This window comes from Colias philodice, chromosome 1 (genome assembly GCF_061535455.1).
Source record: "Colias philodice isolate Cphi_HAF_F1 chromosome 1, ilColPhil1 Martin Lab GWU primary, whole genome shotgun sequence".
NCBI classification, from domain to species: domain Eukaryota; kingdom Metazoa; phylum Arthropoda; class Insecta; order Lepidoptera; family Pieridae; genus Colias; species Colias philodice.
The window spans coordinates 5,104,642-5,248,820 of record NC_143086.1 but is presented as its reverse complement, the minus strand read 5'-3'; the positions used below and the strand labels follow the sequence as shown (position 1 = coordinate 5,248,820).

Below are 144,179 nucleotides of genomic sequence, written 5' to 3'. Positions count from 1 at the left end.
GCTATAATTATTCTGCTTAATTAGCTATAAAGAGTAAATATAAACGTTTAATAAACATCTTCGTTTACGTCCCTATATATCTAACCTCTCCGAATTAATTACCTCACGACTGCATAAGCTTCATTATGCGAAACATTTAATTTTTTACGAAGATCTTTGTACACGTTCAAAAACATAATCAAATAAATAACCGCGTGAATCACAGTAATTAAGTACAACATCACAATGTAACCGCTACTGTGCTGCAAACAGATGAAATTACCGTAAAATACGTTTGTTAAAGTTAAAGCAGGCGAACGCAAGCGTCCAACGATCACGCCAAATAAAAACAAAGGTTGATAATGCATATCCTCTAATCCCTCGCCCGGTCCTTTAAAACGCAGCCACTTTCCCCGGGTCATTAAATTTCTTTTGATTTCCTATTCCACCCAACATCCTCCCTTCGAGTTAACACCCTGAGTAGTGAAAAATTGGAGCAAGCGTGTTATAAAAGGCGGGGTGTAGGTTCTGAACAATAATTCACAAAAAGCGCGCGCGTTTAATATCCTCGGCTGCCTGGACGGGACATAATCATCCACAAAACTAAATTTAATGCTAATAGCACTTTGTAAAATAAAACCTCTGCAGGGTTGGGCGCTTAGTGGCATTATTTAAAGTGATTTTAATTATGTTGAAAGCAGATGACACACTCTGCCCTCCTCTTCATTGTCGGACCGGTCGTCGGCTTGTTGACGTTTTTGGCCGTTAATTATCATCGTGCCTCCGAGCGAAGGTGTCGAATCTTTTAATGATCCTTATTACTGTTTATTTTATCCGGATAAGTCATGTGTCGTAATTTATTTCAGCGTTCCGCAATGTTTTGTGTTGATCGAAATTATTTTACGTTTGCATCATTGCTGCTTTATTGCCGAGGTAAACACCAAATATAGCGAGCGCATTACATTTATTCAGTAATTTCGCGTCAATGTAGACAAAATATCGGATAAAAAAACTGGCCGTATAAAACTGTTGCATCTGGCATCCTTTTTCTGTAAAACGACGGAATACACACGTAACTTTATAAAGCGTTGTGTTATTTAGTTGTCTGCTGTGACATTACATTATATAATCGCAAAAAGTGTGCTAACTGCTAATCGTATAAAAACAAAAAGTGTCGATGAAGCAGTACGCATTAGACATTAGAATGGCTGCAACAAGGGTTTGATAAACGAATCAAATCCGCAATAGCGAGGGATGTAGCTAATAGCAGCGCACTCGTAACACTACACCGAGAGGTCCCATGCGTGTCTCTAAATCCGCCGAAGCCCATATATCACACGAAGGCAAACATTCCGGCTTTCTGTGTATATTGTTACGCACTGCGCCTCTGTAGACTCCCAACTGTTTGCTTGGCTAGCCGTTACAAAAGCGGAGTGATTTGCAAACATATCGTAGGTGCATGCATCTATTTCGTGTACGATAGAGGTGAACTAACTGATAGCGATTGTACTACATGCAGTTTCGGTTAACTTTTGAATTATTTATGAACCTCTCTGTTTTAAAGTTCACAATTATTGCTTTTCGACGCGATATTGGATTCGATGCCAGGGTATTGACGAAGCGTCAGTTTTAGGATGTATAGTGGCGCTTTGATCGTAGTTCTTTGAAAACTATTTATTCAGTCTTTGTTGTTTTAAATACACGGTTACAATATTATTGAGTTCTGATGTAAAACGATTCAGTATAGATAGCATGTCTTACTTCTTAGTACTGTACCTACCTATTTAAAATTTCTGGTTCACATGTCGTTATTTACTATCATAAATAAATATAAAAAGGCAAAACAATATAAGCATCTTACTAACCTCCTATTCTATACGTAAATTTCCCTTTAAAAACTTACCCTATTATTAAATACATTTCTGCCTGTGACTACTAAAACCCTACTTCATAAGTCTCTAATCACGTTTCCATCAAACAAATCCTAAAACACCTCAAAAAGCCCTCTCAAAGTCAATCTATTTTAATTGTCTTTTAAACTCGATACTCTAGTCTACCTCAAAGACTCGCACCGCAATATTTACCAAGTTTCTATAAACAAGGGATGACCTTAGACGACGTTGATCCTCAAACGTTGATAAATCACACGAATACAAACAAAGTTTGTTTGCGCTGTAAGCTCATAGTATAGCCCATAGAACTGTCTAAAAGTTATTTACTACTTAAAAAGAATAACGCTTTTTAAGATGACTTTGGAATAATTTGTGTGTAGTTCTGCCTACTGGTGATTATGGTAGGTAAATTAGTTATTAGTGGATTAAATTTTTTTTTAAGTTAAGTAGGTATATTACTATATTATGTTAAGTTCGAACAATTTAATTATTCTGTTTATAGGTAATGTAAGTAGTTTAAAGTCATTATTCTGCCTCTGGAAAATATATACTGTTTTGTTTATCACTAATTCATATTTGTTATTAAGTATTTAAATGAATTTTTATCGCGAGTTACGTAGATACATATTTTTCAAACATTTTGCAATACCTCTCCCTTTCTTCTATCACGTAGTTATTATAAATTTAAAACTGTACACTATTTATTTAAAATAATAATTATTAGACAAAATTGAAAGACAAACTTATATGCTTAGCTTATATGTATTTAATCAAAAATTAACAACAATTAACGAACTCTATTATGCTCATCATAATCAACTCTACAATGTGTGATGAAAATTGTGATGTGCAATAAAAAACTATACCTACAAACAAAGGAACTGTGTTACCTAAAATATATTTATAAGTACTTAAGCACTGTATAATAATCCATATTACACATTTGTCTTCAACACAATAAAAATGGAAGTCCACAATAAAATCACAAACTTAAAGAACGATGTATCTATAAATATTGAATCGCAGAACCGCAGCCATAATTCACGTGTCCCATTATATAATTCAACTACAATAAAATTCAGAGATATGTCATAAAACTTTTTAATAGTATACATCTGCGTTCAATATCGTACATCTGATGCGAAATGAGCTGCCGGTTCTTTATTATCAGTCACTTCATCAGGTCGGTACCTTTTTATGGTATACCGCCTCGCCTGTGTTCAGTGGTAAGGCAAAATGGAAGTACTGGGTTCGATATAGAGTTGGTACTCTATAGATATCAAAAGATACACCTAGCAATATCTAGCAACAAATTTTTAACAGTCCTAATCCAATAAAATTTTAACAATCCCACACCCCTTCCCATCCCCTACCCGTACTCTCCTTCCCTATCCTCATTCCCTCCCTTCCTCACCCTTTCTACCTAACTCCTTCCAAATCCCTTTGAGGACAGCAACATATCCACTTCCCAGTGGAGTGGATACTTATGGGCGGCGTGTATCGCTTAACACCAGGCGACGCGTCTGCTCGTTTGCTATCCTATACCATAAAAAAAAATGCAAATCCGATCGGAGACAAATCCAATAAACCAAAGATGATTTAAATCTTAGCAAACATTCTCGAGTCGTATAGGGATAACCTATATATTATATTCCTACATCTATGGGGATAACTAACATGACTTTCTAAAAGTAAAGTGAAGTCCCATGTCCCCTAGTGGGGTAAGGGGCAGATGCATTATACATCTGTTTCACTGATCGATTTTCTTTAGGGACAAGTAGGTGATCAGCCTACTGTGTCCTACCAGACCGAGACATTTTTTATTCTTCGTCTCCACCGGGAATCGAACCCAGGACCCCTCGGTGCTACGCTCACGCGTCAACCACTGTACCAAGGAGGTGCTCAAAAGTAAATATATAAAGTAAGACTTTCTTAAAGTAAATATATAGAAAATAGAGCAATAAAGTATAAGTAGGACAGAGGACAGAAGGCTATTTGCTCGAGTAAATCTGATTAGACATATTATGTAAAATGCATCTGCTCTATGTATCGTCAGAGGAAATAGGCCTTAACATTTTCGCAATAGAATGTATGAGAAAACTTACAAATAAGCAAAAACGATAAGAATGAACACTTACTCCATATAACTGGCCATAAGTGGGTCAAGATCGAGTCTGAAGGAGTCGGTTTCCTACAAACATACAGGTGAAACTAATGTAAGCGTGTTAAAAACTGGAAATCACGTTTTTTATTTAATATATCTTCCTAACTTATATTATAGCCTAGGTTTTAAGTAGATTTAAAAAGTATTATCCTACCAAACTCAATAGGTACAAATCATAATTATAATTAATATCACACTTAATATTATATTACCCAACCAAGCAAAAACATAGACCTATTCCACAGACCCACAAAAGCATTCCAAAACTTTCGCGCCACGATAATTTTAATGAATTTCAAAACGAAGTTTGCCTATTTTTAAATTTCGTTCACATCTTAGTCGTTAGTTGCTCATTATTGTCGCGACAATGGGATGGTGCGGAGTTAGGCATTAGAAAGGCAGAATATTCACTAATGACATCCCGACGAGGTAAGGCCTGTGTGCACTGCGAAGAGATTTATGCGCGAGTAAATCTGGCAATTAAAATAAAAAATATAAATCTTTATTTTTAAAATACATGGTATATATATGACTATAGGTACCTGTGCTCTTGAAATAGTGATAACCAGCTAGTGGCGTCTCAAAATTGTATTATAAACATTATATTATATATAGTTATATCTAGTAGGAAAAGGAAAAAAAACTTAATTATCGTAAGACATAAAAATTATTAGCACGATACGGTTTGCACAACTGTTTCTACTGAGAAAAACTTCAAGAAATGAGTAACTAAATTTTGGGTGTAGAATTGTACAAAAGAACATTAAATAATCTAATTATATAGAAACATATGCAAGTAGTAAATACTTACAATAATATATAACTTTAAAGTTTAAATGTAGCCGATTAAAATATAACGCCTTTTTTATTATCAAAAACACATGAACAATTTGGTGACATAATAACGGGCGTTTACAAAAACCTGCTTATAGGCTTAAAAGCACCTGACGAATAAAAGTTATCGCGAGATATTATCGCTTATCGAACCTCATTGATGGGATCACCGCCCTAATCATTGAAGCATCACACATACCGAATACTCTTTGTTTATTTGAACGACAATTATTCTGCCTTTTGAAAACGCACCAAAAAATACTAATGAGTAAAATTAATTATGTAAAAACCTCAATGCTTCGTGTATTTAATGTTTCACACATTGTAACTATAAGAGGCAAAATCTACCTCGCTACGACTTTTCGTTACTTTTAATAATTTTCATATAATTAAAATAAATGTTGTAGTATAATAGCTATGCATATTCAAAAGCACGGTATTAAAACTCTATAGCGTAACTCTTTCTTATAATGAGGTAACTGTTTATTTAAATCGGGACATCAAATTTAACTATTTTATTATAATGGATATTTTACCAGATACATTAATTAGAGTTATATTTCATTTGTTTGTTGTTACGCGTTATAAGTTTTGTTGATGGAGGTATAAATTTAAAGATATAGCCGTTTGTGTTTAAAAAAAGTTGTTAATTTTTGAATATATTTTTATATGGAGAGGTTTTGGTTCATGTTTAGTGTGGTATCTATTTGGTTTAGGTTGTAAAACTACATTGTTACTACAATTTTATAATATTTTTAATAAGATAAGTAATTAAAAATAGGTAATCGGTCTTTTCTAGTAGGTATATGGTAGGCCTCTTACTTGTAATTCACCACCATAAATATATAACTGTTAAAATATTATTATCAAACAAAAATTACAGACGTGCGCGTAGGTAGGTACCTACCTACATAAAAAACAGAACACTAGAAATACATTAAATAACACAGCATTACTTAGGTACCTACGTCTTACTTTATTAAAATTTTAATTTATATTCGAATAAATTATGCACAAATATGCATTACTTCTTTGTCTATTCCATCTCTGCTAATTACAATATTGTGTAAAATAAAAACGCTCCTGTAGAATGAAATGTAACTTGATAAACGTAAAAAGAAATGCAACAAATAGCTCTATATTTCGAATTACGCAAGGCTAATTAAACCCTTTTCAAGAGCTCACATGTAATTAATACGAATAGAAAGGAATATGAAATAATAATATAAGCGTATAAGCCACCTGGATGCACTTAGCCGTCCTTTAAGAACGCGTAACGCCATCTAGCGGCGAAACGCGACATCTGTCCGTGTCGGCAACCGGTGGGACGTGTTAAATGCAAAGACCGACAAAACCGCTTCTAGTCAATATTTACACAAAAATCCCATAATTTCAACCGCCATGCACACAATAGATTTATAAGATAAACATAGAGTAAAATGACTGTAAATAGGATCGACAACATTTTAATATATGGCCTCGTGTTTACTTTGGACCAACTCGTCTCTGTTATGCCTACATGCGTTAATGCTGTACCGTGAAATTATTGTTTTTTGTCACTCCACAGATTAAATATGAATAAAGGACAAAGCGATGTGAACAATTTTTTTTAGTTTATCTGTGGGATTTGGCAACGCAGCTTTCAATGTTTCGGTAATTACCTGTGTATAAATACACGGCAAATATAGGTGTGTTTTTAGTTAACACTTTTAAATGATTAGCAAAATATGTTTTGATGTTTAAAGCGGGGATTGTAGAGGTAATGATTTTTTGGTGTAACATCCTTTTATAAGTACCTATAGGTAATTAGCTAGGAATGTGTGTTTCATTAAAGCGATTATTAAAGTGAAATTGCCAGGAAATTTAATAATATCTACAATTTAGGTAATAGGTATGGACGTTTTAGTAACGCATGAATAAATCGGACTTGAAAATTAACATTTTAGTGCTATTTAGCATTATATACTAATGTGTCAGTATTCTGGCAGGATTCTAACCTTTGTTAATTCCAGTTTTCCTTTGTTTATTATTGATTCATTTAAATTAACTTTTCAAATCCTCCTGTTAAATAAGATGCAGGGGAGAGGTATTTTCTTGAAAAATAGGAATTATTACAACATCTTGCAAAAATTCTTATGTATAATGGTACATACATATAATTACATAAGAGTAGGTAATTTTAGTCGACTAAAAAGTGGCATACTTAATTCGTTTGACACATTCTGTTTTTTTTAATAAAATTTAGTCCAGTAACTTCTAGTACATACACAACTGACAAGTCCTATCATATCCTTTCACCAACAAGTGAAACATACCTCCAAATCCTCATGATTTTAAATATTTAATATCCAAGTGAAGCCAAACGGAATACGTATAGAATATTGTCAAAGGCTGCACCTGAATAAACCCATTCCCATCGCGTCAAAGCCGATTTTAACAGTTTGTGTTTACGGATTACCCTATTGACAAACAGACTTCAAAGCAGGTAATTTTGTATAGATATTAATGCTATTAGAGATAATATGGACGGATGTGGACAATCATTGGACGTCGTCATTTTTTCCGATTCCATTCTGATTTGCTTGGATGGTTTGATTTTGATATATTAATAGTGGTATGAAATTTGCCGTTTTTGTATACCTAGGTAGGTTGAGAATAATACTTTTAATTTCCAATAAATATATATGACACAATTTTAGTACGTTCTAGGTCCTATGATTATCAGAGTAATGTTTAGTGTCGAATTATGTATCTATAGTTGGCAGAATTGTAAGAGTATAATATCTAATATTTTAATTAAATAAGATTATAGGTAGTAAATATATCATTATATTTTCTTAGTTGCTAGATAATATCCAAAACGAACTTAACACATTTGACGGACCATTGCTCGTAGGTACCTAGTTGCATCAAGGCAGATGTCACAGAGATGAAATTCCAGGAGCTAAATATGTTTGTAAATGCTTTGATGTAGAAGTTTCAGTGTTCTGTGACCGATATATAAATTCTGTTCAACTGAAGAAACTTGGTTTGACAACATGAAAGGGCACGTTCGAAGGTTTTACCTTAAGACGCTATGTAGGTATAGTGGAGGCATCTAATAATTGTATTAGTTCTAATACTATGTAGAGAAAATGAAAGATATGGAACAGGCATGTTCTAATAATTTTGAGTCGTAAACGTTTTGTTAACTACAAAATTAAGTTTTATCAAACTCACTTAAAAAGGCGGAACCAATTACATAGGTTTTTAAAATATTGATACTCAGATAGCAAAAGGCTTTTCTTGTTAATAAATGAGTATATCGTGTATGACATAATCACAAATACATTTTTAAAGCGAAACACAATTCGAACGGCGGCGCCCGGTCTGAACCTATCCGATTCCTAAACTACGGACATCAAGCAAGGTTGTAAATTTACATTTACGTTGTCACGTACATTTATTTAGGAATAAACAAAATTTGTCCCGGAAAGACATTTGTATAACTCTGCCACAATGAGCCAACGGTTTATTACCCATTCGTTAAGTTATAGCGGTTTAAGGAACATACTTTTTCTAGCGCGTGGGAGGTTAAAGCTTTGTAGGTATGTAGGCATAAAACAGAAACATTTATCGTGTTCAACTTTCAATCTTAGTTTTCTGAATCCCTATATAATCATTGAGTAACAATTAACAAATCAATCTATCGCCTAACAATCCAGAAAATTCAATTCAATTTCAACAGAAAACTAATGAATAAAATTAACTTTTTCGGGATATAAAGGCTTAACGGGTCAACACGCCGGCTTAAAGTTAGTACGTATGCGTCATTTTCGCATTTGACATATGTACTGTGTTGATTTCATTGTTTAATAACTGCATAGCGGCACAACGCACTTGGCATTAATTACACCACACTGAGCACCCATTAAATGCATATAAAGCAACTGATTAATGACGACATCCGATGTATAAAAGAACCAGTAACAATAATTCATGTCACTGTGTTTGTACAGAGCCGCCGTACTGTGTACAATACAACGCAAAGGGGTGATTTAACTCAAAATCAATGGCAACCTTTGAATGCAACCCGCGTCTAACTCGGGGTAACGTCTTCTGCTTATACTAATAACGCCACCCCGAAAGGGTGGTTCCTTGGGGCTGAACTTTGTATGTTAATATAAACACTCATGTAGGCTACAGAATTCAATGTTAGAGAGACACTAAAGCGTTATTACTGAGCATTAAACAGAACGGCCATTATTTGTCGAGGACTTGCGCTCCCAGACACGTTTATTGTGAAAGCTCTTGTGTTACCGACGAATAACAATATTCACGTTCAATATCATTTAATTATGACGTAGGTATATGAATCTCTTTATAAATCGAAACGCCCTTACGAACTCCATTAAAAAGAAGGTCTCTAACAATCTTCGCGACTTACGTGCACGGATTAATTAAATAAAACGCCAAACTTTCATTACGCATGAAATGTACTCGGTTAGAACAAAGGAGTCGTAAATGAAACAATGAAATGGCAGATAAAAATGGAGTGTATACCGACGCTTATAAAAAGTTACCGCGAGCGAGGGTGCCGTACGAAATCTCGTTTCATGTAAATAGAGAACGGAACAAAGTTTGAACGACGAATTCGTATTTCGTAGATCTCTTAGACGGAGCAAGCGTCGGCATTCGGTAACACATGTAAGGGGGGGCCGACTGGGCGGACACATGTCTCTACCCTCCTTCGTGCTCTTATCATAAGAAACTAGTCACTCCCGGCACCCACTTAAATTTGTATGCACATTATACATGAGCCAACGTGTCGGCCGATCATCTTTATATTGCTGTCACCGGTCCTCTGTAAACAGAACTATGTTCTGTTGGGTGGCGTTATTAACGTACGCTTTATTTGCTGAAAACGGGACTTTTTGGATATATACTTTTGTAATTGCTTAGAATTTTTTTTATTACAAACATCTAAAACTAAATAGCGACTTACAAGCGATCTACATAAATATACGTCTATAATGCCCTTCATAAACAAACAAAATAAATTCGATTCCAATTTAAAACCAATAGCGCATCAACAACATTACTTAGAACCGCCGCAAAATTTAAAAGACGCTTAAAACATTAGCAAAAATCTTTCAAGTAAATGTTTACGGTAAATACGCAAATTGTGGTCCACCCCTCTCATTTATAAGCCTTTTTGGGCACACTAAGCATCGGCAATTCACAGCTCATTGAATTTGAATACGCCTTTACCATTGAAAAGATTTTAATTAATCTTGCTCTTTTTTACTTCGCTTTAAACGACGTATAAAAAAATAAAAACCGGCCAAGTGCGAGTCGGGCTCGCGCACAAAGGGTTCCGTAGCAGCAAATATAATAAATTACAGTTAAATCAACCTATCTCAAAAACTATAAGAGATACTTTGATCAAACCAAAAATCGTTGAAAGAGTTAATTAGCATGCATCACCTCTATTTTTTTTAGAATTTTATACCCCGTAGTTATAAAAATAGAGGGGGGGGGACATACTTTTTACGACTTTGAGAGCTGATATCTCAAAAACCGTTCACTTTAAGAAAAATGTTTTTTAGAAAACTTTATATCATTTTAAAAGACCTTTCCATTGATACCCCACACGGGTATGTACATCGAAAAAAAAAATTTCATCCCTCAGTTACATGTATGGGGGGCCCCACCCCCAATTCTTTTTTTTACTATTTAGTGTCATATTTTTGTAGCGGTTCATACAACACATATTCCCATCAAATTTCATCACTGTAGTACTTATAGTTTCCGAGTAAATCGGCTGTGACAGACGGACAGACGGACAGACGGACAGACGGACATGACGAAACTATAAGGGTTCCGTTTTTGCCATTTTGGCTACGGAACCCTAAAAATAAGGACCGAGCCTTGGCTACAAGCAACAAGCTGTAAGTCATACGCTTTGCTGGCTTACGTATACCTACTCGTATATAAGTTGATTATATTTTTTATTATGTAAAAAATGAACACAAGATTTTGATGATCATGAGATTATATTATATCAGTTAGCCTTTACTCAAGTATGTAGGACCTACCTACAAACTGGATAAAACCATATGTGTATTAGATTTGAATTTTGATCCATATCATGTAGAGCTTTTTTGTTGACTTTAATAAAAAATATAAAAACAATCTATCTTGTAAATTATAACAGAAAAAATTGTAAATTTCAAATAAACAAATGCTTTAAAAGTAATAACAATCAATTATAAATTAAATCAAGGATCACAGGACCTTTAAAAGGGAATAGTTTACTAGTGTGAAATTAATTCCCGATTTATATCAGAAAATATTAATTATTATTTATTTATTTAAACACTTTATTGTACTGCCAACAAAAAAAATTACAAAAAGAAAACTTATACTAAAAGAAGACACAGCACAGATGGCGGCCTTATCACTTATAAGTGATTTCTTCTTTCCATTAATAATAAATGATCCTTGATTTAATAAATGTTATAATTACTTCATAAAATTTCGCTATAGGTAGACATGGCCAATTCTGCCTTATTATGCGTTAAATTTATAATGGAACAAATACGTACAATTTTAAAAGAAAATCATTCATTTTTCGGTGAAGGTATATTAGGTATGCTGTTGAGTATGAACTCTACAATAGAGTTTCCGTTTTCCTCTGTTACAAATACCGAACTTATATATAACGAAACTGACTACATACTGTACTATATACTGAACGAAATATTATTACAAAAATTTATAATAACCTATCGTCCACATTTTACAAGTCTTTAAATTTAACGTCACTTTATTCAAATACCATATTTAGTTGACATCAAATTGGTTCAACCGTAATAATTACATAAGTAGGTACATCTTTCATTTAATAATACTTCAATATTGAATAGATTCTCATTAAAAACCACTTACATTGACAATATCTATAATATTAATATAAGTTTCATTACATCCTAATATTGACCATCGAAGCAAGAACACAATGTAATCCTTTCCTTTTATATCTATTATCGAATTTCATAGTTTGAGGACATTTATTGTGTCCTTAATCGTCATAAAATTACTTCAAGCGATTAATACGAAAATAGGATCAGAGAAACTTTATGAATGGCTTATGAAAATATAGAATAATTATAATGAGCCAATAAAAAATATCAACGCAAATACTTGGACTACAATACGTGCAAAATGCCAACAATTCATTATTTTTTGCGATACGTTATAACGAAATTAATTGAGGCATGCCAGGATTATTTTTTCTTCTGAAATATTACAGCAGCTATGAGCTAGGTACCTAATATTGTATGTAACAGAAAAATGTCAGCCTAATTTTTTGTAGAGTTATAATAAATTACCTTTGTTTTAAAGCCCGTTGTTTAATTTATATCTATTAGCTTAGAAATAAACAAATTAAAGTACATAAAATGGTTAATATTTAAAAAAATGTCCATAATTTTTTTCATACCTTATTGATCATTTATTATCATAATAATACATATAAATTTTATACACTGGCGCCATCTAGTGATCAACAAATGAAATTTAAAAATTGAAACAGAATTTTTTGTTTCACTTAAATATATTTTATAATATGTGTGTTTGATTATTAATACATAATAAGATGAACTAAAGGTAGCGCTAAAACTTTACCCTTAAATTTTATAATACGTACTTACCTACCTACTGATACCAAGGTAGTTTGATATACTTAGTATTATTTTTCACATTTACAAGCTCTTAATAAATTAGACTCAATGGTTAATAAAATACTTATTTAGCCATAAATAATAAATGATTATTTAATTTTTTTATATTGCAATTAAGACAAAAATTATGATCATCATGAATTAGGTACATTATGTATCTACTATTTTAGGCTGTGTCATGTGTGTTAGAAACTTAGAAATCAGCCATAAGCCATAACACTCTATACACAAGTATAATTAAATTCAAAAAGCATCTTAACATGAATAATAGCAAAACGTGTGTCTGTCAGTGTAACGAATAGCAATTGTTGGTCACAGATTTCTGCAAGGGGGAAGTTTTAATATTCCTGCTTCTAATTGCCAACTCTTTTAAAGCGTTTTCTTTTAATTTTAAAAAGGGGAAGGGTTTAGATTTATTCGGTTTGTTGTGATTACGATTGGTGTAAACTATATTTTATATGTGACAAATGCGTTTTATAGCTCCCTTAAATTGCAGTGTTATGAAAGCTTGTTTAATTTTAAAGTTATTGAGCAATTTTGAAAACATGTTCCTTTTAAAATACAGGTAATTATGTACCTATGTATTTTTTTCACACAGGAATTGGTATAATTTTGTGTACCTAGTGGTACCTATAATTATTTTATTATAATAATATGTAAAACCTATACCTATATAGCCAGCCCGCCGCATGTGAACTTGGAGCCTCAGTTTTGTAAGCTTCGTAATAAATTTATGTATATAGGTAAAATAAGATGCTTTTGTTTCAATACCTTTTAAAACCTCAGATACAAGGTAAATAAAATAACCAATTAAATATTATTGGACGATAAAATATATGGTAAATTAGGAACCCCTGTAAGGCATGTATAGGAACCTACAAAAAAGACACTAAATACAAATTGGTCAAAGCCAAAATAATACAACAATATTGATGTAGTAAGATGTCATAGGTTCTATTATTACCTACCCACCAAAAGCTTAACTCACCTCTATAGAAGTAAATAAATAAAGTATCATTGAACGAAAATAGTAAATTAGGACCCCTCTGTAAACCATGTAGGTACGTAATAGACACTAAGTAGGTAGGTACCTCCCGAGTCCCGACCTGCTTGCTCCGGTAATGAAACACTGCACTAATCCCATTTCAATCCAATACAATGCTATACTTATATCAAAATCCGGTTAGTTAATTTTGTGGAATCCTCATAAACAGATTGGAATAAATCTATAGGTACTAATATTATAAAGAGGAAAGGTTTGTAATTATGTATGTATGTATGGTTTTCACGCATAAACTACTGGACCGATTTCAATGAAATTTAGCACACATATAGAGGGTAACTGGGATTAACTCATAGGCTAGGTTTTATCCCGGAAATCCCACGGGAGCGGGAGATACGCAGGTTTTTCTTTGAAAACGCGGGCGAAGCCGTGGGCCGAAAGCTAGTGTTACATATTTTGACTTAAATTTTTATATGTAGAACGTTTAGGTAATACACAGTTTTTATTATGAAATATAGAAAAATAGTAATTTTCTTGTTAATTTATTTAATAAGGTAATGATAATCTGTTTTTCAGATAACGGCGGCAGATGATGAAATGAGCCAACAGAAGATCTTTCAATCTTACCCTATTTGGATTTTTATGCATTTACGTACAAATTACATACAACCTAATTTTACCTTAACTTTCAACCACATTATAGGTACTCTAATGTGGCTCGTCAAATTAAATCGATCTATTTATACTGGCTCCAGCTTGAAGACCGTCAACGGGCACTGAATAGCACTTCCAAATGTCTACACTCTGACAATGGACGTCAGTTAAGTTTAGCCAACGGTCTCTGTTCTAATTTAATTATCGAATATTTAAGAATACCTCGGCGATTTGATATTTCCAGCCCCAGGGAACGGTGAATTATTTAAAGCAATTGAAAATTTAAATCAGAATACATATAACTAACAATTAGTCACAGTATTATATTTCTAAAAAAAAATATTCAATTTCGACGTCAAGATTAGTGAAAGCTCATTTCTGAACGCAGTTTATGTTATTCCAAAAATAATCAAACCCTTCACGAAACAGGCAAATCAGTTCATTAAGGCTGCGTGGATGTGGATCGATAGATTCATTCACCGAAATTTTCAGATTAATTACGAAAAATGTACGCATTCTTGCAGCCAGCCATAAATTAAAACAAATAATTGAGCACAACAATTCCTTGCATTACCAGACACAATTAGTTGATTAAGCAGCGAAACATTTAAATTATTGTAAGATAACAACGGATAACATCGCCAGCGAAGGCTTTCGATGGAATTTTTACTGACAAGGAATTGGTTTTAAGAGAATCAAGTAGCAATTAACATACTAACACGCCTCTTGCCTCTGTTTCTGTACTCTGTTGACATAAGTACTGGTTATTTATATTAATGTAAGGCTAAAATATATTACTGTAATTTGCTTACCCGTTTTGGTAACGTAGTCCCTTCTACGACGTTCAAGCTGATGCCCTTATGCTTTGAACGTCAATGATATATAATATAATAATATCTAGATATTTTGTATTCCTTTGTATTTTTTTACCATTTATTCTATAATAAAGTGCTCCTAGTTTGCTTACTAGTCTTCATAATACAAAGGTATGGAAAAACATTTTGATTAATTAAATGCAAATTAGTGGTTAATTAACGAGGCTTTAAAAAAAAATATATTAGTACCTATTCTAGGATCTAGACAGGCTAAGTAAAAAAACAATAGTCCGTAAATAATATTGACCATAACATTAAGAAAGCAACGAATTGCACAATAAAATACTAAAGTAGGTACCTATAATATATTGTTTTTCTTGTATAGTGAGATAGACGGGTTCTTTTGTACGTACAATGTACATACCCAATAAATTTTTTGAGAATTTTTAATAATTTTATAATACTGATTCTGTGTTTTCTTACCACTTTTGGATATAATATTGCTTGTTCTATTGCTGTATTGCTCGTTTGTCAAGTAATGCTATCGATTTTGCTTCTTTAACACTCAATATAAATCATAAAAAAGTAATCAAAACATGTGTCATCAAAGATACCGAACCCCAGCTTATTTCCCAATAATAAAGGAAAAACTAGTTACTTCGCTCGTGCATGTTTATCTAGCAATCACTCAAGGTTTCGCTCGTCGACATATTGACGGCTCTATCTAACCATGGAAGCAGCATGCTCGATCAACAAACAGCGCCGCCCTATTCCCAAACACTGCCAAATTTTGATAAAGTTCATGTTTAATCATACGACATTTAGGGTGCGTTTCCACCAAACATGTGCGAGGATGCGTTGTGATGTTTGAAAAGAACCAAAATTGTTTCGAGCGAGGCGACCGAGGCGAGGTAATGCGACAAGATTGGTTCTTTTAAAACCCTCGCAACGCATCCTCGCACATCTCTGGTGGAAAAGCACCCTAAAGGCGAGTGTACACAGTGAGCGTGCGTTGCATTATTTTGCATTTGCCCTGATTGACTTCGATCCCCCGATGTTAATTTTGTATTGCTCTCGGTTAGAATTAGTTGTTGTGACGTGTTAATGTTTGTTCCGTGTTCATATTACTTTGTATTTTTAATATGTTTTATTGACGAATTTGTAATGGAATAGGATTTTAGGGCTCATATTTTGTATTATGATAGCATTGTATTATGTTCGCAGATACCAACGAGACACAATTTTATATAAAACAAAAAAAAATCCGGAAAAATAGTTTGCTTAGATAATAAATTTATTGTATTTATTATCGGTAGGTATAAAATATAAATATACCTACACGTCCTTTGATAGCTGATTTATGAACTCTAATACAAGCTTGAAATATTAATTTATATCCCATATGATGAAGACAATAAAACATTTCCAAATATCTCCCCACCAAATGACACACAGTAAGAAAAATACCCCAAAAAGTAAAAACAATAGTACTCAAGCTGAATCCCAAGTCCATAGAGATGAACTAAGACTACAGCCATCCGTCAGCCTGTCCGCTGACTTACACTACAAGGTTATGCACTTAGCAATAATACATGTGTATAAGCTACTCTTTGGGGTAGCAGACACTTGAATCGTGATGATTACGTGGGGAATACTTTGCTATTGAGTTGATTTTAATTCGTACAATGTTAGGATGTAGGTACATGTAGACCGTACGGTTCATTATATTATAGGTAGGTACAAGGTTTTAACGCCGTGGGCCTAGTAACAAACTGACCATGCTTTTGTTTTAATCCATACTAATATTATAAAGCTGAAGAGTTTGTTTGTTTGTTTGTTTGAACGCGCTAATCTCGGAACTACTGGTCCGATTTGAAAAATTACTTCGGTGTTAGATAGCTAATTTATCGAGGAAGGCTATAGGCTATATATTATCACGCTACGACCAACAGGAGAGGAGCCACGGGGGTGAAACCGCGCGGAGCAGCTAGTAGTGACATAAACATCGTATTGCAAAAATTTGCAATGAAGAGACTTATAAAATGCTACTTATAAAATTATAAATATTTTTTTCACTCTTTGTTCCTTGCATAATAACAATAATTTGGGATAGATTAATATACTGAAATAAGTTCCTCCAGTTATGCTTCCAGTTTTGAATAAAAATTTAAACGTAGTTAGGTAGGTATATACAATATCAATAATCACTAAAGAAATTACAATAAGACCAAATGCGCTATTCTCTAAACTCAAATTATCATTAATCGTTATAATTTAAATTTTAAATCATAATATTATTAAGACGAAACCGAATTTTTACGGTTTTTATTAGTTTAATTCAAGTTTAATTGATAAAGCGCCATCTGATATTAACTATAGGAAACGTTCCAACCTTCAGCAATATGCTAAAGTGGCCGTTTAAAGAAAATCACATTAGATGGCACTAATAAGAACAAAATTAATAACCACAGTGATTTCTTTTTTACATTTTAAATCATGTATGGATTTATTTAAGGGTGGCTATTAGTTTAATTAAAAGACCAATCGTAATTAAGCTATACATATTTTACCAAATTCTCCAAAGCTTAGCAATTAGATTTGAGGTCGAAATGTTTTAATATTTAAATTAGCGCCATCTAGTTTTCCTTGGTATAAAATTTCCTCAAGTTAAATATTAATCTACAAATTTAAAAACGTACACTAGATGACGCTTTATTCGAAATGGGTTTGATAATCTAGTTATCAAGTGTATTTTTATATTTTGGTTAGATCTTGTCAATAATGAGTTATTAAAACATTTCTTAATTATTTGTATTTAAAAATAAGATAAAACAAGAATAAGTAGATATCTTTTTCTTTCATAAGTAAATTCTTCACACGGACAGAATGTAATCAAAATGAAACACAATACATTGAAAACAATCTATTTATTTTACTAAAACTCTAATAACAATAATCTAAACTAAAGTTAATAAATATCTTAAATACATTTTTGTGTGTATTTTAAAGGCACTTTTAAAGCCTGTGTGTACAGTTTGTAAGGAATATAAAAAGCAAAAAAAAATCTTAGTAACTACAAATATATCTACGTTATAGTACACCCAATATGAATACTAATAAATTTTATTTGACTATAGTCAAAAAGACTCGCTTATTCGTTTATACAAGGAATATTTCTTCTTTAAATCTTCTTATTTTGATGCATAAAATACGCATGTATAACAATAAAATTTAATGGTCTTCATAAGCTTTCGTTTTGGAGTTTCAATATAAAGTAGTTACATAATATTATGTATGTATATCCTATTCTCTAAAACAGCCAAGCTTAATTACATAAAATCTAGAAAATAGATTATAAAAAAAAAACATTGCATTTAATCGTATTATAACATTTAAATACCATATACATAATTTATTGCGTTTTTTAATACTCAATATCTTGAAATATAGGTCTTTGAAAATAATAATATTTAGTATAACAAAAATATATCAATAATTCAAAATATAACGCTTCTTTATTGGATTATTTTAGGCTTCTAAATATTTATATAAGTTTTAAATCGATACCTACCTAACATAAGAATAGGCCTATTTAATTTTGTATTATATTTATTATTTAATTAATATTATACTTAATATAATCTTACAGGCCGGCGGAAACACCTTACTAAAATATAATTATTTTCTACATACATCGAATATAATGTATCAACTATCAATATGCTTTTAAAAGCATTTAAATGGCCTACAATATAATAGGCATAATATTTAGACTGAGATGTGATGTCAAAATAGTAAGTCTAAAGATTTATTGCAAAACTTCCTTACTAATATTTCAGAACCAAATTAAAATGAAAATATAATCAGGCCTATCATTTGTTTAAGCAAAATAAAAATATATAAATCTACTTGAAGTTATATTTATAGCTTCTTGTTTCAAATTTCAAGCAACCTTACAGTAAAATACACAGGTATATATTCACTCGATTTTTACATTTTATTTATATACTTAATAATTAATATCAATGGATATTAACCTTTTAATATTACTCAAATGGCAAAATATTAAAAACTTTGGCACATAATAATGCATTGCTTTCAAAAAATATTGAAATTTCATATCTTGTTTGTAAACACCCTGTAAAGTTTAGTTTAGTAGTCAAATTAACGAGTATATAACCAATAGAGAGGGAAAAAACATAAAAACTCTTCAGCTTTATAATTTTAGTATAGATGTCGTCTCTATAGGTTATATGCTCGACGTAGTCGGTAGTACGTTATTTATTATAGTCCTTTTCACCTATGATGATTCCTGTGACACTTCATCGTGTTCCGAATTACGAATTTTATGTTTAAAAAGTCAAAATAATTTTAGTGCATAATATTTTTATTTTATGGCGGCATTATTACCAAAAATATAAAAATGAAACATCTTAAGCTTATAAATCAAAAACAGTATTGTTTAGTTTAATATAATGAAAAATAAAATAAAATAACACAAAAATATAATACCTACGCAATTCGTGTACATGAAATGGATCGTTGAAAAATCATAGAGTTGGAAAATCATATAATCGGCGCCTATCTTGTGATCGTTTGTCAATCGAGTCAATCGTCTGTACGAGTGCGTCAGCCTTGTATACAAGTTGCATTTTTATATTGATACTTTACGTGGTATTCTGTTATTTTTACTAATTGTTATTGTTGACTTTTTGTTGCTGTTGTTTGCTAAGTTTCCTTAGTTAATTGTTGGCGAAATGCCGAAAAAACTAATTTTGGTACTTTATTCAAATAGATTTCATTTCCATATAGAATATTATCGATTATCAGAAACAATTGATACGATTTCAGTAATCGACATCTCTACACGTGTCAAAAATCGATGTGTCACAGAAATCATCTTAGGTGGAAAGGACTATAATTAGACACTAAGTAAATTGTAACATGTCATAAAACTTTGTCTTAATTAAGGAATGTAAGAACTAAAGTTTAATCGAAGTTTTTGTCAATTTGTTATTGTTAAAATTGATTTTATTGCCGTTGGTGTAAATTTTGTTTATTCAAACCACTATAAACGTGTCATTTATTTTTATGACGATTATTGCCTTCGTATTGCTGATTTATTACAGTCAATATTTTTGTATATTTTGTATAATGTAAATTATTAGTTTAAAAAATACAATTTAGCCCATTTCGACTTGTTCACTTCAACAACACCATAAAGTAAAGTTGATTAAAGACTAAGTTTAGTGCTCTAATTTTCATTAAATTTGGTACCATGTTCTAATTCTGTTCCCACCCGAGCGATCTTTCTACGGCCATTTTCCACTGCTTATACCTCATGTCTCGTTCATCATCACTTATACTTGGTGTATAAATCTTACCGTTTTCTATATCTATAGAATTCACTTGTTTATTATGATCGAGGCCCCAATAGGCAACTAGGGCCGCTCCTAGTGCTGTGCTTTCCGTAAAACCGGCTTTTATTATGTTAATACCGATCAAATCCGCTTGCATTTGCATCAATAGCGCGTTCGATGTCATGCCACCGTCCACCTGAAAAAGTGTTTTTTTACGTTTAGGGTAGGTGTTAAAAGGTTAATATTAAATTATGGATATTAACGGAATTCTACGTATAGAAGTGATAGTCATTAAAAAAAAAAAACAATACTGAAAAAGTATAACATTGATCAAATAAATATATGCCGCTAGCTATGCCGAACGGTTTCACCCGCGGACGAACCCGCGTGTAATATCAAGTATTTCTATAGCTCATTTGTTATTCCTATTGTTACCTCTATTATTTTAAAGTTTCATCCAAATCCGTCCAGTAGTTTTTACGTGAAAGAGCAACAAATATTTATACATTCATCCATCCTCCATCTATATTAAAAACTGAGCAAATATTACTTGATTAGTTAAGCTTCAATGAAAAAGAGCGTGTGCCGAGCACACGTGTCATAAGTGAAACTTCTAAATAAGCAATATTCAAAGATATCAAAATCCTCGCCTTACTCCATATGACGTTATTGCCATGACGCGACCTTGAAATTTTACTCCCAACGCGCTTAAAGAAGTTTCACTTCAAAAATACATACCTGAATACATACCTATCAGATTTAGTATATACTTTTAAATTTTATAAAAATAATATGTGTAATGAAGTGTTAAATAAATAAATACCTTTAACAGTTGCAATGGAATACCACAATCTTCATTCATAGCATCCAATATGTCTCTCACTTGGAAACAAACAGCTTCTAACGCAGCTTTTACAATGTGATTGGAGTTTGTGTCTTCCGTTATACCGCATATTACGCTAAAAAATATATTCATGAGAATTAGCATCATTAAATATATTATACATATTATACAATAATTAAAAATTAAGAATTAATTATCTTTACATTAAAAGGCAAACCCACATGACTGATTGATTTAAAACTCAAGCCGTCATTTTTTCATTAAATCAACACAATAAAGTTTGATGCTCAGAGTTGGTCTTGGGTAAGTAATAATTTAATATAATTTTCCTATACTGTAAAGATTGCCAGGTAGAGATCGCTACCTAGCGATAAGGCTGCCCTTTGCTTAGTTTAAACGTATTGTCTATTGCTTTTTGTTTTTATTTCTATAGCAATAAAGGATTTTCATTACATTTCAATTTAATTTACTAGCTATGCCACATTCGGTCTTGAACGCAACCACGGGCAAATTCTCAAGTATTTCTGTTACTTATAAGTTATAATTTATGAGTTATTCTGGTGCAAATAATAATATGTCACTGCCTAGTATCAAAATAAGTTCAGTTATGTCCTTTTTTGTGTGTTGCGATTGTCCTACACATACATTTTTTAAAATTTAACATTTACAATGAACAAGCTTTCCGCCCGCGGCTTCGCGCACGTTTTCAAAGAAAAACCCGCAAAGTTCCCGTTCCCGAGGCATAAAACCTATCCTGTGTGTTAATCTAAGTTACCCTCTATATATTGTAAATATATTTTAAATTTCATTTTTATCGGTTCAGTAGTATTTGCGTGAAAGAGTAACAAACATACACACACATACACATACATCCTTTCTCACAAACTTTCGCATTTATAATATTAGTAGGAAGGAAGTAGAATACTATACATACCCTCTTGCATCCTGTCTCCAGTATGGAGCGTATAATCCACTGAAAGCCGGCACAAACACAACACTACCATTCTCTGTTGCTTTTTCCGCTATTTCTTGTGACTGTTTAGCATTATCGAGCATGCCTATATTGTCTCTGAGCCAGCCTAGAGCCGCACCTGCTACGGCCACCTGGGAAAATTAAGGTCTTTCATGGAAAATAACAATAAAATTTAAAACAATAATAAGAATGATGACTCCATCTATTGGCAAGAAAATAATAGTTATCCAAACACATGCATGATTTTCCTAAAGACACCCATTTCTTTTGCCAGTTTTATGTAGAAACATTTTCAACAAACAAAAAAGAATTTTTTAATATCGGATTTTTCTTGAAATCTGCCTGAGAATTAGGCATTAGCTCTAGCTAACCTTTAGGTTATGAGGGTAAAGTAAATGACTTGAATAGAAATTAGTCTGTCCAGTGTTCGTACATCACTACATCAATGACCAATCCATTTTATTATGCGAAAACCTCATATTATGAGGTCCGGCGGGGCCTTTCTTTTAATTCTTTTTAAATGTCGGATTTCCGTTTCCATTAGATTACAAGCAAGTGTGTTTGTGTAGCATTTATGCCAATCATTAACAAACAGACTATATAAAAATATATACCTCACATACTTTTGTAATAACAAATAATGTCCTGTAAAACCCCTTTGTACATAATTAAAGTGCCAGAATAAAAAAAATAATTACTTAGATTCACTTGCAAAGTAATATATTCTTTACTAACCTCATTAAATCATAAAAAAACATACCACAAAACATTACTCACCGAGCCCTCCAAAGCATAACAAGGTGGGTTATTCCCACCCAACTGATAAGCGACTGTCGTCAGAAGTCCCTTAGTAGAATTCACACGAACGTCCCCAGTGTTGTATAGTACGAAACACCCAGTACCATACGTGGCTTTTGCTTGTCCCTTTTGTAAACACAATTGTCCTACTAATGCCGCTTGCTGGTCTCCGAGACACCCCGAGATTGGTATGCTTCTAAGAGGACCGTCGTATACATAGCCGTAAATCTGGGAAAAGATATTATTTAATATTTTGAAGCAATCTGTGTAAAACTGTGGAGCAGTATGTAATAGTGCTTTTTTGTTCCAATAAAAGTACAGGGAGCAATACTCTGGTTAATATATTATGAATTATGACAACTCTTCCTACCTCTACAGACTGAAGTGCTTTGCACTAACAATTGTATTCTATATAATTTTTTCCTATGAAATAGAAAGCATGTGCTCCATAGGGAATAAATACAATTCCTAAAATAATCTATTTTACATTAAACTGGTACATCTCATTTATTTAATTTTAATTAAATAGTGAATAATTATTATGACTAGCGTTCAGTAGCTGTAGCAATGTAATTAGCACAACTTTTTATTTTATCTATTATTCATGAATCATAATCAATTAATCAAACTATAGTACATATCTGACTCTCCCTAATAATAAAAAGTGTTAATAAAATAACTCACATCCGAGCTTGATTTGATTTGAGGCAAAACAGATTTGGGTACTTCAAAGAACTTCAACAGTAAAGGGTCCCAGTTTAATGTCTCAATATTCATGAGCATTGTTCTCGATGCGTTTGTCACATCGGTGATATGTTTGCCACCATTCGCACCACCTGTTAATTGTAAAATAACCTTATTTTAGTTTATTGAAATATGTAAAATTGGTTGACACACAGTTTCTGATTATTTATTATCCAATATAGGACAAGTTCGCAAGTGATATTTATATACTTAAAACAGAAATGCACTACTTAATTAATTACACTTGTGAACACATACAAACAACATATACTGATATTATGTAATAAGCGGAATAAGCCTTATAAATTATGTCCTCTTGGCTCTTATAATCACTATACAATGAGAAAATGAACTACTTTTTTTAAATTTTCAACTTTTATCTTTAAAGTGTTCTTAGAGAGACATTGGAATTATTTGTCATGAAATTGGTAACATACATTCACTTTACACATTGATCATTGAATATTACCTCTCTACATTAATTAATCTCTATGGGCAGCCATGACCGCCTCCTTGGTACAGTGGTTGACGCGTGAGCGTAGAACCGAGGGGCCCTGGGTTCGATTCCCAGTGGAGACGAAGAAAAAAAAATGTCTTGGTCTGGCAGGACACAGAAGGCTGATCACCTACTTGTCCCTAAAGAAAATCGATCAGTGAAACAGATGTATGAATAATGCATCTGTCCGTGTATGTCGCTCAGCTTTAACCTGCTCGAGCTGCCAGTGTATGGCCAGTCTAAATTATTCAATCATTAAGTATAACACACCTGTTAAGTTCCAAATGATCCAGGTATCAACAGTACCAAAGCAACATGATCCGTTCCTCATAGCTTGTTTCACGGCATCTACATTGTCAGCTAACCATCTCAATTTAACCGCACTGAAGTAGGGAGACATGGGCAATCCACATAGTGGCTATATGAAATAAAAATAAATCTTAAAAGAAAATTTAAAAGTTGCACCAATACACATATTTCTCTGTGAATCCTGTTACTAATGGAATTAACAATATGCATGTATTCTACATTATTTTACATATTGCACAGCCCTTCTAAAATATCAGGCAATGGTTAAGGAAATAGGTTATTCATTAAAAGACACGTTACCTATTATAATAATTATCATTCTACATTATTTCATATTGTTTACAAGATATCTATTGCTTCAAGGCCGTGTTAACAGTCTTGTAATATTAGCTGTGATACAATTTAATAACTAGCGATAAATCTACGTACCTTCAAATAGTTTTTGTTCCTTGTCTTATTTGGCACTAAATCAAGCAACTTGTCAATGGTTGAAGATGTTCGCATGTCCAACCATACAATAGCATTGTGGAGAGGTTTACCGGTATATTTATCCCATACTATTGTGGTTTCTCGTTGATTAGTTACGCCAATCGCAATTATGTCCTAAAAATAGCAGGTTAATAGTTATGCAAGTTTGCTTACATGAATGTAATATTTTTGTCAAGCAAAAGTATTATTTGAAATTAAAGCAATAATTTCCTGATAGCGAGAACTTTGTTAATAATTCTTTTGCACAGAGTTGATGCAATGGGTATAGATATGTAATAATATATCTTCCATATAATATTACTATGTTGTTGTAATGCTTGTTAGATAAGCAGGAGTTAATTCTCTATAGCTGCATAAATTGTACGTCCTAATATTAATTATTTATACGAGGCTTACCCTTGGACTTCCACCTAACGATACTAACTGTTCAACCGCTTTATTGATACATGTAATTACGACGTCCAATATTGCACATGCATCCTGCTCCACCCATCCTTCTTGTGGAAAATGTTGTTCTATTTCTTTTTGATGTGTCGCCACAACTTCACAAGAATTCACTTTAAATATTATAAAGCGCGCGCTAGAAGTTCCCTCATCTATCGCTCCGACCAAAGGACCGAATTTCCCGTATTGCGACATTTTTTGTAAACACAAATGTTTAGAAGCGAGAGGAACTGTTATCTGAACTGCACTTTGAACAGTAATAACTGATACTCTAACTATGTAACATCATGGTAACATCATATTTATCTACTATCTCGTAATCCTAAATTGCCGAGCAATTACGATTTACAAATTGTCTTTCAAATAATTTCAATTTATGTATCACTTGACTCATGACTGACAATTATTGACAAATGACAATTGACATTGTAAGCAGTACATTGCCATTTTAAAAACAAGCTTGTTGTGGTTGAATTAGATTTGTGGGAAATCAATACTCTGGTAAATGATAGAACCGCCTCCTTTATTCTAAATATCAAATATCAATGTCAGTTTATTTTGTTAAGCTTCCTTTTTAAATAAAATTTAAATATATATAGGTACTTTATCTGTCGCTATACTGTGTACGTGAAATTACACGTATTATTTCTCTCAACAGATGGCGTAAAATGAATCAAAAATGAATATTATACAAAACTAGCGACCCGCCCCGGCTTCGCACGGGTGCAATGCTGATACTAAATACACTACAGAAATTTTTTTAACGTTGTATTTAAAAACATAGCGGCCCGGCCGGCCGGTACCGCCGCAAACGGTACGTCCCGCAATTTTTAAATCTGTAATATCTTCGAAAATATTCACTTAAATCATACGGTGTAAAGGGCCATATAGATCTATATTAAATGAACAATGTATTCAAGGTATTTAATTGGTTAAGGATTAATGCTGTATTGGTTAAAATCGCTTCGAAAATTAGCCATTATTTGTCGTAAAAAGTAAATGACAAAAAAAAGTTAATGTGGGTTATCCATAAGAGATAGACATATGCCATCGCGGACTTTTCTGTAGACCTTTTCAATGTGTACAATACTTAGTACATTATTTTGATAAAACTCGTAGGGTTCAGCCTGCGTTTGCAATGTAAGCGGAAAAAATGTAATTATTTACGACATCACATTAGAAACCTCAAAAATAACAGTACTTCTCCACTATTTAATGGATGTTATTATACATATAAACCTTCCTCTTGAATCACTCTATCTATTAAAAAAAACCGCATCAAAATCCGTTGCGTAGTTTCAAAGATTTAAGTGTACAAAGGGACATAGGGACATAGGGACATAGGGAAATAGGGACAGAGAATGCGACTTTGTTTTATACTATGTAGTGATGGAATCATCTGTTGTTAGACATTTCCCAGAGATGTCGTTAATGTATTTGCGGATTTTATGGGTTATTAATTTTAATAAAATATCCGTTTTTACAGAAAATTTTGTGCCTCTGTTTTATTATTTTTATTTATTCCTATCTGAAAATACCTATATTGATAATAAAATAATTCTTGATCTAGTGGGTAGTATCTATAATACACAACCTAAACTGGCCGAAAATCCTGTTGGCCGCTGAATCACAGGTTGAAAGAAATATACTTTTTAAATTTTAAAAGTAAATTATTAATTATTCTGAATTTAAAAAGTTAAGAACTATTCTGGCATTCTACAATGATCATAATAAATTAAGATTAAATTATTGTTAGTTAACATCATGTTTACATTGTTTCAGTTGTTTCAATAGTTTTAGCACAGTATTACAATATTATTTCATTGTAATACTGTGGTTTTAGTGTATTTAAATGCGCCATTTAAAATATTTGAATATCGATTTATGATACCTACCTAGAATATTATTGTAAAAAGTCATTAAAAAGTAGATTACTTTGAAAATACTTTACCTACTTATACGAAAGATTTCTATCCCTGCAGACCTTTCTGCAGACAGTCAGTGCCACGGTACGTATGAGTAGACAATTCCTTTTCTTTGCTTATTTGGCCACGAATAGTCATGAGAGCTACTAAAAACCAAATTTAAATGCAATTTCAGTAGTTAAATAGGTACCAGTGATAAGTCATAAAGAATTAAGAAATAATAAGTAAAATTCTAATTTAAAAGGTACATAATTATAAATTATAGTAACTATTAATTTTAGACTTAATCAATTCAAATGAAAATGTTACTTGGTAAAACCTTTTCTAATAAAATGCTGTACATTTTAATAATTTTATAATGTATTTATAACAGATTTTATTTTCAACCCGTGCCTGATCATAAACAACGAAACGTGGCCTTATGTAGGTAACTGTCTGCTGAAGTTTAATGTAAGTACATAATACATATTTAATACATATATACCTTTTTATCTACTGGACGTGTAAATATTTATAACCCTTAAAGCTTTTCTGTCACTTTTTTAGTAAGTACATATGTACTTATTGCCGTGTAAATCTTGAACGTTCCAAAAAATCTAGAAAATTGACTACGTTGGAGAAAGTACTATAACATTCCTTTTTTTTTCTCCTAGGATGCCGATTATATAGAGAACATTTGATTCGTGTGCTAGGTGACTGTTGAATTTAAAAGGATTCCCGGAATTAGTTATGGTTTGTGTTTCTGGTCAATAATAGCTTTAATGAAAGAGTTTCCGTGTTTGATTTCTATTGATTTAACTTTCAGGTGAAATAAACTGTTGTTTTTGCTCTAAAGATTATGAAATACTAGCAAACCGGGCGAACCCCGTTTCGCCACCAGAGACACCTTTTCTTTGCTATAAACCTCACGGAGCCCGAGACCTTTCCAACGAATGCAAAACCGTGGAAATCGGTTGGTGCGTTCCGTCAGAAAGGAAAACCCGACTTATTTTTATATAGTAGATTCAAATAATTCTATGACAAAATATTCGAAATATAATAATAAATAATAAATAAAATGTTTATTTGAATTCATACATTTGGCATGTCCCAAGAAACGGACGTTGCCATGATTCGTACTTCACTTTTATGGGATTTTCTTGCTAGAGTCTTTACTTTGCCGTGTTAATTAATTGTTCACTAGTAAATTATATTATCCATAGATACGTTATTTTTTTCATATACTTAGACATAAATTGATAGAATTTTTAAAATTGTTTGTGTTAGTAGGTATTATTTATCAACATACATTATTTTTTTCATATAGATACGGATTTCATTGGACTTCAAAAATTAATTATAAGTGTAGATGCAAATACAAGATTTAATATCACACTCAGCATTATCCTAGCGCTACACTTACTAGGTATGTACTACGTAGTACGTATCTACCATAGCTTGAAGCACTTTGTCGTCCTTAGATCATTACTTAATAATAATCTAAGTTGTCGTCCAATTGCGTACCTCATAATACAATAGCTTCATCATATCTACGATTAATTGTGCCGGTTGCATGAGCGATAGACGGCGAGATGGCCTGCGATCCTTATCAGCCTATGGATGCTATACGGGCCGGTCTATTGTGCCGTTCTAACTACCAGCATGTTCTAGAATGTTCAGCATGTTTCAAACCGTGATCATATGTGGAAATTATTGATCTAAGTGTAAATAAGCTATAGGTGCCTTTAGAGACGTCGTTCGTGGATCGCATTTTTGAGTTAGATAAGTGTATGGGTGGAGTTTATTATTTTTTAACTAAATACTTGCACTGTGCAAGAGAAGCGATCAAGAATTTTCCAAATTCATGAAATTATATTGGTACACTTTAACCAGTGCCCAACGGTCGGTTTGCAGAATAGACTTGTGCAGTCTTCTTGTTCTGGTGACTTGGTACCTATATCACTGTAATATGTTCAGGTAGTTACCATGATGTCTTAGTAGTATTAATTCCAATGACAGACCTATAATATACTAGCTGTTCCCTGCGGTGTTACCCGCATTGCTCCGCTCCTGTTGGTCTTAGCGTGATGATATATAGCCAATAGCCTTCCTCGATAAATGGGCTATCTAACACCCAAAAAATTCAAATCAGACCAGTAGTTCTTGAGAATGGCGCGTTCAAACAAACAAACTCTTCAGCTATATAATATTAGTAGATATAGTCTATATCTACTAATATTATATAGCTGAAGAGTTACGACCTATCTATATCATATAGATAGGTCGTCGAGCGTTATCATCATTTTTTCACCAAATTATTACGGCTTGGATACAACAGCATGGTAACCCTTCAGGCTATACAGTATGACAAAATAATTACTAGAAGTGCGTCGCATTATTTCTGATCTGTTTCATGCAAATACATGTTCGATACGGCATTGATGGTTCTGCATTGCTGAATGGATTTGCGATTTCCTATTTCCTGAATCGCACCCCAATGCGATATTTGTTCTGGAACATTGCAGGTGTATACCATTGCATGCTCCACCAAACTTGTATGAGTAGACAATTTATTCTGTTTTCAATATTATCAAACGCGATTAATTGTAATATAAGTATTATTTTGGCATTATTGTTACAGTGTTTATGGGCGATGGTGACCACTTTACATGTTTAATTGTATCAATATCAAATACATACCTACCTACATGTATTCAGTTTTTTTTTATAATAAGCCTGAGTAGATATTGGGTGTATTCTATACGTAGTTTCCTGTAATACCTTAGACCAATTGGTCTTTCAATTCAATTGAATATAACTATCTTTTTATATTTTATAAGATTATTTAAACTAATAAATTGTTATAGTGAATATTAGCAATTCATATAGGTACTTCACATTTGCCAAGTGGTCAATTTAGGCCCTTTTCGACCAACCTGACTCTATGGCTCTTCGTCCTCTCATTTAAAAAATATCTTCATATTAAGTGGACAAACATCTTTGATATCTAAACTCGTCAAAGAATTATTTTACCTACATAAAAATAAGTAAAAAGGTTTAAAATTTAAATTATTAAAATTAATGAAGCGAAATATCACTAATGTATATTATTCAAATACAATTATTGAATAGAATTTGTATTCAGTTGTATTATGTTACACAAATGTTACATGTGAATATTTTCATTTGTTCAGGCGATAGCAAGTAAGGTTTCATTTTAAATTTTAATTAGCACTTACATAATTAATTTATTATCCTTCATGTAAAATGAGTGGGTAGGTAAGTACCGACTGAACTAAGGCTCAAGTTTCTTGAAGAAAACTCAAAGTAAATTAAGTAATTTACTTTGAGTTTTCTTGTTATTAGAACACTGGTTTATGTAATTATCTTAAACCAACTTCAAAAAACAAACAACAAGTAATGGAGCTGTATATGTTCCTTTATCAAATACTTAACAATACGAAACTTTGAAGTTGTGTATAATTTTATGTACTTAGGTTATGTTTCGCATTTCTATTATAAAGACTCAAGACTGTTTCGTCTAACGCCCACTTAAATAATCAATTATTTTCTAGAGAGTAAATTCGATGTAAATAATTTTCTGAGTTCAAAGAAAATAGAGCAAGTAAAAAGAAAATCATGTTACAGTAAATAAGCGTGTGGTGCTAGATGTGAAGTGATGTTAATATTTTATTAGATACTTATTGGCAAAGAAAAATAATTTTAGAATCACTGAAGTAGAAATTCTCGCTACTGAGATCTTGAACAATTAAATGTTGCTGACACTGAACATCATTTACAAAGTAACGTAGCTTTACTGAAGTTTTAGTCGCTAGTTTCACAAAAAAAGTTCAAAGAAAGACTGGAGAAACAAAATTTCCTTAAAAAACTTGTCCGAAATCATCTCTTTGGGATCTATGATACATAACCGCATTAAAAAGAATAAAGAAAAGACGTGTGGCACTCGGGGACTGCCGCGGTAAAGCTATTGCATGCTATGCTTTCAAGCCACACCTCCGCGCCCGTCGGAGTGGGGAGCGTGAGGTTTTTCGTTACGCAATTTCTGGATTCGGTCCCCGCGCTCAAGGCCCGCGATAGAAGCTATGCAATAGCTTAAAAAATACCTACTTACATAATGTTCCATATTTTGTTACGCAGCATCAATTGTATGTACATTTTGAGATAAAAGTTTCGTTTCAATAAAATCAATTAACAGAACTCGTCTACTCCCGCTTGTTAAAACAATTGTGAAGCTCTCAACTCGTGCACTTGAAAGCTGAATTGAATCTCTAATGAAAGCTCGACTACATTGTAACTATTTATCTATGCAGTGTTACCTTTTCAACCCTTTTACCTCTAAGCAGGTTGCATTATGTGGGACGTAATTAAACGGAACGACATTTGCAGAAACAAGCATTCTTAATGTGGGTTAATTTTTCTTCATTATGGAGATATTATATTTTCTATTCAGGTTTCATAAAGAATACGCATTCTAATATATATATGTTACCGGCCAAACCCGATTTCAGGACAAACTAGTTTTGCCTAGGCTGAACTAGTTCGTCCTATACACGATCGGATGAACTGGTATAGCCTAGGCCAAACTAGTTCATCCTAAGACCAATAGGATAAATCAGTTCAGGCTAGGCCATTTTTTTTTGCGCGTCAACGGAGCCCAGCTTCGCGGGGCTCCTATTTCTGTGTAGTTTTTTTTTAAGAAACCTAACCTAACCTAACCTAACGGCTAACCTAACCTAAACCTAACGTATTTATTTTAGGATAAACTAGTATGGCCTAGCCTGAACTGATTTATCCGATTGGTCTTAGGATGAACTAGTTTGGCCTAGGCTATACCAGTTCTCTGCGGACGCGGTTCTACCGAATACCCGCGGTCCCGTTAATAAAGCGGCACGGCGGAACACAGTGGAGTTTAGTCGGTAGGACCCTGCACTCAGCAGGGTGAGTCCGACATAACCCAGGGCTCTTCCCCCGAGTACCCTGGGTATGCCTAAATGCATTCTCCACTATAAAAAAAAGGCTATACCAGTTCATCCGATCGTGTATAGGACGAACTAGTTTAGCCTAGGCAAAACTAGTTTGTCCTGAAATCGGGTTTGGCCGGTAACATATATATGTATGAATGTGCTGAGCATAATATTAAAGACTTATAGTAGAGCCATTTTAATAGGCAACATTTGACAGTTCAACAAAATTCAACAACGTAACCTAGTAACGACAACATAGAATAACATGATATTTCGTTTTGTTAGAACTGCACATTTGCTTAACTTTTTTCAATTACGATCACATATTTATAATAATAATGACCGATACAAGTAATTTTAAGATTTCATTTTACTGATAAACCATTCTAAACATAATAAACAATTTCTGAATTGAAGAACTGACGTCGCTACAATTTTGTGTCAATAAACCTTTTTTCTTTTTAAATACCAGAGACGTTACTCTAAAAATCGAAATCTGACATCTAGAATCGAATGCATTGATTACTTGTGAATAAAAATCATCATAAATTAATTAATTCGATTGACAAATGTTTCAAATCCGTATCGATTAATTCACTTTAATCGATGTTTGTAAGCAGGTTACCTCTCTTCGAAGATAAAATTGATAGACGTCAAATGTTGCCTATTAAATTGGCTCGACTATAAGTATTACTTTTAAAATAAATTATTTATTATAGTTTCAGTCTGAACTTGGAACTTTTTCCAAACGAGTTTTAGAGAAAAGTGAATTCTTGACTGAAATTTTCTGAAAATTTTAGGTTTTAATTAATAATTTGACGCTGTGTCCGTGAATTGGTCCACTTGGGTGACGGAGAAAGTCGTTCTGAAAATAAGGTCATATATTATTTACTAGCGGTCCGCCCCGTGGTTGAAAATACATAGCATTCAGGGATCACGTATAAATCCAACGGGGAAGGGATGTTTCACCGTTGTATTTGTACGGTGAAATGGGTCCAGTAGTGCCTGCGATTAGCGAGTTCAAACATCAATCCCTATGGATTTACCTGATGTACAAAGAATCGATACTGGTAATACTTGTATATTATCCTATCACAATGCGATCTTATATTCGAAAAACGTAGTCACTAGAAGCCATAACAAAACAAAAAATTCTGAAACCTAATTTGGAAGTGTTCATAAAGTTAGCTGAAACATTTACTCAGTCAAGTTCACGCGCGTCGTCAGCCATAAAGCTAATTGAAAGCGCAAACTGTCTCTTTCAAAGTAAATAAAAACTGTAAACAGAATAATTAATGTCGCATTAAACTCACAGAGGGCAAAGTTCAAAGAGCAGTGAATAATATTATATTTGCAGCGTCTGCCTTCCTCTCGATTCTCGGAAGTCTGCATCGACGTCTGCTACACTAGGGCGAGGCATGGCAGGTTCAATGTCAGTAATGTTTATTTACATGCGGTTGCATTGATGTACCTAGTATTCCCGAGTTCTGGGAAACGTATTAGTTGCGTGTTTCATTGAACATGGTCAAAGCACGTTCGATTGAAAGCTGGCCTTCAACTATATGTCGGGTTACGGGTATTACGGTATATTCAATCCCTTTCATGCTGCTGACCTTGCACTAGACTTGGCCTAGTAACGTAGTATTCACTGCTTATCAACTTATTGGGAAAATGCTTCGAATATTTTGTACCTATTTGCGTCTATGTAGGATGATCTAAATGCAGGCATGTTATTTTTATAAGGTATCATTTTATTGTTTTTCTGGGTATTTAATGGTGCACATAGCATGAATATGGGATACTTTGAGTATTACTTTTGGTTTAGAACTAATAATTATTTATTTTAATTTATGTATATTTTTTTCCTATCTTGAACATTGAATGCAGTATAAAACATATTCCATTATTCGATTCGTTGAATCTACTACTCTTCGACACCTTAGGTTTATTTTAGTTTGTTTTTGTAAAGCGGAGAATGGTCCCTGAAGTCCCCGCAGAGACTCTGTGATAAGTCGGACGTCCACTGCCCGGAAAACAGTGAACTACCGACTAAATTCCACTGCGTTCTGAGTTCTGACAAGTATCTGTCAGTGGCCGTTGTTATAACGGTTTGTTTGTATCAATAGAGCTAACAATGTATTATTTTCATCCAAAATGTAACCTCGTTTCAAACTAAATTGAATATTTGTGCCATTGACTTTATAGTAATCAGTTTTAGTTTGGTTTCTTAACCAAGGACGTCGGCTCAAACTACATTTAACATAAAAGACTTAATATAAGTTTATAATAGACAAGTATAATAGGTATAACAATACAAAATGTAATAAAAAATACATTTTAAAAAAATAATGTAGGTAGGTAGTCAAATTTTAACAAAGCCGCAACCCGCTTCCCTGAAATTAGCTCTATCTATCATGTAACCGGTTAAACTGTCCTTTCAGCGCTCAATCACTTTGATGTTCCGGAACATAACAAAGGCCAAATTGACACGCAATACCATTCTATCACAATGAACACGTGTGCCTGGTTGAATTTCGTTTCAAAACAGGACTCACATTCAAATGGTTTAACATCGTTCACGCTTGGTTCAGGGTACGTAAAAGGTAAAGGAATCCTTGCTACATTTTGCATAGTCTACGCTTTAGTGTACGCGATAATAACATCTTAGCAAAAGATATTTTACGTAAAACAATAAGTAGGTAGTTATGTCAAGTTTAAAAAATATTAAACACCAATCATTATAGTAGAGCCATTTTAATAGGCAACATTTGACAGTTCAACAAAATTCAACAATGTAACCTAGTAACGACGACATTGAATAACATGATATTTCGTTTTGTTAGAACTGCACATTTGCTTAACTTTTTTCAAATACGATTACATATTTATAATAATAATGACCGATACAAGTAATTTTAAGATTTCATTTTACTGATAAACCATTCTAAACATAATAAACAATTTCTGAATTAAAGAACTGACGTCGCTACAATTTTGTGTCAATAAACCTTTTTTCTTTTTAAATACCAGAGACGTTACTCTAAAAATCGAAATCTGACATCTAGAATCGAATGCATTGATTACTTCTGAATAAAAATCATCTTATATTAATAAATGTGTTTCAAGTTCGATTGACAAATGTTTCAAGTCAGTTTCGATTAATTCACTTTAATCGATGTTTTTAAGCAGGTTACCTCTCTTCAAAGATAAAATTGATAGACGTCAAATGTTGCCTATTAAATTGGCTCAACTATAGCATAAATTGTTTCGCATAGTACAATATTTTACCGCAAAGAATAAAAAGTGATGGAAACGTAACCGTAAAATAATAAAAGACCACAGAACTACATATTAAATCCTAAATTAAACACGTAACAGCACTAGCCGCAACCGCAGTCAAAGGTAGACGAGAGAACGCACGATATAACTATTTAAAACTGCAAGGCATCTGAAAATCCGTGATAAATCCACAGTGCAATTAAAACAGCACGTGTAGCAGCCCTAACCACAGCGGTATAATCAAAGGTAATCGGGCATTCTGATTAAAGGGATCACCGGTGCGGATATATGCGTCTTTCTGATGCGGCAGTGGCGTATGCTTGTAAATCACCTCCATGCACCCACATGTGCAACTTGTGTTTTATACTGTACATTTATTGCGAACGCGTATACCGCAGATGGCTGGCGCAGTAAATTTTTTTCGAATACAAATAGTTTTTTACGCTAGTTCTCTTGCCGATAAAAAATATTGACGTAAGCAACGGATTACATTATATATTTTTTATAAAACTATGTATACTAATGAGCATTAATTATGATTGTATAAGTATCTAATGTTATAAACATAATATGTAACGGAGATAATATTTTGCCTTTAGCATCAGGAGACTTATCTACTCCGTTACGCGCTCTTGTAAAAAAACCCGGCTAAGTGCGAGTCGGACTCGCGCACGAAGGGTTCCGTACTATGGGGACCCCCCTTAATATATTACTTTTTTTAATTTTTAGTTGTTATAGCGGCAACGGAAATATATCACTTTTCAGCTTTCTAGCTATCACGGTTTATGAGACATGATATATTATATGTCGGGGAAAGGTGTAGAATGTGAATCTATTTTCAAGCTATGGGCGTTGCGTTGGGTAATCGAGCAAAGAAACACCATACAATACAATCACTTTAACCGTTACGTTACACATTAAAATTAAACACTAGCAAAGAAAAGGTTAACAGTTCCAAGTAGTGGAAGGTCCGGACTCTTCGATGTTTGAATGTGAAGTGCCGTCCCGAGGGAGAGCCTTCACCGGCTAGACCCGGTACAAGCTTGAAGCAAGCCGCCAACTTCACTGTAACGACGGTGCTGCCACCTCACGGAACTCGTGCTTCGAGTCGTTAAACCAAACAATACTTATAACGTTGAGTTATAAAGAACATATTAAACTTTTATTGATGAATATATTACTAATAAGAATAACTTTTCAGTGGCTTTCTCTGCAAGTATTAAAACTCGTTATTATATCCTATTAATAATTAATTTCTAGTGGATCGCTTTTTCAGCGTATTTTGGAGTACCTACTCCTTCTAAGTATCGCGAATCGCGATGACACAAATATATTATATTGTTGTCATAATATATTTTGTCGAATGTAGATACACTTGAGATACACAGGTAGTTAAATGTTTCAGTTTCTTAACGATACGTATAATATCAAGTAGATAAAATAAAAGTCTTGAGTTAGAATGTTAACGTTCAATTGTTAGGCGATTCTAGTAATCATAATAATACACATTTTTATGATACTCTTACGTGATTGGCATTTTGGCAGGCAACAAAATTTTTAACAGTTCACCACAATTTTTTTTATATTATTAAGTACCTATGTTGTTGAAATAATTCAATGAAGATTTATAGGCCAACTTCATTCTTCAAGTAAAATTACCGGATGATCTGGTTTTGGATTATAACATGACTAATCACAAAATTGTATAAAGCGGGAAATATATTAATTATTAATGCCTTACCTACGACCATAAATCTGGAATATATTTTATGAATAAATAATATGGATACAATTTTTTTGCCGAAACAACTTGTGACGGATCGTAAGGTTTGGTTGAAATGTGAGGAAAAGTTGTTATTAATATATTTTAGTAGTTACATAGTATTTATTATTTTAAGCATATCCATACATTATCGAAGATTATATTATAGTACCTACTGACCATCTAGCTTGATGAATTAGTTATCAAAGCCTGCACGTGAGTAAAAAAATGTTGAATATGTAAGTATTATTATATCAATTGCATATTTATCTTTTAGTAATTTTAAAAGTTAGAATATGTTTATATAAATGGATAATTACAATTACATATTTATAATTCGCTGCTGCTTATCTATCGACTAGAGTGCGTTGCATTTCACAGAAAATTTATGATAATAATGCACGTGCCATTAAATAGGCGCATAAAAATCAGGGCAAATTAATAAGTGTAGAACAATTACTACGGAACCTTGGCAATAAAGCATCAATGACACTATGATGGATGTCATTGGTTTTACGTAACCGATAGCCCCATAAAAGAATGTGTTTTGAATATACCAAGAACAGTCGCACATCGAGCGCCGAGGTACTGGCGCGTCATACTCATCATTGTACACAATGATCGCGACACTGCTTGCCGTGCTCCTCGTCACCATCCTGGGGTACATCATCAACACCGTCAGCAAACCGAGAAAATATCCACCAGGTAATTCCGACATTTTACACCCGCGGCGGCCGCTGCCAAATCTCGCCGCCTGACGACTGATGCGTTCTTATTATAGAGCCGTTGTCAACATATTTAGATAGTGTTTCTAGTTGGCAGGGCGAACGATGTGCTTGACTAATTATTTCATATTATTCGGTGATAAGATTTAAGCAAAGGACAGCGTTATCGGCGGTATCCGCTGATTGCTCTCAAATATCCTTTCGAAGTATCGGTCATTAGATAATAATTGGATTGCCTAATGTGCAAGTTGTTTAGTGGTGTCGGATATTTATTTGGAAGATGCATTTCAGATGCATATTCTGATGAAAAACTATCATAACAATGTACGTAATAAGTTGCCTGTAACCGAACATTTTTTGATAATGTGTGCATGTTGAAATATTGCGCAAAGCTGGTGTATGCAAATGATTAAAAAATAATTTGCGAAATATCTCGTTGAATTTGTAATTGAAGGTGTGAAGTGTTGGACTACCATTAGTCCAACATTACAGAAGAAAGGAAAAAAAAACCCTAGTAAATGCGGGAGTTAATCGTAATATGTATACATAATACATATTGCATAATTATTGCTAGTGGAAATATATTAAAAAATACAGGAAACTATTTATTATATATATTATGTATTATTTTCTAGCATGGTTTTATTAATGGTATAATAATACACTATATTTATTTTAAACATAATATTTAAAAATTTAATAGTAATGTAGTAAGTACTAAAATGTCTTTCTGACATCCTTTTCTCAATTGACGAATATTGTAGTGAGACTTTTCTAAAAAATTATCTATCAAAATTAAATTAAACAATGTTTTGTAATTTAATTAATCTCAAGGTTAATCTAAATATGGTGCCGCGAGATTTTGTTGTATAAATTTACTAGCTTTCCGCCGGCGGCTCCGCCCGCGGTTTCAAAGAAAAACTCGCATAGTTCCCGTTCCCGTGGAATTTCTGGGATAAAACCTATCCTATATTACTCGTGGATAATGTAGCTTTCGAATGGTGAAAGAATTTTTAAAATCGGTCCAGTAGTTTATGAGCCTATTCATTACAATCAAACAATCAAACAAACAAAGTTTTCCTCTTTATAATATTACTAGCAATGCCCTGCGGTTTCACCCGCATAGATAGCGATATCTTTACAGTGAAAAGTCTACTATAGGTCGGACTATAGGTTTAAATTTTAATCACATGAAAATCACCTTTACCCCGTCCCGCACTACGGCCTTTTTTTTTTGTTATAGTGGGGAAATCTTTCATAGATACCCACGGCCTCCAGGGGAGGGGCCGTGGGTTATGTCGGATTCCTACCGACCAAAACCCCACTGTGTTCCGTCAAGACGCATATTGGTAGAATTCCTCCATGACCCCCGCACTACGGCCTGCTCGAACAGTATACCTACTATTTTCTGTAGATTGACACTTTTAAATTCGTTATATCTTTTGAATGGAATATCCAATTCTTTTCATTTAAAAAGTATTTTGCTGGTATTGAAACAGTCTATAATAAAACATCATTTAATGGGATAAGGATTAATATATGTGTATGGATAACATGGTTTGATTACTGTCGGCACTTCTATTTACTTTGAAAACGTAAAAAAGTTGTTGTAGTAACATAACTACTGAAGATGGACATATGGTATCGCGGACTTTCTTGTAGATATTGATCCATTCTATAATACTGTAGAACATTTTTTTGTTCTATCTTCAATAGATTCCGCAGCGCACGCGATGACAGAAGTTTTATTGAGGATTTTTTTACACCTTGGGTTACATTATTGCATTTTTGGTAAGGATCTCTAATTTTTTTGAAAATGCAATATAGCCTATGTTGCTCAGTAAAGATGCAGCTTTCTAATGGTGAAAGAATTTTTGAAATCGGTCCAGTAGTTTTTGCGTGAAAACCATACATACATACATACTTACATACATACTTACAAACTTTTCCTCTTTATAATATTAGTATAGATTAAGTGTAGATTAATTGGTGATTTATTATTATACTTATGGGATTAACAAAAAAGTAATTTTAAAGCATAATCTTTTTGTCATGAATCTTTTATGTGGTAATCTATAAAATATGTTAGAACAATGGCGAATATTTTGGATTGTATTTGTTATTCGATCCGACCCGTGTGGGTATACAATTTTATTCAATACTAGGTTTCCACCCGCGGCTTCGCCCGCGCAGTCAAAGAAAAACCCGCATAGTTTTCATTCCCGTGGGATTTCCGGGATAAAACCTATCCTATGTCCTTTCTCGGGTATCAAAATATCTCTATACCAAATTTCATGCAAATTGGTTCAGTAGTTAAGGCAGACAGACAGAGTTACTTTCGCATTTATAATATTAGTATGGATTTCCGATTTGTAAAACTGCAACCTGGACAATATTGGAAATATAACAATAGGACATACGATAAGGCTATTGTCAGATCGGTGACAAAATATAATGCAAAAATTACATTTAATATAGCATTGCATATCAATCACCATGATATCTATACTAATATTATAAAGCTGAAGAGTTTGATTGTTTGTTTGAACGCGCTAATCTCAAGAACTACTGGGCCGATTTGAAAAATTATTTCGATATTAGATAGCCCATTTATCGAGGAAGGCTATAGGCTATATATCATCACGCTAAGACCAACAGGAGCGGAGTCACGCGGGTGAAACTGCGGAGCGCAGCTAGTCAATATTAAACTCTGTATTCAATTTTGACCCATCTTTCGGTTTAAAGTGGGTCAAAATCGAGTCTAAAGGAGTCGGTTACATTCAAATATACAGGTGAAGGTAATAAAAGAGTGTTCAAAAAAGTTAATAAAGAAAGTAATAATTACTTAAATAATGAAGTCATTATCAAGTGAAGGTACTGGTTTTTTGGTAATTTACTTACATTCTACATTGCTTACGTAAACAAAAAGATAATAACTAATTTAAAGTTCCTCATAATTTGTGTTTCGAGTCTGATGATCTTCCTTTGATAATCCCGTTAAAATAACAAATTCTTAAAATTTACGTAAAAAGGGTTTTTTTAAAAGTGATAAATTAATTTAAGCTTCTGTATGTCATTAGCACAGAAAGCTTGCAAAGAAGCGCGATTTTAAAACAATTACTTAATATTATAAATGCGAAAGTAACTCTGTCTGTCTGTTACTCAATCACGCCTAAACTACAAAACCAGTTTTCGTGAAATTTGGTATGGAGATATTTTGATAACCGAGAAAGGACATAGGCTACTTTTTATCCCGGGAAAATTGCGCTATCCCTGAAATCCCACGGGAACGGGATCTATGCGGATTTTTCTTTGACTGCGCGGGCGAAGCCGCGGGCGGAAACCTAGTTCAACATATTATGTTTTTAGAGATATCACTACATAGTATAAAACAAAGTCGCTTTCCCTGTCCCTATGTCCCTATGTCCCTATGTCCCTATGTCCCTTTGTACGCTTAAATCTTTGAAACTACGCAACGGATTTTGATGCGGTTTTTTTTAATAGATAGAGTGATTCAAGAGGAAGGTTTATATGTATAATAAGATCCATTAAGTAGTGGAGAAGTACTGTTATTTTTGAGGTTTCTAATGTGATGTCGTAAAAAATTACATTTATTCCGCTTACATTGCAAACGCAGGCTGAACCCTACGAGTTTTATCAAAATAATGTACTAAGTATTATACACATTGAAAAGGTCTACAGAAAAGTCCGCGATGGTATATGTCTATCTCTTATGGATAACCCACAATAACTTTTTTTTGTCATTTACTTTTTACGACAAATAATGGCTAATTTTCGAAGCGATTTTAACCAATACAGCATTAATCCTTAACCAATTAAATACCATGGATACATTGTTCATTTAATATAGATCTATATGGCCCTTTACACCGTATGATTTAAGTGAATATTTTCGAAGATATTACAGATTTAAAAATTGCAGGACGTAGCGTTTGCGGCCGCCCGGCTATGTATTTTATACCCGTGCGATGCCGGAGGCCGGAGCGGGCCGCTATATTTTTATACCTATACAACGTTCACAATTTTTCTGTAGTGTATTTAGTATCAGCATTGCACCCGTGCGAAGCCGGGGCGGGTCGCTAGTGTTTATATATTTTAGGCTTTATAATATACTAGCTGCTCCGCGTGGTTTCACCCCCGTGGCTCCACTCCTGTTAGTCGTAGCGTTATGATATATACCCTATAAACTACCTCAATAAATGGGCTATCTAACACCGAAATATTTTTTCAAATCGGACCAGTAGTTCCCGAGATTAGCGCGTTCAAACAAACAAACAAACTCTTCAGCTTTATAATATTAGTATAGATGAGATAAAAAAAACTATAAATCACATCTATGCACAAAAAATAACCCTTTTATAATGTGATTATTAAAGCAATAATCATAAAAAATAAATAATTTCGTGTCGAATGTTGTATTGTAGTATTTTATTTGAATATTATGCGCTTTTATTGCATATATTTTTTTTCTGAAGTAATGATTAATATTTAATCACATTGTTTAATATAATAAAAATTAATTGCTGAGACCCATTACTTAAAAACTTCAAATGCTTCTATAAATACACGGCCTGAACATTAAGGCTATTACAAGGAAATTTTATTGATATTGTTATCTAAACTAAAAACCATTAAATATATCAAGAATTGGACAATTACATTGGTATTAATTTTAATTTGATTGATAAAAAAGCGATACTTGCATGTAATTAATGTTCCATAAATGACTTACAATTAAAATAATCACAAGTAGGTATATCAGTAAGGCAGCGTTCGATCGATACAGTATCGTCAACTTTAATTAATGTTTCATATTGTTTTAAATACTTTTTTCTTTTAATAATGAATATATAATATGTAAAAATAAAAACATATACTTCGGTGTATACGACCTATATCTTCATAACCAGCGGTTACTCCTATATTAAGATTTCCATATATACGTATACTCTAGCCATATATCATTTTACTTTGCCATTTATTATAGAAAAGAATTTTCAACTTTGTTCGCTAATTACAAAAAGACCTGTTAAAAAAAAACTTGTATAAAATAGAATAAAATAATATAATTATATAGATGATTATGTTGATTGATTACATATTATTATGCATTTATTAATTATTTATTGATTGTGTGTAATTAAGTCATTCCTAATTAAGAAATAAGGTTATTACTTTACGAAGGATTATTTTTATCGTATTGAAACACCAACAAATAATAATTTATCGATCGGTTATAACTTAAAACATTTCTTTGATTGTTTTCCAACCTAATCTAGGAAGCTGTTCATTTATTTACCTATCTATACTAATACATATTATAAAGAGGAAAAGTTTGTAAGTATGTATGTATGTATGTATGTATGGTTTTCACGCATAAACTACTGGACCGATTTCAAAAATTCTTTCACCATTAGAAAGCTGCATCTTTACTGAGCAACATAGGCTATATTGCATTTTCAAAAAAATTAGAGATCCTTACCAAAAATGCAATAATGTAACCCAAGGTGTAAAAAAATCCTCAATAAAACTTCTGTCATCGCGTGCGCTGCGGAATCTATTGAAGATAGAACAAATAAATGTTCTACGGTATTATAGAATGGATCAATATCTACAAGAAAGTCCGCGATAGCATATGTCCATCTTCAGTAGTTATGTTACTACAACAACTTTTTTAAGTTTTCAAAGTAAATAGAAGTGCCGACAGTAATCAAACCATGTTATCCATACACATATGTTAATCCTTATTCCATTAAATGATGTTTTATTATAGATTGTTTCAATACCAGCAAAATACTTTTTAAATGAAAAGAATTGGATATTCCATTCAAAAGATATAACGAATTTTTAAAAGTGTCAATCTACAGAAAATAGTAGGTATACTGTTCGAACAGGCCGTAGTGCGGGGATCACGGAGGAATTCTACCAATATGCGTCTTGACTCTTGACGGACCACAGTGGGGTTTTGGTCGGTAGGAATCCGACATAACCCACGGCCCCTCCCCCGGAGGCCGTGGGTTATGTCTATCTATCTATGAAAGATTTCCCCACTAAAACAAAAAAAAAAGGCCGTAGTGCGGGACGGGGTAAAGGTGATTTTCATGTGATTAAAAATTAAACCTATAGTCCGACCTATAGTAGACTTTTCACTGTAACGATATCGCTATCTATGCGGGTGAAACCGCAGGGCATAGCTAGTGATTAATATAAAACATTTCAATTTAAAAAGCTTGATATGCTTGGCCTAGTTTGCGTTTAAATATATTAATAAACATAACGAGTCTAATTAGTTTTTGGTCTTGACTTCCACAACATTAATTATATTGATCAATAAATAATTAAGTTAAAAGTTTTTAAAAATGAAGGGGAAGTAATATTTCATCAAGCAAGTTAAATGACCCGATTTCTAAGCCCGATTGGCATAAATGAGCAACACGTTTAAATATTATGTATTATAAGAAATAGGCAACGTATTTATTTTATCCTCCTAACAATTTTATATCGTACAATTTGTTTTATTTATAATACAAAAAAACTGTATTATGAAATAGGCAATAATAAATCGAGCTAACTCCATTGTGCCCACTCCATATATTATCAATTTGCAGAATTTGTAATTATGACCATGATGTGCCTTTATCTCTGCGTTTTGCTATTAGGTTTTATGTTATTTAGTTTTTTTGCCCCGTTTATTTTAAATCTAGTAGTAAATTATAAAATAGATCGTTGCTGTTAACGTATAAAACATTTCATTCTGGATTTTTTAATATACCTATGTAAACTTTTTTTTTTTTTTTTTTTAAACCTACCCCTAAGCACAGAATGCCTAAGTAAGAAGGAAAGTTTTTCAAGTTACATAATTGTGCGAGTCTGCGAAATGCGCAATATTCCAGCCAGAGAATACATACGTACTCCATACATTCCTTCGACTAAGGATTAGCTTTTGACTGACTAGCAAGTGGAGACGGCTGACAGACGTCACCGTTTCACGTTTCAACCCAAGTTTCAAACGCATCCCCACTGCATGTCAAAGTAATGTCAAAGCCTCTACAACGTTTGATGTTACCCGGGATTCATTTACAATCGGTTTGTTCCTTGCTACATGTTAATCAAAGTGAAATCGATATTCCAGTAGTAGGAATACAATTACTAGTATAGTATCATATTATTTGTGGTACAATAATACTAATGAGAAGACATGTGTGTAAATCTAAATCTAACTAAATAATTAAGGTTTTACAGGGGAAAACCACTCTTTAGTTACTAAATTTTGTAGTAACTAAAGAGTGGTTTTCCCCTAGTAATAGTAGTAGAGTAGTAAAAGTTGCTTAGCAATAAGGCCGCCTCTTGTACAAGCTATGTCTTCCTTTTGTATTTTAATGTTATTTTTGTCCTAATTTTGTTTGTGCGATAAAGTGTTATAAATATAAATAAATAAATAAATAAATAAAGCACGAAATACTTATTTCAAATACAATATTTACTGGTGAATTCTAAGTATGTATAAAAATATTGTAATTACTGTAAAATTGTCTAAAAAATCTAATCAGATACCATAATACGATCAAAAATTATTTGAGAAAATGTAGTCCTCACGTATTTGCTTTTCTGTGAGGGGTTTATACATTAGGTACCTAATAACTTTTAGGAAATGCACAATTATGTATTAAAAATTTTTACGAATACTTAAAACAATATTATTTAAAAATTCAGAGAATTTCTGGCGTATTTTATACGCAAAAACCTGTTAAAGTGTGGCAATTAGTAAAGATTAGAATGTGTTCAAATTCACTGAATACCCTGAGTAGTTTTGTAGACTCGCCTTTGTAGATTTCCCGGGATAAATTCTAGCGCAGCTTAATTCTTCTTTTTTATTCAGAATTTTTGTAATTGTATAAAACACATTTTATGTTAAAGGCTCGTGTTTCTGTAGAAACATTATTCATTGTGTGGAATAAGTTTGTTGTCAGTCATGTTTGATAAACTAATTTAGCTGTAATGTTAGTATTCCCGTTGCAAAATGCAGTAAAGGTTAATTTTTCAACTTTATATGAATAGGTTTACAATTAGACAATTGTATAATTTGTTTGATTCATATTATAGGTAATTAATGGCTATCATATAAATATCTATTTGGGCTTTCAACTTACGCGTATATAAAAAAAAAAACTTATAGTATATTCCCTTTTATTATGAATAAATATTGATATTTGATAGCGATAAAATTTAGATAAAATCGGTCCTTTTGCTTTTTTTAAAGATGCATAATACAGTAAGCATACCTACTGTTTATTTTAAACATGGTCAAATGAAAATTTACAGTAACAAACTATAATACTATTATGTATTCTTCATAGTGAGTACAATATATATTATGTATATTAAACATTTTCATTATTTTATCTGAATTGTTACAACTAAATCTTTGCTGTATAATATAGAATTATTATTTTCATTTGAAACTTCTGCAGCAAAACAGACTTTTAAATTGTCCATTAAAAGGCGCGGTTCTGTATTTCATGGGTCTTAACAAAGTGTGGCTGAAGTTTTGCTGACTGCCCCTTCAGGGAATACGGAATGTAACGTTACTCAAGTTAGGAAGTTGTTACATCGTGCCCCGAGGCGTACGGGGAGGTCCTCAACTCTCGGTCGTGTTATATTTTCATTCGAACGGATTTATGATGGAACACTTTTCATGTTCTATGAATTACCTACAATCATCCAAATGTTGTTTTAGGAGTCTTTTATAGAAGCATTTTGCATTCATTCAATTACTGATATGTAAAATATAGCTATTTACAATTGTTAAACGTAAATGGATAAGTAAATAAAGTGGGACCAAACTTTATTATTATAATAGTATAAAAGCTTCTATACCAAGTGCTTTTTCCCAATAACAATTTTTTCCTGCCTATTTTAATATATGACCTATTTTCCTGAAGAATTTAATATCGTCGGGGCGTCTATAAAAGACGTTAGCCGGTCAACGATCGCATTATCAATACATATTATAATATATTTACTAAGAAATATGTTTCTTATAATATTTATACTCGATAATATTTAAGGATAAAATATTACGAGTGCCACGAAAAATTCATAATATTTACATACATTTTTGGGAATGATGAAAACAAACATTTAAATTTAAATGTAACTACATAATTAATTGTATTCAATGATCGACTTTTACATTATTGATACATACATTTTATCGTTAATTAATTTTGTATTGGTATTTTGGCATACTTACATATGTATTTCTTGTTCTCATTTAAATGTGTTGTTAAACTCGAGATAATATTTAATTGAAATCATTAATTAACAGGGTTATCGATATTAATGTACTACATTTTAGTGAAATTGTTTCTTGTTTGAACGAAAAAAAATGTTCATATTAATTAATCTATTTGTCTGTTTTATATAATAAAAAGTCAAAGACTTAATGGCCGATTAAAAAATTATGCGTAGGTATATGTTTAATAAAAGCACACTTAACGTTAACATAACTTTGCATTTCTTAAACCAAAGGCCATTGAATCAACTGTTAGCTTTGAATTGATTTATCCCAAGTCAGAGCTTTACTTCGAGTAAACAAGATCAAAGCCTTCAAGAGAGATCTTTCGCATCGTTAGTACAATGTTCTGCATTGATAAATCACTAAATTAGAATAATACCATTATGTATATATCTGATTCATGTTCATAGTTTAGTAGCTTTGCAATTTTATTTAAAAGTTAATTTATTTTTAAACATAACAATCCATACTAATATTATAAATGTGAAAGTAACTCTGTCTGTCTGTCTGTTACTCAATCACGCCTTAACTACTGAACCAATTTGCATGAAATTTGGTATAGAGATATTTTGATACCTGAGAAAGGACATAGGATAGGTTTTATCCCGGAAATCCTACGAGAACGAGTTTTTCTTTGAAAACATGGGCAAAGCCGCGGGCGGAAAGCTAGTTAACTATAAATAAACATTTAAAGATAATGCGCAGCAATTCTTAATTTACGATACTTTGAAAATAATATATTCATAACATCACAATTCACAAATAATTGGTAAAAAAATTTATGATACCATAATTAAATACAACTTTCCAAATAAAGCACTTGTGGAAAACGAAAGGGAAAACGTTAGATAAAACTTAATTAACACTTATTAAGAATAGCAGAAATTGTAAATCAAACTAGTCATTGACTAGTTATTAGAACATACTGGCTAATTAAAGAATTAGGGCTTCTCTGTTTTATGCGCACCCAACATAAACAAAACGTGATATTTGATATTGACATTGAATTGTATTAATAATAATTATTGGCATTGAAAATGAATATTTCCCGTTATCAAGTTAAAGAAGAAATTCATTTTGTATTTGCAAAGAGCTCAAAGAGGAATTTAAAACACTTTTAAAATGAGGAAAATAAGCATAATTTATTTGCGCAAGAATTTCTAAACAAATTGAATATTTCATATTTCTCTGATAGCTCTTTGCCTTTGAAAGGAATGTCCTGGAAAATATTTCTCTCTGTCATTGAAAATATAACTTATTATCGGTGTTTAATTTTGCATTAATGACTTCTTTTTTGTATTCATTTACTTCTTTCCTTATGAATAGTCCTTGTTTTAAAAATACTACCGATTCGTATTTAAATACTTATTATTATTGAAAAAAATCGACACGCAATTCGATAGTTACTTTTAGAAATTTAAACTAAGTACTTAACATCAAATTTTCACTTACTTTTTATGCCAAAAATATATTCTTTGATTTTAGTAGTTAACTGCCGGAAATAATTACTGAAATTATATTAATGAGGCAGGATTCGATTGGGTTTTTCGCGTTCCTGAACCGTAGTTCGAATCAAGATCGATTTTTTCTATTCTTTAAAAAAATTTAAATAAATATTTATAAGCATTTTAATGCCAAACATCTTTTTTCCTTACAGGTCCTAAATGGTATCCGTTCGTAGGATCGAGCGCGATCGCCCAAAAAGTAACGCTACAATATGGCTCCCAGTGGAAAGGATTTTCCCATTTGGCCAAAGAATATTCGACCCAAGTGCTCGGATTAAAGCTGGGTTCCGAACTTGTTGTTGTCGTGTTTGGAGAGAAAAATTTACGAAAAGTTTTCACTGAAAAGGAGTATGAGGGCCGACCAGATAGCTTTTTTATACGGCAAAGATGTTTGGGCAAAAGATTGGGTGAGAATTTAGTATATCTTTACATTATTGCTATTATAAAAACATTACTGTATTTAATGGGCTATGTATTGGTGGAAGAAATTCAGAAATCGGCGAAGTCATTTTGGTGTTAATCGTCAGCATTTTCTGAAAATTTTAATCTTGTATGACGTGTATTTAAACACAATTTTCACATTGACGTTTTTGAGAAATTAGTTTTAATGAAAAAATGAGATAAAAGTTATTGTGTAACTAAAGTGTGTTCTTATCAATAAGTGAATTTTTAATAATTTCCTGTTATTAGGTACTTTCGTCATTAATCGCTTGGTAAAAAAAAATGTAGCATTATATTTAAGTACCTAGATTACTATTGCATTATAAGTGTTTTTACCTATATTAAGTACCTACCCACTATAAAAAGGTCACAATTTAGAACTTACTAGTTCCAGCAAAGTGCTCATTAACACAATTTCGTACAATTACGGAAAAAGAACCAAGGTCCGGTTCGTTTCAATTCAACAGTCTAAAATTTCTATTTTGCGAAATAAATCACGTATTTCTTCGCTCACTTGCGAGCTCTGATTTGTCAAAGAGCATTTGATGCAAAATATTATCGACCTTAACTCCGAAGACATATAGGTTGTATTCCATCAACCCAGCCCGGACAGCCTATTAATATAATAAATCTACTCTCAGGTATTACCTTTGTCGATGGCCCTTTGTGGAGAGAGCATCGCCAGTTTACGGTGAAGAATTTGAAAAATGTCGGATTCGGTAAAACCGCGATGGAGACAGAGATTCAGACTGAATTGCAAAACATTTTGGAGTACATCGAGAAGAGTAAAACAAAAGCCATCAATCCGAAAGTGATACTTGCGGCGTCTGTTATGAATATTCTATGGAAATACACTGCAGGTGAGCCTTGGCAATCGTATTGTAATAAATAATAATAATTATTGTATAAAAATTACAATAAGATGACGTCTGTAATTAATACGGTAATTAAAAATATGATAAATGAAGCTGATTAAAGGCGCGATTAAACGACGCGGGCTAGCCCGATCCTACACGAGCCGAGCCGTCCGTGGAGATGCGGCTCGGCTAAATACGGACGCAAGCCTGCTCGTAAACGACGCGGGGTAGCATGATCCTACGCCAGCCGAGCCGTCCGTGGCGGCTATACATCGCGCTGTTGAACCGAGCTGTCCGCTTGTTCGTTCTTCGTCGCGCGCTCTGTGACATCTGCCCCCCTAGTCAAGTGGCTTTCTGTTAGCGTAGCGTTCAATAGAATAGACTACAAATGTATGAGATTGACGTAACCTGTAGATATGTTTATCTACAGCCTACGTCAATCTCATACATTCGTAGTCTATTCTATTGAACGCTACGCTAACAGAAAGCCACTTGACTAGGGGGGCTGTTTAGACGGCGCGTATTAAGGGGGCGCATAAAGCAAAATAACCAATCTTCTATTAGATGATACGTGTAATATGCAAGACCAAATCTAAAAAATAAAATATATATCAAACTAGATGATATGTTCAACGATTCTGTTTAATCAAAAACATAAAATATTAAAATTTACTCGATAAAAAAAAATCACCAAGTTAGCTCTCACACTTTTACGTTTTCTACTTGACATGGTAATACTTATTATGATTTTTTTTTCATAAACAATTATATTAAAACATTTGCAAGATATTTGTCAGAGCATTTTGTGTAATTACTTTTAGTTTTGGTTTTATCTGCGATAAACCACTTTTATCGTGACAAAATCAAACGTTTATCTCGAGAAAAAAAGAGCGCCAAATAAACCGATAGTAAACCGAAGATAAACCACTTTTGGCGCTCTTTTTTTCTCGAGATAAACGTTTGATTTTGTCACGATAAAAGTGGTTTATCGCAGATAAAACCAAAACTAAAAGTAATTACACAAAATGCTCTGACAAATATCTTGCAAATGTTTTAATATAATTGTTTATGAAAAAAAAATCATAATAAGTATTACCATGTCAAGTAGAAAACGTAAAAGTGTGAAAATTAGAGCTAACTTGGTGATTTTTTTTTATCGAGTAAATTTTAATATTTTATGTTTTTGATTAAACAGAATCGTTGAACATAATATCATCTAGTTTGATATATATTTTATTTTTTAGATTTGGTCTTGCATATTACACGTATCATCTAATAGAAGATTGGTTATTTTGCTTTATGCGCCCCCTTAACACAAGCCGAGCCGCAGATGGCGCGCGCGCCTTTGATCTGTGTCGAAAAAACCGACAAGTGATGGATCGTGCAAACTTTGCCGAGCCGCGCTGAGCGCAGTTGTTTACACAGCGTGTGGCGCGGCGAACCACGAGCGGAGCCAGGCTCGGCTCGCGTGTTTGCGCGCCGTTTAAACGCTTAAGAGGTCATTATAATTAATTATAATTACCTTTATTACATTTACTTTTTTATAAATCCTACTACTATTATATAGGCGAAAGTTTGTAAGTATGGATGTTTGTTACTCTTTCACGTAAAAACTACTGAATGGATTTGAATGAAACTTTACCACAATATATCTTATAATTAATCAGAATAACACATAGGATAGGTTTTATCCCGGAAATCCCGTGGGTGGAAAGCTAGTTATATATATAATTATACTAGCTTTCCGCCCGAGGCTTCGCCCGCGTTTTCAAAGAAAAACCCGTTCCCGTGGGATTTCCGGGATAAAACCTATCCTATGTGTTAATCCAAGTTACCCTCTATATGTGTGCTTAATTTCATTGTAATCGGTTCAGTAGTATTTGCGTGAAAGAGTAACAAACATCCAGACATACAAACTTTCGCCTTTATAATAGTATTAGGATTTACTTTTTTCCCACATTTTTATAGATATTATTATTTAGTCCTAGATGGACTAAATTGACGATTGTTCAATTTGCCTCGTGTAAGTACATTTTGCAGTCTGAATTGGTGGTTTAAATGTAAACGAAGTGGTGGGTGTTCTCAGCGTCGGATACACGAGGAAAGTTTTTAAAATAATTATAACAGCTAGATGAATAGAGAGTGAAGGCGTTCATTAAAACCACTATTCAAACTGTTTCTTTATGCTGAAGAGTTATTTAGAATACGTAAACTCCTATTAGTGCATGAGATATATTTTACTGAAGCATTTATAATATTAAAATGACGAATTTGTCTTTTTGTGAATAAAGTGACATTTTGATTTAAATGAAAGTAGACTAATAATTTGCGTTCGTCTTGTGTTTTTTGTTGTTTGATTATAAAAATCCAGTTATTTAATTTTAGAATTTTATGATTATATTCTTGAAATCATCAGTTTTCCTTAATAGTCGCATCTGTGCGTAATATTTGATTATAGCATTCAGATTTGTTTAAAAAGCCAAAACGTCTAGACTCTAGAGTATACCTACCTAATTTCCTTCTTCGGCTACTCACGTACCCACCGCAGGGGCAATATAGGAACAATCTCGGTTACGCGGCGGTCGGAACAATTTCAGTTGTCCTCTAAATTGCCCCTGCTGGCTGCTTGCCTATACACATTACAATTAAGTCATCAAGGTGCCCCAATATTGCCCCGTCTGCAGGTACGTGAGTAGCCGGCTTTATACACATTTTGTTTCAGGCGAAAGAATAAAAGAAGATCGTTTGCAATACGTTATAGATTTATTCAGTAAGAGATCCAAGGCATTTACAATCGCAGGCGGTTGGTTGAATCAATGGCCTTGGATTAGATTCATTTTTCCTAAACTAAGTGGATACACGCTCATCAAAAACTTGAACCAGCAAATATCTGATATTATTGAGGTTAGTATATTCTTAATTAAGTTCACTTACTTAATTTTCAATGCAAGAAATATGTGGAATATTTTTACACCTTTATTGTAAATTATTTTCAAGGCAACAATGCATTGACTGCCTTACTTCTATTTTTACTAAAACTTTCTACTTTCTATTTTTACTTAACTTCACAAAAAATATGCTTTACGTTGTTGATTTTTTTTTATAGATTAAAAAAAATGTTAATTTATACGCTATAAGTCGTAAATTAATAAATGCCTAGTATTTTTAGTTTTTAATGATTGATAAAAAAATTATACTGGTTATTTTTGATTATTTTAAAGGAAACGGTTAACAAGCACAAAAACGGATTAGTTCCGGGAAGCGATTTTATCTATAGTTTTCTTGAAGAGATGAAGGAAAATAACGTGAGCTTTCACGGTAAGTCTGTTATAGAAGAGGTACAGGTTATTTTTAGATCAAGTATACATACTCTTTTTAAGTGATATTCCATGATATTTTACCTCGTATTTTGCTTTTGATTGTGTTTCCCACTTCAAAGACTTCCTACATTTCGTCCTACTCCTCACTACCCACTCTTACCAATCATTTTATTTAATAGCTTACATTTGAATTGATGTGTGAATATATTCTTAGATATGGTTATTAAAGTAAACTCCATTTGAATGAGTTCATTCCAATTATTTTCTTACATGCTTGCCCTTTTCCGTTCAGTATCTTTTTAAGTGATATTCCATGATATTGTAGTCTAAAAATAAGCTTAAAGACAACTTAACTCAAAGAAATGCTTCAAAGAAAACTTGTCCCAACTTTATCTCGCTCCATACACAAACAATTCGAACTGGAACCGAAGCATTTGCCAACATTTGCTACTATTGGCCTCAATTTAAAACAATTGCTTCCAGAGGAACAATTAAAGGCCATTTGTCTCGACATTTTGATCGCGGGCGCGCAAACTACAAGCAATGTGCTGGAATTCGCGATTCTCAGCCTTATTAGACATAAACATATACAAGAGAAAGTGTATGACGAAATACATAGTGTTATAGGGGAGGATACACCGAGTTGGAATGATAGTAACAGGTAATTTTTTATATTTAACTCTTATAAAACTGAAATTGGTGATAGTTTGGAGGTTAGGGATTTAGAGGTGCATTATGAAGATGCTAAATGTGTCTGGGTGTTAATTATCTATATAAGTATTTATTTAAAAATTATATATGTATGTTTATCAGCCATCTGGTTTCCATAACACAAGCGAAAGCTTAGTATGGGATCAGATCGTGCCGTGTGTGAATATAGTCCTGAAATATTTATTTAGTATTTATTTATTTATTTATCAAAGGAATGTATGTCTTTCTTATTAGCAGACATTTAGTACTTGAAACAGGTAGGATTAAAATCAGTGAAATAGTTTAAGTTAGGTTGATTTTAAATGATTGAGACAGTAAATTGGTTAATCTATTTGTGTTAAAGCCAATGAAGTACTGAAATGTAGTTTATTATTTAACTAAAGTATTCAAAACAGTGACTGCACTTATTATTGCATTATACTAGTTGCGTGTAAAAACCTTTATTTGTAACCTTTATCTTTTATTATATTTAAGACCCGAAATCCGCTGAATAGTCTATGCTTTTTGAATTAATACGATGTTTAACTTGCTTTTTTCAGCAAGTACTCAGTTTCGAAAAGTGACCTTTTCAAAAAACTAATTGAATAGAAGCCGCTGAATGTGTTTTATGAAAGAATGTAGCGGCCAGGAGCTTTTTCGATGGAGTAGCAATTTATTCCGAAGCGAAAATCTCTTTTTATAGTGTTTCATCCATTGAAGTCGGATTCTATTTTAAGCTATTTTAACGATTCCAGTTGTCAAAAGAGTTTGAAACGGAAGACATTTGAAAGGCCCGTTTTTGGTTATTAGGTTCTTATGTTCGTAATGAACAATGGAAGTGCAATTTGGTTTAAAATCATGGCGTAAGCTGAAAATTTAAGTCGACAAAAATGTCTAGAGTATTATAACTTTCAAATTCTTCTAAATGCTCTAATTAAGATCACAATTTACAGATTACTATACACAATGGCGTTTTTACTAGAAGTCCAAAGGTTCTATACTATAGCGCCTCTTGCTGGTCCGAGACGTGTTCTCGAAGAAACAACTATTGAAGATTACGTATTACCGAAGAATACTACAGTATTATTGTCAATTGGGGACGTTCATTTTAGTCCCGATTTATGGGACGAACCTAATAAATTCAATCCAGAAAGGTTTTTGGATTCTAGTGGGAAATTGGTCAATACTGAACACTTTTATGGATTTGGTCTGGGTAAGATTTTGTATTAACTTTGATAAATGTTTAATGATTGGCTAGGGGAGTTCGATAATTGATGATAGGATTTTTTGTAGTAACTGCGGAAACGGATGTTCCTAAAATAAAATTTACGAATAATGTAGAAACATGTCCTTTGTACCTTATTTTTGAGTTGTAAAAATCGAAGTCGCTCTGTAGACGAAGTCAGTTATTACTTATTACCCCTTTCAGCAAAGAGATTTTAAAATTTTTCTGATTCTTTATTGAAATTTAGTTTTTGAGTAGTTCTAGAGAATTAGGCAGTGTTTTTTTTTAATTTTACTAAATGAAAAACAAAGGGATATTCTTTGTGTAATCTTATCATCTATATTAGGTATTATTTATTGTGGTTTATATTTTACAGGTCGAAGACGCTGTCCCGGTGATTCCTTAGCAAAATCATTTATTTTCATAGTGTTAGTGGGCATCGTGCAAAAATATAGAATAGAGAGTGAAAATGGCGTCTTACCTGCTGAAGAGCCAATTATTGGATTAATATCTGGAGCGCGGCCGTTTTCCGCCGAATTCATTCCACGTTTCTGACTTAATTTGAATAAAAATAGTATAATATTTTAGCGAATTGAATGAATGATCAAAAGTTGCGTAATGAATGCGTAATTATCTAAATTATTTTGTGCTCATGTTCATAGATTTAAATACAGGGATGTCTTTCTTCTATCTTTATATTGAACACAATAAAAAGTTTTTCTAATATTATAAAGTTATTATGACCATCAGGTTTATAAATAAAAGTATTTGTTTGTATTGTCCGAAGTAATTAGTACTTTTCATGAAATTTTACGAAAAAATTGAAGGCGTAAATGAAAAGATTCCTGAAAATTTTTAATTATAATGGTTCAATAAAAATATTTTTTTTCACAGTCATACAATTTCTCACACCAAATATATTATGTAATATAATTTTATTTAAGTACACAATGCACTGTATTATTATTTCTGCCGTTTAGAAACAGTATCGTCAGTTTACAAAATAAGCTTGTTTTGTACTATGAGAGTGAGAAATTCTTGGTTAGTTTGTTAGTATTGTTTAAAATGTATGAAATATGGAGTTTATTTTCTTTTGGAAATTGTCTATTTACAGCATCCATAGGCGAGAATTTGTAAATTGACGACGCCGTTTTGTAAACGAATATTATAATAAATAATTTTTAATAGCGATAAATTATTGAAATAAATTTTAGTCTGGAATACGTATAAACATGTTTTTTATTAACCTCATAGTACGCCTGTGTCTAGTAGGTTAAATGATGATGATTTGTTTCCAAGTCCATTCGAAGTAAAAGTTTCACTCACAATCGTTCCATCGGTCCCACGGTGCGACGGATAGACAGTGACAAACTGTACAAAGATACTCACGGTCACCAATCACATAGGTGCTGTATCCAAGAAGCTTATATCTAATACACTGGAGATTTCAGTATGAACATTAACTTGTAACAAGAAAATATGACCTTGAATGACGCCTGTATGGTTTTTTATCCCTTTCACACCTAACTTGCCAAGTTATCACTTTGTTCGGACATGTCAAATAACTGAATATCAAACAGTAGATAATTAATTATACTGATTCTACAGTAACTGTATACAGGGTGTAATCGTTAAGTGTGCACAGGCGATTATTCCGTAACTATTGCAGATATCAAAAAACTTTAAACTGATATCGAAAGCCCTCTACCTAATGAGTAATATGACAATACTAACTTTTTAAAAATAAAACGGGGAATATCCAAAAATTTTACATCAAACACGCCAATTCTTATTTAACCTTCCTATACTCGCGCGTTGGTCTGTGAGACCGACGAAACACATTTTCGTAATTATTTTTATGCAGGTAAATCCTGTGAAGTCGAGTTCCTTGCTAGTTTCCGGATTTGGGGCTAACTTCATTTTAGTGCGTGGTCGGCAGAAGTTCACGTGTCATAGCATTTGGCGCCAATCGGTCCATGAGACCGACGCGAGTATAGGTGCAACTTTTTGTGTAAGTATTAATATTATTATATATTTTGTACATTTATATATTTTTACAGACTTTGAATACTTTATGAAGTATGTATAGTAAAATATATGTATGAATGTTGCTCTAAATTATATTTTGACCAATTTTTTAGGCCATACTTCATGTCAAAATGAACGATGATCAAATCAGATTGTTGCTGGAAGAATCAAGTTCTGGTTCTGCTATGAAGACGAAAATGACAGTGAGGTGGAAGACAACGTGGAGGTACAAGAAGAGACATACGACACCGAGCAAGACGATGACAATGAAGAGATATCTGAGGAAAAACACGGTGAAAGTTCCCGTGATTTTTACTTGGGAAAAGATGGACAGACAAGGCTCAAAACTAAGCCAAACATAGATAAATATGTGCTTTGATATGTTTAATATTATTATTTACAAGTTTATTTTGTTTTGAAAAAGAAGTTCTGTTTTTAATTTAGTTTTCCCTAGTACTTAAGAAAAACATCTCAAATTCGAGGACTGATTTGTGATAGACTATAATATAAGTCAGTAAAATAATTAATAAACTAAGTATGATCAATACTATGTATTTTGTTTCAGTACATCCTAAACTTTAAAAAAATTGTTATAGTTTTCGGTTTTCTTAGTTAATATATATAGTGAAGGGGTAAACACTATCGGTCTGTGACACCGTGCGCGAGTTTCACTCACAATAGGTGTAACAAAAACTGGCGCGAGTATAGGAAGGTTAACAAATCTTATCCTCACTAAGTTATCTTACAGAATACCATTCTTACAAATCCCTATATGATACAACAATACATTAAAAACAACCAACTCAATTAGCTTAATCTTAATCACAATTCACAGTATTTAAAAGCTAATATGTTATAATAATATAGTATGATGTACCTAATGGTTTCTTCCACGATCTTCTTACAGCCAATGATGATTGTACAGTAGAGGGACGAACGAAACCACCAACGTAACCTAAGCAAAACACAGGTTAAGTATGATGGTTTCATTACGTACCCACCTACTGCTTGAAGTTTCTTTATTTAGGATTCCGATCATCGTCCCCTATTATCTTGCAAAATCTGAAGGTGATTATATCAGCAGGCATGGTTTTTTGTATGGAGTAGTTGATCAGCCATGCGGGACCCACGGTGCGAAATACAGACGGTTAGATACGCATAAAAGTGCACAGGTTGACTAATCACAACCTTGAGCACTTTCCGGCGGTGAAACAGTCTGTAAGCTTCAGCGTCATGTTGATTGAATTATAGATTCATATTATTCCGAATTTTGTAGAAAAAATGAAGACATTATATTGTATAGGAGAATATAATTTTAAATTCCAAAGTTATAATTTTTTATAATTTTCACTTCGACTAAAATAGTATCTAAATAACAAGAAGATAAAACACAAATACATTTTTTGTTAGTTATAATATATTTATAAAGTAAATAAATTTAAATTTTTGTACAAGGAGTTTTGTTGAAATACCGTTACTTTTATTAATTAACCAATATTATCCTCACTAAGCTATCTTACATAATACCATTCTTACAAATCCCTATAAGATACAACAATACATTAAAAACAACCAACTCAATTAGCTTAATCTTAATCACAGTATTTAAAAGCTAATATGTTATAAGGGTAGTATGATGAACCTAATGGTTTCTTCCACGATCTTCTTACAGCCAATGATGATTGTACAGTAGAGGGACGAACGAAACCACCAACGTAACCTAAGCAAAACACAGGTTAAGTATGATGGTTTCGTTACGTACCCACCTACTGCTTGAAGTTTCTTTATTTAGGATTCCGATCATCGTCCCCTATTATCTTGCAAAATCTGAAGGTGATTATATCAGCAGGCATGGTTTTTTGTATGGAGTAGTTGATAAGCCATGCGGGACCCACGGTGCGAAATACAGACGGTTAGATACGCATAAAAGTGCACAGGTTGACTAATCACAACCTTGAGCACTTTCCGGCGGTGAAACAGTCTGTAAGCTTCAGCGTCATGTTGATTGAATTATAGATTCATATTATTCCTAATTTTACAGAAAGAATGAATATAATTTTAAATGCCAAAGTTATAATTTTTTATAATTTTCACTTCGACTAAAATAGTATCTAAATAACAAGAAGATAAAACACAAATACATTTTTTGTTAGTTATAATATATTTATAAAGTAAATAAATTTAAATTTTTGTACAAGGAGTTTTGTTGAAATACCGTTACTTTTATTAATTAACCAATATTATCCTCACTAAGCTATCTTACATAATACCATCCTTACAAATCCCTATAAGATACAACAATACATTAAAAACAACCAACTCAATTAGCTTAATCTTAATCACAGTATTTAAAAGCTAATATGTTATAAGGGTAGTATGATGAACCTAATGGTTTCTTCCACGATCTTCTTACAGCCAATGATGATTGTACAGTAGAGGGACGAACGAAACCACCAACGTAACCTAAGCAAAACACAGGTTAAGTATGATGGTTTCGTTACGTACCCACCTACTGCTTGAAGTTTCTTTATTTAGGATTCCGATCATCGTCCCCTATTATCTTGCAAAATCTGAAGGTGATTATATCAGCAGGCATGGTTTTTTGTATGGAGTAGTTGATCAGCCATGCGGGACCCACGGTGCGAAATACAGACGGTTAGATACGCATAAAAGTGCACAGGTTGACTAATCACAACCTTGAGCACTTTCCGGCGGTGAAACAGTCTGTAAGCTTCAGCGTCATGTTGATTGATTTATAGATTCATATTATTCCGAATTTTGTAGAAAAAATGAAGACATTATATTGTATAGGAGAATATAATTTTAAATTTCAAAGTTATAATTTTTTATAATTTTCACTTCGACTAAAATAGTATCTAAATAACAAGAAGATAAAACACAAATTCCTTTTTTTTTAGTTATAATATATTTATAAAGTAAATAAATTTAAATTTTTGTACAAGGAGTTTTGTTGAAATACCGTTACTTTTATTAATTAACCAATATTATCCTCACTAAGCTATCTTACATAATACCATTCTTACAAATCCCTATAAGATACAACAATACATTAAAAACAACCAACTCAATTAGCTTAATCTTAATCACAGTATTTAAAAGCTAATATGTTATAAGGGTAGTATGATGAACCTAATGGTTTCTTCCACGATCTTCTTACAGCCAATGATGATTGTACAGTAGAGGGACGAACGAAACCACCAACGTAACCTAAGCAAAACACAGGTAAAGTATGATGGTTTCGTTACGTACCCACCTACTGCTTGACGTTTCTTTATTTAGGACTCCGATCATCGTCCCCTATTATCTTGCAAAATCTGTAGGTGATTATATCAGCAGGCATGGTTTTTTGTATGGAGTAGTTGAGCAGCCATGCGGGACCCACGGTGCGAAATACAGACGGTTAGACACGCTTAAAAGTGCACAGGTTGACTAATCACAACCTGGTGCACTTTTAAGCGATGAATCAGTCTGTAAGCTTCAGCGTCATGTTGATTGAATTATAGATTCATATTATTTCTAATTTCACAGAAAGAATAAGACATTATAGTAAAGGAGAATATAATTTTAAATGCCAAAGTTATAATTTTTTATATTTTTCACTTCGACTAAAAACAGTACCTAAATAACAAGAAGATAAAACACAAATACATTTTTTGTTAGTTATAATATATTTATAAAGTAAATAAATTTAAATTTTTGTACCAGGAGTTTTGTTGAAATAAAATAACTCTTATTAAACCAATATTATCCTCACTAAGTTGTCTTCCAGAATACCATTCTTACAAATCCCTATAAAATACAACAATAGATTAAGAACAACCAAAACAATTAGCTTAATCTTAATCACAGTATTTAAAAGCTAATATGTTATAAGGGTAGTATGATGAACCTAATGGTTTCTTCCACGATCTTCTTACAGCCAATGATGATTGTACAGTAGAGGGACGAACGAAACCACCAACGTAACCTAAGCAAAACACAGGTTAAGTATGATGGTTTCGTTACGTACCCACCTACTGCTTGAAGTTTCTTTATTTAGGATTCCGATCATCGTCCCCTATTATCTTGCAAAATCTGAAGGTGATTATATCAGCAGGCATGGTTTTTTGTATGGAGTAGTTGATCAGCCATGCGGGACCCACGGTGCGAAATACAGACGGTTAGATACGCATAAAAGTGCACAGGTTGACTAATCACAACCTTGAGCACTTTCCGGCGGTGAAACAGTCTGTAAGCTTCAGCGTCATGTTGATTGATTTATAGATTCATATTATTCCGAATTTTGTAGAAAAAATGAAGACATTATATTGTATAGGAGAATATAATTTTAAATTTCAAAGTTATAATTTTTTATAATTTTCACTTCGACTAAAATAGTATCTAAATAACAAGAAGATAAAACACAAATACATTTTTTGTTAGTTATAATATATTTATAAAGTAAATAAATTTAAATTTTTGTACAAGGAGTTTTGTTGAAATACCGTTACTTTTATTAATTAACCAATATTATCCTCACTAAGCTATCTTACATAATACCATTCTTACAAATCCCTATAAGATACAACAATACATTAAAAACAACCAACTCAATTAGCTTAATCTTAATCACAGTATTTAAAAGCTAATATGTTATAAGGGTAGTATGATGAACCTAATGGTTTCTTCCACGATCTTCTTACAGCCAATGATGATTGTACAGTAGAGGGACGAACGAAACCACCAACGTAACCTAAGCAAAACACAGGTAAAGTATGATGGTTTCGTTACGTACCCACCTACTGCTTGACGTTTCTTTATTTAGGACTCCGATCATCGTCCCCTATTATCTTGCAAAATCTGTAGGTGATTATATCAGCAGGCATGGTTTTTTGTATGGAGTAGTTGAGCAGCCATGCGGGACCCACGGTGCGAAATACAGACGGTTAGACACGCATAAAAGTTCACATGTTGACTAATCACAACCTGGTGCACTTTTCAGCGGTGAAACAGTCTGTAAGCTTCAGCGTCTTGTTGATTGAATTACAGATTCATATTGTTGTGATATTATTCCGAATTTTGTAGAAAATATTAAGACATTATATTATTGTATAGGAGAATATAATTTTAAAATGCCAAAGTTGTGTTTATTTAATTTTCACTACAAATATATAAAAATAGTAGTAGTATAAAAATAGTAAATTACAAGAAAATAAAACATAAAATATATTTTTGTTAGTTATCTGTTATTGTATAATGTTAATGTAAATAAATTTAAATTGTTGTACCAGGAGTTTTGTTGAAATAAAATAACTCTTATTAAACCAATATTATCCTCACTAAGTTGTCTTCCAGAATACCATTCTTACAAATCCCTATAAAATACAACAATAGATTAAGAACAACCAAAACAATTAGCTTAATCTTAATCACATTATTTAAAAGCTAATATGTTATAAGGGTAGTATGATGTACCTAATGGTTTCTTCCACGATCTTCTTACAGCCAATAATGATTGTACAGTAGAGGAACGAACGAAACCACCAACGTAACCTAAGCAAAACACAGGTTAAGTTCGACGGTCTCGTTACGTACCCACCTACTGCTTGAAGTTTCTTTATTTAGGATTCCGATCATCATCCCCTATTATCTTGCAAAATCTGAAGGTGATTATATCAGCAGGCATGGTTTTTTGTATGGAGTAGTTGATCAGCCATGCGGGACCCACGGTGCGAAATACAGACGGTTAGATACGCATAAAAGTGCACAGGTTGACTAATCACAACCTTGTGCACTTTCCGGCGGTGAAACAGTCTGTAAGCTTCAGCGTCATGTTGATTGAATTATAGATTCATATTATTCCTTATTTTACAGAAAGAATGAAGACATTATAGTAAAGCAGAATATAATTTTAAATGCCAAAGTTATAATTTTCACTTCGACTAAAATAGTATCTAAATAACAAGAAGATAAAACACAAATACATTTTTTGTTAGTTATAATATATTTATAAAGTAAATAAATTTAAATTTTTGTACCAGGAGTTTTGTTGAAATAAAATAACTCTTATTAAACCAATATTATCCTCACTAAGTTGTCTCCCAAAATACCATTCTTACAAATCCCTATAAAATACAACAATAGATTAAGAACAACCAAAACAATAAGCTTAATCTTAATCACATTATTTAAAAGCTAATATGTTATAAGGGTAGTATGATGTACCTAATGGTTTCTTCCACGATCTTCTTACAGCCAATGATGATTGTACAGTAGAGGAACGAACGAAACCACCAACGTAACCTAAGCAAAACACAGGTAAAGTATGACGGTCCGTTACGTACCCACCTACTGCTTGACGTTTCTTTATTTAGGACTCCGATCATCGTCCCCTATTATCTTGCAAAATCTGTAGGTGATTATATCAGCAGGCATGGTTTTTTGTATGGAGTAGTTGAGCAGCCATGCGGGACCCACGGTGCGAAATACAGACGGTTAGACACGCTTAAAAGTGCACAGGTTGACTAATCACAACCTGGTGCACTTTTAAGTGATGAATCAGTCTGTAAGCTTCAGCGTCATGTTGATTGAATTATAGATTCATATTATTCCTAATTTTACAGAAAGAATGAAGACATTTTAGTAAAGGAGAATATAATTTTAAATGCCAAAGTTATAATTTTATATAATTTTCACTTCGACTAAAAACAGTACCTAAATAACAAGAAGATGAAACACAAATGTCAAATACATTTTTTGTTAGTTATAATATATTTATAAAGTAAATAAATTTAAATTTTTTACAAGGAGTTTTGTTGAAATACCGTTACTTTTATTAATTAACCAATATTATCCTCACTAAGCTATCTTACATAATACCATTCTTACAAATCCCTATAAGATACAACAATACATTAAAAACAACCAACACAATTAGCTTAATCTTGAACACATTATTCCAAAGCTTATATGCTATAAGGATAGGTATGTACCTAATGGTTTCTTCCACGATCTTCTTACAGCCAATGATGATTGTACAGTAGAGGGACGAACGAAACCACCGGACCTAACCTAACCAAAACACAGGTTAAGTATGATGGTGTCGTTACGTACCTACTGCTTGACGTTTATCTAAATGATTTTATAACAATAGTAAATTAAAAGAATATAAATACTGGATTACTTTTATCTATAATAATATACAAGGTGTCCCAACGTCGGTGTACTAAGCTGGAAGGGAGTTGTAGCTTTACATACGCTGTTTATGTAAAAAATACCGACGGTAGGACACCTCGTGTAATTTTACAATACATGTAAATGTGACCCGGTGAAACCTTACAAATATTTGTGAGAAATATTTCCTTTATAAATTATTATATTATGTTTCTCACCGTTTTAATTTTCCCTGTACTACATTACATATTTCAAAAACATATCAACAACAAACAAAAAGCAATTGAGCTCCCAGGACTATTTTTCATTAGACTATAATGGGAACTAATAGGAATATATCGCTGTTATGTATTATGTCTGTAATTGATTTTTCCTCAACGTCCGTAAAGTGCAGGTTGCGATCAATACCAATAAATGTTTTACATTTCTAAGTGAAAAATCATTAAATTTTTAGCTTTTATTGGTACATAACAAACTTCTTGTACATAGACCAATATTTTGCTGATTTTTTTTATGACATTTCTAAAGAATACAAATAAATACGATAAACTGTTTATTACAATATTCTTGGCAAAGAACCTGGACGGTCGCGTGGTGGTAAGTGACTATCGTCGCTCTTATACATTTGCAAAGGCCTTACAAGTCTGCACATAAACAGCCTTTTTTAAAGGAATGGGTGTAAAAAAAGGACGTGGGGAATAAGGAAAAAAGTTGGAAAGGGTTGGTAAGGGTTGTAAGCTGTCATGTTATTATTTATATAATGCTTAAATTAATATTATAAGGTGTATAATTCAATTTTTGAACATGAAATATATTATATTAGTGATAAATTATAAAAAAAAATGTAATCGAATAAATCTGTTTTATTGTCTATACGAGGTGTAACTCACATATTCTGTTCAATCGTTCGGGTCCCACGGTGCGACAGACAGACAGTCACACAAATACAATCAAAGCACGTTGACTAATCACATCCGTGCTCCGTATATATTCGTGAAATCGTCTGCCTGTATATTGTAGCGTCAGGAAGGATCTTCGGAATCCAGATCCATATTAATAGTTTTTTTACACGAACTTGTTGCTATGAAGATTGTACAATACAGAAATAAGTAGACAGATCATAGCAGCCGTATACACAGGCACAAGGCAGGCGGGTAGGATCTTCTATCTTTCTTGTATGTAACACTAGCGACCCGCCCCGGCTTCGCACGGGTGCAATGCTGATACTAAATACACTACAGAAAAACTGTGAACGTTGTGTATAAAAACATAGCGTGCCCGCTCCGGCTTCGCACGGGTATAAAATATATAGCCGGGCGGCCGGCCGGTACCGCCGCAAACGCTACGTCCCGCAATTTTTAAATCTGTAATATCTTCGAAAATATTCACTTAAATCTTACGGTGTAAAGGGCCATATAGATCTATATTAAATGAAAAATGTATTCGAGGTATTTAATTGGTTAAGGATTAATGCTGTATTGGTTAAAATCGCATCGAAAATTAGCCATTATTTGTCGTAAAAAGTAAATGACAAAAAAAAGTTATTTTGGGTTATCCATAAGAGATAGACATGTGCCACCGCGGACTTTTCTGTAGACCTTTTCAATGTATATAATACTTAGTACATTATTTTGATAAAACTCATAGGGTTCTGCCTGCGTTTGCAATGTAAGCGGAAAAAATGTAATTTTTTACGACATCACATTAGAAACCTCAAAAATAACAGTACTTCTCCACTATTTAATGGATGTTATTAAACATATAAACCTTCCTCTTGAATCACTCTATCTATTAAAAAAAAAAACCGCATCAAAATCCGTTGCGTAGTTTCAAAGATTTAAGCGTACAAAGGGACATAGAGATAATATAGGGACATAGGGACAGAGAAAGCGACATTTATTTATTTATTTATTTATTGGTTTACCAACGTTTGTTTACATTTTACTCAATACAAAAATTTTAAAACACAAAAATAAACATGATAAATGTAACAAACACTTACAGGCAAACACATCATGCAAAAATGTTAAAGCAGTTTTTAATTAGTTAAGTACATATAAAAAAAAAGAAAATTAATTACAATAGAAAATAATTTGGAAAATCCAAAAGTGCACGCCTCATAATTTTTTTTAATAATTATTTATTAATTATTATTTTTGTTTATTTAATAACAATTAAACCACATCGAATCAGACCCTGAAAAATGAAAGGGTTCTATTCCTGAGCATACTCAAGCGTAAGAGAAAAAAAAAGACTCGATTAGTAAAGTATTTCGGTCGCTATCGTGTTAACAAGAAAAAGGATCCGCACATACAGACACACGGACGTCCAAGACAGAACTTTTTTAAACTGTTTTTTAACTAGTTTAAATAACAAAAATGACATCAAAAATATCATGAATGTTAAAAATAGTGTTTTTTCTTAATATGTGTGTGTATGTATTATCTTACAAGTGCAAATGTATGATACATTAAGACATTTTAAGTTTGAAAAATCAGATGTTTTGCGCGAAGCGACAGTAGTACCCACCTCAACGCTTCGCTTATGAGGCGTGCAAAAGTATACAGTAAATCATATTCATAAGTTTAAAAAAAAATCTTGAAGTATTTTGCGGAGTTTGCTGGGGGAATTTGTTTTATACTATGTAGTGATGATACATACAAGAAAGATAGATGTCATGATGCGATTTCTATAGTTTAGAAGTTACGATCCTTTTTTTAACCGACTTCAAAAAAAGGAGGAGGTTATCAATTCGGCCGGTAAGTATAATTTTTTTTTATGTATGTACACCGATTACTCCGAGGTTTCTGAACCAATTTACATGTTTTTTTTTGTTTGCTGCGGAATGGTGTCGAATTGGTCCCATAAAATTTTTATTCGGATAGGCCCAGTAGTTTTTATTTTATGAGCATTTTTGTCTGATCTCGATGACTTAATTGAAATGTAGCAAGTAACTTTGAGTCACTTCCCGGTAACCGATTGAGCTGAAATTTTGTATACGTATATAAATTGGATAGCGATGAAACATTATCATGACATAGAGCTGATTTGATGATGGAATCGGAAGGTGGTCATAGGAACTCAGTAATATATTGATTCAACTTTATCGAGTTTGGGCTCGTTTGATTTGGGTTGAAAAATACACTAAAAATTATTAAATAAAAATAACTACGTTAAAAACAACCGACTTCAAAAAACGGAATAGTAAAAAATAAAAAAGATTTGATATTATTAATTACTACATATTATTTAGATGTTCTATTTATTAAATAGGTTTGAAATCGGTGCCAAGCACTTAGTATTATAAAGCCCGTGCACCGACATCACTAAGCTTAAGCTTTTTGAGATGAAAGAATCTTCTATAAGGATTCTTTCATCTCAAAAAGCTTCATTATGCGAATAATCTAAATCAAAAACTATTTAAAAATAATATTAAGTTATAAATGCATTTCGTTGAACATCTACAGAATTTCATTTGTTATAAATAAAGGAGGAAAATGTACTCTGAATGCAAAAAGTACTTGAAACTTTTATGAATGCTTTTAAATGTGAACATTTAATGAGATTCCATATCGTTACATTTATTATACTGTAGAAGTGTGTTTCTGTTCGGTATATAAAATACTTTGGATTTTATTTTGTGCTAATGTTTATTATAATATAGTGATTATAATATTATGGACTGAATTCAGTTATAGAAAATAATAAGTACCCTTATATGAGTATCTGTATTTGAGACGATTGTTATCTGGTAATAAGTAGTTGTACTTAATTTAATTCATAAAAGTCGCATAACCGTACCGTAAAATATTATTACAACACAAACGTTTCTGAATTTAAAAAATACACACAACGCAAAACGCTGTACTTTGTAATATATTTGCAAGATATTCATGATTAAGATACTTCACTACTTATAATAATTTATTTATTTTATTTATTTATGACACTTTATTGTACATATAACAGGAATTTAAAATAAGTGAATACATAAAATTGGAAAGTGTACAATAGGCGGCCTTATTGCTTAAAAGCAATCTCTTCCAGGCAACCATAAAAATGTTAAAAAATAACACGAAGGACGACATTTCCACAGAGTAACTAATATAAAGTAATTTGATGCACTGCTAACTAGTTTCCGTTGTAAAAATAAAGGTAATTAGAAAACTTAAGTCCATTAAAGTTTTTGAAAAGCTCTCATAATATGAGCTTGAAGCGTCCTTGAAGCGAAAATTAAAAACTATCTGCAGGGTTGCGAGTAACGTTCCACTTGAGTTCTGAAAAATTTAGAGCGTCATAATCCATTCTACTTCATGCTAACAAACTGACTTTTCTGACCTATATGTGTTAGGGTTTTATTATGGTTTTATTTGAGGTATATTAGATGTTCATGCTCGTCCCGGGTCAAATCGGGAGACTCGAATTAAAGAATAATTCATTTAGGAATTACGAATTAATTGGGACAAAAATTACTAGTATCGTGGTACCAAACTAAAAACATTCTTTAACAGAAATTGTTTTAGGATTTATTAATATTGGGTTATTATAATAATTAGAATTTATTAATACAAGAAGCGGAATTTATTTGTTACCTAAACTGTCTTTTACCATTCAGTGTCTTAGATGTTTGGTTAGAATAGTATATCTAACTTTATAAAAAAAAGACGGGTTGCACTCCGGGATTGCCGGCAGAAGTGAAAACTTGATTATTAACGTTGAGCATGTTTGATATTTTGGAATGGTATTCGTCTTACGCTTTTTCGATCAGGTCACTTGTCCTGACGCGAGTTTAAGATTTTATACCCATTACAGAAAAAGTGCTCAACGCCGCTAAAGAAGTTTTCACTTCAAAAAAATAATAATCAACAATATCTAAGTGGATATAATTATTATTTGCGAGCGACTGTAGAAAATTGGACAATAATAATTTCCACAATAATTTCTAATTGTTCTTGTACAGAGGTTTTATATTATGTAGAATTCTTTTTTCAGTTGACATTATTATGATAGGAGTATATCTATGATTATTGACAGAAAAATAACCTTAAACAAAAGGGATCAACCGGAACACTTCATTAGGAAAAGAAAAGAGAAATTTGGTTAAGGAAATGAAACTTTGAATTATTAAATATAAAACGTATCAAATAGCAAATAGGTATTCAAGACTCTATTGTAAGTTTTCTAATACTTTTTAGCTGCATTGTGCAAACGATGGCTTTATTAAACTTATTATGCATATTGGCGTTGAAAATTTTAATGACAATTTTAATCCAATTACGGGAAGTTAATCTCACGTTGAACCGGGACCGTAATTAATATATTAAACACACTCCATTTACTAATGAACTTAAACTGATCAATAAAGCAATTACTTCTTTCATTAATAGTACTGAAAGCAACGCAAGCTATGCGGCAGAATATTATAGACCTGACCACTAGTACGTCTACGTCTTTGAGTGATAAAAATGTAAGTAAAGGAGACTTCCATTTCTATAATACGTATAATACTCGTGTAATTAATGTATGTTTTATTGTATTAAAATGGAATTAGGATTTTTAGAATAATTTATAGTATAATAGAAAAAAAAATGAAATTTATATTTAATATTATTATATGTATACGTTAATTAAAATTCAATATTTTTTAAGGAATATAACCCGGAGGCACATTTCCGATGGGACAGCATTAAAAAATTTGTGTATCTGGCTTACGCTTGTTCCTCCTCCATCTTTAATTTCGATGTATTTTCACGAGTGGTTGTCGAAAACAGTACGTAAAAATTTTAATAGTGGCATTTTTAGAATTTTTAGTTAATACTTATATAACTGATTTGCGTAATATATGTACATAACATAAAATACATAAACTTAAAAATTGTGTGGTAGCCACATGTGGCAACAAAGGTCTAACGTGTAGACGCAATTAAGAGGTTTTTAATTCGTTTTGAAAACAGCAGCCTATCCATAACTGCATTGTAGCAGCCTTGGGCAGATCGCGGGGACTCGTCAATTCAGTAGGTGGGCTTCCAAATAAGTTCCCAGAACTAGCAACAAGGAACAACACCAACTGAACAGCTAAGGGTGAAGTAAGGCAACTCTGACTGCTCAAATAATGCAAGTTAGAGTTGGGGAACCTGAACCTCATCATTGATCACTGAGATAAGCCATAAAGGCAAAAGGAAGGTGAGGGCAGGAACCTCTCTTGGGAGAACTAAGGACCTTAGGGGCGAAATTCCTCGTCACCTCGCTACAAAGTGCCATACCCGCGACTGATTGCACGCTTGAGATATCTATTGTCACGTAGATATCCCAATCGATATATCAATCGAGGCGATGGGGTCGTCACATCCCTACGCCACTATTTTATTATGATATTAAAAATCCACTAAAAATCATATATTGAAGTGAAACTTCTTTAGGCGCGTTGAGAATAAAATTTCAAGTTGCTTCATGGCAATTATCTATTAAGGCTTTGAATCTTGCCAAAGAAGTTTCACTTGTGACACTCTTTTTGTATTATATAAATTTTGAAGAAAATAACATAACTCAAGATCCTTATGTTTAATGGTATATGGTCTATAAATGGTTTTTTGGCTAAAATTCAAAATGCATAATGTAATGGCGAGGTAGTCTATACTTATAAATATTATGTATATCTTGAACATCGTCTGTTAAAACGACAGGAAAAAGATTGTGTTTAATTTTCCGTGCGAATGTCCTCTTCGTACTTTCGTGTATTTTCGTTATAAAAAAGGTTACGGTCAATTAATTTCTTTTGTGCTACCGGTAGCTGGATGAGGTCAAGTGTACGAGAAAACAACTTGGGAAAATTGAGAAAAAACTTACTGGCTTTTATAAAGTCGAAGTAATTGAAAAATACCTTTTCATGTTTCAAATATTAAGAAAAGACGTCAATACCCACACGTTTTAAATACCAAAGTGCATTAAAAAAATGTTGTGTGGTTTTATGAAACCACGGTAAAAGTGAAACTGTTCGAACGGTTCCGAACACTGCTTTGTGTAGCGCATGTCGCGTGAGGTATACCTACTCGGCAGCCGCGATACACGCGACATGCGCTACACAGACCAAAAAGTTTGAGACGATGTAATAAAATTTTCACTTTAAAAGAACACAGCTTTTTTCAACGCACCGCTAGATAAGTAATTGGATTGCTGTTCAAAGGTTAACTCACTTTTTGCAATCTTCATCAGCTTCATACAAAACGTTAAATGATTATCTCTTTTGTGTCCTGCATTTACGCTTTATGCAGAATATCGAGAGCTTATTGTTTATTATCGGATGCATTACGCTATGAACTTTACTCTTTTATTTATTCAGTTATTTTCTTTACAGCATTAACTTGCAGTAAATTATTTATTACGTAAAGAGAATTTCCTACGCTTTGTGGTTGCCTGGAAAAATCCCTTTGAAGATCACCTTCTGCTATTTTTATCCCGGGGCTTAATTTATGTATTTCCGAGTAGACTAGAAGATTTTATAATTAATTTTATAAGGAACTAGCGGTCCGCCCCGGCTTCGCCCGTGGTACATATTTAAGTTTTCTCTACATAAAAACCATCCTCGTACTTCAAGGAATATAATAAAAAAAGAATTATCGAAATCGGTTCAGCCGTTCTCGAGTTATGCGCTTACCAACACATTTTGCGATTCATTTTTATATTAATTTTATAAGGAATTAAAGGATATTTTAAACAGTTTCTCTTTCGCGCAGCACTGATAAAATATGAAGTTAAATTTCGATGATTGACGATTTCAACAGATTGGTATGTAATCCGGCTTATGCTCAGAATTTCCCTCACGTGTATTTACTAGCCAAAACTCGATACGTTTTGGGGAACAAAATTGATATTGCACAGCAATTAATCGGTACTTTAGTATATTGGAAATACGATATTTCGAAGTGCAATTTATGGAAGATTTACTTTATAATTTAACTAGAGGTCCGCCCCGGCTTCGCCCGTGGTACATATTTCGCAATAAAAGGTAGCCTATGTCCTTTCTCGGGTATCAAAATATCTCCATACCAAATTTCATGCAAATTGGTTCTGTAGTTTAGGCGTGATTGAGTAACAGACAGACAGACAGAGTTACTTTCGCATTTATAATATTATTGAAAATAATTGTAAGTTATTGAAATGGTAAAAAAAAGACAATAATAACCGGATAAAGAAAACAAATACACAACTTTGCACATTTTACAAGAGCGCTACAATGTAAACGGTATTTCAGAAGTTCTATCAAGAATTCTGCACTCAAATGCAAGATTTCATTCAGAAGAATTTATAGTGCACTTCGAGTCTGAGAATTTTGAAATAATAACAACTTTAGACAAGAGTCGCTTTTCATTTAAATACAAGTCGTCATAGACATTGCGAATGTTAACATTATTTTCATAGTTAACTTCTTGGAATATTTCCTTACAATTTCATTAAAAGCTCGTATTTTTTTTGTAAATTTACTTGGTAAATGAGATAAGTATAAATCGATCTGTTTCAATCTTCCGATTGAAAGGAAATTATGGTTGGATCGTCAGTGCGGGTTCCCGGAACTAGTAAGCTGTGTAATTGAGGAAGAAAGATTAATAGAGGAAAGCGGGATATATCAATATTAGAAGATAATGAACAAAACCAATGAGATATATTTTAAGGAAGAAAGTAGAAATTTCGGTATAAGGCTGAATTTTATATTAATTGGGCTTGCTGGTATATGAATTTTTTTTTCAAGAATTTTATTGCAAACAACGTCCTCAAAATATACAAAACTTATTTTATGGGAACAAGTGCAAAACTAACGAATATTTTTATTCATTAGTTTAAAATATATGCGTTTATTTTATTGTAATGGTTTTCAGAGATATTTGTTATTTTTAACCAACGTTGTTATTTATTAATTGGTATATATTTTTTATTTCTATTTCTGATTTAATCGATATAGTGCTATTATACTTTTGTATATTTTTGGCCCGGGTTTGCTCACTACATTTTTCACTTCACAGTGTATCTACAAATAATGTATCTCATTATTTACTAACTTTAGGTTTTGTGTAAATGACAACATTTTAAGTCAAATCTGGAGATCTTAATATAAGATTTTCATCTATTCAATACCGATTCATCTTATAACAAAACGAAGAGAGTAACCGTGATATTTTGGGTGACAAATTTATAAAATTAAGGATTTAGATTTTTTAACATAATATTGATATTTCGTTAAATGCTTGTTCACAAACCATATGGCATGATAAGAATGTTCCTTAAATACTACTTGTATATAACAACTTGGCAGAAGTATCTAATATCATACTAATTCACATTTATAATTCATACAACTTAGATAAAATCTCATTGCAGTGACGCTCGTGGAATTCATACTGAGCGCGGTAACAATAGGCATGGCCTATATGTTTATGGATTTCTTCATAAAGCAGTATACTAGAAAACTGGATACTAATGAAACCTTGAATCCGTTGCTTAGAGGTGTGACGTTCGGTATTCTCTTGCAAACTGCGTTTTGGGCTCTTATTGTGAGTATTCTAATCTATTTCGTAATATATAATATAAAAATTAAAGTATGTAGGTAGGGGTTGATAGAAGTTTGAATATTTTAAGTTAATTTTTAGCTTTTTTTTCTTACTTATTTACCTTAATTGGTCTTTCTAAAGGACTACTACGGAATGTAAAAGGTTAATGAATAAAAAGCAATGATAGACTTAACTTGGCTTAAGATATTAATTAGAAACTAGACATAAAAATCAAACACAGAAACATTTGCAGTTGAAGGAAAATATCCATTGAAAGTTACCTTGATTACCTTGATTAAACCGCATTTCGCAAATTAAAACCCTGATAATAATTAATAAAATAATATCTAATTATATGCCAAAATCCGAATCAGGAATAATTATCCAACAAGCATCGGAAGTCAGAATTCCAGGCTCCTTATAAATATTAATTAAATATATTGTTTATGGGGCTATAAATTACATTATTATTTATAATAAGGAGCATAATCATAAAAAGGAAAGAATCCGCTTTCGAATTCCATCTTCATTACGGCACTTCGGTAACCATATTTAACATCTTAAAGCATTTTGCATTTGAACAACACACGTGGTTGAATTGCCCTTATATTTCAAAGGTATTTAGTTTAAATTGCTCAGCATTACATGAGTTACCTTGCTGTTTCCATGTCTCTTTTCTTTGATGTTTCATAAATTGAGCGGCGAGGGAATAATTACACACGACACGGATAAACAATAAACATTACGTTGGCAAACCTGTTGCATTTTTTTAAATCATTTTAATGTTTCCATGTGCTTATATTGTTTTATTTTGATATATACTTTAGAAAAAATAGTTAATTTCCTGAAATATTCAAAACAGTGAGCATAGCTACTTAAATAATAAATTCGTAAACATATAACACCCACGTAAAATCCGCGACAGGAAATCACTATTCCAATAATTAGGTATAATGTACACAAAAGTTCACCTTTAACATTTAGAGGAAAGTAACCAAATATGGAATACCGTTTTGTTTTTGGGATATAAAAATAAAACTTTGCATAAATTAAATCAGTTTATTGTTTTTACTGGTCAGTCATACATCTATAAGTAATAATTAATAGCATTTAACGAAATATATCAGTAATCAAATTAAAATTTTACACAAAAAACAAAATCCCAAATGAGTAACCAAATATGGAATAGGTACCCATATATGGAATATAAGCATAAATCAACATAACAATAACAAAAATGTAATGAATATCTTTGAGATCAATTAAATGAATGTAACATATTGTGATAAATGGAAGAAGTTACGTAATTACTTGCAAAAGTCACAAATCCAGATCCATCTGGACCAGCACATCATAATGTGTTCAGAGCCCATACATCAAGCATTTAATTCAACTTTCTCCACTTTCATCCATGGAAAAAAGTCTTGAACAGAACCTCCTGATCCTCTGCTGATGCATGTATGTTACATTCTGCATCAGCAGAGTCAGAAGGCACTTGGTCCATCAACTCATCATGTTCCACTACCTTCATCAAACTGGATAGCGTCTAGTTCCTCAGAGTCTTTCTTCTTCACTATCATCCTTATTTTTCTTCGATTGTTTGTTTCTCTTAATAAAGTTAATAACGTTGAAAGAAGAAATAGAAATATAATGATGAAATAAAGTTGTCCTAGGGACTTGGAGATCCTGTGCCGCTTTCAAATACCCCATTTTCTTTTTTCGGACGAATTTTATAGATTGTGCCGTTTTTTCTTCATCCCAGATTTTTCGTTAGGTTGATTGTGAACCGGACATTCTAAAAACAAACATTACATACAGTTTTTAAAAAAATAATAGCAAGTTTATAGTATTCCATAATTAGACACCGACGACTGTCCATATTTGGATTTTTATACTCGTTCAAACTCTTCTAAATATTTTTTCAATTCACAATATTTTAAAGACAAAAGATCACAAAATGGTGAAATAAACATAATACCGATATACTAAATAGTATAACACTTATGTAAACAAACATAATAGCCGGTAAATACTCATTTATTACTTACCTTAAAAAATTTCTGCATGGCAACAAAACAAAACACCCCTGCCACACGGAAACCGTTCACGCAACTAACTCGATGGTGTTAGTGCGATAATTAGTACACCAAATGAAACAGAAGATGGTCGAATGTTGCGATTCATACTTATAGTATTAGAGAAAAGAAGGAATTCCATATTAGGATACTATTCCATATTTGGTGACTTTCCTCTACTTTTCACATTTATCTCATTAAAGATTTCGTACCGACCGTTAATTAAACATCGTGCATTCAAGGTTCTCGTATTTTGTATACAAAATATACAAATACATGAACAAATAAACATAATACTGTTTGAAAGCAACGCAGCGCCACTACGTTCACCCCTGACACTGGCATTGAATCTCATTGAAAATGTTTTCATGTAATTATATTTCATTTTCGCTTCCTTTGAATGAAAATTTCATTTGAATTGAAGATGATTTTAATGAATACCTGCAAATGTAAGCACGGGGCTTATTAACATTCATAATTACGCTTGTGTGAACTTTATCATTTGAATGCTGGTTTATTAGTGTGGTATAAATTATGTTATAATGCTCTGTCAGTGACTACTTATAGTTTGCTTGATTTTGAATGAAGTATCTTTTTGTAGGGTTGCTTAATGTGTTCTCGTTTTTTGTCTCAAAAGGGTTTTAGAATGTTGTAGAAATAGGAAGACCACTTAAAATAACTAGCAAAGAATTTCAGTACTTGGCACCATTATATATTTTTTAATTAAAATTTCAGGCAATAATTTGTATCAATGCCAATCAAAAACAAAAGAAGACATTTTCCATCTAGTCTATAATAATCGATCATGATAATATAATCATGACATTAACCCTGATATTCAAGTGCTACCATCCGTATATTTTCAAGGAAAAATCCTTTAACCCGCATGTCTAATAGTTTGACATGGTTCACATGTCTGCAATCAGAATGTAAACAAACAATTTACGCAAGCATTGAATACCTCCTGCAACTTTAACTCAATGAATTTCCTATACTCAAAGATGAGTTGTTCTCTAACAAGGCTGCGCACGGCTGTCGACATTGAATTTGTTTTCCCATTTAGTTCTAACAGTTGTAAGGGAAAGTGTTCAACACGAGCATATGACGTCGTCTGAACTTGTTTATATCAGGTGTTTATTAACGGTAAGGGTGTTATGTCAATGAATTATTGTGGTCATGTGCTTTCTATTTACCTTTGTTTGAGTTGATTGTACGCGTGGCTACGTTTTTATTTTGATATGATGAAACGTTAATTATTGTAATAAACGTTTATTATTACAGCTGATGGATTGACGTTTGTTTACATAGTTGTCTATGATTTAAAATGTAACCGATAAAATTAGGTACCTATGTAATTAGAACTCTTATTCAATTATGAATTAGCATAAACTTGGTAAAAACTTGTCTTCATAAAAATGTGGTCGAATATTTTTACTACTATATTTTATACCAATATTGGTATACCTCTAACGCGAGACTTAAAGAGTGTTTCTACAATGTTCAGATATGATTAATTCTTTTCTTAACCGACAGAATGCTACAAGTCTGGCTGACTCCCTCCGCTTCCTGGCGGTGAGCCTGCCCATGGAACCCAACTGGATGTTTTGTCACCCCAGCGCAGACCAATCGTGTATAAACTCAGAGGACATACTAATGAGATGCATCGCCAAAAACGTGACCAACATCAAAGCTACATCAGTGCATTTTCATTACGAGTAAGATTGTTCAGATTTTATGATATCATAACAGATAATTTAATAAAAAAACTATTCAAAAGTACTTCAAAAACTAAATTGAATCAATAAGTTTTCATTCGAGTAAGTTAAGACTCTTCGGTCAATTGATAATACTTCCACAAAGTTTACAAACCGATTTGCTATTGAGCATCAAAGCCCAAGTAGAAACCATTCAACAAGAGAACTGTATTGGCTTTCAAATGCTCTCAGTTATCGTATTCAAGAATATTGCGATACCAATTGAAATATCTCGACCTTTAAATCGCGAAGTTAAATTCCGACGTGCGCGACGCAAATTCATTCCTTTTAAGAGCGAAATTATGCAGATGGAAAATCTATTTGATAAATCCATTTGGAAAATTCTCTTGAAAAGATACCCGTTAATAATTTCCGTGAAACTAAAGTTGAGGTCGTCGGGTTTGGCGAAAACTGGAACGTGAAATCTCGTTACCGTGAAATGCAGATTAATATATGAGGTTCAAAAGTGACTGAGATGTGGAAAAATTGCATTCAGACATTCAGTTTCATCTAGAGCTTTTTCCGTAGTAGATTAAGGTTTTCATTGCTGGAATTTCGGGGAAAGCGTAACGTAATGTCACATGTTAATTTATTTTATAAAAATTAAAATTATAATTAGGTATGATTAATTGTGAAAAATTTGGACTGAGTTTGGAATATTCCTCTAGTTTTATTATAATATCTACTATATAAAAATAAGTCGAGTTTTCCTTCCTGACGCTATAACTCCAGAACGCAAGAACCGATTTCCACTGTTTTGCATTAGTTTTAACGATCTCGGGCTCCGTGAGGTTTATAGCAAAGAAAAGGTGTCTCTGTTGGCGAAACGGAGTTCGCCCGGTTTGCTAGTTATTTTATAATTAATAGAAATATAATCTCATATTTTCAGTCGAATGTTCTTGAATTTTGATCGGAACAGCTTGTCGTCGAGATTCTTTCTGATTGCAGTTGTATGGTTGTCTAATTTCTTCATCGCCTCAATCACGGATAGTGCTTTATTGAAGGTATATTTTTATTTTTTTTGTTTTTTTTGCATATAATAATATTAGGCTTAGCGTAGATGTTTAGGGATATTATGAATTATGATATCATCATCATTAGCCCATATACGTTCCCACTGCTGGGACACGAGCCTCCTATGAGGATACAGGCCATAATCCACCATGCTGTCCTAGAGCGGGTCCGCGGATGTCATGTGTTGTCGAGGTTTTGATTCTTCGACATGTCGGTTTTCGTTCACCGTTCCGAGCGGTGGTGATGTTATCAACATACACAGATAAATTGAAAAATAAATACTAATTCCTTTTTTAAGTAATTAGTTCATATCCTGTTCGGGGATCTTTTTTAGAAAACCAAGCAATTTATGATAGCAATTTTACTAAGTGCAACATTAGAATTTAATCAACGTTGAAAAAAAAGTGGGCGTTAAAACAATCTCAGAACTGTGAGACATAAATAAAAATACACTACAATACCAAGTTCCTACATAACTTGAAATAGACATCCAATATGAGGAAATCCTAAAAATGCTATCGTCTAAGAGGAAATGGGCGAACGGAATACAGGAATCTATAGTCGTGCGAGATACGGTGTAGAATTTATATCAATAGATATGGAATAGAAGTAGCGGTGCTCCGCGGTTTTACCCGCATTACTCCGGTTTTGTTGGTCTTAGCGTTATGACTTATGATATAAAACCTTACTCACGTGATGATAATATTATGTTGCCTATAACCTTCCTCGATAAATGGGCTATCTAACACCGAAAGAATTTTTCAAATCTGACCAGTAGTTCCTGAGATTAGCGCGTTCAAATGGGGTCGTCACATTCCTACGCCTTCATTAATATTCTTATTAATATTATATTACATTTATCTGAAATAAATGAAAATAAATAAAATTTCTGACGTATTGAGAGGTCTTATAAGTTAGACGTGTCTATTGAACTTTAACTCAGAAATATATTGTATGATTAATTATTTGAAGTTATTATTACAAAGTCTTATAAATGGTTCTAAGTGTCTCGTATTATTCCGTTCCTCATATTTTTAAATATGTAAGTTTGAGAAACTTTGTTTTACGAATTTTAGGTATATAAGTTTTATAACGTATATCATAATAATATGACCAACATTGTATTTATTGTACTTACATACCATTAGCCATAGGAGATAGTACAATCAAATAATAGGTAATCTTAATCTAAATCATTAATTCATTATTAATATAATTTTGATTTAAACAATAAATAAACAACACTAATGTAAAATAATTTTAAAAATAAATAAATCACAAACACCTTTTTTACTCACTCTGATATTAAGTAATCCACTTTAAATATGCTTAATCCATTTTATTCCACAGTCAAAAACTTGGACGCCTACAAGCCACTTTTGCGTAAATTATTTTTATAAAACGATATGACCTTATAAGTATTAAGAAATATAAAAATATTACTTGGATAAACATTTCCAATACTTCAAAATCTACATTATACAGATATAGTCGTACATAAAACATGTTATACAACACAAATACATAATACGAGGAAACAGCCCGGTGTTACGTGGACGACTGGCCCGGCCAGGCTCGGGGCAAATCTGACAGGGTGTAGCGTGAATTATTCTGTACAACATGCCGGACCCGCACCGAGCCGGAGCCGGGAAACAATACCCACCGATATGTTCTGGTACGGTGTAGTGAAGTGAATCATCCTTAAACACAGATATAGTCGTACATAAAGCATGTTATACAACACAAATAATACGAGGAAACAGCCCGGTGAAACGTGGACGACTGGCCTGGCCAGGCTCGGTGCAAATCTGACAGGGTGTAGCGTGAATTATTCTGTACAACATGCCGGATCCGCACCGAGCCGGAGCCGGGAAACAATACCCACCGATATGTTCTGGTACGGTGTAGTGAAGTGAATCATCCATAAACACAGATATAGTCATACATTAAACATGTTATACAACACAAATAATACGAGGAAACAGCCCGGTGTAACGTGGACGACTGGCCCGGCCAGGCTCGGTGCAAATCTGACAGGTAGCGTGAATTATTCTGTACAACATGCCGGACCCGCACCGAGCCGGAGCCGGGAAACAATACCCACCGATATGTTCTGGTACGGTGTAGTGAAGTGAATCATCCTTAAACACAGATATAGTCGTACATAAAGCATGTTATACAACACAAATAATACGAGGAAACAGCCCGGTGTAACGTGGACGACTGGCCCGGCCAGGCTCGGTGCAAATCTGACAGGGTGTAGCGTGAATTATTCTGTACAACATGCCGGACCCGCACCGAGCCGGAGCCGGGAAACAATACCCACCGATATGTTATAGTACGGTGTAGTGAAGTGAATCATCCTTAAACACAGATATAGTCGTACATAAAACATGTTATACAACACAAATAATACGAGGAAACAGCCCGGTGAAACGTGGACGACTGGCCCGGCCAGGCTCGGTGCAAATCTGACAGGGTGTAGCGTGAATTATTCTGTACAACATGCCGGATCCGCACCGAGCCGGAGCCGGGAAACAATACCCACCGATATGTTCTGGTACGGTGTAGTGAAGTGAATCATCCATAAACACAGATATAGTCGTACATTAAACATGTTATACAACACAAATAATACGAGGAAACAGCCCGGTGTAACGTGGACGACTGGCCCGGCCAGGCTCGGTGCAAATCTGACAGGTAGCGTGAATTATTCTGTACAACATGCCGGACCCGCACCGAGCCGGAGCCGGGAAACAATACCCACCGATATGTTCTGGTACGGTGTAGTGAAGTGAATCATCCTTAAACACAGATATAGTCGTACATAAAGCATGTTATACAACACAAATAATACGAGGAAACAGCCCGGTGTAACGTGGACGACTGGCCCGGCCAGGCTCGGTGCAAATCTGACAGGGTGTAGCGTGAATTATTCTGTACAACATGCCGGACCCGCACCGAGCCGGAGCCGGGAAACAATACCCACCGATATGTTCTGGTACGGTGTAGTGAAGTGAATCATCCATAAACACAGAATATATAGTCGTACATTAAACATGTTATACAACACAAATAATACGAGGAAACAGCCCGGTGTAACGTGGACGACTGGCCCGGCCAGGCTCGGTGCAAATCTGACAGGGTGTAGCGTGAATCATTCTGTACAACATGCCGGACCCGTACCGAGCCGGAGCCGGGAAACAATACCCACTGATATAATATTCTGGTATGGTGTAGTGAAGTGAATCATCCTTTAACACAGATATAGTCGTACATAAAACATGTTATACAACACAAATAATACGAGGAAACAGCCCGGTGTAACGTGGACGACTGGCCCGGCCAGGCTCGGTGCAAATCTGACAGGTAGCGTGAATTATTCTGTACAACATGCCGGACCCGCACCGAGCCGGAGCCGGGAAACAATACCCACCGATATGTTCTGGTACGGTGTAGTGAAGTGAATCATCCTTAAACACAGATATAGTCGTACATAAAACATGTTATACAACACAAATAATACGAGGAAACAGCCCGGTGAAACGTGGACGACTGGCCCGGCCAGGCTCGGTGCAAATCTGACAGGGTGTAGCGTGAATTATTCTGTACAACATGCCGGACCCGTACCGAGCCGGAGCCGGGAAACAATACCCACCGATATGTTCTGGTACGGTGTAGTGAAGTGAATCATCCATAAACACAGATATAGTCGTACATTAAACATGTTATACAACACAAATAATACGAGGAAACAGCCCGGTGTAACGTGGACGACTGGCCCGGCCAGGCTCGGTGCAAATCTGACAGGTAGCGTGAATTATACTGTACAACATGCCGGACCCGCACCGAGCCGGAGCCGGGAAACAATACCCACCGATATGTTCTGGTACGGTGTAGTGAAGTGAATCATCCATAAACACAGATATAGTCGTACATTAAACATGTTATACAACACAAATAATACGAGGAAACAGCCCGGTGTAACGTGGACGACTGGCCCGGCCAGGCTCGGTGCAAATCTGACAGGTAGCGTGAATTATACTGTACAACATGCCGGACCCGCACCGAGCCGGAGCCGGGAAACAATACCCACCGATATGTTCTGGTACGGTGTAGTGAAGTGAATCATCCTTAAACACAGATATAGTCTTACATTAAACATGTTATACAACACAAATAATACGAGGAAACAGCCCGGTGTAACGTGGACGACTGGCCCGGCCAGGCTCGGTGCAAATCTGACAGGGTGTAGCGTGAATTATTCTGTACAACATGCCGGACCCGTACCGAGCCGGAGCCGGGAAACAATACCCACTGATATAATATTCTGGTACGGTGTAGTGAAGTGAATCATCCTTTTACACAGATATAGTCGTACATAAAACATGTTGTTATACAACACAAATAATACGAGGAAACAGCCCGGTGTAACGTGGACGACTGGCCTGGCCAGGCTCGGTGCAAATCTGACAGGGTGTAGCGTGAATTATTCTGTACACCATGCCGGACCCGCACCGAGCCGGAGCCGGGAAACAATATCCACTGATATGTTATAGTACGGTGTAGTGAAGTGAAACATCCTTAAACACAGATATAGTCGTACATAAAACATGTTATACAACACAAATAATACGAGGAAACAGCCCGGTGTAACGTGGACGACTGGCCCGGCCAGGCTCGGTGCAAATCTGACAGGTAGCGTGAATTATTCTGTACAACATGCCGGACCCGCACCGAGCCGGAGCCGGGAAACAATACCCAACGATATGTTCTGGTACGGTGTAGTGAAGTGAATCATCCTTAAACACAGATATAGTCGTACATAAAGCATGTTATACAACACAAATAATACGAGGAAACAGCCCGGTGTAACGTGGACGACGGGCCCGGCCAGGCTCGGTGCAAATCTGACAGGGTGTAGCGTGAATTATTCTGTACAACATGCCGGACCTGCACCGAGCCAGAGCCGGGAAACAATACCCACCGATATGTTCTGGTACGGTGTAGTGAAGTGAATCATCCATAAACACAGAATATATAGTCGTACATTAAACATGTTATACAACACAAATAATACGAGGAAACAGCCCGGTGTAACGTGGACGACTGGCCCGGCCAGGCTCGGTGCAAATCTGACAGGGTGTAGCGTGAATTATTCTGTACAACATGACGGACCCGTACTGAGCCGGAGCCGGGAAACAATACCCACTGATATAATATTCTGGTACGGTGTAGTGAAGTGAATCATCCTTTAACACAGATATAGTCGTACATTAAACATATTATTGTAGTCTTCTCCGGATTCAATTTTAGCCCCACTATTCGTCATCATTGTGCTATGTGCAATCATTGTGCAATCATTGTGCTATTCGCCAAAACGTCAGGGTGCGACAGCGTGTAGCGTGCATTATTCCTTACAACATGCCGGGACCAGACCGTGCCGCAGCCGGGAAACAATACCCACCGATATGTTCCGGCTTGGTGAAATGAATCATTCTTTAACATATTTTCTTGACAAACATTTCGCTTCGTTTTTAATAGATAATCTTCAGAGTAACTTCACTTCTTCGATGAACTGACGTTGAGCCATAGCGGCTGAATCTTCTGACGAGTTACATACATCGAAAGAAATTTAATAGGTTCAGACGCCACGACTGAAGAAATCTTCTCGTTTCAGAACTTCTTACTACGTAGATAATGCAGAACATGAATGAAGATTGATAGAAACACCCATCGAGTACATAATAAGGTTAATGAAAAAACAAAATTAACCGTAATTGAGTGTCAATAATGTATTGTGTGGCTTTAATAACAAACAATAAATAGAGTTAAAAGTAAACTAAAAAAAAATTGGATGTCTGTAAAGTCGGTTTACTGACGATAGTTGAACGTGACGACGTCCGATTGTGCTTCTTTGTCGCTCGTTCCGCGCTCTCGCTTGCACTTCAAGCCTTATATGGAACGCCTCAGAGCGAGGTAACGCCGCATGAGTCATGTTTTTTCGTGCGTGCAGCCGGCTCTATCGAAGTATAAGACGTTGTCACGACAAAAACACGCTTATCGAACTGGGATAAACGTAAAAACTTATAATTATAATTTGTGTTCGTTAAAAGGGGGTCAAAATCGAGTCTAAATGTCTTTCAGAAGCATACAAACATACAGGTATAGCTAATATAAACGTGTTAATGATGACTGACAATTTAAAATATAGTATCAAGATAAGCAATTTCGTGGATGCTGTGATATAAACAATAGACAATTTTATAGATATTATGAGACTCTTACTTATTGGATGTTGAATGCGAGCCTTAATTTTGTATTACGTAATTTTTTTAACTACCTATATTGTATTATATTATTATAAAAGGGCTCAAACTAATAACAGATTTTTTTGGCCAATTGTTTAAACATAGACCAGGGCCGATAATGTTTGAAACAAAGAAAAATGAAATATTAAATTCGTAAAACAAGTTTCTCAAACAAAAAGAAATAATAATAGATGGTAAATAAATCGATTATGAATCACTCGTCACTTTTTTTAGATAACTACAAACGTAGGAACGTAATTACTGAGTTTTGAAATAATAATAATTAAACATAATACACAAAAATATTAAGTCCATAGATTTGTATAATAAAATGAATTTGAAACTAACAAAATTGAATTGCTTTATTTCAATTAATGAATTCTCCCAATTTTCAGCTTTTCAAGTTTACATTTCTTTGGGGAACGTTCTCAACATTATTTATAGTGATTGTCCTTTTGTTTTCAACGTACACGACCACAGCGTTCTACCAGATAATGGATTTAACTGATGCGAAAAAGAAATACGTGAGTTATTTTATATTATTGTAATTGTTATACAAACAAATAAGAGGGGGTGTGGGGGAAAGTGACGGCACTGCATGATTCGTCTTAGTACTGTCACTTTCTCATACTGGATTAAGTAGTTACTACTATAAGAGGTCACGGTAACCTTTTATTTAAATCAAGCTATAGGTGGGGGTCCTGCCCATCGTCAGTGTTCCCTCCGGCCAAAGCAAGCTGGTCGTCTCCAGCTTGCTTTGGCCGGACAGGGGTCTCCCACGGGAGCGTTCAGGTCCGCGGGATCGCTACTCCCCGACACCTCGACAGAAGGTGCCCTGCGGGCTTATTATTTGTTGACTAAAGAAATAATGCAAAATGAAGGAAAATACTATTGGAAAGTACATACACAAATAAAATAATATTCGCGTAGTGTAAATCAAAGCTCCATTCATGATAATTTAGAGAAAAAAAAATCAGAATAAATAAAAATTAATTAATGTTCAATACAATAGAAAATTTAATAGTTTTTAAATATCAACGATACAACATTTAACTACTTAAGAGTGAAAATATTAAGTAACCTATTAAGTATTGCTTTATTATTATCATGTCACGAATAATTTAAATGATAAAGGCGGTACTTAGGCCTCGTTAAATATTTAGAACTAAAATTAGAAGATGACTGCATACAGACTACAGAGGTAGATGCTATTTTCGCGCCAAAAAGAATTCGCAATGAGCCGCTAATAGTGCTGAGAAGACTTAACTCATTGTTTATATGAGTGCTATGCTATAAGGCCGTTTTAGTAAGACATTAAACAAATAAAAAAATTAAATTGAAATAACTATAAAATGTGTCTTATATATATAGAATCACAGATAATATAATACTATACTAGGAAAATGTAAATTTCTTTAAGTGTTGTAATTTTCTTATAGTATTCAAAATGTTGCAGATTTACGGGTAATATTTCAATTAACATAATATGTATAAAAACTTGTAAAAAATAGGTACGGCAATGTGAGTAAATTCACAATAAATTTTAAAAGCAATAAAAGAAATACACGTGATCACGAACCTCTGCCGATTGGCCCTCCAAATGACCCGCCCGTGTTGACTGGCGGCGCTCGATACTTGCTGCAGAGGGCAATCGCCCTGAACAGCATTCCCCGTGCAGTCTCCGTTGGAGGCTGCACGTGAGACGAACCTCACGACGACGAAACTCTGCGTCAATCTGGAAAAAAGAAGATTTATCATAGTTTTTGTCAATGTCAGATTCAAAGTATACCCAAATTTTTTAACAAAAATCTAGATCGCCTTACTGTTAGAACTAAACGAAATTTATACGGTGTCAAACGGGAGGCATTTGCTCTAAAATAAAAAGAGTATTTTCAAAATTGGTTCATCCAGTCAAAAGTTCTGAAATTTTAGTCCGTCACGTCAGTCATCTACTAATATACAGTACTCCAAAAGTAATAATGCGCATAGATCACGAACCTCTGATAACCCCACGATTGCGAATATATCTTTGTTGGATTGATTTACTTGGAAAATTTTATTTACTGAAGCTGGTGTAAAGATGGAAGAAAAGAAGGTTAAAATAACAGAAAATTTATATTGTATAAATATTGGTTTTCAAACACAGGTTTACATTTAAACCATATAAAACTAAGTTGAAAACAAAACCAAGAAGGGTATGTATGTATATAAGGTAATAGCAGCTCTATATAATTCCACACAGAGAGAACACGTGCAGTCACCACCAATATTTAAAGACGACTGACGGATTTTTGAGTTTTTTGACTGACAGGCTACCGTCACCTACCGCCCGATTTGTTTTTGATTGTGTATGACCGTGAATTGACTTCTATTTCTTTTGAAGAAGGTGTAAAATGCAAGTGCATTGTTTAGGGCTCTTACGATTCAATGATTCGAGTGTTTTCGGAAATACGACAATTAGCGAAGATCTGCATGCGCATTATTAATTTTGGAGTACTGTATGCCGTGTAATTATTATGTAAACCACCTTAGCAGCATTCTAATTAAGTGACGTGGATAAAATATTGTAAAACAAACTTACATACCCTCAAAAAAGATGAAGCTAATATTATATAACATCTATACTATATAAGTAATCAAAACCCAAATTCCGCACTGTAAACAAAATAGCCAATCCATACTAATCCATACTAATATTATAAATGCGAAAGTAACTCTGTCTGTCTGTCTGTTACTCAATCACGCCTGAACTACTGAACCAATTTGCATGAAATTTGGTATAGATATATTTTGATACCCGAGAAAGGACATAGGATAGGATTTATCCCGGAAATCCTACGGGAACGGGTTTTTCTCTGAAAACGCGGGCGAAACTGCGGGCGGAAAGCTAGTAGGTATTGAATATAGCTGATCCAGCTGTCAATATTGACAAATTACCAGAAGTCACGCTAAATTTGTGTTTTCATTGGTAACTGGAAAATTGGAGGGTAATCGGCAAGTTGCGTGGGGATTTTAGCTCATAGCCAGATTAAGGTTGATGTTCCGACCGTCCCTCCATACATTTTTGATTACCTCTAAACACTTAACACAGACACTATTTCTTTAAAACTAATCATTTTATCACTTCTCTATAATGAAATGTGTGCGCGTTCGACCTTTTTAATCAATAATTTACAATATTTACTTAGAAAAACAACAGTAAAATACCGGAAAAATTTGACACTTCTACAGTAGTGTGCGTGACTTTTGCCAAGCGAAACACGACATAAAGCACGACATCTAGCGCATAGACTATATACTTATTACAGATCTAGCGCGTCAATGTCTAAACGAAAGGCGATGTTTAGACATTGACGCGCTAGATGTCGTGCATTCGCGTTCGTTATCTTATGCATAATGAGCATAATTCTAATAAATCAAAGTTCTGTGTAAAAATTGAGTAATTTCATTTCCAATCGTTCAAAGAAAATAACAATAAAATAAAATAAAACTAATGACCTTAGAAACTATGTTTTTTTTTATTTATTACTCATTATTGTTCGTCCGTCGTAGGTCTGTAAACTGTATTGTACACTGAAGGTAAATGGTACTGTAGGTACTTTAGTTCGGCGTCGTCGCTCGTCGGCTTGATATAAAATTACATTCTTGATTTCATTGACACGCGCTATGATTTGCGCGCGGAATTTCTTGTGTTGTGAATTTATTTTTGTATGCTATGCATTTTAATTGATTCAAATTGCAATGTTTCTCTAGTATGCATTTGAGACTATATTGTAAATTGTAATAATTGATCGTGGGTATAGTAATTAATTATTCTAATAACGCAATTAGTAATATATGTATTTTCGGTGGGATTCAAAACAAAAAATTGGCCCGTGATTTTTATGAAATTTCACCACATTGCAAATCACATCAATCATAGTTCATACACATGTATGACGAAAGTGATTAGTATTGTGGCTAACATTGACTCATCAGTTCATCACTGAAACCAGTGATAAATCAGTACCTATATCATATTGTGTTTGAATATTTTTAAACAATGATATAAGTATACAATTATTATAAATCGGTAAACTATCAAAGTAATCACAAACTTGCAAACATTGGTAAAATGTCCAGTAGTTTATGAGCCTATTCATTACAATCAAACAAACAAACAAAGTTTTCCTCTTTATAATATTAGTGTAGACAAACACTATGAATACGATCACGAATGCAAATTCGGGGATTTTCTAATTATTGCTAAATAATAATTGAATTCGTTTTGAAATACTCTATAATTTTTAGTGTATAAATAGACATTTATAATGTGGTGCTCATTTTTTTTGTACTGCTAACGCTATTGTAGGTACCTATTTTCGTTGTTTTATTTCAAGTGAACACGGCCATACAATTTTGTCACGAGCCGCCTATGATTGTAGGTACTTTTGTTAGGCTCCTTCGTCGTCCGCGTCGGCTCGAAAGTTCTTGATTTCATTGTCACGCGCTATGATTTGCGCGCGGATTTTCTTGTGTTGTGAATTTATTTTTGTATTATTATTATTTTTTATTTATTTTTTTATTTTATTGATTCAAATAAAATATTTCACTAGTATGCATTTGAGACTATATTGTATTATGTATAATTTATCGTAGGTATAGTTATTCTTATAACGCAGTTATATTTTCGGTGGGACAATTTGACCCGTGATTTTTCTGAAATATCACCACGTTGCAAATCACATCAATCATACACACGTATGACGAAAGTATAGTGGCTATAATTGACTCATCAGTTCATCACTGAAACCAGTGATAAATCAGTACATATATCATATTTTATTGTGTTTGAATATTTTTTAAACAACGATATATACAATATTATTATAAATCGGTAAACTACCAAAGTACTTCCGAATTTTCAGACAGACAAACAAGTAGTTTGAACACGCAGTTTTCTTATACTAGTAGCAAAAATCAAAACCATAATATTATGTTTCCCTACTATATTTTACTAAAAGTCGAGTGCGTCGAAATCGTAAATAATAATATGTTTTTCACCTTCCTGGTTATTTTCCCATAGTAAATAGTGTTTTAGGTTTGTTGTTGTAGGTAGGAATAATAATAATTATTCTTACATGTTGGTTATGAAATGTATATTGAAATAATTTACTTTTACAAATCATTAGTGATATAAGTTTTGAGTGAAAATGCTTGGATCAGCATAATATTATATGGTACTTCAAATACATGTTTTGATAAAAAAAACAATAGTGTAATAAAATAAAACTGCGTTTTATTGTAATCAATGTTGACAATTTTAAATTCCAAAATTATTGATCAATAAAATAGTTTACACCAACAAATATAACTTTTATTTTTATAACAATCGTTCATAATATAAACCGTAGCAGGTGGCGTTTTGAAGTTCTGTCTACTCAGTACTCATACAGAAAAATGGAAAACTTGTTTTTTTTGTAAACAATTTATTACTCATGTTGTTTGGCAACTCGAAGCGTTGTCGTCCGTCGTAGGTACTTTTGTTCGGCGTCGCGTCGTCGTCCGCGTCGGCTTGATATAAAACATTCTTGATTTCATTGACACGCGCTATGATTTGCGCGCGGAATTTCTTGTGTTGTGAATTTATTTTTGTATGCTATGCATTTTAATTGAATCAAATTGCAATATTTCTCTAGTATGCATTTGAGACTATATTGTAATAATTGATCGTGGGTAGGTATAGTAATTAATTATTCTAATAACGCAATTATATTTTCGGTGGGATTCAAAACAAAAAATTGGCCCGTGATTTTTATGAAATTTCACCACATTGCAAATTATATATTATACAATTACAATTACAATTATTATAAATCGGTAAACTATCAAAGTAATTACAAACTTGCAAAATATGCTTTTCCGAATTTTCAGACAGACACACAATTTTATTAGTTTGTTTTAGCAAAGTAGGTACCTATACCTATACGCTTACGTCGCGCGTCGCGTCGTCGAAAACGGTGCGCCCAGAAACAAACATACCTAATTCAGTTACAATCCTTTTTTTGTTCCGTAATTTATTGTATTTATTCTAATACGATTTTTTTTATTCGTCGGCCAGTTCTACTAGGTATAAAAAGATAAAATTGAAATATAATTATTGTAGCGACAGCCATATTATGTTACTATGTTTTCGTAAATATGTTTTTCACCTTCCTGGTTATTTTCACATAATCTTATCTTCTTATATATAAAAATGAATCGCAAAATGTGTTGGTAAGCGCATAACTCGAGAACGGCTGAACCGATTTCGATCATTCTTTTTTTATTATATTCCTTGAAGTACGAGGATGGTTTTTATGTAGAGAAAACGTAAATATTATGTACCACGGGCGAAGCCGGGGCGGACCGCTAGTATATATATATAAATGAATCGCAAAATGTGTTGGTAAGCGCATAACTCGAGAACGGCTGAACCGATTTCGATAATTCTTTTTTTATTATATTCCTTGAAGTACGAGGATGGTTCTTATGTAGAGAAAACGTAAACATGTACCACGGGCGAAGCCGGGGCGGACCGCTAGTCTTATATATAAAAATGAATCGCAAAATGTGTTGGTAAGCGCATAACTCGAGAACGGCTGAACCGATTTCGATAATTCTTTTTTTATTATATCCCTTGAAGTACGAGGATGGTTCTTATAGCTAGAGAGCTAGTTAGTTTAGTTTTAGTGCAGTGGCAGTGTAAATGTTGTTGTTGAGGTTATGTAAATTTAACACTTTAGTTAACTACCAAGATATAAAGAAATGAGGATAGGACACAATAACTATTGGTTGAGGTATTTATAAACTCATAATATACTTTTAAAAAAATCACGTTTTAATAAATTTCTAGAATTAAATTAGAACAGCTGATTCAAAATAGCCTAAAAAATCTTAATAATAATAATTACGCTTCACAGCAAGAAGAAATGTACCATATGTACCCGCACAAAGTCGATATTGTGTTGCCTACCGTTCGACTCAATGGCTAGGGTTGTAACTACCTTTAATAATTATTACCAAACTAATAAACCGAGTGATGCGAAATAACCATAATTCTTTTAGAGTTTGATAAAATGATCAGGCAGGTATTTTCTTTAATCCTCTGAATTCTCGGTTACTAAATTGTATCGTTGAAATTATTCTTAATCGCGTAAATTTAATAAATAATCATATGGAAAACACTTTTCATTTGTTTTTTTACTTTCACGCCCAACTACTATACAATAATTACGTTGTTTCGGTATTTTGACGAGAAAACGCAGGAAACATCCGTTGTATCATTTTAGATAGATTGTATATTTTGTATCTGTAGAATTGAAATCAAAGCTATGTATATGTTGTCTCCATTCTTTTCTTATCGGATTGTTGATCCCAATGCGAATGCGTCACTTAAATTTTATAAAAGACAATTAAGAACATCAAAAATAAAGTGATACGTAAATATTTCACAGTGCAATATATTATGTAATTAATAATAATTATATATTTATGAAAAAATAATTACATCAGATTTAATAATAGCAATTGTTTTGAATGTACATAATATGAATAAATGATTACATCATAATAGTAATAATCACAATTGTTTTATTTCCCATTTGTTGCAACCCTAGCATATTTTCATGTAGCAGCAGAAGTACCTACACTGGCGGCGCGGCGGCATCGTGCGACATCAAAGGCATTGCCTTACTAGGTAAGTTTATAATGACTCATTTCCTTATTATATAATTTACGTTTTACTTTTACAGAATCCGATTCAATGGATTATGAAGACGAGTCACACAACGCCATACGATAGTGATGATGAATGAACATTTCAATAAATGCATGCGTGTTTTTTTATGTTGTTTTGTAATTGTTAATTGTTTCTTAAATAAAGAAATAAACTAAATATTTAAATGATGATTTGTTATTTGCAACACAACTTTATATTTGAGATTCTTTACAAATGTATATTTAGTTTTGTATCATCAAATTTATAAATTTTATTCCATAGTTTTCAAAATTAAATGTAAATGACCATAAAAACATTAATAAAGTAAATCATTGATGTAAGGTCAGGGAACGTAATACATATATACATCTGACCATGTAGAAGCTAAGTCTTGTTGACTGCTGAAGTCTGTAAAGTTTTGTTGTCTGCTGAAGTCTGTACGCAATGAAAATGTCTGCCGTTTCGAAAATAAGTTTTTAAGACCCTAATAAATAAAATATATGAATGGCAGATCTGGTCAAATACTTTCAAAATTGTATTTTTTTCAGCACTTTCATAAGTGTCTGCCAGAATGTTATCCGCGTGATAATGGTCTGCCATTGTTATTTTCCGATAGTAATAATAATCTATTTTCAAATATCAAAATGGCAGACGTGGTCAAATGGTTTCAAAGTTCGCCAAAAATTTCCACCTGTCTTACCTAAGCGCGCGCCCCGTCCACCACTCTGGGCTTAGTGACTCCTCATCTCATGTATAGTAGGTATAGGGGAATCAACACACAAAAATCCAGGTCTGGTCAAATACATACAGGTAGCTTTGCGCTAGCTCTCTAGCTATTACTTCTTATGGAGAGAAAACGTAAACATGTACCACGGGCGAAGCCGGGGCGGACCGCTAGTAAATAATAAAATAATAAATAGTGTATTAGATTTGTTATTGTATCTTGTATACCTACGAATAATTATTCTTACGTCTTGTTGGGAAATGTTCAAATACCTACCTATTGAAATAATTTACTGTTACAAATCATTAGTGTTATTAGTTTTGAGTGAATAGGCATGGATCAGAAATTCAGAATATAATATGCTACTAACTACTCAAATACATACATGTTTACACAACAAACACCACTGACCTCTATAACTATAAGTTATAGAGGTCAGTGACCGTCAGTGACAAACACTATGGATACCTACGCTCGCGAATGCAAATTCGGTGATTTACTAATTATTGATACCTAGTCATTGAATTCGTTTTGAAATAGCCTGTACTTTGTAATTTTTAGTGTTATAGACATTTATAAAATGTGGTGCTCATTTTTTTGTAATAAATCATCCCGAACGCTATTGTATTTTCGTTGTTTTATTTCAAGTAAACACCTATACAATTTTGTCACGAGCCGCCTCTGGCCTCTGGGTGAAATAAACAAGTCAAATGATTTTTGTTCTAATTGTATTTTGGTAGTAGTTTGTTTAGAATTTACATTACCATTGTTTAATTTTTATTTTGTATTTGCAGTAAAATAAAAAGATGAAAAACTTCATTAGGTATATTGTACGACACCTCACTCTGAATCGCGCTAGCGAAATTTTTTCGTTACAGAGCACATATACAACTTTCGGACAATCTTCATTGAGGCCGGCCGGCAAATCGAGTATGTCGAGAAACTTCACTTATTCGATGGAGGTATTCTACCTTCCTTCCTCCACAGTTGTGGGACCCCGACGTGCATTGAACACGCAGCTTTCTGATACTAGTAGCTAAAATCAAAACCACAGATATGTCTGTGATCAAAACCATAATAATATTTTTACCTATTATTTTACTAAAAGTCGAGTGCATCGAAATCGTAAATATGTTTTTCACCTTCCTGGTTTTTTTTCCATAGTAAATAGTGTTTTTGATTTGTTGTTGTATGAATAATTATTCTTACTTGTTGGTTATGAAATGTATATTGAAATAATTTACTTTTACAAATCACTAGTGATATTAGTTTTGAGTGAAAATGCTTGGATCAGCATAATATCATATTTGCTACTTCAAATACATGTTTTGATAAAAAAAAAACAATAGTGTAATGTAGGTAATAAAATAAAACTGCGTTTTATTGTAATCAATTTTGACATTATTTATTTCCCAAAATTACAACAAAATAGTTTACGCCAACAAATATAACTTTTATTTTTATAACAATCCTACTTGTTTTACATTCACGCCATCTAGACTTAAATCTTTATCATTTTTGTATACGTCTGTGTGTGTAAACGACCCTGTATGCAATGACAGATGTTATAATGCATTTTTTTACCGAATTGGGTGGATTTTAAGGCAATGATATGACATATTTCAATAAAATATAATATTCAGTAACCGCCATGACTATTCCTACGACCTTAATCTTTTCCAATTACGCAAAAACTCAAATAAACTAGAAATGTAGAATTCAGCGCCATCTAGCGGGATATTGGCTGGGAACAGATCGTAGCAATCACCTTAAGTCGATTGGCCGAATATCGGTGTTGGTTTAGTATTAACCGGTTGAAAGAGTTTGCACGTATAACCCAGTATTTCGCATATTCGAATTCGAATTGGTTGGCGCCAGTTTATACAGTAAATACGAGGTGTATGATATTTTGCATATGAGTCATATAAATACATACATGTAGGTATAAGTCTGCACTGAACATATAACGTAGTATATGTATAGTATACATCTGGGCTGTAATCCACTGAATTGAGTAACGTCTATATAATTAATGGAAAAATCAATGGGCGGAAAGACAATGTCGTCTTTATTTTGCAAGCTTGTATTTCAAGTGCAGCTTAACGCCTCCCGTGATAGTTTGTTTACATAGTAAAACGTATTTTTTAGCCTTGTTCTTGAATAACAAAGGGCACTAGTTTATTCTAGGAAGAATGACGCCTTCACACATTTTGTATTCATTTAAATTTTTATAAAATACTTTCACAACGAGGGCCTTAATAAAGACGCTCCTTGGTCTTTAGCGTGTATTTTAAACGTTATTATAAAATGGAAAATCCTAGGTTAAGGCCACGCTGTAGTGAGAGCGATTTGTAAGCTTGAACCTCACCTAGATACTGTCGTTTTTCTTTTACAATTGTTTACTGTTTCATTACGTTGTGCTCTTGAGAAAATAATGGAGATATATTTTAACGTAATTGCATGTGCTTGTTAATTGCAATTGTATTGTTGTTGCACTCTGAAAAATTACACTTGTTCTATCTTTTCGAATTATAAAAATCATTATTAAAAGCTTTCATTTATGTTTATTAAGACAGAAAAGATTTATTCAATTAATGTACATCTGAGATATGGATTCAAAGAGAATCTGCAACTAGTCATCTTAGTTTGAATGTCCCCCATCCTAAATGAAGATGTATGTAGTTATTGCTCTACGTCTTACTTAAAAATTTCCACTTTAATATTCCGTGCAAAATTAAAAATGCCACATAAACAATGTTTAATTTCAACGTGCCGTACAAGGGATCTGTTACACGTGTAGCTAGTATATAAACATTTTATTAACAGGCACACAGTTAACTGATTAAATGCAAACTTAGTAACATGTCTTTGAGAGATTCTGTTTGATTAATAATTACCAAGTTCAATACAAATGCTTTGAAACACGGAAGTTCCAATGAAGCAACCGTTGCATTTCATTGATTGTAGCTTTTGATAATGGTATTGTTTGGCTTTGTCTAGTTTGTAACGTTTTGCGGTATATTTGGTACTGTTATTCATTGTTTAATCTAAGAATAAATGTGTGTTTTTGTCTATTTCGTTTTAAGATTATAAGTGATACATGGAGAGATAGAAAATTGTGGGAGATATCGGGAACTTTTCTCGCGATATTAAAAAATGTAGAGGTTGCATTATCGCTAATATAATAATTATATGCAATTTTATATGAGGTTATCAAACTAACATATTACCGTTTTTTTGATATTGTAGATTTTAATATTATTGTAAATGTAACTATAATCGCGATTATGATAATTATGAATGTGATACCACAGACTAATAATAATATACTACGTATGATACGATTATGTTTAAGGAACGATACCATATTTGATTTTAATAATTTTTCGAATAAAAATTATTGTTATTCTGTTTGAAACTGGTTTGTTATTGGTGGTCCGAAGATTTTTGAATTAAATATGTGCTAATCTCGCTTATTTAAGAAACAATTATTTAATACAAAACGTTATACAATATTATTCAGAATCAGCCCAACTTTACCTCAAATTTCAAAATAATTATACAGTTTGAATAGTAGTTTTTCATAGATGTTAAATCGTATCAACCCTTGACACAAAGTAACCGAGGCTTTTATATAGGTTAATTTTATGTTTTCGTTTCTCTAAAATGGGGCAAAAATCTTGTGTTATACTGAGGAATATTCATTTATATAACGAATGCACTAATTAAGAAATGGGTTAACTAACTGGCAGTTATAAAAGTGATTAAGTAAGCTAGGTATTGCTAGAGTATTCGAATAAAAGTTAATTATATCTTCATGTGCATAATACGATGTTTACAAACAAGTTATAATTAAAGATAAACAAATGAAACGCAATATAGAAGATATTTGAAGCTTAAGGGCCGGCGCCCACTGCCGGCACGGCACGGCATGGCACGGCAGAGCATCCCGCGGCGTGCAATGGCATCCCGCGGCATGCCGTGGCATCCTGCTAAAAGCCCCACTAATGCTGCATAAGTTTCAACCTTATTTCAACTAGCTAGCAATCATAATTCCTCGACCCCAAAGCAAGACACGTCATGCCGCCGCATCCTGCGGCGTGCCGCGTCATGCTGCAGCATCCTGCGATACGTCGCGGCATCGTGGCATCGAAATAAAGTAACTTGAATTCTAAACTGATTGAAATAAGATTCAAAATAACTTCATTAGTAATAAAATCCTCTGCCCTGCCATGCCACGCCGTGCCGGCAGTGGGCGCCGGCCCTAAAAATAACAGTAATAAATGAAGCGTCTTTTGTAAATTGAATCTATTAAAGCATTACAAACACAAAAAATATTATAATACGTGACCAACATAGTATATCTAAACATCTTAATATAATCTTCTTATATATAAAAATGAATCGCAAAATGTGTTGGTAAGCGCATAACTCGAGAACGGCTGAACCGATTTCGATCATTCTTTTTTTATTATATTCCTTGAAGTACGAGGATGGTTTTTATGTAGAGAAAACGTAAATATTATGTACCACGGGCGAAGCCGGGGCGGACCGCTAGTATATATATATAAATGAATCGCAAAATGTGTTGGTAAGCGCATAACTCGAGAACGGCTGAACCGATTTCGATAATTCTTTTTTTATTATATTCCTTGAAGTACGAGGATGGTTCTTATGTAGAGAAAACGTAAACATGTACCACGGGCGAAGCCGGGGCGGACCGCTAGTATTATATAAATCTCGTGTCACAATGTTTGTTATCAATGGACTCCTAAACCACTTAACCGATTATAATAAAATTCGCACACCATGTGCAGTTCGATCCAACTTGAAAGATAGGATAGGTTTTATCCCGGAAATCCCTTTTTCTTTGAAAACGCGGGTGAAGCCGCGGGCGGAAAGCTAGTAATATTATAAAATTTAATTGCAAATTTCCTAGAAAAAGAGTGCATACATAAAAATATGATACTTGAGAAATTTTTAAAGAAAATAAAAAGTTCGATCACGAGGCGGGATTTGCTACTTTTCTTTAAACATTTCTCATTTACAAAGCATTTCAAAACTAAATATCAAAATGACACGTAAAAAAATTGGAAAAGCTTATCAAATATTATGTATTGATATTCCCAACAGCACATCTTCTGTTATAAGTATATTCTCAATAGCTACTTTCGGTTGACAAATTATTATAATGGTGTATGAAAAAATAATAATTATGTCAAAAACCGAAACAAGCCATCAGGGATATCATGAGCTAGTGATGATGCTCAAATCTCGACTGCTTCCAAACTTTTCTTCTTGAAATGTGTATTTTCTTCTTATTTTGGAGTCAATACCGGGAGTATAGAAAATTTGCTGACACTTTTTTAGTGAAATACTTTAACGCCATAAAAATTAAGATAATTTATACAAAAAGTGAAGTTATTTCTATAAACGAGATGGTAAAATTGAAATTTTTACAATATTTAAGAATAATCATACTATTTAACATTCGACCAATTCGGAATCGCTTCTTCCGTCTATAAACAACAAGAACGACAGTTACTATATATATATATATTATTATAATTTATACAACGTATGCATTAACTTTTCAGCCGTCGTCTATGAACCGGCCGAATGAAATGTTCAGCGTTGGACTAATTGGAGTCTACGACTTCGGCACTATGTCTCCGTTCACAATGATCGACACGACGGTCGTGATATTCGCCATCGTCGCTACAGCGATCGCGTTCGCTAGATCGCTAATCGTAAGGGCGCTGTATCTAGCGCTTTCAAGCTGCATCGAGGTCCAAATCACAGTCACCCCGCATTACTTATTATTTGTGATGATACCGCTCAGTGTGGAATTTATGCACATGCATAAGATATACATTTTCTACGTGTATATGAACTTGACTGTAGCGTTGGTACCCGGGTTGGTGAGTAAATTCGGAATAGACTTGCACATTACATATTGATATTTGTTGCTCAAAGAATTACTATATGTTCATAATAAATTAGTACATGCAATATTATATACAAGCATAATATTATAGTAAATATCAAAAATCCCTGGTACACTGTTCATCAGTTATTACTAATATGCCGATTTTTTGTGAGTAGCTTCCTTTTAAATAAACGCCCAAAATTTTTCCTTATAGTAATTTTGGTACATGGTAGCTTAATAGGGATATCAAGGATAAAATATTTTGATTTGACAAATTGTAAAAATTTGTAACTAACCGAATTTATTGTTATAATTATCGAGATAATTATCTAAATAACGTGATACAATATTTGTCCCACAAAATAAAATGTTCTATGTAGTCCCCCCTGTTAGTAGTAACAATGTGCCAGGGTTACAGTAATATTAGATTTTGTTAATAATTTCGTGTATTTATTTCAATTTACTAAGGAAGTAAAGAGAAATAAAAATAAATCACTTAAATTACTAGACCGATAGCAAGGAGAAAAATGAGTTGATGTTTCTTGTTTTGAAGCTGCTTGAGTTTTCGTCATCTAGTCCTTCGTAGTCTTCGTCATTCGTTGCTTTTTCGCCCACTTATGGCTGTTCCACCGTCGCTTATACTAAATATATAATATCAAAGTATAAGCGGCTTAAAGTGGACCATCCACACGCGGGGTACTAAATGCTTCAATTTTTCAAATCTGAAATAAACTTACATAAACGGTAGTTCTACGGAATCAATCTAATAATTAGTCTTATGTGCTAGGTATTTTAAATATAAACTTGTTATAAATATTGGATTATCATAAAATGCATATTGTATAAGGTACAAAAATAATTAACTAAAATATTAATTATAACATCTCATGGATTTCATGATGGATTCATTCGCGAGAAAAGTAGCCGATATCTCCAGTAATTTTCTATCTCTCCATGTATCTCTTATAAGCATTCAATCTTAAAACGAAATAGACAAAAATACACATTTATTCTTAGATTAAACAATGAATAACAGTACCAAATATTGATCCATGAATAATTGTCATTGTCAATGAATAACAGTATCATATATTTGTCCTACAAAATATAAGGTTCTAGGTAGTCCCCCCTGTTAGTAGTAACTGATTTACTTTCGGACTAAGGAAGTAAAGACAAATAAAAATATATCATTTTAATTACTAGACCAATAGTAAGAAGAAAAATGAGTTATTGTTTCTTGTTTTGAAGCTGCTTGAGTTTTCGTCATCTAGTCCTTCGAAGTCTTTGTCATTCGTTGCTTTTTCGCCCACTTATGGCTGTTCCACCTTCGCTTATACTAAATATAATATCAAAGTATAAGCGACTCAAAGTGGACCAGCCACACGTGGGGAAGTAAATGCTTCAAGTTTTCAAATCTGAAATAAACTTACATAAATGGTAGATCTACGGAATCAATCTAATGATTAGTCTTATGTTCTAGGTATTTTAAATATGAATTTGTTATAAATATTGGATTATCATAAAATGTATATTGTATAAGGTAAAAAAATAATCAACTATAATATTAATAATTATAACATCTCATGGATTTCATGGTTGAGTATTTTTATGGGACCTGAAAAAATATCATTATAGTGCGAATTTTTTTCAATCTTATGATGTTGTACATAATATTATCTACAACACCATAAACCTCCCTGGTACACTTTTCATCAGTTATTACTAATAAGCTGTCTTTTTGACTAGACGCCCAACTTTTTTAAGTGAAAACTTCTTTAGCGGCGTTGGGTATAAAATCTTAAACTCGCGTCAGGACACGTGGCCTGATCGAAAAAGCGTAAGAAGGATTTTTTTTAGCCCTTATATTCCATGCGTAAGAAGGATACCATTCCAAAATATCAAACATGCTGAACGTTAATAATCAAGTTTTCACTTCTGCCGGCACTCCCGGAGTGCAACCCGTCTTTTTTTTTAGCTCTTATATTCCATGCGTAAGACGGATACCATTCCAAAATATCAAACATGCTGAACGTTAATAATCAAGTTTTCACTTCTGCCGGCACTCCCGGAGTGCAACCCGTTTTTTTTTTTAGCCCTTATATTCCATGCGTAAGACGGATACCATTCCAAAATATCAAACATGCTGAACGTTAATAATCAAGTTTTCACTTCTGTCGGCACTCCCGGAGTGCAACCCGTCTTTTTTTCCTTACAGTAATGTTGGTAATTGGTAGCTTAATAATTTATATAAGCTTAGTATAGGGAAAGCAACGATAAATTAAACTTTTCATTTGCCGAATTTAAAAATTTTACTACTAAGCGAATTTTTCTTTTTAACTTATTTATGGAGATAATTATCTAAATTACGTGAAAAAATATTTGTCCTACAAAATATAAGGGGTTTTTACCTAGGCCCCCTGTTGGTGATAACTGATGAACAATGTGCCAGGGTTACAGTACTATAAGATTATGTAAATAATTTCGTGTATTTATTTCAATTTACTTTCGGACTAAGGAAGTAAAGAGAAATAAAAATAAATCACTTAAATTACTAGACCGATAGCAAGGAGAAAAATGAGTTGATGTTCCTTGTTTTGAAGCTGCTTGAGTTTTCGTCATCTAGTCCTTCGAAGTCTTCGTCATTCGTTGCTTTTTCGCCCACTTATGGTTGTTCCACCGTCGCTTATACTAAATATAATATCAAAGTATAAGCGACTCAAAGTGGACCAGCCACACGTGGGGAAGTAAATGATTCAATTTTTCAAATCTGAAATAAACTTACATAAACGGTAGTTCTACGGAATCAATCTAATGATTAGTCTTATGTTCTAGGTATTTTAAATATGAATTTGTTATAAATATTGGATTATCATAAAATGTATATTGTATAAGGTAAAAAAATAATCAACTATAATATTAATAATTATAACATCTCATGGTTGAGTATTTTTATGGGACCTGAAAAAATATCATTATAGTGCGAATTTCTTTCAATCTTATGATGTTGTACATAATATTATCTACAACACCATAAACCTCCCTGGTACACTTTTCATCAGTTATTACTAATAAGCTATCTTTTTGACTAGACGCCCAACTTTTTTAAGTGAAAACTTCTTTAGCGGCGTTGGGTATAAAATCTTAAACTCGCGTCAGGACACGTGGCCTGATCGAAAAAGCGTAAGAAGGATTTTTTTTAGCCCTTATATTCCATGCGTAAGAAGGATACCATTCCAAAATATCAAACATGCTGAACGTTAATAATCAAGTTTTCACTTCTGCCGGCACTCCCGGAGTGCAACCCGTCTTTTTTTTTTAGCTCTTATATTCCATGCGTAAGACGGATACCATTCCAAAATATCAAACATGCTGAACGTTAATAATCAAGTTTTCACTTCTGCCGGCACTCCCGGAGTGCAACCCGTTTTTTTTTTTAGCCCTTATATTCCATGCGTAAGACGGATACCATTCCAAAATATCAAACATGCTGAACGTTAATAATCAAGTTTTCACTTCTGCCGGCACTCCCGGAGTGCAACCCGTCTTTTTTTCCTTACAGTAATGTTGGTAATTGGTAGCTTAATAATTTATATAAGCTTAGTATAGGGAAAGCAACGATAAATTAAACTTTTCATTTGCCGAATTTAAAAATTTTACTACTAAGCGAATTTTTCTTTTTAACTTATTTATGGAGATAATTATCTAAATTACGTGAAAAAATATTTGTCCTACAAAATATAAGGGGTTTTTACCTAGGCCCCCTGTTGGTGATAACTGATGAACAATGTGCCAGGGTTACAGTACTATAAGATTATGTAAATAATTTCGTGTATTTATTTCAATTTACTTTCGGACTAAGGAAGTAAAGAGAAATAAAAATAAATCACTTAAATTACTAGACCGATAGCAAGGAGAAAAATGAGTTGATGTTCCTTGTTTTGAAGCTGCTTGAGTTTTCGTCATCTAGTCCTTCGAAGTCTTCGTCATTCGTTGCTTTTTCGCCCACTTATGGTTGTTCCACCGTCGCTTATACTAAATATAATATCAAAGTATAAGCGACTCAAAGTGGACCAGCCACACGTGGGGAAGTAAATGCTTCAATTTTTCAAATCTGAAATAAACTTACATAAACGGTAGTTCTACGGAATCAATCTAATGATTAGTCTTATGTTCTAGGTATTTTAAATATGAATTTGTTATAAATATTGGATTATCATAAAATGTATATTGTATAAGGTAAAAAAATAATCAACTATAATATTAATAATTATAACATCTCATGGATTTCATGGTTGAGTATTTTTATGGGACCTGAAAAAATATCATTATAGTGCGAATTTTTTTCAATCTTATGATGTTGTACATAATATTATCTACAATACCATAAACCTCCCTGGTACATTTTTCATCAGTTATTACTAATAAGCTGTCTTTTTGACTAGACGCCCAACTTTTTTAAGTGAAAACTTCTTTAGCGGCGTTGGGTATAAAATCTTAAACTCGCGTCAGGACACGTGGCCTGATCGAAAAAGCGTAAGAAGGATTTTTTTTAGCCCTTATATTCCATGCGTAAGAAGGATACCATTCCAAAATATCAAACATGCTGAACGTTAATAATCAAGTTTTCACTTCTGCCGGCACTCCCGGAGTGCAACCCGTCTTTTTTTTTTAGCTCTTATATTCCATGCGTAAGACGGATACCATTCCAAAATATCAAACATGCTGAACGTTAATAATCAAGTTTTCACTTCTGCCGGCACTCCCGGAGTGCAACCCGTTTTTTTTAGCCCTTATATTCCATGCGTAAGACGGATACCATTCCAAAATATCAAACATGCTGAACGTTAATAATCAAGTTTTCACTTCTGCCGGCACTCCCGGAGTGCAACCCGTCTTTTTTTCCTTACAGTAATGTTGGTAATTGGTAGCTTAATAATTTATATAAGCTTAGTATAGGGAAAGCAACGATAAATTAAACTTTTCATTTGCCGAATTTAAAAATTTTACTACTAAGCGAATTTTTCTTTTTAACTTATTTATGGAGATAATTATCTAAATTACGTGAAAAAATATTTGTCCTACAAAATATAAGGGGTTTTTACCTAGGCCCCCTGTTGGTGATAACTGATGAACAATGTGCCAGGGTTACAGTACTATAAGATTATGTAAATAATTTCGTGTATTTATTTCAATTTACTTTCGGACTAAGGAAGTAAAGAGAAATAAAAATAAATCACTTAAATTACTAGACCGATAGCAAGGAGAAAAATGAGTTGATGTTCCTTGTTTTGAAGCTGCTTGAGTTTTCGTCATCTAGTCCTTCGAAGTCTTCGTCATTCGTTGCTTTTTCGCCCACTTATGGTTGTTCCACCGTCGCTTATACTAAATATAATATCAAAGTATAAGCGACTCAAAGTGGACCAGCCACACGTGGGGAAGTAAATGCTTCAATTTTTCAAATCTGAAATAAACTTACATAAACGGTAGTTCTACGGAATCAATCTAATGATTAGTCTTATGTTCTAGGTATTTTAAATATGAATTTGTTATAAATATTGGATTATCATAAAATGTATATTGTATAAGGTAAAAAATAATCAACTATAATATTAATAATTATAACATCTCATGGATTTCATGGTTGAGTATTTTTATGGGACCTGAAAAAATATCATTATAGTGCGAATTTTTTTCAATCTTATGATGTTGTACATAATATTATCTACAACACCATAAACCTCCCTGGTACACTTTTCATCAGTTATTACTTATAAGCTGTCTTTTTGACTAGTCGCCCAACTTTTTGAAGTGAAAACTTCTTTAGCGGCGTTGGGTATAAAATCTTAAACTCGCGTCAGGACACGTAGCCTGATCGAAAAAGCGTAAGACGGATGTTTTTTTTTTTTTTTAGCCCTTATATTCCATGCGTAAGAAGGATACCATTCCAAAATATCAAACATGCTGAATGTTAATAATCAAGTTTTCACTTCTGCCGGCACTCCCGGAGTGCAACCCGTCTTTTTTTTAGCCCTTATATTCCATGCGTAAGACGGATACAATTTCAAAATATCAAACATGCTGAACGTTAATAATCAAGTTTTCACTTCTGCCGGCACTCCCGGAGTGCAACCCGTCTTTTTTTTAGCCCTTATATTCCATGCGTAAGACGGATACCATTCCAAAATATCAAACAAGCTGAACGTTAATAATCAAGTTTTCACTTCTGCCGGCACTCCTGGAGTGCAACCCGTCTTTTTTTTAGCCCTTATATTCCATGCGTAAGACGGATACCATTCCAAAAAATTCAAACATGCTGAACGTTAATAATCAAGTTTTCACTTCTGCCGGCACTCCCGGAGTGCAACCCGTCTTTTTTTTAGCCCTTATATTCCATGCGTAAGACGGATACCATTCCAAAATATCAAACAAGCTGAACGTTAATAATCAAGTTTTCACTTCTGCCGGCACTCCCGGAGTGCAACCCGTCTTTTTTTCCTTACAGTAATGTTGGTAATTGATAGCTTAATAATTTATATAAGCTTAGTATAGGGAAAGCAACGGTAAATTAAACTTTTCATTTGACGAATTTAAAAATTTTACTACTAAGCGAATTTTCCTTTTTAACTTATTTATGGAGATTATTATATAAATTACGTGAAAAAATATTTGTCCTACAAAATATAAGGGGTTTTTACCTAGGCCCCCTGTTAGTGATAACTGATGAACAATGTGCTAGGGTTACAGTACTATAAGATTATGTAAAATAATAATTTCGTGTATTTATTTCAATTTACTTTCGGACTAAGGAAGTAAAGACAAATAAAAATATATCATTTTAATTTCTAGACCGATAGCAAGAAGAATAATGAGTTATTGTTTCTTGTATTGAAGTTTCTTGAGTTTTCATCATATAGTCCTTTGAAGTCTTCGTCATTCGTTGCTTTTTCGCCCACTTATGGCTGTTCCACCGTCGCTTATACTAAATATATAATATCAAAGTATAAGCGACTTAAAGTGGACCATCCACACGCGGGGTACTAAATGCTTCAATTTTTTAAATCTGAAATAAACTTACATAAACGGTAGTTCTACGGAATCAATCTAATAATTAGTCTTATGTGCTAGGTATTTTAAATATAAACTTGTTATAAATATTGGATTATCATAAAATGCATATTGTATAAGGTACAAAAATAATCAACTAAAATATTAATTATAACATCTCATGGATTTCATGATGGATTCATTCGCGAGAAAAGTAGCCGATATCTCTAGTAATTTTCTATCTCTCCATGTATCTCTTATAAGCATTCAATCTTAAAACGAAATAGACAAAAATACACATTTATTCTTAGATTAAACAATAAACAATGAATAACAGTACCAAATATTGGTCCATTAACAATTGTCATTGTCAATGAAATAACAGTACCATTTATTTGTCCTACAAAATATAAGGTTCTAGGTAGTCCCCCCCCTTGTTTAGTAACTGATTTACTTTCGGACTAAGGAAGTTAAGGCGTTACCCGGCAATTTCGACTATGTTCAACCTCTATAAAGTCTGGTACAACATAAAGCACAATACCGAAAAAAATATATAAAATAGGATGGTCTTTGATCTTTAATTGCTCGCGAGGACTTTTTTCCAAAGTTAATAGATTTCTAGAAAAAAAATGTGCCGTGGTCATCGATTTTTCCGCAAATACTCTATAAACTTCGTAACCTGCTGACTTAGAGCTCTGAAAATTTTATGTTTAATAAATTATCAGTTACACAACAGTCCCTGACGAGGATATTTTGTTTCACTGATTAGTATCTTTTTAAATACAAAATGCGAGGAAAAAAGAAGGTGCAGCGGGAGAGGTTTGAGATCCGTCAAGTATGCTCAAGGTTATTAGCGCATGTATAAGCCTTAAGACAAATAAAAATATATTATTTTAATTACTAGACCGATAGTAAGAAGAAAAATGAGTTATTGTTTCTTGTATTGAAGTTTCTTGAGTTTTCATCATATAGTCCTTTGAAGTCTTCGTCATTCGTTGATTTATCACCCACTCATGGTTGTTCCCTTGTCACTACTAAATATTATTTCAAAGTGATACAAAGAGGACCAGCCACACGTGTGGAGGTAAATGCAACAATTTTTCAAATCTGAAATAAACTTACATAAACGGTAGTTCTACGGAATCAATCTAATAATTAGTCTTATGTTCTAGGTATTTTAAATATGAATTTATTATTATTTATAAATATTGGATTATCATAAAATGTATATTGTATAAGGTAAAAAAAATAATCAACTATAATATTAATTATAACATCTCATGGATTTCATGGTTGAGTATTTTTATGGGACCTGAATAAAATCTCATTATATTGTGCGCATTTTTATATAACTTATGATGTTGTACATAATATTTACAACATCATAAGCCTCTTAACATAATATCATATACAATATACACAAAACCATATTCATTAAGAACTCAGCACACTTAGGGCCGGCGCAGATATGGTGGAGCGCAGCGCAGTGCATTTTTTATTGTCAAACTATTATCGACAATGTCATCATTGAGATAATATTCAAAAGTGTCATATCTGCGCCGGCCCTTACATTTAGTATTTTTCAGGCGATGATGACGCTGACAATATCGAAATTGCTACACAACGAGTTTCGTTCAGTGAAGTACATATACATAATTGGAATATTGTGCTTCTTCGGTTTCACTTTCTCGCTGCCTTTGACCGTGGTACGTATTCATGAAGGTTCTAGAATCTTTAAAACTTTCTCATTTAACGTCGTCAGTAGCGACACGGATTTACGACCAGTAATACAAAACCGATAGACGATAAACGGTTACATATTTCTGGCGCATATGCCTGCGCCGCGATTTCTTGTACATGTTGATTTGGAAATATAAAAAATTTTCTAACACCACGTTATGGGCCCTCTTCACAATGGGCTGCGTTTGAAATGTAGGCCTGAAATGTATTTGAGATTATACATCGATATATAAAGATTAAGTACTCACTTCAGAGCGCTGTAAAACCTTAGCTATTGACGTAATTAAAAAATGTTGTAAATAAAAGTTGTTCCTCGAAAAACAATCTACAAAAATGGTCTGATATAATTTCTTCGTAAGATGATAAAAAATAAATTTTCGAAAAATATCAATAGCTCTAATTTCTGAACATTTTCGCTTATAACTTTTTTATTTATAGTTCTACGACAAAAAGTTACTGGTAGAGAATTTAATTTGCAACAAATAATGCCAACAATGTTTTTTTATCAGATAAATAGTTTAAGTGATATTATATCGTAAAAACCATTTCAACCACTATTTTCAAGATGGCGGCCGTGGGACAAGGGTGGCGACCCCACAAACTTGGTTTTAGCTTCACACTGACCCCCCCTACACATCCAAAAAATAAAATTGCGTCCTCTAAAAAACGCAAGATTAAGCCTAAAAAATGTAACATTTCAATGGAATATGGGCCGATTTTTCAATGCTTGGATAAAACTTACCTATTCGTCGAATAATGTATAAAACTACTATTTTAAAAACGTTATTCTAATTGCCCGTATTTGACAGTTTACGTGACATTTTAATATTATCGTGTAATATTTTATTGGACGGATAAGTTTTATCCAAGCATTGAAAAATCGGCCCATGTGAAACCGCCTTTCAAAGAACATGATATTATTGTCGACTGACACATGCGATTTTATTCACACCCTGAATTTTTAGTGTTACATTTTTTAGTTTTGTTTTGAGTTTTATTTACAGATGATTAAAACGGTGTAAATTTTGTTGTTATATTTAATAAGTAATTCATTAATGGGTGCTATAAATTCAATATTATTTTTTAAAAAGGTTTTATTATCCGTAAAGATCATTTAAACCAAACCAGTTTAGAATAACAATAACTTTCATATCCAAGAAAATTTTCGGATGTAAAACATTTTCTATAAAATAAATTACAAATCTACGTATCTTGAAATTGTGATCACAATTACTTTTTCCACCAAATTGTATGTAAATAAATGTTTTGGTGTCGTTCCACATTAACATACGCGAAGGCTTCCTTTAACGATTCGAGTGTTATAAACAATTCAGTTGCTACGAAAAATTCATTGCATGGGCCTCAGTGTTGAGATCGAAAATTCTACTTGTACGAGGTACGAGCCGACATTGTAACCTTGAATACATATAAAGCTAAAACTGCTCATATATTTACCACTCTTGTTTATGTCTTTGTTCGCAATATACGCCGCTTACATGGGTATAAAGTTGCTTGGATTTTTTGATGTTTTATTTGTATGTTTCTTGTAGAGGAGCTAGATAGATTTGTATAATATGATTATATTGCGGTTTATTAATATGTGTTATTTATGACGCTTGAACCAACTTAAAAGGACCTAAATAAACTTAAGTGTTCACCTATCATGAAACATAAAATTATCCATAGTTTATTTTACACATTGACATTATGCCTTATCTTCTGTCCCGCAAATCCTTTTCTACAAGAATAAACTAAAATGTTTCCAGTAAAGCCTCAGATGCATGTTTCATTCGTTCGCATTTCTAAGAATATAGATGTTTTCACAGCGTCGATAATGTTCCCCTTAAAGGTTTGGTCAATGCATAAAAGCTCAGAAAATATTCATGTAAATACACAATGAACATATATGAGGGAAAAGCAGACATTTTCTAGGAATACGCGATATAATAACTCAATATTTTTCAAAGATTCGAGACAAGTTTCCAATCGCCTACGTCTCATATTTTATTGAAGCGACATGTAAAATTGTAACGACGTTTGCAGAAAATGTCTGCATTTTCATTTCGTATAAACAATTCACGATTGTGGCGCTTCTTGAATGAAATTCTTATGAAAGAGCCATATTGCTCTTACTCAGAAGTATAATCTATCCAATAAATAATTTAACGATGTTCAATCGTACTTGACTTGTTCCTGGAAAGGGAAACGTTATTGAAAATTGAAAACATTTACATTTTATATTACTGTTAATAACGTGTACTTTGTTAACATAATATCTAATATTCTGTGAACTTGCGATGAATATGGCAGTGACATTGAACATTGTATGCGAGGCAATAATGCTCTCGAATTTCTGAGGATGCATAAATTGGCATCCGATATCTCAGACATCGGAGGTCCAATCAATTCTGCCCTTTGTCGTCAAATTCTGGATACACGTGCCTCGTAAATGGCATTGGAATATTTTCAAGGACATGTTACGATAGACTGGAAATTGTACATTTTAATATTTGTATTTGATCTTGTTATACATACAGGATACAGTTATTGGAGAGCTCGGATGTAATAACGTTTGGCTACCCTCATTGATTATATTATTTTCCTAATATCTGAAGCTTTTTTTAACATGTAATATATTATAATAATGTAAATTTTAAGTATTTTTTTTATTTTAAGTATTTCATTCATTCCATTTAATTACATAACATAATTTAAACTTTAATCAAATACAATTTGAAAGCCCCTGATGTTACTAACATAATCCTGCTTCTATACTCACCGGTAAGAGGCTTAATTATTGTTTCGCATACATGATATTATATATCACATTAGATACACGTGTAGAATTTAGGTATCGCTTCTGCTGAATTCAAATGCAGTTTAAATATATCGATCGCAAACTTGGGAACCATTCAATGATGTATTAACCGTAATGCCCAAAGAGAAATCTTTGAAATTGAATGAATATTCCGCAGTTCTGAAATGCTGTGTGAATATTTATGCAGCGTTCTGATTAAGTTGGGTATTGAGATGAAACATCCCCTTAGTGGGTGGAATTTGCAATCGTCTTTTTAAGCTATTGCATAGCTTCTATCAAGGGCCTTGAGCGCGGGGACCGAATCGAGAAATTCCGCAACGAAAAAACCTCACGCTCCTCACTCCGACGGGCTCGGAGGTGTGGATTGAAGGCATGCTATGCAATAGCTTTACCGCGGCAGTCCCCGAGTGCCACACGTGTTTTTTTCTTTTGTTTTGATGAAGTGGCATGATACCTGTTTATAAGTCTGAATCTGACATTGGAATGTCTTAAACCAAGATGAGAACTAACAATGTAAGAAAGGGGGAGGGTGAGGAAAATGTTCTTCGTCATTGATCATGGAAAACTGCCTAGAAAGGCATATTGCCTTTCTAGGCAGTTTGTTCTAGAGGAAAGGATTGGGATCTACCCGGGACCTCGGGATCACGGGGGCGTAACTCTCCGTCACCTTAATATTACAAGTTTATTACTGACATCTTTATTTATGAGCGGATATCAGAGAGACTGGTTAGTGGTTACCATATGGTAAGCGACCATGGATATGAAAAGAATAGACGTACCTAGCCTAGGTAGGCATAGACATATCATACGGGCCTCCGGCAGTGATTGTCGTCGTTTCATTGTTCCTACGGGTAGGTATTAGAAGGAACAATGAGAGTCCTATCTCTATTTATTTATTTATTTATTTGGAGAATACACAGGTACAATTACAAAAATGATAGCATAGCATTATCGGAACATTAGGTATTTAAATCTAAATTGCACCCTCAACGTCTCACTGTGTACATATTAAATACATAAATAACAAAACAAATCAGAAAATACAGCAAGCAGTTATCATAACAACTGCTATTAATTAGATAAAATTAAATAAACAACTTCTTTAAATTATTCTTAAAACTAATTTGAGAGCATGAAAACATATCAGTGTCATTAAGTAGAGAGTTATGCAAATTACACATTCTATGGAGTGGCGCTCGTTGACCGGCATTAGTTCTAGTGTGCCCAACGTGAAAAAGATTTTTGGAACGACAAGGTCTTGTTGGGGCCCGAAAGTACAATGATTCAAGTAGATATGGAGAATCGATTTCACCCAAGCAAATTTTTCTGAGAGTAAGTGCGTCACTTAATGGGCGCCTATCAGACAGGGCCATCATATTGTACCTGACTAACAGACTCTCATAAGAACAACGAGGGGAATGTAGACGGAAGTTAAGAGACCGTAGGAATTTTTTTTGAAACCATTTCTATTTTACTATTGTAAATGTCATAGAACGGATTCCATATGGGCGAAATATACTCAAGTTGCGATCTTACTAGACTTTGAAATAGATAAATGAAAGTTTCTTTATGGCTGAATTTTTTTGTTATACGGTTGATAAACCCCAACATACGGTAAGCTTTTTTTATAATGTAGTCTATGTGATTATCTAATGTTAGTTAAGTATCTAGGAAAACACCTAAATCACGTATGCATGTAACAGTGTCAAGTGTATGATCCCCTAATTTAAATATTGCTGGAATTATTTTAATGTTTTTTGTAAAACGCCGTCTATCGTCTATAATCGTCTCGTCTATTGTTTAATAAACCCTATTGGCTATTAGAGCGAGCGCGCACGAGCAACTTTGTCTCCGCAACTTTTTTGTCTCCGCAACTATTTTGTCTCTCCCACCTATGGGCTAGTATGAAAGTGCGCGCACGTAGCGACGCAACTCCCCATACAAATTGATGGGAGAGACAAAATAGTTGCGGAGACAAAGTTGCTCGTGCGCGCTAGCTCTTACTCTATAAATGATTTCAATGTGTAAAGATGTAAACAAAGGATGTGGTTGGGGACAGTTAAATCGATAGCGTTCTAGATTCTCATTGCACATTGAAGCGAATTGCAAATATCTTCAATACACAGACGTGCCCGCGGGAAAACGTTTGATGTATTTGCCGTATTTTCGGTATTAAATTTAAAACTTTTTGGCATATATATGGTATCGAGTGTTTATATTTTGCAAAGTTTATTTACAAACGAGCTATTATTTGTTAGCAATAATTTTGATTATGTTTATTTTTCGATTGTGTTTATTTTTAAGCGTGTTTTTAACATTGCGTATAGAAAGAAGATTTACAAAAAATATTATAATAATAATATATACAAATTTTTCCTTCATAATAGTTTTCATTTCCTACACATGAAATTATCACTATTTTCAATAATAGTCATATTAAAGTAAAAGTTATTAAATATAATATTATATTTATAGACAAAATAATTTCATTAATTAATTCACTAGAATGGAGAACATGATATCGAGTAGGTTTTCGTAGAGCGTGTTAACAGGAAATGTTAAATTAATAATTTTGAAGATGGAGATTCGGTTAGCATTTCGTTTTAATATAAGTTTTAATAATTGACTAGCTTCCGCCATCCCCGTTCTTCCATCGATCGTCGAGGCGCACAGATTCTAGGCATCGCCATATGGTGGACGTTCCATGTACCCGGACTAAGCGGTTCGATTCCACATTTTTTTATCCGAACCGCGAAGGACTGGAACATGCTTCCTGAATGTGTGTTCCCCGACGAGTACAATATGGGGGTCTTCAAGCGAAGAGTGAACAGGTACCTTTAGGGAAGCGCGTTCCATCTTAGACCACATCTTAGCTTAACATCAGGCGAGATTGTGGTCAAGCGCTTCCCTATCAACAATAAAAAATAAAAAAAAACTTTGTACGTGCATCCCCGTTTTCCCCGTTCCCGCAAGAATTTCGGGAAATCCTTCATTAGCGGATGCCTACTTACTAACATCTACCTGCATGCCAAATTTCAGCCCGATACGTCCAGTGGTTTGGGCTGTGCGTTGATAGATCACTATATCAGTCACCTTTGAGTTTTATATATTACTAGCGGTCCGCCCCGGCTTCGCCCGTGGTACATAATATTTACGTTTTTTCTACATAAGAACCATCCTCGTACTTCAAGGAATATAATAAAAAAAGACTTATCGAAATCGGTTCAGCCGTTCTCGAGTTATGCGCTTACCAACACATTTTGCGATTCATTTTTATATATAAGATAAAGATTTCTAGCATAACTATTTGGTATGTTTGTTGTGCCAATGGAAGAAAATTAAATTTAAGCATCACATTCAAGTTACAAATTTTAATGTTGTTTAACTATGTATTTCAAATTCAACAACTACCTTCTGTATGAAAAAGTAATTATTGCAATTAAAAACAATTATCACAAAAGTGTGACTTATGTAATCTGGTTTCAAAACTTGCCTGTGAAATAAAATACATGTAAGCATTTGATCTAGCTTTCAGATAATTTTCTAGTTTCATACTTGTGTTAATTAATTAAATAAATACATTTAACAAACTAAAGGTACTTAAAAGCAACTTTAACCACTAACTCGTGTTCTGTGGAAGTTGTAACTTGTAAGGTAGAAGTGGTGCAAGGAACAAAAGTTTCAAGACCATTACACGAATTAACTACACTACAAGTTAACTGGAAACTGTAGGCGGATCATTATCTAGTTGAACTGACAAGGAATAAATTGATGGTTTTATACCTGGCAAATTGAACAGAATTCCATTAAAAAAAATGTGTGCGTGTACGAGTGTACACACGTAAGAAGTGAAACTTCTTTATGACCTTATTTTTCAAAAAATAATTTACTATATGCAACTTTACAGAAATACTTCGAAACACGCGTGGTAGGGATAAGAACAAGATGGCGCGTAACAGAAAAATGTCACGCGTAACGAAAAAATGTTACACTAAATTTTTTTCCAACCCCGATAAAGAAGTTTCACTTCAATAAATCAAGTGTAATATTTGTTTGTAGCGATGAAATTAGAATATTAGATCACTTATATCATAATCGTGAATATATTGTAGAATATATAAGTCTGTCCTTGTTGGTAGTAGACAAAACGAAAATATGTACAGTCAGAAGCATAAATATATTACCATTTGCAGATTAGCAAAAATATCTGTCATAAGAACGGGTTCAATAATATCTGTCTGCCCGTATACAGCAAAAATATCTGACATTAGTAAGCAGCATTATAAAGTGGCATCAAAATTATATGACGAAAATGTAGAGCAAATAATTGTGACAACCTCTCGAAGCATAAATATGTGACGTAACCTAGGAGGCAATAATATCTGACACAATTTTATATTTCGGTATTGTAAAATATAATTGATTCCTCTTATACAGCATAAATATGTGACACTAGCTTTCCGCCCGCGGCTTCGCCTGCGTTTTCACAGAAATACAGCATAGTTCCTGTTCCCGTGGGAATTTTGGGATAAAACCTATCCTATGTGTTAACCCAAGTTACCCTTTACATGTCTTCTAAATTTTATTGTAATCGGTTCAGTAGTATTTGCGTGAAAGAGTAACAAACACACACATACACATACTTTCGCATTTATAATACTAAATTAGTAGGATAGGAAGTAGGATTATAGTAGGACTAGTAGGATAAGATAGGATAGGATATTAAAAAGGCCAAACGTTTTTTTATTTAATTAGTGTTTTGTATTTTGCTGGGGTAAGAATATGAACAAAAGACACATTAGTTATATTTTGTAAATATTTTTTACTAGTGGTCCGCCCCGGCTTCGCCCGTGGTACATATTTCGCAATAAAAGGTAGCCTATGTCCTTTCTCGGGTATCAAAATATCTCCATACCAAATTTCATGCAAATTGGTTCAGTAGTTTAGGCGTGATTGAGTAACAGACAGACAGACAGAGTTACTTTCGCATTTATAATATTAGTATGGATTTAAATGAAATTACGATAATATGATAACTTGCCATAATTTTCGATACTCAATAAAATAATAGCAATATTATAGGTAAATGAAAATGAATAACGGAGCAATCGTGTCAAACGTCGCTAACGTCAAATATAACAAAACAATTTCTAAATAATACACGAAGGTTACACTGAACTTTATATTAATTTAATATTATAATATTGAACTATATTAATTCAATATTAAATTGAAAATAAAATTGTTTCAGATATTATTGCTTCCTAGTTGATGTCACATGTTTATGCTTTTTGTGTGGAATCAACGCAAAATACAGAAATATAAAATTGTGTCAGATATTATTGACACCTAGTTGGTGTCACATATTTATGCTTTGTGTGAGGAATCGAAGCAAAATACAGAAATATGAAATTGTGTCAGATATTATTGCTTCCTAGTTGATGTCACATATTTATGCTTTTCGTGAGGAATCGATGCAAAATACAGAAATATGAAATTGTGTCAGATATTATTGCCACCTAGTTGGTGTCACATATTTATGCTTTGTGTGAGGAATCGATGAAAAATACAGAAATATGAAATTGTGTCAGATATTATTGCTTCCTAGTTGAGGTCACATATTTATGCTTTGTGTGAGGAATCGATGAAAAATACAGAAATATGAAATTGTGTCAGATATTATTGCTTCCTAGTTGAGGTCACATATTTATGCTTTGTGTGAGGAATCGATGAAAAATACAGAAATATGAAATTGTGTCAGATATTATTGCTTCCTAGTTGAGGTCACATATTTATGCTTTTTGTGAGGAATCGATGCAAAATACAGAAATATGAAATTGTGTCAGATATTATTGCTTCCTAGTTGAGGTCACATATTTATGCTTTTTGTGAGGAATCGATGCAAAATACAGAAATATGAAATTGTGTCAGATATTATTGCCACCTAGTTGATGTCACATATTTATGCCGTGAACGGGAACTATGCGGTATTTCTGTGAAAACGCAGGCGAAGCCGCGGGCGGAAAGCTAGTGTCACATATTTATGCTTTTTGTGAGGAATCAATTATATTTTACAATACAGAAATATAAAATTGTGTCAGATATTATTGCCTCCTAGGTTACGTCACATATTTATGCTTCGAGAGGTTGTCATAATTATTTGCTCTACATTTTCGTCATATAATTTTGATGCCACTTTATAATGCTGCTTACTAATGTCAGATATTTTTGCTGTATACGGGCAGACAGATATTATTGAATTTGTTCTAGTGACAGATATTTTTGCACATCGCCCCCTAGGCATATATTATTGCTCGTGACTGTACAATATAAATCATTAATTTCTATAATAAACTTTTTTAACCACAAATTAGCTACATGTAGTGTTTTAGTTACATTTACAGGCTTTTGGTGTGGAAATCTGGTAGATAACAATAAACCTGTAATATGTTATTATCATATGCTTACGATTCTTAAGAAAAATATCCAATTTCACCAATCAATATTATATTATGTATATTAGCGATCATCTAAGAACATGTAAGACTATAATTTCGCCGCAAACGTATCCTAGTGTATAAAAGTTGAAACGTGTTTCAGCTTAGATTCAATGTTGATGAATGCTGTTAATCTGTATGGGAATTAAAAGCTTTTTGCTTGTCATGTTTGTAAAACTAATTGCTAGTAACAAAGCACTGTATATTGTATAATCTTTTACACGTGAACTAAATGCCCGTTGTTTTGAAACCTTGAATCTGTATAATTGGTTTTATTTCAAATGGAATATTGTTGAAATGAAATGTGTGCACGTGTAACAATCAAGTGTTGGTTTTCAGGGAACAACGAAAATGTTATTGTGGTTTTTAATTCAGTTTTTACACATGCGTGTGCAGAAAAGAGCGCACTTTTCCTTTTGTTACTGTCATATTAAAAAATAAAGATTTTTTTCATAGACTTAGGGCGCTTGTGCACTACAAGGAATTTTACTGTCCGGCATTCCGATTTTTTACGGTCCGGTGTGGCATGAAAAAACCGATGAATTGCTTGTGCACCTGTCCGTCTTTACTCGGATCAGTGCGGTACAGTTCAAGGAAGTATGGCGGTATAATGCTATCACAAATGATTGTTTTCGCATTTTACAAGAAACGAGTAAAAATATAGAAGGTGAAATATTATATTACTTTGTTATAATAAAAAGTAAAGTTCCGTAAGAGATTTAAAATGCGTGTTTCACTTATTTATTTTAATCGGTGACGAGGAGCTAAATCTATTCCCACTTGAACTTTAACTTACCAACACTTACTTAGATAATAATTATAGGTCAATGCTTGGTCAATGTATATAAAATAACAATACCGACTTCTCAAATCTCATTGCCAGCTAAAAGAAAGTAAAACAAGAGCTTGCTTTCAATTGGTATATGCAATAAAAAGAGTAAAATCCAAGCAAGTGGGCACTCGAAAACAATTATACCTACAGCGACTCGTAAACTCAAAAAACCATCCGGAATAGGGAAAAGTAAAATGTCGGACAGTAAAATTACGTATAGTGCACAAGCTAGTATATAGATTAATGCGGCGTGCCACACCGGACCGTAAAAAATCGGAATGCCGGACCGTAAAATTCCTTGTAGTGGACAAACGCCCTAAGTATTCCAGATAAAAGATTTTTCCAAGTATTAAAAATGTCATTAAAGTATAGGCGTAGAACCTAAGGGCCCTGAATTAGATTCCCGGTGGACAAAAATTAGTCTACTTCTAATAAGATGACGGATGGATTGATTTTAGAGTATAACGGACATATTAGTAGACGTCCATCGATTCTAAATTGTGACAATTGCTTTTCAGATACCAACTAGCAAATTAAAAGGATTGATAATTGGACACAAGCTTTCCTCCTTCTATTTAGGAGGTTTCAAGGTGCTTATCGTCATGTGGGTGTACGGAGTTAAAAAGTTCTCATCTGACATTCAGTTTTGGTTGGGTTTCAAGCCAACTATATACTGGCGGAGCGTATGGATGCTGTTACCGATTGTATTTTTTGTAAGTATTCAAATGATTTTTACACGTGCCGTTTTCAACGCGTTTGACCTTTTAGATCATTTACAGTTTCACTGGAAACGTATTTTCCAGTTTCAACGAATCGGCCGGATGATGAAGGCTATTTTTTAAATAAATCCTTTGATATTTTCATATTGAAATTTTGCATCTGATTACTTTTAACATGAAAGAGGAATAAGCGGATTATATTATACCGGTGAATATTGGCTACTTTAACCCGCAGTAAATTACGGTTTACTTACGGGAAATTGAAGTTGATTTGAAATGAACTTATTCTAAAGTAAAAAAAAAATTAACTTACCAAGTAGGTACGTCGATTGCTCTGGCGGGATCACGGGTGGCCGAGAGGTCCGCTCGCTCCGGTGAGGCGCAAGACGAGGCGGGTTCGAATCTCGCACGGGATCGAATTTTTCTATTCTTTAAAATTTTTCTAAAGCACATAATAATCAAAAACAGAGTTGGATTAGTTTTGTCAATCATATATTCGGAACTAAAGTATGGGAAATTTGTACTTAAAGAATAAAGAAACCAGTTAAAAAAAAAAAGTTAAAAACCTAAATGTGTGTATTGTGTGAGCAATTAAAATGCCATACGAAGTCTTGTTTCACAAAGAGACCGCAGGGCTGGTTTAGTTAAATTATTTGCATTTAAATTATGCTTTAAGGCTTTTCATTTAAAGCTTCCTAGAAAAATGCACATGGTTTAAACGTATTTTCTCTTCACAATAATATGTAGTTTACTTCTGAGATACAGTACAAATATAAAAACTTTTATGTGATATTACTTCTAAGGCTTTGCTTCAGTCGTAATTTTATAGAACCACGCATACTATTTGTGTAGAATTATAACTCTGATGAGCTTTTTTAATACGGAAATATGAAATGTTTAAGATACGATTGTGCCGCAAATATTTCCTTTTTTTTAATAGTTTTTTTTCATTTACAATTTTCATTGAAAACATTGAAAATATAATTATGATCATATTCATATTGAAATGTTCATTAGCAATGCTTTTCATCTGTTTTTACGTAATCTGAAATTCATGTTTACGCTTCAAAAGTATGTTTTAAATAAGTCATTAATATTTCAGATACTTATTATGAACAAAATCAACGAGGTGCGACTTTTAAACGATGTACAGCAACAGATATCGGCCATTATTTGGGTTGCATTCTCATTGATTACAGTGGCGATGTTTCAAATTAAAACTGTTGCGAGATATATTTTGCGAAATGTGAGCTTTTTGATTTATTTATTTTATCATATTCTTTTGTAATGATTATCTTTTAAAATGCGTAAATAACATATTGTTAAATTATTAATTGGTCGCCAGCATTACAGGCATTGACGTGTCATCGTAAAACCAAGCAGTCCCAGTTTATTACACCTTAGGGTTTTTAAAATTTTGTTATACTAATTTTATAAATCCAAATCCATACACACACAAATTAACCATTTAAAACTTCATTTCTTTAGCTGAAAGCTACTTAACTTTTCACAAAGGCGATGTATGAAATCGCTTAATATCCATTGTGTGGCAAACGCGGTAACAAGTCCTTTCAAATCATAATTAGTAACACGCTTCATTGTCTAGCCAGACAGGCTATTCTCGAGCGACCACAACAATTATTACGAGTATGGCCAATTGGAATTCATTCTGACGTGCGTTACGCGCTCACACCTTACGGAATTTTTAACGCTTAAACAGAAACACGCTTCGAAATGTTAGCGTTAAACAGATTAGAAAACATTGGTGTGGAGAGTTACGTTCAAATTTTGGAATATAATTATGCCTATTAAACGATAAAAATTCTGTATTTATAATTAATGCGAATAAGAGGGTTTATCATTTGAGCCACGTATTCATACTGGCATATTATATATTTAAAATAAACAGTTCTCTTTTGTTAAATTGATTTTTTTTTAGAATTTAATCGGCATATTCCGAAGTACTCCAAGATATGGGCCCTTGGATCCTGACGATCGTAAGAGGAGGAAATATTTTGATGAGATCTGTTTATATCGACAATGTAAACATGATTGTATCGTCATGTCCGTGAGTAAAATATTATCCGTAAGTATTATTAAGAAAAAAAAAGAGCGTGTGTTGAACACACGTGTCAGAAGTGAAACTTCTTTGGCAAGATTCAAAGATACCAAAATTGACGCCTTACTTCATGACGTGACGGTATTACGATGACGTGACATTGAAATTGCACGCCTCATAAGCGAAGCGTTGAGGTGGGTACTACTGTCACTTCGCGCAAAACATCTGATTTTTCAAACTTAAAATGTCTTTATGTATCATACATTGCACTTGTAAGATAATACATACACTCACATATTAAGAAAAAACACTATTTTTAACGTTCATGATATTTTTGATGTCATTTTTGTTATTTAAACTAGTTAAAAAACAGTTTAAAAAAGTTCTGTCTTGGACGTCCGTGTGTCTGTATGTGCGGATCCTTTTTCTTGTTAACACGATAGCGACCGAAATACTTTACTAATCGAGTCTTTTTTTTTCTCTTACGCTTGAGTATGCTCAGGAATAGAACCCTTTCATTTTTCAGGGTCTGATTCGATGTGGTTTAATTGTTATTAAATAAACAAAAATAATAATTAATAAATATTTATTAAAAAAAAAATTATGAGGCGTGCACTTTTGGATTTTCCAAATTATTTTACTCTCAACGCGCCTAAAGTTTCACTTCAAAAAGTATTTTATAAATTAGACAAAATACTGCTTCTTTCGAACTAAATAAAAAACATACGGTTAACTATTTCATTTGAACAAAGTTAACTGGTTAACAAATCTCTTTATTAACAGTTTAATAAAGGTAAAATCTAATTGCCTCAACTAGTTCCTTATATTTTCTTTATACTTACTAGTTTCTTTATAAATACACGAAGGCTTTGATCAGATAGGTATTAGTCGATCCAAGTTCTTTGAATTTGGTTATATTAAAATTTTAAATCCGTTTTCGTTGAACTGCCTTTTTTAAAAAAAGAGCGTGAGCCGAGCACACGTGTCAGAAGTGAAACTTCTTTGGCAAGATTCAAAGATACCAAAATCGTCGCCTTTGTCCATGACGCGACCTTGAAATTTTACTAGAAAAAATTAAAAAAGCTAATTTTTAAAACACTTGCTTAAACATTTTGTATCTAGAATGTACGATGATACTCTCATTATAACATCATCATTATTTCGTTCAAAGATATCTTTAATTCTGTACGTTTAATAGCGAGCCTGTATAAATAACTACAACATGTAAACACGATAGCTATAAACAAGGGAAGCAATTTGTAGCGTTTCGAAAACATTCTAGAACAAACACGCTGAGTCCTTGTTTCTGTTACAACTTTAGGCCAATTTTAGTTGCATTGCTGGTTCTAGTTTTGTTCATTGTAGCACATTAATTTCTCGCATGTACTTTTATTGTAACTGAAATGAAAGCTATTAAGTACTTTTGATTAGTATGATTAGATAGTTAGTACAACTAAAATTAATACCTCTCATTAATATGATTACGTAATAATCGAAACTAAAATTATTACTTTGACACTTTTATTCGCGTGATTATGGTTATGTAACCTTTAAATTGTCGTGATACAATTTTGCAATTTTCAACAAATTGTATTTTATAAAAGCGTAGAAAATCTTAATTTATATAAATCTCGTGTCACAATGTTTGTCCTCAATGGACTCCTAAACCACTTAACCGATTATAATAAAATTCGCACACCATGTGCAGTTCGATCCAACTTGAGAGACAGGATAGTTTAAACATATGTAGGTACCACGGGCGAAGCCGGGGCGGACCACTAGTTTTCTTATAAGTATTGACATTGGCAACGAAGTGAGTTTTTCACTTCTTCGAAACATCTTGAACGTGACAATTTATTATTCAATAACACTTTCTATCAGTATAAAATGTTGTAAAGACGTTTCTGAGAAGCGAGAAGTGGAGTCGCTTCGATGTTTTTATTTATTTAACGTCAGTAATATTCAGTGGAAGGTCATACAGTTGCACGTGGTGAACGTTGGCTGGTTAATATTTAACGATGCGTGTGTATCGATCGATGTAAAGCGCGGCCGCGGGTACGGATGGTTAGCTCGTAGAGGTGTGCTTTTACAGAGATGTATGTGACTACACTTTATATGTCGGATCGGTTTACTTTTGCGATATAGTTATGTAAGGTAATATAATAGAGACAAAATATAAAAGTGTTCGATTTTGTTACGATTTAATTCAAAAAATACTGGTTCGATTTTAAATTTTAGTGTGATGTAGACTGTATTATATTTTGTTTTTTTTCAGCGTCTAGCATCGTTTAATCTCAATAAAATCTATAAGAGACAATACACGGTATTATAGAAGGATTTCGTGACAAATCTTATAAAGCAATACTTATAGATTGAGTAAATAAATTGCTGTTAGCGTGTAACTAAAACGTGCCTAGTCCAGTGCAAATATTTAGTCGTAGCTTAGTTGGGTACGTGCTTCAAGCTTCGATCATAGGATCTATATTGTTATACTGGTGTTATGTTTTGCATTGATATTTACAAGGCGAAAGGTCATGTTTAAAAGCGTGGAGACTTTTTTATTGCATGTACCTAATGGTTTAAGTTCGAAAAAAATTAAAAGAAATCCCAATTATTTACTATTCAGCTTTCACTGAGTGTTATAAATTTTAGATTTTAATTATTGGTATTGATAATAACATTTAAATTTGATAGAAAGCGATTGGATCTTAGAAGAAAGAACAGAAAGGGAAATCGGTGGGAAAATCCCCCGCAAAAGTGCAAGCATATAATACGTATACCTATAAGCATTCATTAAACGTATTGTTAACACCATCATGAACAAAAACAATGACGTCATTACAATCAAGAAACGTTACACACATCACCGATTCCCTAGAATCAATCGACTACGCTAATAACTCGCCAATACAATATTCATGTTAACTAGATAACACTTATAATATTCGAAGTAATTTAATTGTTTTTAATAAAAAAATGAAGAAACTGTTGACAGAAAAAATACGCGAAACGCACCATTCTTTCCAAGTTGCAGTAAAGTTTTATAAATAATAAAGTAAAATAATAAATTAAAAATAAAAATTCATTAGCATTTAAATACATAGGTAATACTGTGCAAATAAGATATACATAGGTAATGAGATGTAATACTAAGCAGCGAACGTCGTCCATTAGCATTTGCAATTTCTCAAGCCGAGTGCACTAGAAACTGAAAAATAGGACCGAATGAATAGAAATGCAGGCGGAGATAAAACAGGGGTTTACACTATTTCTTTTGCTAGGCAAGATGAAGTATTTTAGTGCTGTTTTGGATGTGAAAATTTGCTTAATGCAAGCCGTTCCGAATTACACCTTTAGGCTATAACTAAGGTTAGGTAGGGTTGCGTTTTTTGTAATATGTATGTATTATTTTCTAAATACAATTTTTCCCCGGAGTATTTTTAGTACCTACTAAGGTACTAGTTTTGACTGTGTTCACTAATTATTAACTAACACTACAAGTAACAACTGACACAAACAGAATTATTTAGGTACTACATAACATAATATGTAATATCATCTGAGGCTAACAATTCTCTAAATGGCGATAGTTGGCACGTGAACATGTAGTTATATTACATAAATACATAAGTACTGAAAATTTCACCCATTTATTTCATTTAAAACGCCCGAAAAATTACCAAACGCAATTAAGAGCTAATAATTGTGTTCATAAACAAATTTTAATTTCACAGGAGAAGTTCGAATGCAACCATCTACCGTTAATATTCAAGAATAAATCGCCAACTTCAGAAAGCACGGAGTCGTCTATCACAAATATATACCACGCTAGTACGGAGAGGAAGAGATTTTCAAGTGTCGTGGACCTCGTCGTCGACAACAGGGAAGTTTAAATTAGTTCACGGCTTGTAAAGTTTGTAATTTGTGAGATTTTTTAAAATAGAGAATTTTGAAATGTTGGTCGTTTTTAATTGTGAGTGAATATGGGACGTTCATTTTAATTAATACATCTGCATCATGTTTTAGCTTATATTATATGAGCATATTATGATCTCGTGAATAAACGTATTTATTACATAAGAAACTATTTATTGTTTGGCAAATACTATCCTACACATCGCATGAGGATATGTATTTTTACCATTTATGCCCATCTAAAATTATATATCATCTTATTAAATATATTAATCACATTTTATGTAATCTATCAGATTGCTTCTTCAAATACATATTAACACTTGTATACGTATTACATTTTATTATAATCTACAGTAATTGCATGTGTAAATAAACTACATAATATTTCATCGATAATGAACAGAAAGCGTAAAGCGTTTTCGGTAATACTTCATACATAATTAGTTTCGTTAATAAACCTCTATTGGATGTAACTTGACGAGTAAAACGAATGCACCAGCGCTAACAATGTAGGTGATAACGAGGTATATTTTTATTTTTATTTTAGATATCGTTACGTTATTAAATTTTATATTTTTAACGTGTTAACGTTTTTAAAATCGTTTTAGTCGGGTGACATGTTCAGAAACTTGTGTCACACCAAAACCTCACGAGCGCGATCGCAGGTATAACGAGAGAGAGACGGACCGATCTCCTGTCTCATCTCGAGCGCTGCCACCAATAATACGTTATCACGTAAACATCTCGATCAGCTGGGTATCGACTTAGCGCTCCTGGCGCGCGCGCCATGAATGACCGCGCCGAGAGTGCGTTCCGCGGAGCGCGTTCCAAATAATTGAAGTATATCAACTAAGCGCGCCTGGCGCGCGTGGCAACTGTTCCAGTGTTTGACCGTTCATCATGGAAGCTAGTCGTGTACGAGCAGCAGCAGCATTTTTTTCTTTAACTCCGGCACAGGGACTCCCATTTCACTACTGATTTCTCTCCAACCAATAAATCGCTTAGAGAAGATCTCTAAGCGATTTATTATGATACGAAGAAATTTTACTGTTCCACAAAACTTCTTTCGTACCATATAGGTAGCTGAATTAATTTACGGCAACTTTGGTTATCCATAATTATTACTCGGAGCGCAACAAGCACAAAAAATACGACAAACCCGTCTCCATTGGCGCGCGCGCCACGTTTGATGCGCGGTAAAAAACCGACACCCGACGGAACGGACCGCTCCGCGTTCGACCGCTCCAACGAACATTTTGGCGCGCGTTCCAAACTGGTATCCATTTCACGCGGCTGGAGCGCGCGCCAATGTTCGATCTCTTGGAGCGCGTAGTCGATACTCGCCTTAAACCTACTTTACAAACAACCAATTTTTTTTTACAATTTTAATGATTTTATCTATGTTACTCTATTCTAACGTTAATTTTAAATATCTTCCTCACAATACACCGATATAATTAATTACATATAGTAATTACTTTACACTCATAGTCCATTATTTTCCTTCCCAATTCCTCCTTATTTTTTCGAACTTTCACTGTATCTCGCTATTTCGCTGTTTATGTTCGCAAAAACAGGCAACGCATTTATTTGATTGATTCGTTTCGAAAAGTCAACAAGTCATAAATCCTACATGCAACTGGAATTCAGTTGATTCAATTCTCTTGCCGTTCCACTTTTGTCGAGAGTTGAGACCGATGCAAGCAAATCACTCAAATTTGATATTTCCTCTCTACATGCAAATATACGTTGCTTGGTGCACTCGTGTTTCGAATTTAATTGCAAAAGGACCATGCTATACAGGGTGTAATCGTTAAGTGTGCACAGGCGATTTTCCGTAAGTATTGCAGATATTAAAAAACTTTAAACTGATATCGAAAGCCCTTTACCTAATGAGTAAAATGACAGTTATAACTTTTTAAAAATAAAACGGGAAATATCTAAAAAAAATACATTAAACACGCCCCTACATTAAATTTCTCATTCATTTTGTATTCAAAGCAAATGTTCGGAGTGACATCCTCGTTTTGGAATACCATTGTATTCCACATCGAGCTCTATTTACAGTTTCTAAATGAATTTTCATAAAAAATTACGAAGTTAATTAAGCACAAAACCAAAAAAATAACCAAAACCTTTCATATTACATGTTGGGGATAGTCATATCTCATATTAAATGTATGGGCGTGTTTGATATAAAATTTTTGGATATTTCCCGTTTTATTTTTAAAAAGTTATTATGTATATTTCAAAATGTTTTTTTAAATGTAACATTATATTAATTTATATTCCGTTAAAAAATTATGAAAGCATCAATGAATTCGGTTTATAAACCTTTTAAAATACACTATTAATACGGTTTAAGTTAGCACTTAATAACATGCCCTCGATCGTGAATTGATCAAGGGGATTACATTATAAAACGATGAAGGTTATTTACATATCATAGTTTGAAAACAATATATACTAAAACCAATTTAATAGTATAACAGTAACGATATTGAAGAAAAAAAATATACGGAGGGCGTTCTTAAAGTTACCTCTTTTATTTATGTATTTTTTTATTTGTGCAACATCGCTGCAGTTTTCTAATCAACGAGCTGTAATGAAACTAGCACGATAGACTGGAAACTTTTTAAACCACTACTTTAGAATGTTAATTAACGGAAAAGGAATATTTATTTTTTCTTATATAATTAAATACAACCAAAATAATAATTCAAATACTTGATATGGTTTATCACCACATAGTATAAAACAAAGTCGCTTTCTCTGTCCCTATTTCCCTATGTTTAGTATGCTTAAATCTTTAAAACTACGCAACGGATTTTGATGCGGTTTTTTTTTAAAAGATAAAGTGATTCAAGGGAAAGATTTTAGTATATAATTTATTAGGTTTTAGACAAAGCGGGCGAAGCCGCGGGCGGTAAGCTAGGGTTTGATAAATCTGGAGGTAAAATTGTCCATAATATAATGAAAATGGGAAATATAAAGCAAACTATGTATTCGTTCTAAAGCGAAATTTTAGCTTAAAATGGTTTAAACAAGTACTGAGAATACCGCGAAGTTTAGTAGGTACCTACCGGGAAATCGTGGGAGGTTAGTTGGTTTATGGAAATACAAGCTTAACATTGAACTCACGTAGTTTTGCGTAGTTCATTGATTTCCCGCAAGTATTATACAATTCAATGTCAGTAATATTATTTTGCAGGTTTAATGTACTGTGTACATGGATAACGTGGACGCCACTCTAGACTATTGCAAAAAAATGAATAGGAACAAAAGCGGCTGTACACGGGCGAGCAGTCCACGACCGACTGCTCGAGCAGTCCGTGTACGTCGATCAGTCGTTAACTGCTCGAGCTACCAAACGGCTTGAAACGGTCGTGACTGCTCGAGCAGTCATGTGTACGGCAGTGAATGAATGACTGTAGTTCACCGCGCGGTGGAAGCTTCAAGCAATCGGTCTAAACTGCTTGAAGCAGTCCGTGTACGGCCGCTCTAAGACTGGGCTAAGGAAAAAGGGTGTTTGATGGACTGGTAGGTATACGGGGACTATATGGACACCTCGCCACAAGGTGCCCTGCGGGTCGACTGATTGCACGGTTGGGATATCTATCGTCACGTAGATATCCCATCCATGGGCGATGGGGTCGTCACATCCCTACGCCATTTTGTCATGAATAAACAACGTCTGAGCGCCAAGGCACAATCCATGCAAAGTGATACGAAATTTCAAAGGATTTTTTATCCCAACGAGTTTTCATAAGTTATGAAAAGTAACATCTTTATCTCAATTGACATCATCAAACACAATATTAAAACACAGGTTATCTCCGACGTTGACTCATCCAACACAATATTAAAACACAGGTTATCTCCGACGCACATAATCAAATAACATTGTATTCCAGGAAAGCTGGATTCCAAGTTATTAATTTGTACGACACAAAAATATTATAAAATAACGTCTCCGCCTGAAACGTCCAGAACAAACATTATAAACGATGAAATACCTTGAGAAACGTGTAAACTACGACGGGAAATTTCTCTTAGAACATTGCAAGTACTGGGAAGCGGTTTCGTTTGGCACGTGCATTGGAATAGCTGGAATCGCCCTGTAATATTATTATTTCAACACTTTGAGATTATCTAGAATTTTCTCGACAAGCTATTATAGATCATACTAGAAGTTACCCGTTTATTTGCACGTATGGTCAACAAAATATTTAACAAAGAAATTTGAGTGATTTAAAATTAAAACACACATCTTTGTGATGAGAATGAAACGTTTTACGCCTTTAAAAGGAACCACTCACAAATGAATATCAAAAAATCACTTCGTATCGATTTGATTGCTTAGGTAGTAAAAATTCGGCTTAGCTAGATGATAATTTTCAATACACTAAAATTCTGGCAATTTTTTAAGCGTCAGTAGCTTGTAACACTATGTTTCGTCTGTAGGTTTTATAAATGTCTACCCCGAGCTAATAAACGACGTTCAAAAGGCTTGTGTGGTCGCAGCCTGGGTATAAGTTCGGTATATCGTCGCTTCAAATAGCTGTCTATGTTACTGCTAATATTATAAATCATGTTTTATTAATAAAGTCCAGGTAACTACCCTAAGGTTAACACTACACCATTTTTGGTATTAAAAATTATAAGTAGCTACTAGCTAGATATGTACCAGCTGACGATAATATTAAGCAAATTATATATGTTTAAAAAATAATTATTAAAGAAGTCGAAATAGAGCTCTTAGTAGAACTAACAACAAGACAAATTATTTGCATTTTTTGCATGATTTGTCATGTGTGTAATCATACCTGAAGCAAGAATACTTAGACGAATTATTTTTCTCTCAAAACGGTCATAATATTAACTCTAACTAAAACGAGGTATATAATTTTATGCAAAGATTATATACCGTTGAAACTACACACAGCTACAGTTTAACCGTGGTTTAACCATTTAGCGCAGTAGCCGTAACATCCAAGCTATGTGCGGTTGACCTGATTACAATCCAACCACACGCCTGAGGGACCCTCGGCGAGCTTCCACAAACATGGACGGGTTGACTGGTTATGACTTTCATTATCACAAGTAGGCCGATGCCTTCAACTTTTATCTTCTTTGATTATTTATTAAAACCTATATTCGGAGCTAGGATGACATTTTCGTGGTTATGTTTTAGTACACGAGTAATACTTGTATTTGAAAAGAACAATTATATAAGTCAGAAAATATAAGCTCACGAAGATTTAGAACATGCAAGTTTACGTAGGTAGCTAATACATTGTTGGTCCCTATCTAGGTCAGTTTGTATCTTGGGGTCTTGTAAGCACTGGCTGTTGTGAGAAAACTTTAGATCGCGGAATACTATTTATGCTAATTAGCTAGGCATTTTATAAAAAGCCTAGATTCAGATTGCACGTCTACGTAGTTAAAATTGGAGATGTTTAATTAAAGGTTTGTTCGTTTCATTGATAATTAAATGGGATGGAATAAAATTCTTATCAAGCTAAATTATAAAGTTTTATTGTATTATTGCTTTTAGACTTTGTTTTCACAAGACTCTTGTCTAGATCTTATTAATTAAGAAAAGTTTAGGCGTTATTTGTAACTAGAGATCAAATTTAATTTTTGTGACATGAAGTTATGAACTTTGATATTCTTGTTTATTTGTTTTAATAGTAGTTATATTCGTTAAAATATGACTTAGGATTATCTGTTTCAAAGTCAAATGTATCAACGCCTCTGCTATTTAATTACATATTTTGTAGACGTTATTTTTCATGTTTATTATTGTATTACAAACAATGTTCTTCATTTCATTTGCACCGTTATGAGAAATCCGCTCAAAAATGCATGAAATATTACAATATAAGGATCGCATTGTGAAAGTAGATGAGTTCATTAGAGTACCAAGAACTGCAAGTAAATGTTATTTAACTGGACCCTCACAGAAGATAAGAAAAGCGCTGAAATTGCTTCCTTGAACAAATAATTAACGATATTACTCGTTTCGAAGCGGGGTTTCACAGTTCTTTGGAATTGCAAGAAGAATAATAACAATAAGATGAAACACAATTTGTTATAGACGTTGGATAAATTATTTTCCGAGTTTTTAGTCGAAAAAATTGTGATCTTAGAATTAAAGAGCTGACCGATACGTTTATGGTTATATTGTTAATACTTAGTGTAATTAACAAATGCAAACTATCTCTTTTTGTATTTGTGGGGCGCTTGGTGGGGCGCCACCCGTAACCCGCGGCCGCCCTTTTGAAAAATGGGTTTCACACTATCTCCTCCTAGCAATCCCATAGCAAATTTGACAAGTAATTTGTAGAAAATTGAATTATCTAGAACTTGGTTTCTGTTACATCTTAGCTTCACATAAAAATAAAGAAGTTATAAATAAAAATAATAACGTGCAATACATAAGGTGCATTGGGGTAATTCCGGCGACCGTGACGGGGTAAATAAGTAATAGTTAAATAAAAATGTATTTAGTGATTACCCTACATCTGAAATTCCCCAAATGCATTAAATATCTCAGCTATATGTGACATGAGTATTATTTCCTTGTGAAAAAGTGACGACGCTAGACCATCTCTATAGCTCAGTCAATGCTCCACGCATTACTAAGGCATCATGTTGGCATCATAGTATGGGGGGGCTTCTTGAGGGCTTCTTTTTTAATTCTTCTTATGAAAGTTGTATTAAGCAGATTTACATCACACATTGCGATTAGACAAAATGTCAGTATTTGCATAATCAAAATATTGTCCAAAAGCAATGTGCCCCGCACAGCTGTCTTTGCTGTTTCTTCATTGCTTCTAAAATCGTCATAGTTGATCTGTAGCTACATTTTTAATAACAATTTATAGTATACTTTGCAATACTAAATCACTATAAAAAAGAGCGTGCGTACCGAGCACACGTGTCAGAAGTGAAACTTCTTTGGCAAGATTCAAAGATATCAACAAGACTCCATAAGGCAACCTTAAAATTTTACTAACGCCTAAAGAAGTTTCACTTAAAAAAAATTAATATAAACTGTCACATCATCAACATAGTACCTATATGCATTCATCTCATAAGTCATAATATAATAAAAGCAAAAATCACACCTTAAGTAAGTAGAAACTTAAGATTCAAAATGTGTTAGATATCTCATCTATTTAATACATTATTAATACATGTGATTATTGAGTTCTTCTTTGCTTAAAAGATGGAAGTCGTGCTAGACAGCTGAAGAAGACACAAGTAGCTGGTTTTATGAGTACTCACTAAAACCAAAACCAATGTGTCATATACTGCCGCTAGCTTTTCATTTATTACCAAAAACAATAGGTCGATCTGATTGCTTAGTACGAGCTTATAGCTAATGATTATCTATAAATTTAGAGCAATGCAACCCCGCGAATCATCATCGCCATGAACTCGCACATAATTTTTCTTTTGAACATGCTAAATAATAAAATGAGCACGCCATACATGCAAAAGATTTAACTACAAAGTTATAGTGTCTAAACCATAAATTTATATATTCTTCGAGTTCTTCAATGCTTCACAGATGATAATCGTCTAAGACAGTTGTAAGAATGAAAAGACGCTTATCTGAAAGCTCAAACAAAGTGTCAATATCATTCTACCGCCGTCTTTCCGATTTTTGATTGCTTCTATAGCTGCATAGACGATCCCAATGTGTAGAGGGTAAAGCCGGCCACTCACTTACCTGCCATAAGAGCAATTAAAAAGCCAAAGAGCCAATTACCCTAATTACCCCTGCAGCACGTACGTAAGTAGCCGACTTAAGCAAGCAAGGCTCCTATTAAATATTAAATGTCCTACAATTTCATCTCACGCTTATCACGGGCGAAGTCTTCGTGACGTTTATGAACAAAATAAGTAATACTATAAATTAAGGAACAGTATAACTCCATTAATTATAATACGTTGCAGTTAGATGACATCTTCCTTTGCTTATAATAGTAGATATTGTGTGCAATTATTCAAAATACAAAAATATTTGTATTACTTGTGCTTTCGACGTAGTTTTCTACATTCATCTCTTTAAAATAACAAATTACTGCATTGATAAAATAATTGATTGTTAGGTGGACTGTCGAATGTTCATGAATACTTTTATACAATAAAAAAAGACATTGAGAAAATAATTTCTTCAAACTTCCGTCTTCCCGTGAAACTATTTATTGCATGGTCATTCTAATACGCATGAACTTCTAATAGCTCTCTTCCTTGTTGAAAGTTGGATAAGACGGCAGCCGGTAAGAAGTAATGTTATTGTACGTGCAATAAATACATAAACATTATTCCCCCGGCGCCATCTTCCCAATTCTTCATTGCTTCTAGAAACTTGAACGTCGATTGGAGTGCTATAGTACACAACTACACAGCTACATAAGAATCGCCATAGTAAAAATTGTATGGCAAATAACCTTGATGCAATCTCCTCAAACCCAAGACGCTATAGAAAACAAATTAAATAAAAAGATAATGAGTACATATTTTGTGCAATTAATATAATTTGATTGAGTAATAGTTCAAGTGAGGCAATCAAGAGATTTTCTCAACTGGCCTTAGGACATAATAATTATATTAATGAATATAATATAATAAATTAATTTTTATTACGAGAATACTGTTTTTTACAATCCCATGATAATAGTAGGAAGTTTAAATAATACTTAGAAAATAATTATTAGTACTTATTACTTACAGCTACATTAGTTTGTCACTTAAGTAGGGTAGTTATATATAAGAAAAGTGCGTTACCAAGCTTCAGTTTTTTGATCCATTTTCGTGACACCAACTCTTGTTCTTTGAAGAATAGAAGTTATGAATACAATAATACAGCGGAAACATGCAATTTCATTGAATACTTACACAATGATATCACATGTTGCCCGCCATTTTAAAGTATCACAATTCTTGGCCCTTGAGAAACTAAAGGATAATCCGAATTTAAATAACATTGTTCAATTGTACCGTGGTATGACTCACGGCACGTAAGTTTAGCGCTCACCTTGAAGTGGAGGGGATCTATTTGAACGAAATAAAGGCGAACTTGCCGAAAAACATTGAAGGCCACCGCTAGACTTACGTGCCGCGACTTTTATTTTAGTTTTTCTCATGTTTGATCTGTGACGTTGTACATTTATTAAACAGTATGAAGAATTAATACATATTGTTACGTAGGTATATAGTTACTCCTAGCAATCCCTCCGGAGTATTTCTCGACGACGAAACGTTACAGTGAATACGATAAAACTTTAGAATAAGAAAATATCATTAATTTATACAATGACAATTTCAGATTCAGAAATTTTAAAGTATCACCATATTTTTGTATGCAATTCTTCATGTTGTACACGTTCTGGTTTCTCTTCTATTATCCGCGTGATGCGTGCAAGTATAGATAATTTTTGGGTTTCGTGATCAGGCAGTAATAATTATCCAGGGTACCCTCTCGTCAACCCAAAAAATAAACTTAATGATAATGACGAATAAAACGTACACAGCTGTAATATTAAATTTAAAATTAGCTTCTAGCTTACTGAAAAATTTATTTACCGCAGTTGTCAAGGTATACTATTCCACAATATAATTAATGTATTTTTGTGGTACACAAAGAAACTATAATACTAAAGGTTTGGATTTTTACATAGTTATTAATGCCAAGAAGTGTTATCAATCAATAAATTAATACAGATTATTTACAGATTGTTATTGTTGTTTTTATTTACCGGTCATATGAAAGCATTTTTGGAAATGCATGCAGAGGTTTGAGAGGTAAGTCTAGGCGACTTGAGGTCTTCCTACGCATTAAAGCGGCTCGACGGAACACAGTGGGGTTTTAGTCGGTAAATGTGTGACATTACCCACGGCTCCTTCCCCGGTTTGGCAAGATTTCCCCGCTTAAAAAAAAGGGTTCGTCCTAGGGAGCGTTCGGGACCGCGGGGGCGCTATTCCCCGTCACCTCGCCACAAGGTGCCCTGCGGGCGTATTATTGTTATTTAAAGGAGCATAAGTTTCTCTTTATAGCACATTCCCTATAAAATGTTGATAAAATGTCAATTAAATCGGCACTCCACAGAAGGTTATCTAGAAGACAGGTAGAAAGTTTGTATAATATACATATTATGTGCGTCTTATGGCCTAAATGAATGCAACGTACTTATGGTTATGGATTGGATTTTTGACTCAGGTTTGAATTTTAACTTAGTTATTAATGTAAAGAATTGTTATCAATCAATAAATCAATAATTTATTGACATTTAATACAGCGGTAACGGCTAATTTTAAGGATCACAGCCAATTGAATTTTACAGATTGTTATTGTTGTTTTTATTAACCGGTCATATGAAAGCATTTTTGGAAATGCATGCAGACTGCAGAGGTTATAGATGTTAGAGATTTTTAAAGTATATGCGACTTGAGGTCTTACTAAGCATTAAGGCGGCTCGACGGAACACAGTGGGGTTTTAATCGCTAAAAATCTGACATAACCCACGGTTCCTTTCCCGATTTGGCAAGATTTCCCGACTTAAAAAATAAAGGGTTCGTCTTAAGGAGCGTTCGGGACCGCGGGGGCGCTACTCCCCGTCACCTCGCCACAAGGTGCCCTGCGGGCGTATTATTGTTATTTAAAGGAGCATAAGTTTCTCTTTATAGCACATTCCCTATAAAATGTCAATAAAATCGGCACTCATTAGAAGATTATCTAGAAAGCAGGTAGAAAGTTTGTATATTATACATATTATGTGCGTCTTATGGCCTTATTTCATAAGTTCCTTTAGCTGCTCACAATTCTTCGTAGTTTATTGCAGACAGTATCTTTCGCAACCAGATGTATCAGGCAATGTATAATGCCTTGATACAAATGTTTTGAAGAAACCACCCCAAAAAAATTGTAGCAGTCGCATCTCTAATACATTTAAATATATTCAATATATCTATCGCATCTTATTTCATCTTTACTTCAATACATGCATGAACATAAGGTGCATTCAGGGGTAATTCTGGCGACCGTGACGGGGTAAATACGTATAAGATAAAATGTAACTAGTGATTAACAATGCATTAAATATCTTAGCTATATTGTGATATGAGTAGATATCTATTATTTCCTTTTGAAAAAGCGACGACGCTAGACCATCTCTATAGCGCAGTCAATGCTCCACGCATTACTAAGGCATCATGTTGGCATCATGGTATGGGGGCTTCTTGGGGGCTTTCTGTCAATTCTTCTTATGAAAGTTGTATTAAGCAGCTTTACATCACACATTGCGATTAGACAAAATGTCAGTATTTGCATAATCAAAATATGGTCCAAAAGCAATGTGCCTCGCACAGCTGTCTTTGCTGTTTCTTTATTGCTTCTAAAATCGTCATAGTTGATCTGATTGCTTAGTACGAGTTGGTAGCTACATTTTTAATAACAATTTGTAATACTAAATCACTATAAAAAAGAGCGTGCGTGCCGAGCACATGTGTAAGAAATGAAACTTCTTTGGCAAGAATCAAAGATATCAACAAGACTCCAAAACGCAACCTTAAAATTTTACTCTCAACGCGCCTAAAGAAGTTTCACTTAAAAAAAATAATATAAACTGTCACATCATCAACATAGTATATGCATTCATCTCATAAGTCATAATATAATAAAAGCAAAAATCACACCTTAAGTAAGTAGAATTTTGACAAACAAAATCTTCAAAATGTGTTAGATAACTCATCTATATATTATTACATGTGATTATTGAGTTCTTCTTTGCTTAAAAGATGGAAGTCGTGCTAGACAGCTGAAGAAGACACAAGAAGCTGGTTTTATGAGTACTCACTAAAACCAAACTCAATGTGTCATATTATACTGCCGCTAGCTTTTCATTTATTACCAAAAACAATAGGTCGATCTGATTGCTTAGTACGAGCTTATAGCTTATAATTATCTATAAATTTAGAGCAATGCAACCCCGCGAATCATCATCGCCATAAACTCGCACATAATTTTTCTTTTGAACATGCTAAATAATAAAATGAGCACGCCATACATGCAAAAGATTTAACTACAAAGTTATAGTATCTAAACCATAAATTTATATTTTCTTCGACTTCTTCAATGCTTCACAGATGATAATCGTCTAAGACGGATGTAAGAATGAAAAAACGCTTATCTGAAAGCTCAAACAAAGTGTCAATATCATTCTACCGCCGTCTTTCCGATTTTTGATTGCTTCTATAACTGCATAGACGATCCCAATGTGTAGAGCGTAAAGCCGGCTACTCACCTACCTGCGGTAAGAGCTATTAAAAACCCAAAGAGTCCGATCTAATAATTACCCCTGCCAAGGCTCCTATTAAATATTAAGCAAGGCTCCTATTTATGAAGAAGATAAGTAATACTATAAATTAAGGAGCAGTATAACTCCATTAATTATAATACGTTGCAGTTAGATGACACCTTCCTTTGCTTATAATAGTAGCATTATCTTTAATATTGTGTGCAATTATTCAAAATAAAATATTTGTATTACTTGTGCTTTCGACGTAGTTTTCTACATTCATCTCTTTAAAATAACAAATTACTGCATTGATAAAATAATTGATTGTTAGGTGGACTGTCGAATGTTCATGAATACTTTTATACAATAAAAAAAGACATTGAGAAAATAATTTCTTCAAACTTCCGTCTTCCCGTGAAACTATTTATTGCATGGTCATTCTAATACGCATGAACTTCTAATAGCTCTCTTCCTTGTTGAAAGTTGGATAAGACGGCAGCCGGTAAGAAGTAATGTTATTGTACGTGCAATAAATACATAAACATTATTCCCCCGGCGCCATCTTCCCAATTCTTCATTGCTTCTAGAAACTTGAACGTCGATTGGAGTGCTATAGTACACAACTACACAGCTACATAAGAATCGCCATAGTAAAAATTGTATGGCAAATAACCTTGATGCAATCTCCTCAAACCCAAGACGCTATAGAAAACAAATTAAATAAAAAGATAATGAGTACATATTTTGTGCAATTAATATAATTTGATTGAGTAATAGTTCAAGTGAGGCAATCAAGAGATTTTCTCAACTGGCCTTAGGACATAATAATTATATTAATGAATATAATATAATAAATTAATTTTTATTACGAGAATACTGTTTTTTACAATCCCATGATAATAGTAGGAAGTTTAAATAATACTTAGAAAATAATTATTAGTACTTATTACTTACAGCTACATTAGTTTGTCACTTAAGTAGGGTAGTTATATATAAGAAAAGTGCGTTACCAAGCTTCAGTTTTTTGATCCATTTTCGTGACACCAACTCTTGTTCTTTGAAGAATAGAAGTTATGAATACAATAATACAGCGGAAACATGCAATTTCATTGAATACTTACACAATGATATCACATGTTGCCCGCCATTTTAAAGTATCACAATTCTTGGCCCTTGAGAAACTAAAGGATAATCCGAATTTAAATAACATTGTTCAATTGTACCGTGGTATGACTCACGGCACGTAAGTTTAGCGCTCACCTTGAAGTGGAGGGGATCTATTTGAACGAAATAAAGGCGAACTTGCCGAAAAACATTGAAGGCCACCGCTAGACTTACGTGCCGCGACTTTTATTTTAGTTTTTCTCATGTTTGATCTGTGACGTTGTACATTTATTAAACAGTATGAAGAATTAATACATATTGTTACGTAGGTATATAGTTACTCCTAGCAATCCCTCCGGAGTATTTCTCGACGACGAAACGTTACAGTGAATACGATAAAACTTTAGAATAAGAAAATATCATTAATTTATACAATGACAATTTCAGATTCAGAAATTTTAAAGTATCACCATATTTTTGTATGCAATTCTTCATGTTGTACACGTTCTGGTTTCTCTTCTATTATCCGCGTGATGCGTGCAAGTATAGATAATTTTTGGGTTTCGTGATCAGGCAGTAATAATTATCCAGGGTACCCTCTCGTCAACCCAAAAAATAAACTTAATGATAATGACGAATAAAACGTACACAGCTGTAATATTAAATTTAAAATTAGCTTCTAGCTTACTGAAAAATTTATTTACCGCAGTTGTCAAGGTATACTATTCCACAATATAATTAATGTATTTTTGTGGTACACAAAGAAACTATAATACTAAAGGTTTGGATTTTTACATAGTTATTAATGCCAAGAAGTGTTATCAATCAATAAATTAATACAGATTATTTACAGATTGTTATTGTTGTTTTTATTTACCGGTCATATGAAAGCATTTTTGGAAATGCATGCAGAGGTTTGAGAGGTAAGTCTAGGCGACTTGAGGTCTTCCTACGCATTAAAGCGGCTCGACGGAACACAGTGGGGTTTTAGTCGGTAAATGTGTGACATTACCCACGGCTCCTTCCCCGGTTTGGCAAGATTTCCCCGCTTAAAAAAAAGGGTTCGTCCTAGGGAGCGTTCGGGACCGCGGGGGCGCTATTCCCCGTCACCTCGCCACAAGGTGCCCTGCGGGCGTATTATTGTTATTTAAAGGAGCATAAGTTTCTCTTTATAGCACATTCCCTATAAAATGTTGATAAAATGTCAATAAAATCGGCACTCCTCAGAAGGTTATCTAGAAGACAGGTAGAAAGCTTGTTGCTTGTGCGTCTCATTATTAAGTGAAAACAACTTACTTATTTTAATTTTAGATGTTCTTAGCAGTTAAAGGGCGCCATTTGCAAACTAGTTAAGATAATTACATAGGTAATGTATGTCTCCCATTCACACCACGTTAATTTTAGTTCCTTAAACAGCTTGTCTACAGTTGCTATTTACTATTTATCCAACAATAACTATAAGCTTTTGACTTACACTATTAAATGGCGAAGTTTACAAGCTAAGACAAATGGCAAAACGTTTGTCATCTATTCGTTTTCTATACGACTCCTGAATATGAAGTAGGTACTTTTTTAGACATCAAAAGGTTCAATATTTCCCAATTAGCTGAAAATTGATCAAAACAATAAAAAATAAAATAAGTATCAAAATTCCCGTCATGTGTGTGAAAAATATGTTCGAGGTCAAAAAAATGGAGTTTTGTCCATTTTCACCATGTGGTTAGTTTTAAATTTTATAATAAAATCACTTCAAACCTATGATTGATTAACAAAGACTGACGAAAAAAAGTATATTATTGTTCGGACCTTTTCATAATTATTGTTATTGTATGATCTACAATAATTTTGGTCAAAAGTGATTTTATGATAAAACTAATTGAAACCGTTTGCTGGTCAAAATAATAAATAAAGTATAATAATTATTAGATAAAGTCTCATCGATTAAATACAATATCACAAAGAACTATCGCATACGACCGCCCAAAGTTGCAATATTTTTTATGAACAACAAAGAGTTTTCTTCCTTAAGAACTACGGCTCTAATATTATAAGGACCAATAATAATAATTAATCAACAGCTAAATCACGCTTATGTATACACGTTTTGTCTATTTATTTTGTTTTGCAATACAAATGAGTAATATGGACATGCCGTATTTTAAGTTGTGCTGTTGTCTTATTTACTTTAATAAAAAAACATTAATTGAATTTTAGATGCCCTAAACAGCATTAAAGGGACGCAATTTAAAAACCCAGAAAATAATATCTTTTTATTTACAAATCAAGTCGCTTATTGCAGTCCAAAAGTAATCGCCCTGCTTGTATTACGGTGCATTTACACCAAACGAGCGAATGCTCATTCTAACCCCACTATGTCAAATTCTTTTAGTGTAAACAGGCGTAGAGCATTCTTTCTTTGTTCTTAGTGCGTCCGAAAAGATTCTATGCAATGTTCTAATACCTACTGAACAACACCGAATACGAGTTTTTGTTTACACTAAAAGATCGCGAAAGAATGCTCTTGCTCTTGTTCTAGCTGTATGTTCATTTGATGTAAATGCACCGATAGAATTTTGGATATCCCTCCACCGTACATGTGCCGTAATCCGTAATATGCTTGGTCTTCTAGAAGCTTTCTTTCCTTGCAGTTTCTTCAAATTCTTCATATATTTCTTCGTAGATTAGTGTAAAGAACGATTGTGACTTAGGATGTAAAAAACTATCCATTTAAAAAATTTTCGACATCTAAAGTCACGACCCGTCCTATACAATTTCATTCGAAGCATATAAATAAAAATGTGTCAGGCAATGTATAATGCTTTGATACAAATGTTATGAAGAAACCGCCCCAAAATCTCAAAATTGTAACAGTCGCATCTCTCATTGTATATCATAATCAAATATGTAAATCATTATCATCTCAAATATGTACATATTATTCCATCTTTACTTCAATACATGCATGTTTATAATGTACATCTTTTTTTACAAATTCGAAATAATAAATAAAATTCCGGAATGACGAATATATTGATGTTCTAATTTTATCATGGTTTGTACAATTTAACAATTTTCAGCTAAACGGGAAATGTTATCTAATTTGACCAAATTTGACCCCGAATTTAGTAATTCGTCATAAGTTTATGCCAATCCCATCTATGGAGGATTCTATTTCAGTTTTTGCCATTTGTCTAGACCTTCAGTTTAGAATTCAAGATTGTTTATGACATGATAATTGCTGCAATCCATACTAATATTATAAATGCGAAAGTAACTCTGTCTGTCTGTCTGTTACTCAATCACGCCTTAACTACTGAACCAATTTGCATGAAATTTGGTATAGAGATATTTTGATACCCGAGAAAGGACATAGCATAGGTTTTATCCCGGAAATCCTACGGGAACGGGTTTTTCTTTGAAAACGCGGGCGAAGCCGCGGGCGGAAAGCTAGTATTTCTATAATTAAATGAACGTACTGTCTAAATATTGAAAAAATACGTATACACATAATAATTTATGGGCAGTAGGACGGTTTACATTATGATTATCCCAGTTACAAATAAAAAAAACTGTGTCCCTAAACAATTTCTTACAGGTGAGTTATAAATCTGAATTTTAATTAGAAGACCTAATAATGTTTTAGTAAATAATAGCTTTGCTTGTATTAGAATTAGCAATATCCCTCCGCAGTACATGTGCCGTAATCCGTAATATGCTTGATCTTCTTGAAGCTTTCTTTTCTTGCAGTTTCTTCAAATTCTTCATATGTTTCTTCGTAGATTAGTGTAAAGAACGATTGTGACATAGGATGACCAAAAGCTATGAATTTAAAAGCTTTCCGACATCCTTAGTCACAACCCGCCCTATACAATTTCATTCGAAGTATATACCTACCTACAGAAGACCGTTAACATTAAGGGTATACTACCACATGTACAGGCTTAGATTAAACAATACTAGTATACGTTGTTTATATTATACCTGTGAATTTTTAAAATACCTTAAAATTTATGATACATAGACAGTGAATATTAATGAAAATAGTTTAAAAAGTAAATTAAACCATATATAAAATTTGTCTATTCTACAATAATATGTTTATGTCGATTTCATAAGTTTCTTTAGTTGCTCACTTAGTTGCTCCCATTGAATTCTCCGTAGTTTATTGTAGACAGTATCTTTCACAACTACAATGTAAAATGCAATGTATAATGCTTTGATACATTTGTTGTGAAGAAACTGCCCCAAAAAATCAAAATTGAAACAATCTCAATCTCTGCAGATCTTCTCAAATATACCTATATTATACCATCTTTCCTTCAATGCGTGCATGTTTATATTGTACATCTTTTTTACAAATTCGAAATAATAAATAAAATTCCGGAATGATGGATATATTGTTTTTCTATTTTTTATCATGGTTTGTACATTTAGCAATTTTCAGCTAAACGGGAAATGTTGTCTAATTTGACCAAATTTGACCCCGAATTTAGTAAATCGTCATAAGTTTATGTCAATCCCATCCATGGAGGATTCTATTTCAGTTTTTGCCATTTGTCTAGACCTTCAGTTTAGAATTCAAGATTGTTTATGACATGATAATTGTTGAAATTCATCTATAGTTAAATGTAAATTGGTTCGTACTGTTTAAATATTGAATAAATACGTATACACATAATAATTTATGGACAATAGGACGGTTAACATTATGATTATCCCAGTTAGAAAATATAAAACAAGCGTTGTCCCTAAACAATTTCTTAAAGATTAGTTATAAATCAGAGTGATATCTAGTAGAACTAATAATGTTTTAGTAAATAATCGCTTTGCTTGTATTAGAATTAGCAATATCCCTCCGCAGTATATGTGCCGTAATCCGTAATATGCTTGGTCTTCTTGAAGCTTTCTTTCCTTGCAGTTTCTTCAAATTCTTCATATTATGTTTCTTCGTAGATTAGTGTAAAGAACGATTGTGACTTAGGATGACCAAAAGCCTATGTATTTAAAAGCTTTTCGCCATCAAATGTCACAACCCGCCCTATACAATTTTTTCGAAGCATATACCTACCTACAGAAGAGCGTTAACTTTAAGGGTATACCTAGCACATGTACAGGTTTAGATTAAACAATACTGGTATACTTTGTTAATATAAAACCTGTGAATTTTTAAAATATCTAAAAAATTAAGATACGTAGACAATGAATATTAATGAAAATAGTTTGAAAAGTAAATTAAATAATCTATACATATAATAAATCTGTAGAAGACTCAATTCTGTACATTGAAATTAAAATGTTTAAATCAGAAACTCATA

At 33.2% G+C, this 144,179-nt stretch overlaps 3 protein-coding genes across 3 annotated transcripts; 2 read left to right on the top strand and 1 right to left on the bottom strand.

Moving 5' to 3' along the window:
* Window positions 1–20,192: 20,192 nt before the first annotated feature.
* Window positions 20,193–25,886, bottom strand: Gk1 (Glycerol kinase 1). The gene is made up of 8 exons (XM_089703793.1): window positions 25,475–25,886; window positions 25,019–25,192; window positions 24,551–24,698; window positions 23,725–23,876; window positions 23,020–23,268; window positions 22,204–22,373; window positions 21,249–21,384; window positions 20,193–20,621 (listed from the first exon to the last, which is right to left on the bottom strand). Exons 1-8 carry the CDS (start codon window positions 25,715–25,717, stop codon window positions 20,349–20,351), a joined length of 1,545 nt encoding a protein of 514 aa, XP_089559919.1. The 5' UTR covers window positions 25,718–25,886; the 3' UTR covers window positions 20,193–20,348.
* A 12,141-nt stretch (window positions 25,887–38,027) lies between these two features.
* Window positions 38,028–56,765, top strand: LOC149491115 (putative cytochrome P450 305a1). Its single transcript, XM_089704150.1, has 8 exons — window positions 38,028–38,157; window positions 49,154–49,408; window positions 50,084–50,302; window positions 53,022–53,203; window positions 53,521–53,617; window positions 54,103–54,280; window positions 55,263–55,522; window positions 55,911–56,765. Exons 1-8 carry the CDS (start codon window positions 38,070–38,072, stop codon window positions 56,087–56,089), a joined length of 1,458 nt encoding a protein of 485 aa, XP_089560276.1. The 5' UTR covers window positions 38,028–38,069; the 3' UTR covers window positions 56,090–56,765.
* Window positions 56,766–73,374: 16,609 nt separating this feature from the next.
* Window positions 73,375–125,469, top strand: LOC149491114 (uncharacterized). The gene is made up of 11 exons (XM_089700142.1): window positions 73,375–73,423; window positions 74,108–74,280; window positions 77,886–78,067; window positions 78,996–79,110; window positions 85,827–85,955; window positions 99,491–99,814; window positions 108,453–108,572; window positions 119,272–119,466; window positions 120,575–120,718; window positions 121,412–121,540; window positions 125,266–125,469. The coding sequence occupies exons 1-11, from the start codon at window positions 73,375–73,377 to the stop codon at window positions 125,422–125,424; spliced, it is 1,719 nt and encodes a 572-aa protein (XP_089556268.1). The 3' UTR covers window positions 125,425–125,469.
* The last annotated feature ends 18,710 nt before the right edge of the window (window positions 125,470–144,179 follow it).

Bases quoted from the DNA above. Each gene is read 5' to 3' on its own strand.
- Gk1 (XM_089703793.1), bottom strand. From the start codon at position 25,717: ATGTCGCAATACGGGAAATTCGGTCCTTTGGTCGGAGCGATAGATGAG. The intron at 25,193-25,474 runs GTAAGCCTCGTA...TGCTATTTTTAG, and splicing joins CGTTAGGTGGAAGTCCAAGG to GACATAATTGCGATTGGCGT. The intron at 23,269-23,724 runs GTGAGTTATTTT...ATCTTTTCCCAG, and splicing joins AAATCAAATCAAGCTCGGAT to ATTTACGGCTATGTATACGA.
- LOC149491115 (XM_089704150.1), top strand. From the start codon at position 38,070: ATGATCGCGACACTGCTTGCCGTGCTCCTCGTCACCATCCTGGGGTAC. The intron at 38,158-49,153 runs GTAATTCCGACA...TTTTCCTTACAG, and splicing joins ACCGAGAAAATATCCACCAG to GTCCTAAATGGTATCCGTTC. The intron at 55,523-55,910 runs GTAAGATTTTGT...TATATTTTACAG, and splicing joins CTTTTATGGATTTGGTCTGG to GTCGAAGACGCTGTCCCGGT.
- LOC149491114 (XM_089700142.1), top strand. From the start codon at position 73,375: ATGAACAAAACCAATGAGATATATTTTAAGGAAGAAAGTAGAAATTTC. The intron at 79,111-85,826 runs GTATATTTTTAT...CCCAATTTTCAG, and splicing joins CGGATAGTGCTTTATTGAAG to CTTTTCAAGTTTACATTTCT. The intron at 99,815-108,452 runs GTGAGTAAATTC...AGTATTTTTCAG, and splicing joins TAGCGTTGGTACCCGGGTTG to GCGATGATGACGCTGACAAT.